General features: G+C 43.8%; 6 protein-coding genes, 1 long non-coding RNA gene and 1 other non-coding gene across 14 annotated transcripts; 3 read left to right on the forward strand and 5 right to left on the reverse strand.

Annotated features, from left to right (window-relative positions):
* Positions 1-630: 630 nt before the first annotated feature.
* TRNAQ-CUG (transfer RNA glutamine (anticodon CUG)) lies at positions 631-702 on the reverse strand. Its single transcript has one exon. It is a non-coding gene; the product is annotated as a tRNA-Gln (tRNA).
* Positions 703-4,370: 3,668 nt separating this feature from the next.
* On the forward strand, positions 4,371-11,670 carry IPP (intracisternal A particle-promoted polypeptide). The gene is made up of 8 exons (XM_064455179.1): positions 4,371-4,717; positions 4,813-5,244; positions 5,565-5,720; positions 6,478-6,645; positions 7,461-7,598; positions 7,896-8,018; positions 8,675-8,895; positions 9,826-11,670. Exons 1-8 carry the CDS (start codon positions 4,432-4,434, stop codon positions 10,048-10,050), a joined length of 1,749 nt encoding a protein of 582 aa, XP_064311249.1. The 5' UTR covers positions 4,371-4,431; the 3' UTR covers positions 10,051-11,670.
* A 1,767-nt stretch (positions 11,671-13,437) lies between these two features.
* Positions 13,438-16,078, reverse strand: TMEM69 (transmembrane protein 69). Of its 2 annotated transcripts, XM_064455181.1 has the most exons (4): positions 15,620-16,078; positions 15,338-15,415; positions 15,117-15,205; positions 13,438-14,492 (listed from the first exon to the last, which is right to left on the reverse strand). In XM_064455181.1, exons 3-4 carry the CDS (start codon positions 15,159-15,161, stop codon positions 13,752-13,754), a joined length of 786 nt encoding a protein of 261 aa, XP_064311251.1. In that variant the 5' UTR covers positions 15,162-15,205; positions 15,338-15,415; positions 15,620-16,078; the 3' UTR covers positions 13,438-13,751. The 2 variants fall into 2 exon arrangements, with proteins under 2 accessions (XP_064311251.1, XP_064311250.1); XM_064455180.1 differs by having other exon boundaries at positions 15,338-16,078.
* A 187-nt stretch (positions 16,079-16,265) lies between these two features.
* Positions 16,266-48,872, forward strand: GPBP1L1 (GC-rich promoter binding protein 1 like 1). Its single transcript, XM_064455183.1, has 12 exons — positions 16,266-16,387; positions 31,705-32,598; positions 33,470-33,584; positions 34,813-34,942; positions 35,305-35,588; positions 38,417-38,489; positions 39,664-39,857; positions 42,524-42,664; positions 45,678-45,836; positions 46,582-46,706; positions 47,598-47,700; positions 47,939-48,872. The coding sequence occupies exons 3-12, from the start codon at positions 33,525-33,527 to the stop codon at positions 48,083-48,085; spliced, it is 1,416 nt and encodes a 471-aa protein (XP_064311253.1). The 5' UTR covers positions 16,266-16,387; positions 31,705-32,598; positions 33,470-33,524; the 3' UTR covers positions 48,086-48,872.
* Positions 48,873-54,789: 5,917 nt separating this feature from the next.
* On the reverse strand, positions 54,790-66,346 carry NASP (nuclear autoantigenic sperm protein). Of its 3 annotated transcripts, XM_064455184.1 has the most exons (15): positions 66,192-66,346; positions 65,033-65,083; positions 64,129-64,239; positions 63,490-63,570; positions 63,204-63,301; positions 61,580-62,473; positions 59,782-59,864; positions 58,802-58,887; positions 58,597-58,670; positions 57,506-57,694; positions 57,077-57,243; positions 56,691-56,744; positions 56,528-56,599; positions 55,469-55,600; positions 54,790-54,956 (listed from the first exon to the last, which is right to left on the reverse strand). In XM_064455184.1, the coding sequence occupies exons 1-15, from the start codon at positions 66,254-66,256 to the stop codon at positions 54,903-54,905; spliced, it is 2,211 nt and encodes a 736-aa protein (XP_064311254.1). In that variant the 5' UTR covers positions 66,257-66,346; the 3' UTR covers positions 54,790-54,902. The 3 variants fall into 3 exon arrangements, with proteins under 3 accessions (XP_064311254.1, XP_064311256.1, XP_064311255.1); XM_064455186.1 differs by lacking the exon at positions 61,580-62,473; XM_064455185.1 differs by lacking the exon at positions 55,469-55,600.
* Positions 66,347-67,206: 860 nt separating this feature from the next.
* Positions 67,207-92,609, reverse strand: AKR1A1 (aldo-keto reductase family 1 member A1). 4 transcript variants are annotated; one of them, XM_064455197.1, is made up of 10 exons: positions 92,497-92,568; positions 90,276-90,388; positions 87,167-87,262; positions 81,155-81,274; positions 79,338-79,489; positions 76,361-76,556; positions 75,564-75,763; positions 74,448-74,520; positions 72,937-73,023; positions 67,207-69,294 (listed from the first exon to the last, which is right to left on the reverse strand). In XM_064455197.1, the coding sequence occupies exons 2-10, from the start codon at positions 90,366-90,368 to the stop codon at positions 69,229-69,231; spliced, it is 1,083 nt and encodes a 360-aa protein (XP_064311267.1). In that variant the 5' UTR covers positions 90,369-90,388; positions 92,497-92,568; the 3' UTR covers positions 67,207-69,228. The 4 variants fall into 4 exon arrangements, with proteins under 4 accessions (XP_064311267.1, XP_064311269.1, XP_064311268.1 ...); XM_064455199.1 differs by lacking the exon at positions 90,276-90,388 and having other exon boundaries at positions 92,497-92,609; XM_064455198.1 differs by lacking the exon at positions 90,276-90,388 and having other exon boundaries at positions 92,518-92,583.
* Positions 92,610-99,779: 7,170 nt separating this feature from the next.
* On the reverse strand, positions 99,780-106,407 carry LOC135313945 (uncharacterized). The gene is made up of 3 exons (XR_010373449.1): positions 106,187-106,407; positions 103,866-103,973; positions 99,780-103,492 (listed from the first exon to the last, which is right to left on the reverse strand). It is a non-coding gene; the product is annotated as an uncharacterized LOC135313945 (long non-coding RNA).
* PRDX1 (peroxiredoxin 1) lies at positions 99,786-104,512 on the forward strand. Its single transcript, XM_009502003.2, has 5 exons — positions 99,786-99,896; positions 100,998-101,151; positions 101,425-101,547; positions 102,403-102,533; positions 104,123-104,512. Exons 1-5 carry the CDS (start codon positions 99,791-99,793, stop codon positions 104,206-104,208), a joined length of 600 nt encoding a protein of 199 aa, XP_009500298.2. The 5' UTR covers positions 99,786-99,790; the 3' UTR covers positions 104,209-104,512.
* Positions 106,408-109,837: the final 3,430 nt, after the last annotated feature.

The following is a 109,837-nucleotide window of genomic DNA, read 5'->3' on the forward strand; positions in this document are numbered from 1 at the left end:
GCAACCAATTGTGATACTTCCTCCAGCTGCTTGTAGAACACTTCATCTACCTCTTCATCCTGCTTGGGTGGTCTATAACAGACCCTGAGCAGGATGTCTGCCTTGTTGGCCTTCCCCCTCATCCTTACCCATAAACACTTGACCTTATCATCAAAGTCACTAAGCTCTATGCAATCAAAGCACTCCCTAACATACAGAGCCACGCCACCACCTCTCCTTCCTTGCCTATCCCTTCGGAAGAGCTTATAGCCATCCATTGCAGCACTCCAGTCATGTGAGTCATCCCACCACATCTCTGTGATGGCAACTAAGTCACAGCTATCCTGCTGCACAATGGCTTCCAGCTCCTCCTATGCTGCATGCATTGGCATAGATGTACTTGAGCTGGACTATCATTTCACCCCCAACCCTAGCACACCACCCCTAGACTCCTCTCTGGTGGGCCTGGCTACATTCCCCTCCCCCTTTGAACCCCACTCGATAAGCCCTGCCAACTCATTTGGAAGACTCTTTTTCCCCATGGTCAAAATATCCAAAATTCCACTGATGGCACCAGCCTCTGAGGATAACAATCATAATCCTTCAACCAGTCACCCAGTGCCATGAGGCCCCTTTTGATTACTAAGTACCAGGTTCCACCGAGATTTGAACTCGGATCGCTGGATTCAGAGTCCAGAGTGCTAACCATTACACCATGGAACCACTTGTAAAGGCACTTTCCATCATTTACCAGCAGTCCTCGTTAACAGGGGACGTCCCACATGACTGGAGGCTTGCCGATGTGACGGCCATCTACAAGAAGGTCTGGAAGGAGGATCCAGGGAACTACAGGCCTGTCAGCCTGACCTCTGTACTGGGGAAGGTTATGGTGCAGTTCATCTTTAGTGAGATCACCAAGCACATGCAGGACCACCAGGGGATCAGGCCCAGCTGGCACAGCTTCATGAAAGGCAGGTCCTGCCTGACCAACCTGATCTCCTTCTATGACAGGGTGACCCGCCTAGTGGACGAGGTAAAGGCTGTGGATGTTTCTACCTGGACTTTAGTAAAGCCTTTGACACTGTCTCCCACAGCGTCCTGCTAGAGAAGCTGGCGGCTCATGGCTTGGACAGGTGTACTCTTCATCAAGCAGCACATAACACTACCCCTCCACTAAACTGTGCATCAGCAGAGACTGCTGATCTGCATCATTGCCTTGGGCATGCAGTGGCACCCAGGGTAAAGAGGACACCTGGGCAAACACAGGCCTTAACAGAGAGAAGGTTTCTTGGAAGTATAAGAGATGTAGCTCAGTGCACTAGAGATATATCTATTCCTCATAAACTCTTGGTGCCACTGTACTTCTGCAATTTTGGCTTCCCTGGGAGAATTTTCAGTTCAAGTCCTTAAGAAACCTAGGGAATTGGAGCAAAAATGGTTGTATCCTACGAGGGTTTTGTGACCTGGACACTAAAACAGAAAGTAAACTCCCTCCCATTTTGGTGAGGCTGTCCAACACCTCCCATCTGATAAGCTAAGCCCATTAAAATACAAGTAGTAAATAAAGTGGGCAATTAGTAATTAAAACTGCAACTGACTATACCACTGAAAGATTGGAGCAGATGCCTGAGCAGAGAAGACAAAGTGCAGAGATGCACTCCGGTTTGGAACAGGAAGTGAAGATTTCATACCCATTGAAACTGGGAGAGGAATTCGACCTGGCACACTGTGGTTGACTTTCATGGAAAGTGGCTCCCTATCACAAAACATCTCACAGGGTTTGTCACACCTACAAATGGTCAAGGCCTGAGTTTCATGTCTTCTCTGCAAGAGAGAATTTTAGCAGCCAAGTCTGGTATGGATACTGCTTGAGTGCTAAGTCAACATGATCCCCAAAGCTATAGGTATAGGACAGGCTTCTGACTAAGGCGGACAGGCAAAACTGCACTTTCAAATAAATTATTTTTCTTTTAGGTTTTTTTTTTTTTGAGACTAAAAGCCCTCCATCTTTATGACGTTCAAGGAAAAAAAAAACCTTCTGTCTGAAAAAGATCTGCCTGTAACAGAGGAAAACTACAACACCCACACATGCAATACCTTTTAGCCATTCACATTTGTTGCATGTTCATACGTATCCTCCTGTAGAAACAGCACCATCTGCAGGATTTGAGAGAGGGAGCACAGACACCTTAGCTCAGCAGAACAGGCATCTGGAAAGGTTTACTTGAGAAGCCTTCACTCTGGGAAATCTGAGCAGCCGTGGGCCTCTGTGGGATGACCCAGGGAGGACTGCAATGCTTCATGGCGCTCTGACACAGCACAGGGTTTTTTCAAGAGGAACCCTAAATAGCTTCTTTGTGAGATTCTTCTCACTGGGGGGGTTTGGTACTGTGACAGCAGCACTTCTGTACAGTGGGACATGTTGAGGAGCTCAAGGCATGCCTTTTTTGTTGCCTGTCCTATATGTCAGTCAGCATTCCGCTGGCTTGTTGGCAAATATCACATTAGGAGCCTACTAAATGAAAATTTAAGACATTCTTAATTCTGTCACTGCAGTGTCTGTCATGCTTGGTGTTAGTTAATCAAAAGGCTCCTAATTACACAGTGCAATTTCACACTGTCAAATGCACTTTGAGACTTATTCCGGAAAATCTACAGCTTGTTTTGGGAGATGCACAATAGCATATGGGAGCATTAGCTCCATCTTGCACCGATTTTGTGTGGTCGCAGAAGAAACATGCTGAAGCAGTGCCCTCTTCTGGAAGCAGAACCACTGAACCGCATTAATACAGTACAGGACAGGGCTTCGGGGCAAAATTAGCAGTCTCAGCAACGCTATTTTTTGTCTGTAAATTTGGCGCTATGGTGTGAAATCCTACTACTGGCCAAGTGTCTAACAGCTGACATCAGCCAGCGACTGAGCGACTGGCATTTAGGAGAATTCTAAGCCTTTTACTCACAGGCCACTTCCGATGAATAAAATGTCAGCACGAGAGGGGTCTGGTTTCTTTTGCTGATTCATCAATGAAAGAAAAATCTCAACACATTTATTGGCCTAGCTTAAAATTCACACTGTGTTATATCCACATGCATCGAACTGCGTGCGCTTGCAGAAACCTTATTTTTCTATCTAGATCTGTATTTTCTATGGGTATTTTTTTTTAAGACCAGCTTGAAAGGTAATTTTACCACTCTGCTGTCAAGAATGTAATGCTGATGAACAGACGAACCAACAGTCCCCAGAGAGTATCACTATTCAGATTCCTTCCAGAAGCACATTTAGAAGTTATTACAATGAAACACAGAATCATGAGAAAAGCCTGAGGGGCCATGACCATTGTAACTGCAAGAGACATGTTTTTATTTCCCAGTCTCACAGTAAATAGATATGGAAGCGTTCCAAGAGGCTCTCTGATTGCTTTTTGCTTTGGCTGCATGTCACGTTGCTGGAACAGCTGTGGAAAACTCAGGAGGGATGCTTTTCTCTCAGAATCAGTGCCAGCTCTGCCGGACCCAGTGACCATGTGCGTGTAACTCGGTACGTGATGCTCATCCCTCAGTCAGTGCTCAGGCATCCAGTGACTCAGTGAATTATACAGACTAAGGCGGAAGCGTGCTCTGCCTCACGATCCGTGCTGACCCCAGTGGCCCACATGGTACTGCTACAGGACACTGTGACAAAACATAGTGCTGGAATGAAGAGGAAGGCCCACACGTGGCACGACACTATAGGGAAAGGAGGTGCGTGGGCTGGCTCTGCCTCCAGTCAGTGCTGGCCCTGATACCACAGCCCTGAGGTGATGACAGGCCTCTCTGGGGTTCCCCCAGACAGATGGTAGCTGTGGTCTCTCCCCAACGCTGCCATGTTTGTCTCTCATGAGTGCAGATTAAGGTAGCTAGGAATCCAGTCTCCGAAGCAGGCCTGAGGGGAATGTGGCTGAAGGACAGAGATTGTGAAGGCAGTGAATATGGTGGCAGCACATCTGCCGTTCACCGGTTACCTCAGCACCAGGCAGAGTCAGCGAACCTAGCAGGGGACCAGCTTTAACCACAAGCTCCTCACAGAGTAGGCAGCGAGCTCATGGTGCGGTGGCGGGAGGCACCCATGGGGTCGAAGAGGCTCCACAGGGCCAAGTGACCATGCAAGCACATAAGCAAAGCATCGGACAGGCGTACCCCAACCAGGGTCGATCCCCCTCCTACGCCGGCTGAGGGCGAAGAGTGCTCCGCACACAGGACACCTCAGCACGGACCTCCCTAACGAACGCCAACCCAGCCGCCTACCGTTCCCGCCTCAGCAGGACAATCGCGCCCTCCCGCTATGGCCCCATCGCGCATGCGCCACGGGGGGCGGAGCTGGACGCTGCCTCGCGGGGCGGAGCTGGACGCCGCTGCGCATGCGCCGGCGCTGCCCCGCGGGGCGGGGAAGACGCCGCCGCCTCCGGAACCGCTATGGCGTCTGCTGCGGCGAAGGGCGGCGGGAGCTGCTTCTCCGACCGGCACGCCCGCCTCCTCCTGGCCCAGATCAACCGGTTGCGGGCCGGGCAGAGCTTCTGCGACGTGCGGCTGGAGGTGGGCCCGGAGGCGTTCGCCGTGCACCGGCTGGTGCTGGCGGCCAGCAGCCCCTACTTCGCGGCGCTCTTCGCGGGGGGCATGAAGGAGTCCGGCCGAGAGGTGGTGCGGATCGCGGGCGTCGAGGCGGGCACCTTCCACACCCTCCTCGACTTCATCTACACAGGTAAAGGCTCGGGGGGCCGGTGGGGGGCCGGCGAGGGCCGGCTGCCCGCGGCCGCAGGCTGGAGCGGAGCCCCGCTGAGGTGTGCCCACCCGCAGGGGCGGTCAGTATCGGGGAGCACAACGTCCAGGAGCTGATCGTCGCCGCCGACATGCTGCAGCTCACCGAGGTGGTGGAGCTCTGCTGCGAGTTCCTGAAGGGGCAGATCGACCCGCTCAACTGCATCGGCCTCTTCCAGTTCTCCGAGCAGCTCGCCTGTCACGACTTGATGGAGTTCACCGAGAGCTACATCCAGGCGCACTTCTTGGAGGTGCAGAGCGGGGAGGAGTTCCTGGCGCTGACCAAAGAGCAGCTGATCAAGATCTTGCGAAGCGAGGACCTCAGCATCGAGGACGAGTACCAGGTTTTCATCGCGGCGATGCAATGGATTTTGAAGGATGTGGGAAAAAGAAAAAAATACGTCGTAGAGGTACTGGAGCCTGTTCGATTCCCTCTGCTACCAGCACAAAGGCTACTAAAATACATAGAAAGTAAGTGAAAGAAGGGAGGAAATAATATCAGGTGTTTGGATTTGAGCAAACCGTGTGTCAATCAGAGTTACTGGATTTTGATGGACTTTTTAAAATTAATTGCATCGTGATTGAAAAGAGTTACTGTATCCAAACAAATTCTCCTTTTTAACAAAAGAGCACAGCTTACTCTAAAAACATGCTTTTGAAAAAGCCCTATTAAAGTAGGCAATCTTGACTTTTGTGCTGCTTTAGGAGAAGCTGGTAACTTTTCCACAACTGAGTTGTTTATGGTCTGTAATTTTTCACTATGTCTTTTGCCATCTGTTTTTTTCCTCAAGGTATTCCAGATTTCAGCCTTCGGGTGGCCCTGCAAACTCTGTTGAAAGAATATTGTGAAGTCTGTAAACCTCCCAAAGAGAACAAGGTCAGCAGTTTTCTGCAAGCCTCTAAAGGTCGTCCCCGGAGGAAAGCCAGGAAGTACCTTTATGCAGTAGGTTAGAATGTGGCTGTTTGAACCTTGTAAAACAAATGATGAAGTAGTATCTCATATTGCAGTATCAAAAGAGATACTGGATTTATTTTTTTTTTAACCAAAAGATTTTAAAATAGCAAAATATTTCATCTGGCTGAGTTACCACGTTAGCTGCTTTCTGCTTAGAATTGCACAGAAGGGTAGCATTCACATTTCCTGTCATTATGACATGGCATTCGTAGCCTAGATTTCCCTTCTAGAAATTATTTGGCTTGGATGGAAAGCTATAAATCAGCAGAGGATTTGCCCATGGTTTGCTGCTGGAATGGTGCATGCAAATGCACCGCGCTCCTTGTTCTTCTCAAGGTTGAAGTTTTCTCTATCCAGAATACTTTGGTTCATGTGATGGAATACTTGAAATTGCAATTTTTCAGCAAAGCTGGAGCTTTGTATTGGAGGGGAATGCTATTGTTTCACCCTGTGGGAAGTAACACCAGCTTAAGATAGCAAAGGCTGTTTGCTGGTCTCTGCATTTTACTGAGAACGCGAACAGTAATGGTTGTACTGTTGTAGTGAAGTAGTCAGCTCAGGCGTAAGTTATGTGACCTTCAAGGTAACCGTTCTTCTTTGTGTGCTAGAGAAACAATGCTACTTAGAGAAGTCCAGTTACTTCTGAAAGTGGCTAATGGCTGTTACTGTAACTTTTTCTGTGGTTTAGATATGGGAGCATTGGGGTGAGCAGGAAGCTGTTAGTCATGATCTTTCTGCTTACTTTCTAGGTGGGTACACCCGACTGCAGGGAGGACGCTGGAGTGACAGTAGAGCCCTCAGCTGTGTGGAGCGATTTGACACCTTCAGCCACTACTGGACCACAGTGTCTTCTCTCCACCAGGCCCGGAGTGGGCTGGGGGTGGCTGTAGCAGGAGGAATGGTCTATGCCATTGGAGGTAACAACTGAAAGATGCTTTCTTTGTTACATGGGTACTAGAGAACTCATGGATGGAGATTTTTTAAATTATTCTTCCTTAAGGGGTTCTGACGAACTCAGCAGTAGATAATACAACTCTTGAATATAATAACAATTTAATTGTGGTTCCTTGGTTCTCTACCGTCACTGCTCTGTGAATACCTGTTTGGGCTTCTCTGTTGGCCATTTTTTACTAAGCTGCTCTCCCCTCATGGTATAGTACCTCACAGGTAAGCATATCGACACGTGCAGGTGTGCTAAGAGACGTTGGATATTCTGCTGACCTTGTGTACCACCACTGATAGCATTTATTTTCTCACCTCTAGTCCAGCAGAAGCCCATAGTGTAGAAGACCGTAGTACAGGACAGACCACTTGTGGTCTGCCTACCTGGAAAGGCTTGTTATGTATGTTTGCACAAAGATGTGGTGAGTAGCTCTACCAGCCCATCACTAAAGAATGCATATGTATACTGGTTTTGTCACCACAGAACACATTTTTTGGTCTTGAAAACCCTGTCAGTTGTGCTGCAGAGTAAGAAGTATGTAGCACTATGGTGGTTCACCCCTCTGATGTTTTCAGCGAAGTTTTGGGGAACTGTTGATGAAAGCTGTTCCCGGTGATGATTAAGTTTGAGGTATAAACAAAGCTTTTGCTGCTTTGGCCGTTTGGCTAGCTGAAAGAAAGATCTTGAATTCAGCTGTTGCCTGTCCTGGAAGAAGTTGAAGAATGCTTCTACATCTGCAGTGCAAAACATTGTGTTTCCCCTGTCTCTGTTCTTGCTGTTGTTACACAGGTGAGAAGGACTCAATGATTTTTGACTGTACTGAATGTTATGATCCTGTTACTAAGCAGTGGACCACTGTAGCTTCCATGAACCATCCCCGTTGCGGACTGGGAGTGTGCACGTGCTATGGTGCTATCTATGCTTTGGGTAAGTAAATTTTAAAGGTGTTAGTTCATGGAACTTGCAAATTGATTTAATCTTAAATATTACATCTTGCTGTTGCAAATTTGCAGACTTAAGTTTTGAAAAACAGCTGTTTACATGAGCATTAGCATACCAGATCTTTGTGGATTAGTCATTGTCCAGTTATAACTTATTTCCATTATAGATTGCATGCTGTTTCAGAATTAGTCTGTCCTGGAACAGTGCACAATATATCTATAATGCAGCTAACACACAGCTTCATGCCATTGAATTCTTTCATGAGTTCGCTGTTATTTGCAGGAGGTTGGGTTGGAGCAGAGATTGGCAACACAATTGAAAGATTTGATCCTGAAGAAAATACTTGGGATGTAGTGGGAAGCATGACTGTGCCCCGTTACTGCTTTGGCTGTTGTGAAATGCAAGGTATTGTTAAGTTTGTATCCATAAACAGCTCCAAGAGCCACTGGATTTTGAAGCTTTATGTTTCAGTCATGAATTTTTACCTTTGTCTTGTACTGTGCTGTCAGTCATGCAAGCTTGTACCTCACTTATTTGTCCTTCTAGTACCATATTTTTAATTCAACAGGACTTAAAGACTATAAAGTTCTCTGTCTCTTGCCTTTTATCTTATGAAAATGGTTTTTACGTGGCTGCCAGTATGGTTATCCAGCTAGTCTTTCACAGTTGATTGTTCTTCCTAATACTGCTTTTATTTACCTCCCATATTTGGGTTTGTGTGTGTCTTTGTGACAACCTGAAGAGTTGTCACAGGTTATCTAAAGACTTGGATCTATAAATGTGCTTATTAAGCGTTTGATCCAGGCCTGGTCAGCAGTTGCAACCTTCTGAATTCTCTCCCCTGCACTTGATTAATTATTGCTTTGATCAGAGCTTCTTGTGCTTGAGCCTCAAGTTACTCACTTGAAAGCTTTACGTATGCTACTACTGGACAAATGGAGGACTTTTATCTGGCATTCTTAAACCATCTTAATGTTGGGCTGAAATTTGTGACAAACATTTTCTGTCTTTTGAATCTCTGTATTATGAAACCTAATAGAGGAAAAGCGCTGTTTCTACAGGTTTGATTTATGTTGTTGGTGGTATCAGCAGTGAAGGAGTAGAGCTACGATCTGTTGATGTCTACGACCCAATATCTAAACGCTGGTCTGAGCTTGCTCCAATGGGCACCCGAAGAGCGTACCTTGGTGTGGCTGCTCTCAACAATTGCATCTATGCTGTGGGAGGCTGGAATGAATCTCAGGATGCACTCGCTACCGTAGAAAGATACTCCTTTGAAGAGGTATGGTAGAGTCCTGTTCTTTCACAAATGTAGATTGCATCAACGTTGTGTAAGATTCCTCAGAGGTAGCCTGCTTCCTTCTTAAAAAAACAAAAAAGTTGGAAATTCCATTTCCTTTTCGGAAATTCCATTTCCTTTTCGGACCTCAGGGTCTGCCTGTCCTAACCAGTCTGTAGAATCTTGTTATCTGACTTAGTGGAGTGTTTACGGAGATTGTACACATGCTTTTGGGAAACCAAAATACTGATGATGCATGGATGTACTGTAGTTTGGTAAATACTTGTTCAGGTTAAGATGGGGGAATAGACTTCCCCTCTGCAACAGAGTGGTCAATAATCTGATGAGAAGGGGAAAAAAAAATCCCTCAACTTTTACAACAAAGGGTAACTCTTACTTTTTCAGGGTCTTTCTTCTGCATCAAAATGTAGTGGTGTTTCCGCATGACTAGAAAAATCACTTTGAACACTTAAGATTTTGAATAAGATAAGAAATTATTCCTGACTATTATTGCTCGTTTCCATGATGCTCTTTGGAACAGTAGCTAGTGTTAAAAGCAGAATGTAATCAGTGCACTGTTCCGTTTTGCTTTTGGACTTGAACGATACCTTTCTTTATTTCCCACCTCAGACTGTGTACCATTGTCTGTTTTGGCGACAGACTGCATCTTGCAGTACTGAAGAAAGGGAGGGGTGTTGTGTACAGGCAGTATGTGATCTGTTCTTTAGTGACTAGCATGATTTCAACCCCTTGTGAAAGTTTGCCATTCCAGTCTTGACAACACTCTTGATACTGTACATATACCATATTTGAGCCTGTGAAGTGTATGCATAGTTTTCTTTGTATATGTTTCACTTTTTAAGCTTTAAGTTACTTTGTCAGAGTCGGTGCTTACCCTAAAACTACTTGTTGACTCTTTCACCTTCTCATTAGGAAAAGTGGGTTGAAGTTGCATCAATGAAGATACCGAGAGCTGGTGTCTGTGTTGTGGCTGTGAATGGATTTCTTTATGCCTCAGGAGGCCGAGCTCCGAGTCATGATTTTGCTGCTCCAGTAACCTCTGACTCTGTTGAAGTTTATAACCCTCATATGGACAGTTGGACTGAAATTGCCAACATGATCACCAGCCGCTGTGAAGGAGGCGTAGCTGTGCTGTAAAACACGAAGAAGAAAACTCATTCAAGGAATGAGTAAATCTGTCTTCTCAGACTTCTGGTTTCATTGGCCAGAAACCTCTTAGCACAGGAGCTTCAGTAGAGACAGTGGAGAATTAGATCAGAGGGCTTTTCCTGAGTAAAAGGAAATACTAGAACTCTTGCCCTTCAAAGTAAATTGGCTTATCCAATGCCTGTCTTGCGAAGTATTCTGTTCAGAGTAGGAATGCCTCTTACGACTGGATTAAGGTCACTGACATAAATGGCGAATTTGCCTGTAGAAATCTGAAGAAATCATTCCAGCACATTAGAGACATTAATCAGGCGTTGACTCTCTAAGGTGCACCAAAGCTAGCATCTGTAGCTGGCCTTACAATCTGGAGGGAGGCTACTATAGACAGCTAGGAGTTGTCTGTAGATAAGAGCAGATGGGCTACTTGGTTAGCGTCAGTTGTCCTCTTCTGGTGGAAAACAAGGAAGGGAAGATAACAGGTGAGGAAGACTTGGTACCTGTACTTATGACCTTGATGCATTTGAGCCTCTTTTCTGCTGCTGGACATGACGGGCATTAAATATGAATTGGATGTTTACTTTCTGGCCACGCCACTAACTTGGATGGGAAGAGGCTGAGAATTTCCTGTTCTGGAAGGTTATTCTCACAGTTCTAATAATGTCATTCCACCTCAGCACAGGCTTTTCTTCTCAGCAGTATCAGTGATGACAGTAGAGCACCTTTTTTAATGTAAGTTCTGGTAAATTTTAAATTTTAAATGAAAATGCTATTCATTAGATTAGCTGTTCTGTTTAGGACAGCTCTTAATATAAAAATATAGGGAACACCTTCACACACACCCTCTTTTCCTTAGTTAAATGTGTTTTTACCCTGTGTGACACATGCTGAGACTTAGCATTGGAAAACGTGCTATTCTACAAGGTACACACGTTAATCCTTGCTACATCTTGTATCCTGCCTCTTCCGAACTTGAGTGGATGGAGCGTTCTGTGATAGAATTAGCTGCATTCAGCATAGAAGTGATGCTATTAGTGTGTTTTGTCCTAAGGAGTTTGTATTTAGCTTGGATACACTTTGTAGAACAATACTACTAGGAGTTTGGAGTTATTTCTAGCTTCATTTAATTAATGTACTTGAAGTTGACTTTTGCACAATGTGATTGCATTTTCTGCACAGCTGTGGATGATTTGGATGGAGTCTGAAATAAGGCTGCTTGAACTTTGATAGACAGTGTTATTCTAGAACACAAAACCACAACTGGAATGTCGCAAAACCGGAAGCCTGCACTGTGTAGACAAAGGAGCGTTCATGCTGTCTAGGTCAATATCCCCTGTGTATAAGTATCAAATACATACATGAATAAAAGCCTCCAAGATGAGTGTTGCAGGTACCTTAAGAATCTAGGGCTTACGCTCTAACATAGGGCTGGGAGATTGCCAGGCTAAAACATGCTAGAAGATGAAGTGTTTGTTTCTCTGATTGTTCTATAATCTTGTGTGACCTTTTACTTCAGAAGAATTTCTTATGTGCGTGAATTAATGTCTGTCTCTTTTTTTCCCAAGTTTAAGCTTGTTTTAAATAGTTTTTCATAATAAAATGCATTTTTCAGAACTGATTGTGGAATACTCTTGAATAAGGTATTTTCCTGTCATAATGAGTTGTATCACTGACAATTTTTTTTTAACTGGAAATCCTATTTCCCAGTAGGACACTAGGAAAGATTGGTTATAAATGTTGACTATTTGAAAGATGCAAATAACACTCTTCTGTAGTAAAATATGTATTTCTCAGTGTAAAATCACTCAGACTTCTTGGAAGTCTGGCTGCCTTACCAGCTCAATGCAGCCCTTTCTGGGATCAAACGATGGGTAATACCTCTTAGGCTGTCTTTACATTTCAGGATCCCTTGTGAACCATTTGAGAAACATTACCATAGCTGTATTTTGTTAGTTCCCAAACTAAGAGTTCACTTCTGATCCCTACCCATAAACTTTCTGTTTAGTGGCACCCAAGGGAGTCTGCTGTTGTATGAAGTTACCTTCTCCAGTTGTTGTGGTTGATTCTATCATGTTTGAATGAGACTTTGAAGTCAGCTGATCATGGTCTCTGATATGATCTCTTTCCCCCTTCTCTGGTCACATCTTAAAAAAAATGCCACATCTAAGTAAGAAAGAATAAAAGAATTCTTTTCATTTGCACACTCAATTTTACTTCCTTTATATTCAGAGAGCTCAAATATATTGTTTCAGAGGTATGATGCTGTTAACCTTTACATGTTAACAGATGAGAAAAGTTGGAAGCTCGTGTACAAAATTGTTGTTTCAGCAATATCATACAAGATTGCTCTACCTTAAAGATGGGCTGGTTTCTTAAAGGTCTGTTTGCAGAATGAACAGATACTGTCACTTAGAGTTTACGTGCTTTATTCTGTATAGAACAACAGTGAAGAACAGTGCTTTAAGAGAACTGAGGATTATCTAAATTGGTCCTAAGAATGTGTGTGGATGTCACTTTTCATCTTGCATCTTACACTGTACTTGAAGAATACTTAAGATAAGAAGCCTATAGTGAATATGCCCACATTCAGTTTCATAGGTTTCTTGAGGTAGCTGAGGCTAGAAAAGAAAATCATGTGACTTAGGCTGTATCTATGATGTGTAGGAAGACTTGAGTACAAGGAGCATGTGCTCCTGCAGTGTTTCCAATAACTAGCCTATCATGGAGGGTTTGCAGGCTACAAGTCCATTTGTACCTGCCCCAGGTATGCAAATAAAATGAGTTTTGAGGAGGGAGAAGACACATACTACTCTCAATCCCATTATCTGATCCCCTAGTGCCAGTGATTGAGTCCATGTGTTGTAACAATTGATAGTACTTTAATCTAGGAGTATGGCAGACCTTTATGGCTGTGTTGCATGCAGCTTCCTTGGGTAGGTGGCCCTACGTCCAAAAAAAAACCTAGGAACAGATGGCCCAGGTAGTACTTTTGCTTTTTTTAAATTAAGCCTGAGCAGAAAGCTAACCTGTCTCTTACAGCACCTTGTCAAGGATACAAAGCTTCCCCTTCTAAGTTTCCTCACTCCATCACAGCAGCTGGATAACATATTTTAGGTGAGTGCTGACCTCGGTTTGCCACTGCAAAGCAACCTTGCCTTATCTGTTCTTACCTGACTAGCACTGAATCACAGCATTCTCAGCATCTTCTCGGCTGAAATAAGGCAGAAGAGTCTTCTCTTTTGCATTTCCACAGTATGGGAATTGGACATATATGTACTTTTTACATAATTCTCTGCTGCTTCTTTAAACTAGAACTGCTCTCACCTTTTTACTGTTTATGACTACACTGTTATTCTCCCCACCACAGAACATTATCACACATTATAGTTAAACCAGATACTTTAATAATTCAGCATACAGCAATTCATACCAATGCCATTTGAATATTCATTTTAAATTCATATGACAGGAACATCTCATTCAAGAGTGATGCTTTCTTCTGTGGATAAGGACAGCCTCATGCCTGCCTTGGAAGTCACTGGTATTTAGAATCCTATTAAACTTGCTAAGTTGTTTACTTTGAGAATAAGCATCTCGATCACTTATGACTCACAAGCACAAAGAAGCCTCTCTTTCCCCTGGAACTCAATGCAAATACCTAATTGGCAGATAAATAGCTTTTTGCTATTGATTTATTATTTTGTGTTCTGCCATTTATAAGAGCCCTCCCCTGTTTTTGAGAAGAGCTGCTCATCTGAAATAACCTTCAATGCTGCAGTAGCTAATAGTGATAATACCATCACCACTGTTCCTGCTACCCTCAGTACTTTAAACCACCTGGCATAAGGAGGAAGGAGGGCAATGTCATAATGTAGAGCTATCCCTAAGGCCATTACTAGCATCACTGCACTGTGAGTGACATCTTTAAAAAGTAAGGCTTGCCAGGCAAGTAGAAGAGGAACCGTACTGTTAGCCAGGTTCAGCCAGTCTGGCTTGGCTGGGCTGTTTTCTGGGAGGGCAAACCCCCACCTCATTCCTCCTAGGAAAGAGACAGTTACAGCACCGTACATCATCTGACCAAATGCCAGCTCTGGGTAGTAGGTCCCCTGGACGGCCATTGACAGTGGCACAGAAACGAATGGAATTAGCCCTGCAAGGCTTAAATAAAGGGCTGGCTTTGGAGAATCCTTTAGTGCTTTCATGCTTCTTTGCAATACGCCCGAGTCTTTGGTCTCAGATTCTTTGGGTGTTTTCTTCTTGAAGAAAGAGAGAGATGTGTGAAAAGCCTGGGCCTTGGTTGCACATACTGATGCTGGGTTGAGGCCTGGAGATCTTGAAAGAAGACACACATCTCTCTGCAGGCAGAGGCCGAGAGAAGAGCAAGTTGTTGTATTCCTTCCATACAGTAGTAGTCTGGGACCATTTAACCTCTGGAGCTGCAATTATAAAACCCATTCTGAACACCTTACAATGTATGCTTACCTAAACTACCTATGAAATATTGTACCAAGCAGTCTTCCAAGTCAGGTCACATCACAGCTGTCCTTCCTCTTGGTTTTCAGGTGTTTTTAAGTAATTAAGCTAACTGATACAGCTTTCACAAGCTAGCTGATGAGGATCATCTAGGCTCTTCAGAGTCAGTAAGCAAACCTTACTCTCTGCAAAAGGTTTGTGTATCCACCTGTCCTTCCACCCACACATCCTTTAGGCATTAAGATATAGCAGTCCTTTTCAGAGCAGAACATAAAATGATCACAGGAGTCGGACAAGGTCACCCCAGAAACTAGCTACTATCCCCTCACTCAAAATCAAAATTCAATCAAAAGAGACAGAGGAAAAAAAGACCTTTAGACAATAAAATCTGATTTTATAAAAGAAATACCTTAGCTTTGGCTAAAAGCTGCTGTAGAAACTAGGAATTCTCTCAGAAAAGCTGAGCAATAAATATGTGGCTACTCCAACTTGTAAATCACTTTTTTTTTTACCAACGCTACAATCATACCTTTTGCTATTTTACTTTTAAAGAAATATCAACAGCACAGAAGGCTTCAGAAACTTACTTTGAAAGGTGTGTGGAAGCAGCATTGTCGTATGAGAGGAAACATCTTTGCTTTATCAAAACCCTAAATCAGAAAATTCAGGAGAAAGTCTGAAAATGATGAACAGCTAAGTTTGTCTTATGTCCAGAGTTAAGTCACAGTCAAGACTTGCGTAACAGATGCAAGACTCTGACAGATATATATTTAAAGACAAATGTTTCACATACTCAATCCTTATTTACCTGCTACAGGATGTTTTGTTTCACGCAGCTCTACGAACTGAATTTCTAAAGTTGTAATAGCTGTTACAACGACGATTTCTAGGTAAAAGAACTGAGTAGCAGAAGCAGGTAATGGCTTCCCGCCTATAGATCGCCTCCGTTTCACGGGCTCAACGGCTGCACGCAGCTGATAAACGACCTGTTCCTCACAGGTGGAAGAGCCGAATCCTGAAGCCCTGGGGAGCGGAAACTCCACCTCACCCCAAGCCGCAGGTGAGCTCCTGTCGGGAGGCCGAAACTAACCGGGAAGGGCAGGCGGTGCCGCCGGGCTCGGCTCCCCCGCCACGGTCCTGTTGGTCCAGGGGAGGGCGCGGCTCCGGGCGCCGAGAGCCCCGGCCCGGAGGGAAGGGGGAGGAAAAGCGGCACGCCCGGGAGAGGTGCAGTCCCGCCGGACGTTACCCCACCGAGCTGCCGCGGCCTCCGCGCCGTGGCGGCTTCCGCTACCCCGGGGAAGCGCTCCGGCGGGGCTGGCGCTCTGCGGTGTGGGTCCGGGCGGAAACAGGTGCCGGCCCGTCTAGTTCCGCCGGTCCGAGGAAGCGCCCAGGCGTGCGTGACACTCCCCGGAGCGTTGGGACGGCAGAGCCGGGAAAGCACGCTCCTTCCCCTGCTGCTGTGGCGGCTCCAGAGCGGCGGCAAGGCCTGGGGTTGCTGTGCGGGGCCGGGGCGGCCTCGGGGCCTCCGCTCCGGCGGGAAGGAGCGGCGGGCTGCCGGCCGACTACAAATCCTAGCGTGCCCCGCAGCGCGGCGCCCGGCTGATCGGGCCGGAGGGAGGGCGCACGGCCTTCTGGGACGCGTAGTCCCCGGTGGCGCCCGGCCGGCGAGGAGCGTGCCGATTGGTGGGGCGGGGGTTGGGAGCCGGGTGGGCGTGTCCCTTCCGCCCCTCGGCCCCGCCCCGCGCGCTGGCAGGCCCCGCCCCCTCCGGCCCCCGGCCGGGCAGGGCCGGGCAGCCATTTTGGGCAGAGCTTTGTTATGGTTCTGGGGCCGCAGGAGGCAGCGAGAGGGGCCTGGCCGGTGAGTGCGGCTCCCGCACCCCTGCTCCCGCCGTCCCGCCGCACCTCCCCGCGCCACCCCACTGCCCGCCGCTCCGGGGCACGGCCCGCCGGCGCTCCGCCGGCCTTCGCGGCCTCGCAGCGGCCCGGGATCGGCCTCCCGCCAGGCCGGGACCCCGCTGGCGGCGGCGGCGGGGGGGAGGGGGGGATGGTGCGAGCGGCGGGGGGGCTCTCTCCGCCCACTCCCGTCCCTCAGCCGCGGTGGGCCGGCGAGGAGCCCGCTCCCGAAGGCGACGGCGAGGAGCTCCCCGCGAGGCCGGGTCGAGGGGTGGGGGGGGGTGGGGGGGGCGGTCGGGGCCCGAGGCTCCTCGTTTATTGTTTCCTGCTTGGCCGGAAAGTTCCCGGCGCTTGACACTGCCCGGGCGCCGCCGCCGCCCCGGAGTTCAGCCTCGTCCTGTCACCGCGCGGGGCCGGTCGGCTGCGAAGCGGGGGGGGGGGGGGGGGGAGGGAAGGAGGGGCCGGAACGCCGCGTCCCGCCGGGGCGGAGGGGGGGGGGGTGCCGGGGCGGGGAGGGCCCGGTTTCCCTGTGTTATGACTGCGAACTGGAAACGAAACTCGGGTGGCCCGGGCAGTTTGCATTGGCCTCCCCGGGATCTCCGGGCGGCTCGTTCCGGCAGCCCCCGGGGGCGGCCGGCGCCGAGCGGTGACACGTGTGCTGCGGGCGGGTCCCCCGGTCCCGCCGTGCGGGGGCGAGGGCGGGGGGGGCCGGGAGGCTCGCCAGGTGCCCGTCGTTATCTGTGCACGCCAAACCAGCGCCTGGCTCCGGCGTGAGGTGGCTTTCTGTCGTGAAAGTTATTTCTCTCTGTCCGGTGCGCTTTGTGCCCTCTCGGCCTAAGGTCTTGCACGGTTTAACTTAAAACGGCTGTAGCTGGGCTTGGTCGGGACAGCTGGGCTCACACCTAGCGTTTCAAAGACGCGTTTAAGGCTTTGAATTGAATCTAGTTTAGTAATGAGCCGGTTTGGAAGGATTTTAGAGCGGTTAGTGGGTGTCTGCACAAGTTAGGAGTTTTTCAACAGCTTTAGAGGAGCAGTCGCTATTTAAATCTTTGTAAGTAATGGTAGAATCGTTCAAGAGCATTGCTTAAAAACCTTTTTATGTTAACGCGACCAGGTAAGTCAGCCTTCCTTTCCCCGCCCCCGAGGTCTGAGTGACACAAGTGTTTGTAATGTTGATAATGCCCTGAAACGTTGTGAGTGACTGTGCAAAGTATGGAAACAGCAATGGGGGGGGTTATGGAGGTGAAAAAACAGCTGAGATAATTGAAGAGCTATCAAAGCTGCGTTTACTGAAGAGTTGACATTGCTTCTATAAAAATGTTAGGTGGTTATGAAAAAAGCTTATGCAAATGTTACTTCATGAATTAATATGGCTGGTATTTCAGTGAAAGGTTCCCCGTGCTCATCCATTTGGAGGCTGGTATTTCAAACTTCCAGTCTCTGGCTCAGGAAGGAAACAGGTGTAGAACCATAATAGGAAGAAATAAAATCACCAGGTTTGAGAAAAGCAGGTTTTCATCTCACATTCTTTCTGATTGTTTCTAGAAAAAAAGTACCTTAAAGAAGAGCTTCTTGAAGTTTTGTATTGAGAATAGAAAGGCTTCAGGTGATACTTCCATCTATTTTGTTTTTTCCCCTGTTTTTTTTTTTGTTTTTTTTAACAGCTTTTTGTAGGGAAGTGTAGCCTCTGTATTTTATATTCACCTGGTTTGTAGTCCTAATCCTATATGACACAGAAGCTTCCATTGCAGATATCATACTAGGACTTCAAGTGAAAATATGTAGGGAACAGATGGCATTTAAAAAAAAAAAGTCCTGTTTTTTCTGAGGACGTCTCAGAAGTAAGAGGAGCAGAATGCAGATGTGATATGTAACAAATCAAGTGGAAGTGCATGCTTTCTGAATTGTTAGGAAAAATATTTCGCAAACATTTACAGGGTATGGTCACCTTGTCTCACAGATGTGACTGCTTTGTACGTAGTGTTAGTGCCTCTTGAAATTACTGTTTTAAATTAGGAAATTAAGTCACTAAGAAAAATAATCGTCACTAGCGTTTTCATGAAATTTGAAAAATAGTTCAAGAGCTGTGGGATACTTCTAATTCAGAAAAATACTGTGGTTGGATCTGTGAATTTCTTCAGAAGTGGGGTGTCAATAGCTGTTGTCTTTACTAAGTGAACAAAAACTATTGGCTCAAGAATTAAAGTTGCTTTTCAAATTAAATTTCAGTGTTACAAGATGTTTGGGGTTAGTTGTGTCACTGCTGAATTGACTTTGTTGTGAAGTGTACTTCAGGGTGTGCTTTATTCATTTGCCTGTATGAACAGATTGGAAAAGGGCTGGCTGTGTTCAGTAGAGCTAAAACATAAAGCACCTCTCTTCAGTAAAGTGCTGGCTGCTCTTGCATGGATACAGCTTTTTCTTACGGCTTTGTAATAACACGACCGTGGGGTGACTGTTGCTATAACTTACACAGGGAGAGGTCATAGTTACTGGATTTTGTGGTTGACAAGGTAGTGTGTGTATACCAGGAAGTTTGTTTGGGATTTTAAAGTTTTATGTTAATTTATTTGTAGGGAGGCTGGAGTGGTTTAGATTTTGTTCTGCTAACACAGAAGTGTAAGCAGACATTTTATTGTCACTTGTATAGTGACCAGGGTACCAACTCAATCCTATGTTGCTTTCATTTCAGTAAGAGTAATTGAAGTGCATGTTCTCTTTACTTGTCAGATTTGATGAAAAGCAGCGAAGTTGGCAGAAACATGGTCCTGCTTAGAATACTTCATGAATGCCGGGATGTTGTTTGTGTTCTCTAAGTTAATATGTTCCTGTGAAAATGTGCCAAACTTTAATGAGTTACTGTATGGCCAGAAGATAAATTTACATTTTGGGGAGTGGATTTAGGTAGAGATTGATAGCGGCTAAGTATCCACTGCCCTGTATGTGCATGTGCAAATACTGTGCAGACCTAAAAATTCTAGGCTAGCCAAGGCCATTAGCATGACAGTAAGCGGGAACAGAAGCATGTTGGTTAAATTAATCATAGATATTAGCGATCAGGCTATATCGCACCAAACTGGAATTTCTTTAATAAAGTGTGCTTAACTATTTTAGTTCCTGCCTTCTCAAGCTGGCCTTCAAGTGTCAGAAGAATTTTAGCACTTTGTGTTTATTAGACCTTTCTGTAATTAAACAGCAAAAAGACTTTGCAGAGTGTAGATGTATGCAGTTCCATAAAATGACTTATCTGAAATAGTTGCACTACCAAGGTCTGGCTTAAAAAAATCCTTTGAAACAGTATACCCAAACATAGCTGAGGTTTTCTGCAACAAATGATGCTCAGAAAAAAAACTTTTGCAGTGTATGACCTTGTTCCCCAGGGACTGTTGTACACTAGAGAGTTCACCAGGAGCTACTGAAGTTCTAGGATTTACAATCATTCTAGCAAAAATGCCAATGTCTCTCTCCTTTCTTTTTTCTTTTTTTTTTTTTTTTTCTTCTCCTTGAATCTTGTTATCAATTCCCGTTCAGTATTTTCATAGTCTTATCCTCTACCCTGGAAGGAGCACCACAGCTTCATGGTGTGATGTTGGTGGCTCTTAATAAGCAAAGGTGGGGGTGTATATATAATGTCCAAATGCATGTCCTTGGTTTTAGGAATCCCCTTTTTCCAATACAGGAGGAAATGAGTATTTGTAAATTAATTTCCCTTGGAGCAGTTTTATTTTCAGCGTCTGTTCTAGGTTCAAGTAGATAGTAAGTGTCAAGGATGGATAATGGTATGGCCAAGAATGACTGGCTATGGAGATAGAGGTTTAGCGTGGCAGGGACTGCTTTCCTGGATATCTGTGTGACCCTCATAGCATAGTTGCAACATACGGAGCACATGGCAACGATCATCGCTCCTTTTGAATTTTGTCACCTTCGGTTTGCGTTGAACAATTAACTTGTAAATAAAGGACTGGCTCTGCCATGGAGGTATATGGTATTCTGGGCACAGAAATTATTGGTATTTACAAAGTTGCTGGTGGATTTTTGTAGTAAAGATGACAACAGGTCTGCAGCTTTTCAGCAGAAAGGAGTGTTTTGCCATTGTTTTTCAATGTGTCATCCATCATCAAGGGATTAATCAGGATTCACATGAGGTGGTCTGAAAAGGCTTTTGATGCTAATCTTAAAAAAAACTCAGCAAGGGAATTCTCTCACCCTGAAAATGTTGGATGGGTTATGATCTTGACTGTTAGTTTGGGAAAACTGTGTTGCCTGTACTTTGAACTCTAGTTAAAGTAGAGAAACAGGTTAATGACAACTTTAATAATCTTCAGGTTGGCTGGGCCTTACAGAATGTATCCCACAGTACTTGGGGAACTGACAGTCTGTGGGGATGGGAAAAGTTCTAGAATACTGAAAAGTGTTGAGGAGCACTTCTCACAACATCTAGAAAAAGACAGGATTTGGGTATGTTCAAGGGAAGAGTGTTCACATCAGGGAGTCTGTCCTGGGTCACATGCTCTTTGGTGTTTTTGCCTTTTTTGTGTTGAAATAATATTCTCACTGAACACGTAGATGGCACGATCTTGACAAATTCAATAAATGGTCTGAAATCAATAGCATTGATTTCAGCCATTTTGGTGTAATGGGTTCAGATTACTGTGTTTAGAAGTATTACCTTATGCGGACAAGTAACAGCTGGCTAGGCAGCAGTTCTGTGGGAGAGCACCTAGGGGTTGTAGTGGTTCATAAATTATTGTGAGTCAGCAGCATCACTGTCATGAAAATTCACTTGTCATACTGGAACATATACAAGAGCATTGTAAATAAGGTAATGAAGCAGTTTTTCCATTGCGCTGCGGAGTGGTAGGCCTTCAGCTAAAAGTATCTTGTTCAGTTTGTGGTACCATCATACTTGGGAAAGTTACGGCTGGGTAACAAGATCTGTAGAGAAGATAAAGTCTGTATAAGAGAGAACCCCTGAGTGAGGATTGGGGGGAAAAAAATGGATTGTTTAGCTCTAGAATGGTTTTGTACAGCTTGTGTTTCATCAGACATCAGTGGGTGATCTATAAAGCAGCTTGCAAAAGTTACCTGCAGGTATAACCAGGAGCCAGCTCTGACATCCTGTCACTGCTTGCAAGCTGTCGTGCTTGGTAGGTGGGTCACATCAATTTTTTCATCACCAGTACTTTGAACTTAAAGGCTTGTGGCTTCAACAGTAAAGTTGGAGTGGTTGTGGGGGGGTTGTTTGTTTAAAAACATTACTGTATTTGATCCCAGAATATGTTATTACATTTTCTGCTGCCAGTGCTGGCATATAGGGTGGTCTGTGGGACTTCCCTCCTGATCCCCCCCCAAAAAAACCCTGCTACCTGCTAAGGCTGCCTTTCAGTCAGGGAGTACTGAAGTACTGGTCTGGAGAAAAGATGTGTGAAAAGGTATCTGCAAAGAGAGGTTAGTCAGCTTGCCATATCCATCATGAATAAAACAAGTAGTTATGGGTTGAAATTGCAGCAGAATATATTTAGGTTAGGCATTAGGTGTGGGGACAGGCTTTCAAGCCATAAGAATAACGAAAACAGATTGTAGAGATACTCTGGAGAATGCTGGTATGCTAATCTCTTTTGATTTACAGCTCCAAAAAAAATATTCCAGTGGAGGTATGAATAGCTGCATAACGAATTCCAGTCTGCTGATAACAAACTTGTTTTTCTGATACTTTTTGAGACATTTTAGGATTAATTTTTGGACCCCTGCAGCCGGAAGATCACTGTACAAATTGGTGGAGGGGGGCATTGCTTAGTTTATTTTCAAAGACATCTGATGAGAGAGGGTAGAGCTGAAGTCTTTTAAATCTCAGAAGGGATGAACTATGGCACCTCTGAAGATTTCTCTGCATGCGCGCGCACACACCACCCCGCCATGTTTTCCTGCTATTCCCCAGTTTATTGTATGATACTAGGGTAGAAGAATGATGTTGTTTAACTGTTGGCCTGCACGGTGTACCAGCAGAATAACAGCACAATAATTCTCTGCAAGATCTAAAGACAAAGCTGAAACCAGCTGGGCAAGGTGTTGTGCATAACTCCTTGCTTTATTTTGTCTCCAAAAGTTTCACAGACTAGATTGTAGAGAGAGCTCTAGCAAAATGCTGTGAACATCCAAAGAGGGTATATCTGCCAGCTGCAGCAAATTGTCAGATCACAGGATTAGGGATCACTTGTTCTTCTATTGTTTTTTTGAAGCCAAGACCAAACAAATGGAATATTTATTTGTGCAATTTATATGTACGGGACTTGTTTTAAACTGAATTTTCTTCAGGGACTTTTCTGCATTGATGTTTGATTATACTTTCTTAAATAGAGAAAGTTCTGAAATTTTTAAGCTAGTGGAATGAAAAACATAGCAGACAATGTAAACTTTACAAACTGTAATGCAAGCATTGTACACATGCTGAAAAGTGCTGAGCGAACATGTCTTTGTCGTGTCCTAGTCATGGGGAAACAAATGGAGTTTCTTCATGTTGTCCTGATCTTGAGGTAAAACGGTTTGGAAATAAACCAAGCAGAGGGAGGGGCAGAGAGGGTATGATTAGTCCCTCAGTCTTGGCCTGTTGTCTTGGGCAGGAAGTACCTAAAACGGGAGTCTACTGCCCTTCCCAGTTTGTAGTACTGGTCTTGTAGGGCTGGAGTAATGATACCGAGGAGAAGAATTACTATCGTATTGTTTAGGAGGATGGTCTCTTATTTCTGAATGTCCTTCTCTGTTTATTTTGTTGACTCCATTGTCTTTCCTCTTTGCAAGTGGCATGCCTTCTTCTGCTCTCGTATCCTTCATCTGGAATGCAGATCTGTACTTCCCTGTACTTGATTTATAGTCTCTCTTGCCTTGACACAAATATTTGATAAATAGTCTGGTTGCATTTGATGCTCTTTTCCAAAGGAAATATGTTTTTCTCAGCTCCAAATGGAATATATTTAAATGTAAATGTGCTATAATAGCAATAGTAACCCTGGTAAAATACTGGGTTATAAAATTTCCTTAGTGGGAAACACCCATCCCTTTTTTTTTTAAGGTATTGGAGAACTACTTATTTCACTTCTGCTTAGTCTCTATGTTTCTGGAAGACAGGTAGGCAGGAGGTATGTAGTATGTAGCAGGGATAAGCCAGTAATTACATATTTGCAATTCTTTCCTTATGATGGGGAACATTGTCCTGGTGTATGCTACTGAGCAGTAGGAGAGACTTTGTTCATTAAGGCTTTGGGCAGACCATACGGACAGGCTCTCCATTGTTATTTCACTTGTTCCGTCATGAGGTTTTGGGGAGGACAGTGGTACCTTTAAAGGCAGCTGTGACAAGGTGTTGTGCTTTGTAAGGTTCAGGGCAGAATAGAGCCTTATCTTGACCCCGGATACTTTCAAAAGGTCTGTGGATCAAAGTGCACTGCAAAATAGATATTTGATTCTGTTCCCTTCAAGAGCTAAAAAGACCTTTGGATTTGATTAAAATTAGCAGAATACCTTCTCCAGATTCCAAGTACCTTATTTCATAAAATGCTAAAGCTGGTTGAAAGTTCAGAACATCGTCCACATTTAAAGCCTAATACTATTTAAAATACATTTTTGTTTTGTATCAGTAGTGTCAATGGTACACTTGTTTAATAGAGGTGTGTACAGTCCCTGGAACCTTGCTCCCTGCAATAGGGCAGAGCAGTGAGCAGGTTTTAATATTCCAGGTAAATACTGTAGTTCTCTAACATAAACAGTACTAAAGACTGTAAAAGGGACATTGGAGGGAAGTGGAATCTTAAGTGGCACAGGAGAGAAGCATAAGGGATGACAGTATTGCCAGTGACTGTAGAGTATAAAACTCTGGAATAATTGTTGGTAGACATAATATCTAGAAAGTATCTATGCTGTGCCCATTCTGTGCTTATAAGGAGTTGAGCGTTTTAGATTTTACATGTTTAAAATAGTACTATCTTGGTACTCGGAGTAAACTCATCAAAACCCACTGTAATGGTTCAGTTGCCATGTGTCACACTTGCTGGCTGAGGATTAGAGCCTTATCTTACACGGGCTTCTGTGCAGGTTCCCCACATGCCAGCTTTTGCGAAATGTGCTTTGAGCTTTTGTGTTAAATACAGCTGCTTCCAAAGACAAGCTTGCTGGCGTTGGGGTCTGTGGTCTCCTCAGTGCACCCAATACTGTGGACCCAGTAATGACATGGTGGTAACCTTGCTGTCAGGAACCTGGATCAGCTGGGGCTGGAAGGGCAGGCATCAATCAATCAACAGCATTGCTAAAGGTGAGGTTTTTGTCAATGGTGTTTTCTTATTCAGTCAAGAATCTTTCCTACATCACAGTCCTAGAAGTCACTTCCCTGTGTGATTTGGTTATGTTACTCTTGTATGCTGTTCAGAAAGAAAAAAAAAAATCTCCTTACCCACTTCATGCTAGATGTTGGTATGTATTCACGAGAGCAGGCTGTTAAGGCTTTGCAAGGTATGTGGTTGGGTGGGTGCATATACTTATTCCAGAAATTTTGAAGGAGGTAAGATTTGGTCAGTGTGACCTTAGAGAAATGGAAAGCAAGCAGGTAAATGGACATGTGGTTTATGAAGCAGTACTGCATGAGGTGCCAGTGGGAGGACTGTCAATAGAGAAAATGGTTTTAGTGTGTAGATATGTCCATATGGACCTTTTTAAACCTATTTTCAGTTCGCTGAAGTTAGTCATCCAGTTTGCAAAAGTGGTCAGATACAGTTAATATGATTTTCTCCCACCCCCAGCCTGTTATTCTGGAAAAACTTTTGTATGGACAAGCTTCTGGCGTGTTTTCATCTTGGAATATATAGATTTGCAGTGTTGTTTCTAGAACACAAAATGGTTTTGATGATTCTGCAAGATAGATTCATTTGCTTTAAACTTGAAAAACAAGGTATTAGTCTTTTAGTAACAGCTGGTTTTCACAAGAACTTTTAATATCTGTCTGTATCTGGGAAGACTTTGGTTTGGTACATGATTAACTTTTTAATCTGTCATTTACTGTTTTAATGTGCTCACGTTTCCATAATTCTATAAAATCCGACGAGTGATGCATTGCATTTTTAGATGCTAGATTTTTCAGCAGCCAGATACAATTTAAACAATGTTTTCCACAGATTTGTTTTTTAATTAATGGAGCTGTCCTTTATATTTGAATAACCGTTTGGGGGGTCTAGCTGTGTGATATAATGGAAAGAAGCAAGTAATGATGATGGTAGTGTGTGATAGTTACTCTGGTGCGTAATACCTCAGGTGTGTGAGTACTACCAGTTGTACATGCCATTCTGGAACATCTACTTTTGTCCACTCAAAAGGTAGCTGTATTTCAGTCATGTAGACAGACTGAAGGTGTGTCTAGACGATTGTATTAATGGAAGCTGAAAGTAAGTTTGTTTTGTAGATACTTTATGCAGGTGAACATGCCATTAACTGCAAATAGACAATCTCAACCTGAGAAGATAGAGCTCACTGGTGGTTACAACTCTTGAAGTAGTAATGCTGCACTTGTCTTTCGTATTAAGGCCTAATAATGCTTGTGAGTTTGAAGCAAGATTTATAATTACATTATTTTAAAAGGGTTGTGTGCCCAAATATTATTATCTTATTCAGTAAAATGCTTCTAATAATAGTAAGACCAAGCCATGTTCTGCTAATTTTGGAAAACAGGATAATGAAATTTCACATGTGGCTTTTTGATATCCTTAAGGAAATCAGTAGCATGCTTTTGACTCCTCCTAGGTTCGGCTTCAGGCTGTGACTCGCTATTTCTGTGAATGTATTGGGTTAATCAAAAGCTGTTAAAGAGATCATATTTTTATGAATGCATATGGTATTAATTCTCTGTCATAAACTAACATACACCTGTTAAATGACACTCTAATATGAAGAGTAGCTAAGTGGAAAGGTGTATGTTTAGGCGTATGTGCTTGATTAAATAACTTTAAAAGAGTTGCACACAAAGAAAACTGATGAGGGAAGTAAATTCTGTTCTGCCTTATGCATCCATTAAATTGTTATTTTTTCTGAATGCTTTTGCAACCCAGCTGACATCTGATCTTTAGGAATATTACTGAAATCCTAGTTGAGTTGACCAGTTAGAACAGCAGTCTTTACTTTTTTTAAGTAAACATGTTCTATTTAGAGCAATACATAGAAATGCAGTGAAGTGAGCTGAAATTGCAGCAGGGATAGACAGATGTTGTTCCTGTGACCTTTTACAGCTGCTATTAGCTGGATTGATAAATGTGTAATGAAGGGTAAAAGTTTACTTTTATGATGGTTTTCTGCTAGAGGCTCCAAGTCTTTGTAATTTGCTGTTGCAGGAGATGAGATGAGAAATGGAATTAATGTAATTAATAGGGTTCTAGGTAGACAGAAGAGGTGAAGGGACCTGGAGAGGTTTGCAAGGAACATCGAGGCAGAAAGTATCCAGGAAAACTTGTCTGTTTCAGAAATGTGCACGGCAGTACCTAACATGAGCAAAGTTTAGAAACCCTGCTTCCAGGTATTCCCAGTGGGGTTGTGTGCTGGAATGGCACAGCATGGCAGGTGATCTTTTATCTTGGGACAGATTTTGCTTCCCGTTGGGCTTTTACAATTTTGCAGGCCAAGGTAGGAGATGGAAGAGGGAAGTAATAGGAAAAATGCACTGCTGCTAAGGCTGGTCTATGCATTTTCTTAAGACTTTTGAAACATTCATTCCCAATGAAGAATTTAATATCGCAGCTCAAGGGCCTTATATTTATCTTTAGCTTGTCCCTTTAGTCTTACATTCTGGTCAGTATAGGTCTTGGCATATGGAATACCTCCTTCATTCCTACTGTCAGGTATATATGGAAAGCTCAGCTTGAGAGTCAAAGCTTTAGAAACTCTCTGGTTTAGAGATTAACTGTGGTCAAGTCTGTGCTAGGAGTAGAAATGAAAGTTAACAGAAGAATTAGAACAACTCTAACTGTATTTAACTGTAACACAGCAGGAACACTTTATTAATGGTGTATTAGAGGATGGGTTTTTTGTCCTGGACTATGTATCTTCCTTAGTGTAGTCTGTGCCTCTTTAAGTGGAATAGGCTTGTATGTTTCTTCCATTTTCATGTCAAACTTTTAATATTTTTTAGACAAATACACAATGAAGCCTGATAATATGAAAGAGTATCTGACAACTTTCACTTATTTGACTCAGTGACAAATATAACTTCTTCCACATGCATGTTAATGACATGGTGAAGGATATTTAGATATAAAACTTAAGCACTTACCAAGGGAAAAAAGTAATTTTGCAACAATAAAAACTTACAAAATGAGGTTGCTGTGAAATAAGTTAAAACATTTTTAATGCAGCATGTAAAAATTGATAATTGGAATTATTTTTTAAAAGGTTAATTAGAACCATTAACAAGTGGAACCCAAGTGCTAAACAGAGTTTAATGTTTTATTTACTTATATTACTTGCCAAAGAATTCTTCGTTTTCATCAGTGAAAGAATATTTTGGGGTAGTTGACAGACAACCTTTTTTCTTCACCAAAACTCACTAATACAGATTTCATTATTGTGAAAGGAGGTGTGCCTTTAAAGTACATCTCGTTTAGTGATGATATTTTCTTTTTCTGTTTTGTATTTCCAGAAATAATGGAAACTTGAACTCATTTAAAAGGCGAGAGAGAATTAACTAAATTTGCATTGACAAGCCCTTACATTTGCTTTTTTCCTGGAATTGGGAGTGGCGACTGGGGATGATCTTTGTCCTTGCCATTTTCCATAGCGAAGCAGAGGCCGATTCGACTGAACTGTAAATGTAATATGGGAAAAATTGGGGACTTTGCCTTCAGGGAACGCACGAGTGTTCCACACTCGTGCTCATGTGCATGACCAAATAAAAGCAGACCCCACCTGTACCTCAAGGAATGTCTTCACTCTATTCATTATTGAGTAGCTGGCAAAGGTTGTTTCAGTTCTATATAGTAATAATTTAAAAATGTTAGATTTCAGGAAGAAAGGTTAAAAAAGGCACAACTTTGCCACTGTATAAATTGGTCGTGCTCCCAGATGTTGAGTGTTTTATGCAGTTTTGGTATCTAAAAGATACAGTAAAGGCTAGGAAAGGCGTTTCACCAAGAGTCTGACTTAGCTTTGAAGAGAGATGAATTGATGGGTATGTATATTGTGTATAAAATCATTGCTGTGCTGAAATCTGAATAGAATGTGGTCAGGCATTTTGGTAGCACAAGAAAACATCCTATTGAATTGAGGCTGATGTTTTTATAGCCACAAATTTATACAAAGCACAATTAAACTCTGCCCTCTCTCATTTGGGAGGCAAAAATGTATTAATGTATTTAAAAAGAAAGCAATTCAACAGATTGATGTAGAAGCACTGACTGGTAATAAACTATAATGCAGGCTCTGGCTTAAAAGTCTGAGAAGGTATCCTGGGAACCACGATGCTCTGCTCTTGCACCTTTTATTTCATAAGAATTTATTGTAGGTTGCTGTCAGGGAAGGTAATTGAGAGAGTTTGGGTCTTGCCCATTTGATTTTGTGATATCACTGACTGTTGTCAGTAGCATGGAAGGTTATGGAAGTGGTCTTGGGTGTGTTGAAGGTGTAATGTTGGACAGGATTTGGTGTGTGTGTGAGAGGAGGCTATAAAACCTAGCATGTGAGATAATCCTGGAGACTGCAGGGTTTCAGTAATAGTACAATTTACAACACTTCATCTAACAGCAAGTTTTTTGCTTTAGCAAAAAGTATTGCGTTTTAATATCACATTCTTTGTTCTCTTTGTGATACTACATGCATGGGAAAGCGATGACCAAAGAGCAGCATATATGCTTAACAAAATCAGGAGCCAGCTGCAGGCTGTGTCAGTGTGTAATGTATTGGCATACAGCTTTTGGTACCTTGCTCATGCCAGGAAACACAACTTTGGAAGCGCTCAAGACATTACTTTGAATTTATTATCTGAAGTGTGCTTTCTTCATGGTTGGACTTGATCCTAGAGGTCTTTTCCAACCTTAATGATTCTATGATTCTGTACACTACCTGGAGAGAAGTGGGTGGAGATTAATTTAAGCTTGTTACTCTAACAGCCTCAGTGCAGAGCCTCCCAGTAACTCTGGTCCCTACAAGGGAGGTTGTCTCAGAATAAGGGTTACAGAAGTATCAAAATACTTGACAGAAGGTTTGAGATGATGTGGAGGTCATTCCTTTAACAAGTATAAAGTTTCCTGATCAGCAGTGCCTAATTTATGCTAACTGTGCAAGCATGATGTTTGCAAGACTTGAACATCAGTCCAAAATGATGTCGAGGAGTTGCACTAGGCTGTCTACATGCATGTTAGATACTCCCCCTTAATGAACTGCCCTGGTCACCGATACTAACGGTGATATCAAGATAGCAGGTTAGGAGATCTGAATCTTCTGCAAAAACTTTTCTAAATTGGTAGTTGGAGTTCTGCAAAGAGTTTCACCTTGGTTTTGATTGGTCTGAAATACGACATGTTTTGCAAACTGTTGTGCTTTCTTTTTCCATTTCCTTTTCCAAAGGTACTGGGAGCCATTTTTGTGAAGTAGAACCTGGAACTTATGAGGTGTTTTTATTTTTGTTGTGTACTCAGACCCACTTCCTACTTCAAAACTGTAATTCTGTGGTGTTAATTTATTTAGATACCATTAAATCCAGAGGACAGTTCTGTGTGGACTTTGCTCTGTTTAGGTCCATTTTTTTCACATCGCTGTGAATCATTCTCAGGGTTCATTAAATCAACTTTATAAATTATTACTTCTGTCAATAGTTTGACATGGCTTAATTGCTATACAGTTTGTTCTGAAAAGCATGTTTATTCAGAAGGTAATGAATCTTGTTTAAGTATTGTCAACTGCATTGACTTTGTCCCTGTTTTATCTTCTACTTACTACTCAAACCTTTGGTAGCAGCCTCAGAAGGTCACATCTAAAGGATTTTTGTATCTGTGCTGAGTTCAGCATGACGGAAAGACTGTTCTGTCTGCAGCAGAATTTCCAGTGTGTCCCTCTATGCACTGAAAAATTACTCTTTAATATAAAAACAGGTCTTGATAGGTTAGCACTTTTGTGTGTGGTGTGTGACACTTACTAGCTTGTGGTGCAGGATGGGATGCTCAGAAAGTTCTCAGGTCTGTATTGGGTATGGCCATGTCCAGTCCAGTTTTGCCTCGTCTTGGCTGGTAGTTTGTAGGGGTTGTGAGGCTGCTTGTTGTTACTCTTCCGGAAATGTGAGCATGGCTCACAGCTTACGTGCAAAAATGTTTCCCTCTTTCCAAACTCCCCTACACAGCAATGACATCTAGTTCCAGAAAGAAAAAATGATGTGAAAATGAGGGGGTTGATTTAAGGGAATGACCCAGAGGATTAAAAAGGTGGTGGTTCTTTTACAATTCTCTGTGTGTGTTTATTTCGAGCCTCTATCAAAACTGTCTTTAAAAATTAACAAAACAAAAACCCGACCACGTGCTTGTAGTAAAGAATGGCACAACAAGTGCAATGAAAACCAAAATTGATCAAAGAATGGAACCATATCCAAACAAGAAAAACAAAGTCTGATAAGTCAAATATAAAGGCATAATAAGGCATGTTTAAAGGGATCATGAAAAACAGCTGATGGCATCAAAACACTAATAAAACTTTTCAGATGTTTCAGGAGCAGTAAACCTATCTGTTTGCTTCTGGTTAGGTAAGATGGTTCAAGGAAAGAGGCCGTAGCAGGTATTTTCTGTGGAGGATTTAATGGAGTACTGGATGTATTACTATCATGAGCCCCTTGAGAGGGGAGTCTGGCTGTACTGGAGCAGGTGAGGAATGGTGTGGGCGGATAGAGATGAGGCGTGTGGAATGGCCAAGCCCACCTGCGGCCTAGAGTCTTGTTATTATTTTAGCAGCAGGCTGTAAAATGGCTATGAAGTGTGGAATCCCTTTTTGTCAGCTGCATGCCGTTTCTCCACTCTTCCCTTTATTCTGATTCAGCTTGTTTGTATTGCCCTTTTGTAAACTAAATCTGGGAAGTGATCATTTAAAAGCAAAAATGCCCTTTTCAGGGACTTTTTTTTAAATTAGATTGTTTCAGGTTTTGTTTAGACCAGAGATCAAATAGCTTTTGGCTCTTGCACTATGGTTGCTCAATTACTACTTCTGGTCTTCTCTCTGGTCATACTTTCTATGCCACTTGTATTGATGGGGTTTTGTTTGGTTTTTTTTTTATAGTGACTGCAGTTCCTGTCTCACCTCTTTGATGGAAGAGGACTATGACCCAGAAGTGAATTCTCCAATGTAGAACAAGAATCTCTTGTGGAATAAATTGTGTCCCTTCAAAAGCAGCACCCAGTCTACAAAAAATAGAGTAGAAGAGATTATTTTTGAGCTGGCTTTTTTTGGTTCATGTGACCTATGTTTCAGCATGTAAATGGTGAAAAACGGGGAGATAAACATTTGTGCCTGCTTTTGAGCTTTATATCAAGTAGCGCTTAGCTCTGTGGAACATTAACCAAGTTACGTGAAGACCAGAGTATATCCTGACATTCTTTTTTTTTTTAAATACTATACCTTTTTTAGCAGATGTATGTGATAAAAATGAAGTTTATATTTTAAGAGAACTTGGGCAGATGCTTCTTGTTTAGGTCTCAGCATTTGGGGCAAACATTTTTATGTAACGTCGTCCTTTTTCCAGAGTGTTCAGGTTGATGTGCTGCAGATCATGAATTATCCAGCAGACTTGAGTGTATCTGTTCAGTATTAACCATGGTGTTGCTCTGAATGTTGTCATGCAGACTTGACAAACCTTTTTGTAATGTAAAGGCTGACTTCTGTACTACCACGACCAGAGGAAATTTAATGAGGTGAACGTGGTCGTGGCTTTTTTTTTTTAATATAAATTACCTTCTTAGGTATTTTTTTTGTAGTGAGAGTGCAAAGAGAGATTAAAATGAGCAGCTGAGGGGGTGAAGGGCACAGTTGGCACGAAGTGCGGCCTCTCGTGCTCTGCTTCGAGACGCACTATTGCCTCAAGGCTGGCCTTACAGCATACTGGAGAAGGAAGGAACCCAAAGATCAGTGAAGCACAGAAACTGAGGACGTTGGACTACAGAGGCCAAACTCAGGGTAAGTCATTGTATGTTCCTCTTTCTTTGCTTATATAGTGTTGTCTTGTTCATAGATAAATTAAAGTTGAAAAAGAAAGCAAAATGGTAAAGTGAAGAACCTTCCACAAAAAGGCAGAATTCAGTTATGCAGAGCAATAATGGCATCTTCATCGTTTTGAGCAGTGCAAATTGCTTTGATGTGTTGGAAAGAAAAATTCAGTTTCAGATTTGTTAATGAGACACCTCAGCTGATCTTCAGTTGAACTTCCATTAAGATTCTTCAACCAGCTTGTGTTCTGTGCCTAACCACTTGGTTTCTTAGCTATGAAAGCAGTTGCAGCGTAGGACATTCCCTGGTGTATGGAAGTTGGTGAATCTGGATACAATTTTAAGTTGGGAGTGCAAGAGCCTGGCATATGGTTGTCTTTCAGGTCTCTGATCTGCTCTCAATGTCTCTAACATCATCACTGGTTTGGTCATTTTTGATTTACTGCCTCTGGAATAAAACATACAGTAATAACCCCTTTGTAGACTTAAGGCAATGAGCAATGAAGGAATGTACCCCAAATTCTGTCATGTCTTGATTTTACATGTCTATATATTGTGTGGCTTTTGTATGCTGTTTCTTCTGTTTTCTTTCCACCTCCATGCCTATCCTATCATGAATTTCATGGGTGTGTTATCAGTAAACAGGAAGTAACTGGGAATATTTAAGTTCTTACCTGTTCTAGTCAGAGGAACAAAGTCAGCAGGAAAAAAAAATGCTTAAGTTGTAATATAAAAAACTACAGCACTTTTCTTCTATTCTTATAGGCCAAGCTTTGGGAAATAAACGGTGTTGTTTCAGTTTGGAAAAGGTGATAGTCGGGGAATGTTGTTCTCATTTACAGATCCTGGCCATGAGGTTTGATGCCTCATTTTATTGAAGGGAGACACTGGACCTAAATGGCGCAGCATGACTTTGTTCCTGCCTGGCTTAACTTCTCAACGCCACAGTCAACCAAGGTAACATGAATACAGACCACCTCCTTTTACAGATATGACAATAATAAAAAGTCAAAAATTACCCCAGTTTTTTGTTGAACTTCAAATGTTTAATTTTAACATTTGTGTTTTTAAAGAAGGCTTTTGGAAACTTAGGTGGCAATAATTTTTGCTGTCTTTGTTTCTACAAATGTATCCCTTTTACTTCAGAGGAGGAACAATCTTTGCGTTCAGACGTGGAAGTAGTTCACTGTCATTGCTTTGAGACCTGAGCGGGATCCCAAGTAGAAAATCATTAAAGAAATGGCCCTAAATCTGTGGGAGTCAAGAATTGAGCTGCCACTTATTTGCAATTCAGAATATAATTCATGTTTGATTTATGAATATAATCGGACCCTTGTTGAGTAGCAGATTTATAAGCCCTTGGGCTCCAACTCCAGGCTCAGAAATACTCATTAGTTTTTTGCAGCCTTAAAACGAGGGCAGTTTGCCTGTCACCTTCTTTCTAAAACTGTTTCCAGAAGCGGCTTATGTTGACCAAGGAAGTCTGTTTTAGGACTCTTACAGTTTGTGTTACTTGTGCATGGCGGTGGAGAAAAACATTTTAATAGCAAACCAGATCATGGTAGACAACACTGATGAAGAAGAAAGAATATGGCTTTCACCTTCATGCTTAAATACGAGGACACAAAAGTAATTTCAGGATATTTGATTCATTTAAAACAAATGTGTGAATTTTTTATAAATGAGGGAAAGTAAAGAGTAAGAGATTCTTTGGAATTGTAATGTTAGAAGTACTGATGTTTTCTACAGCATTATAGTTGTTTCAGTGCAAAAGTGCTTTAACTTGAGTATCTCTGAATTTTAGTCAGACCGATTGGATCCTCCATTACTGTCTGCTCTTCTGTCTTTAGAGTGAGTGAATGAGCACCTGTGTATTATATAATTTCTTAAATGGATTTTGCAGATAGTATGTGTTTGCAAAGCCTGCTGGTAAGATTAGTGTGTAAGGTTCTCTCTGATTCTATGTAAGGTACCTGGATTTGCGTGCCATTCTGATCAGGTTCATGTGGTTGTTGATGTTGGTTAAGTGATGCAGATATGGATGCTGTACTGAAAACTAGTACAGGAATGTGGGGTTTGGGTGGTTTTTTGTTTTATTTCAATTAATGAAATGTCATTGTTGGACTGACAGGCTCCTGGAGTGCTCTCATAAATGCTTCATTACATCACTTTTTACTTTCTGCAGTCCCCTGCAGCCACCTTTGAGAAACATGGAGAGCATCTTCCACGGGGAGAAGGCCGCTTTGGGGTGAGCCGTAGGAGACACAACTCTTCTGATGGATTTTTCAATAATGGGCCCCTCCGAACTGCCGGAGGTGAGTAGGAAGGATCAGTATGCAGCCTGAGAGCAAACATTTTTACATATTCTACAGAATGAAGAATTCTGCAGAATACAAACATTTCCCAAAACTGTACCGTTTCAAAACATCCTGTAAGAAACGTGCTATTCTCTTCTCCCATGCAATGTGCTCAGGCCTTAAGGGGTTTTTGTGGTAGCTGTACGTGCATTGTGTAGCTTGGTTTGCTGTCTGATATAATCACGCCGTAGCTTAATAAGTTTAGCCTAGTAGTTACTTAGCGAACACTGACTTAACAACAAGAAAAACAGCCTGATATTTCCAGTATTCTGCACGCTGTGTTGACTTTTTTATTTGCATACTTATCTCCTTTTGTTTAGACTGCTGGCATCAGCCGTCCCTTCTCCGCCATGATTCTGTAGATTCTGGTGTTTCTAAAGGAGCTCATGTTGGGCTTTCTGGCAGTCAGCCTGGCTGGCATGGTCCCTCACGGGGCCATGATGGTGTGAATCAGCGTGGTGGAGGAGGAACTGGAGTTCATCGCCACTGGAATGGCAACTTCCATTCTCGGAAAAGTTCCGCCTTTCAAGAAAAGCTGCCTGTTGAATCCAGGGAAGAGAAGAAGGAAGATAGAGAGCAGTTGCAGTTTGAGGAAGAAGACTTTGTAAGTGTGTAGCTTCTCACTAGAAGTGGCAGCTGTGAGAAGTGGCTTTTCAGATCTCATTTTTATTAGCTTTGATAGGTGGCGAGGATCTAGAGTTGCATTCCATTCCGTGTTTGAGATCACAACAGATTTAACAAAATTATTCCAGGGCTGACAGGATGCTAATTGGTACCCAGAGTCCTCAGGATTTGATGACCTGTTGGATTGTGGGTTTTGGCACATTACTGTATTTTGCCAAATGGTTATTGTGAACTGAAGACAGCGTTGTAACACACAAGCCAGATCTTCAGCAAAACCCATAAAGCAACACTTTGGTCTGCCAAAGGAAGAGTAGCCATATTGACTTTGTGGCTCTGCTTGCAAAGCCTTTTTTTGCTCCCAAGTACATCTGTTTGGCTATCTTCAGTCTGCCTGCTCTTCCTATTTCCTGCATTCTGGTACATGTTGGTGTTTGTGATAACCTTCCCAAGCTTGTTCATGACCTGCTCAGACCTTTGCAACCATGTGTCTTGAATCTTCTGGAATAGTATTTCGGTATCAGATATTTCCCTATCTCTCTGTTAATCTGTGGATTGGGGTTTCTTGAGCCATTTCTTCCATCAGTGTCTCCAATTCATCAACTTCTCATGCAGCATCCTGCTTCACATGGTATTATCAGTATGATAGTCTCTTATATCCTGGCTCTATTTTTACTGGACTATCTTTAGTTTTCCAAACTCTACCAAGTGGTGATTGGATTTATGGCTTTTATCCTTATCATGTGCATTCCGTAATGATAATGCTTTGAGATATATACACCTTTTCTGCTTTCTCTTTCCAATTTAATTTTTTTTTCCTCCTGTCCCCTGTTGAGGATTTTATTGTTATCAGACCACGTATCTTGCTTTCTGCATCTTGTTCTCTCTAGTCTATTCTTGACCAGTGTAATGAGGTTAATATCATCTCTAAGATTCTGGTAACTGGGTCCCTTTGCCTAATTCAGTTCCTCTGACCTCATCTTCATTGCTCAAGCCATTGTTGCCTCCACTAATGAGAGTTTCTGGTGATAGTGTGCATACTTGTGGGTATCATCATCTTGAGCATTTTGCTCTCTTATTCAGCTTTTCTCAGGCAGAAGTCAAAATTATTATTCTACCTCAATAAAACATATTGCTGCTTCTCTCTTGAGTAAGGTGCATGCCACTCTTCCATTACACAGCTGGTATTGTCATGGCAGTTTGATGGCGCTGCTTCTATTCAGAAAGGTAGGAGTTGGAGTGAAATATGTGAATGCCACACAGCTGCTTCAGGCCAAAATCTAGCTCCACTTAAATTGCCACAGGAGCCAGTTTGATTTAAGCTGCTGGGTTTTTTTCAGCGAAGCGCCTGGGGAGTGATTGCACGCTCTTGTTCAACTGCTTCTGCTGGGAAGTGATACCCTGCATCACAGGGTGGTTAACACCTTGAGAGCAGTGGTAAAGCTTGTGTGTAGATTTCTGTTAATCTGATTTCTCAAGAATACTGTAATTCAGGATTTCTATAAGCCTGTTCTTTAGACTGTCAAAAGCCTGTTGAAATGTAGAAAGTTATTGCAACGATTGCGACTGTACCCTGTTGTAGTCCATCTTGGTCTAAATCTTTCTTCCATGTACTACTTTGTTCTCTTCTTCACTGCCCTGGTGAGTGCTTTTGCCAAATACACAGCTGTTTCTTCTGTAATTACTTCCCCTGTTTTTTTAAAGGTGATAATAGCACACACGGTCTAGCAGCAAGCTTTGCTAAATAACTCCTGTATTGTCTTTGCCATAGTGGTGAAACTACTGTATACTGTGGTTAAGTATGTAGCTGTTAGGCCTGTGTGGCTGACGATGGCAACACCTTTCCTGTAAGGTCTGCAAAACAATCTGTTAGTCTAAGTTCTCCTGTGGTGTGAGCACCCCTGCTATAAAACTGACCTGTAACTAAAAAATGAAGCCCTGAAACAGAGGAATTTCTAGGGTCTGAGGCAGGAATTTATGCTATGGTGTGACATTTTTTCCTAACTCTTACAGGACAGGAATGCCTACTATGTCAGAAGCTCATTAGAGACTTAGGCTGTCACCATAGTAACTAACATATGAAGAATTCATTAAAAAGGGGAAAAAGATGGCTTTATTTTGAACTGAAGTTATTTGAGATGGGATAAGAGTAGCAGCTAATCAGGAACACTTGTCATTGAATGCTTAGATTTTCTGTACCCTGCTTTGAGTTTGGACACATCTTTAGTTGTTCCACTAAGTTGAATTTGATACTGAATCAAAGGTAAGTTTGCAGAGATCAATGAGTCTACATGCAGTTTTGTCTTGAAAAGTGGACTCTGAAGCTTAACATAAATTTACATGTAGGTTTTTTGTCAATAAATGTGTGTGTATATATATATTCATTATTCCGTTACATTAGGAGCCTAGTATTGCTTTGGGGTTTTTTTATTATTTATAATTACTGTATAAAAAGATTTGGAAAATGAGACTAGATCCTTCATATACTGATGATGTGGATTGTGTTTTATATTTTGAGCTGCTGTTAAAAAGCGTAAACCTTTTGAGTGTATTGGATGGTGGAATCTACTTAATTGTACAGTAGAAGACAAAAGGGCCTTTCCTGAACCCTCTGATAGCTCTGTCGGAAATACAGCAGAAACCAAGGAGATTCTTAGATGTCTTGTGACAAAGCACTCTCTTCTAATTCAGGTGCTGTTCAGAGAAATCTACCTGTACTCCGGGATCCTAGAAGCATAATGTTATGTTAATACTGAAATTTGTTTGTTATATGTGATAGAATGTGTACTCATTTGCCATGCCTTTTTCCAGCCATCTTTGAATCCAGAAGCTGGAAGACACAACAACCAGAACAAACCTTTAGGAACACCTTCTGGAGTATGGGGTAGGTAAAGGTATTTACATCACTGTACAGAATGCTGATGCTGAAGCAGAAAGTTGTAACCAATGTTTAAATGCTAGTTTTGTCACTCAAAGATTCTAAAGACTTAAGTGAAGCAGATAGTTTGCAGCTTTTTCTTCTGCGTTGTTTTCCTTCCCCAGTCTTCACTAACCTCCTGGCCTTTTTGCCTACTTGAAACTGTGCTTGTCTTGTCATAAAAAACTGCTGGTGGCAGTCATGTCAGTGTTCTGCGTTTGCTTCCCGTCTTACTGCAGTTACAGTTTCATGCAGACATCACTTGAAGGGCAGAGCAGATTTCGGTGAACTAGACATTAGTTCCTGACTTCTGATCTTCATATTAGAAATACAACAAAACTGTTGTAATTCTGTGGTTTGGATTTCTTTGGTTTTTCTTAAACTCAGAACAGGCTTGTTTTTGATTCTGATGTGGTATGCAAATCTATGCCTTTAAAAAAATTGAGTGAAATAAGGTACCAGTTCTAGCAACTAAATACAGGTTTGTTAATCTGTAGTTAGAATGTAGCTAAATCAGTTGGGTTAGATACTGTAAATATGACAAATACACACACACAAAAAACTAAAAATATTTTTTGCTATAGTACCGGCTTGTATTCTTTTTGCATGTTTGTCGGGTAGCTATTGTTCTGCTCAAAAAATAATGATAATCAGCATCTATGGGGCTTTTAGCTGTTTCTACTATTACTGTTTTTAAATTGTTCTGTTCCTGCCAGTGTGTTGATTTGGCCTAAGAAATACTAATTGTGCTTGCTTGTAAAAGCATTGTCTTCTGAGTTATAAGTTATGCAATGTATTCTTGCTGTATTGGTGAATTAACAAAGCTGATCCATCATTGCGCAAAAATACGCTAATATCTGTTCTGATTTCTGCAGTGTAGTGGAAGGCTGTTAGCTGATGTCACTGTAGGTTTTTCCCTTCAGAGTCAAGGGAGCTGTTGTGGTTAAATGAAAAAAGATTGGACTTGACATTCTTATCCAGTATCTTTGCTCAAAGCTAAAATGAAAGAACAGCTGATAGCAGTCCCAGAATCAGATGCGTAGCACCTAAGATTGAGAGGGGAGAAACTGGAGCAGAATACTCAGGCTGTTATGAAACTGAACAATTGTATTTCAGAATCTTTCTCTGTTTACTTTTACAGAAAACCCCCCTAGTGCCAAGCAACCTACCAAGATGCTGGTCATCAAAAAGGTTTCAAAAGAGGATCCTGCCGCCGCCTTCTCAGCTGCATTTACATCACCTGTTTCTCACCTGGCAAACGGCAACAAAGCCACCTCCATTGTCCCAAGTGTCTACAAAAACCTAGTTCCTAAACCTGCAGCTCCTCCTTCCAAGGTACAGGGGTTTCCAACTAAGTTAGTGAACTGCAGATCAAGGGGGAATTCTCCTCCTTGACAAGAGAATCAGACCCCTAACAAATAGCAGGAGCTGGAACCCAGTAGTTTCTGGGGTAGTGGCCTTTACGGTAGAGGTCTGTTCGCTGCTAAAATTGTTGTTCCCTGTTAAAATGCCATTGGTCTTGCCCATACAGAGAACTAGCCTCTGTTCTGACTATACTAACGTCTGTTTGAATGGGTGTGTTCTCATGCAGTAGACAAATCCTTACCTTAATTAGACAAAACAAGCAATGCTAGAGAAGTGGAATGTGTGCTAGGATGTGCTTGAATTGTTCATGTGACTACCTTGAAAAAATCTTTATTGTGTTACAATACTTTGTGTTTAAAACACGATTGAGGCTAAGATCAGCTTAGATTGTAACATCCTGCAATTTAGCTGTAATTTAGTTGAGCCTTAAAGACAACCTGGAAAAGTAATGGGGTTTGTGCTATAATTCTTTTGCTGGAAAATATAGGAGCATTGAAAAGACAAGTAGGTTTTTTGTTTCTTAGTTATTTAAGAAGCAAAAGAAATTTAAATATTTAAAGCTAATAATTTATTAGTTCTTTAAAAAGGTGCCCAAATACTTTGAGTTCTAAAGTTTATTAATTACTAATGCTGGCTGCAACATTCCAACAAAATCTTCCTTATGATTAGATTAGTCTTACACACTTCAAAGATAAAAGCAAAATAGGAAAGTTTAACAACTTTTTTATAAGAAAGCAGGTTTAGAGCTTTTCTCTTTTGTAAGTTTTTCTTAATTCAGGCCAAATTCTGCCAACTAGAGGAAAATCCTAATGGTTCAAATGATTATCAGATTGTCTGCTGGTGTCATCAACAGTGCTTTTGTTAATGAATGGTGACCATTAGCAAAACTAAAAGGTGGGAGATCAGCGTATCCTTAGGCAGAAAAACTGTGCGTGATGCCCTTTTTTTAAAGGTACAGAAGTAAAGCAGCTACGCATTATTCGGGAGGCTCTAGAAAGTTGTACAGAAATTGCAGTGCATAAAGTAGTAGAGGGGTCAGAACATTCCTTTTGACAAAGTCAGCAGTATTGGAAAGCTGTTGCAGACAAACTGAATGAAAAATGTTTTTAAGTTGTACCAAGTAGTATTGAAGGGAAGGGAACTGGTGGGAGCAAAGCAAGTGCATTCTTCGGTGGCTAATTGAGATGGCTAGTTGTTCACAGTCAAGCAATCCATGAAGGTCATAATCTGCAAACGATTCCTTTTGATATTCACCTCTGGTTGTTGTGCCTGAATCGCTGTCCCGAAGAAAGCAATAGAGGCCTGTCTTTGAATTTGTCTAAGCTGCCCCTTTGTGGAAGCTGGGAGAACAACACGCAGCAGCCAAGAGCTGGGTATCTGAACGGTGCAACTGGTGGATCTGCGGAGAGGAACTTCTTGTTAGAGTAATTCTACACCCTAACTTTAGTACCAGGCACTATTGCACAGATTGAGTTATTTTGTGGGTTTCAAGGGAATGTTTGGAATGTGTGCTGTGAATGCTGAATAATCCATCTCATGATGTGGACTGCTCTTCTTTTTAAGTTGGAGTGGAAGAGTAATGCTGACGGCCTCCCCAAATGATGTATTTATTTAAAAATGAATAAAACAACCCAACAGAGAGTGAGAATGTACTGAAGTACTGGCTTCTGCTCTCATTGCTTGCAGAATGCAAGATCTGTTGCATCTCAGATTTAACTGAATCCCGCTTGCGCATGAGTTACTTTGCTAATGACTTGAAGTTGGCTTCAGAAGTCTAATGGGTCAAAGGAACCAGTATGTTTTAATGTTTTGACAGGTGTATTTCTCATGCTTCTTGATAAAAGTTTCTTGTTAGGATCCTTCTTCAAAAGACACTGATGTCAGTGTTTGACCTTCATTGATACAAGAGGGTCAAGAATAACCTTCCAAGTAACAAAACTTACCTTGAAGTCTTTGCTTTTCAGCCGAATTGCCACTATATTTGAGGGGACACTGCAGAGAGTATCCAGGGCAAAACAGCAAGTGCTCATGCGCTTTAATGAACAGGCTGCTTTTTCCTCTTTTTTCTTTTTTTTTTTTTTTTTCTTTGGGGGGTGGGGAGGCGGGTGTTGTTGCTGAATCAGTGCAATGATGGACACTTTCAGAGCTCTAGAAAATAAGTAATTTGCATTCTCAGCCTGGACAGAAATATTCCTTGACATGCTTCTTCCTTGCACAGGAGAAGTTCCTGTCAAGTGATGCAGACCCTTTCTTTGTGGCATACAGTGTTCCCATATGAAATGTGAATTTAATTGGGATTTTTTACTTCCCATCTGTGGGTAGCTGTAAGATGCATTGCATTACTTGCTGGTGATTCCAATCAATGAAGAGTAATGCTGGATTTTCTCTTTGAGCTTTGACGGTGTTCTGCTGGAGGGTGGTGCCCAGAAGCAGAATTGTATGTGGTTTGGGAAAAACACAAGAAGACAGGGAAAAATAGTGGTGGTTGAGGTAAACTTGAGCCCAGTCTTGGAAACAGAGGAAAAATATCTATACGATGTCCGACATATAATATTTGTTTGTTTTACTACTTGCAAGCAACCCCTTCTTGTGCCTTACCTTTTACTGTCCAGTATTTTGTGTTCTCTTCAATATAGCCAAGTCCATGGAAAGCCAACAGGAGTGAACATAAACCAGGCTCGCTTTCCTCCAGCCGTGACTCTGCCTTTACCAGTCCGGTGTCTGTAACCAAACCAGCAGTACTGGCGAGTGGCTCAGTCCTCACCTCTCCCAAAGAGGTAAGGGGTTGGGTTTGGGGATAACATGGGGACTTCTATCACAGTCACCTACTGTAGCTGAAATATGATAAGGTCCTCTTTCTCTGTGCATACCTGCCTTTGCACCCTTGAAGAATAACTCATTTATACATTCTTAGCACGTTCTGATACACCAAAAGAAGTAAAAATGTGGTTTAACTGGATGTAAAGCCATTGGTGTTTGTCTGAATGTATTAGAATTTCCCTCCAATATAAAAAAGACAGCACTCATTCTTTAAATAGTGTGGCATAACTAGACATGCATAGACTTGGTGTTATCAGAGTGCAGATACCAAGAACTGATGTGAACAGATAAGAAACTGATTCCCATGCTGCTCTTTAACATGGGAGGGAGGGTGATTTGCCTCATTTACTTTCTGTAGGAGAGCAACAGCACAAGCAAAGAGCTCTGAGAGGGCTGAGGGGGTTTAATGTGTGTACATGTGTCTTCAGCTACAGTGTCTGTTTTGGTGGAAACTGACTTACCTCTGCTTTTGGTCTGAAGTATGGAGAGAACATTGCATCCAAATCTGTTAATGTTTCAGCAGTAACTGTACAAAACACATTTTGGCCAACGTTTCTGTGCATCGCTTTATAGCTTATATACAAAATGCTGTTTGGAGCTTGAAATTCCACAGCACAAATATGTAAACTTATATAGGCTTTCACCTCCAGGTAGATAACAAGAAGGGCATTTACTTTATATCATATGTTAGTAACACAAGTAGTCTCCATTATTTTTCTCCCACACACACCCCAGCCAAGAAGGTCTTGCCTGAAACGTCAGTCAGCAAAGATGTCAGGTACTAATCTGACAGCAGGTGCAGGCAGCTGGGTTTTCCCCAGAAAAGCAGCGTTTCCTGTAATACTTCTGAAATGGGGTAATGCCCCTCCTACAGAAGTGTTGGAAATAACACCTTTATGAATAAGAGACCACAGTGAGCTGAAAACTAAAATGGTGCCAACCAGCACTGGCACCATGTCCCCAGTCTAAGATAATCAAATCAAGATACAGTCTGAATTCTGAAAATTATACAAGGTGACTTTTCTGTTAGAATAGCTACCCCTGTTAAACAGGCTGAATCTGAACAAATCTGAGATGATGCATAGTGCTCTCATGTAAAGAAAAAAAAAACCTGAGATATGCCTTGATGTCAAAGGGCTAAACCTTCCTTTAGTAATCTTTTGACATCTTTTCAACTTGTACCCCTTTACATAACATTCTCTTTTAGTATTACAAAGCTTTCTACAGGAATTTATGAATAAAATCAGAATTGAGGTGAAATTCAACCCCCTTTCAGGACTATGCTGTTTCTAAACTTCAGCTTTAACTGTCTTCCCTATATGTGTAGAAATTACGTTTAGTACCTCAGTAGTTCTAGGCAGTGCCATTAAAAGGGCTACTCCTAGCAAAGAGCTCCAGTGCTTTAGCAGAGTATTCCTAATTTCCAAAAGACATCTGATTTTTAGTCCCCTGCGTTCGTTGTTACCTTCTGTAACTGCAGTCAAATTAATTACTATGTTGAGAGCTTTAATTTCATTACTATGCTAGCTTTTTATCCTCATATTCATAGTCACTTATGTCTGTTACAACTGTTGATTTGTTCCTTACTGTGTTCAGTCAGGCAAAATCTGAAAAGGCCACCTGAGAGATGTTTACCATAAGACATTACTTTCAGCGTACACTTCCCCAAAGGGCATTATTGCACACCAGCGTTTCATGTGCAACAGGCATTAGAACTATAAGCAGCAGTTGCTGCCTTGTTTTTGTCTTGCTAAATATTTTACTTCCCTTGATCTTTGCTCAAAGCACTCTGAGTATAAAAACACTTTTTTAAGGAGATTCATTTTGAAGAGCCTGAATTTGCAACCTTCCCACCCTAGTTTAAACAAAAAAAAAAAAGTGGGGGAAGGGGGAGAAAAAACACTAGAGCCTCTAGGAAACTTTACTGTTCTAATATTGAGACAAAAATCAAAGCGAGTAAGTGAAGGAAAAGTTTGGATGCAAGATTCTAGTGTCAGGTATCCATATTAATGACGAAATTCTTTGTTGTCTTAGAGTAACCAGGCATGAACTCCACATGCGGGCAGAAGGTTAAGATACTGGAAACTTCCACATAACACATTTCTAGGTTTCTCTTGTGTGTCCAGTCAAAATGATGGAACAGATTAAATTGAAAGCTCACCTTGGTTAGCAGTGTTTTTATTGCAGTGTCATGGCTGGGACACTGCTAATGTGCCAACTGTTGTGCCTATGCCTGGTTCACAGATTCAAGATAGTTAAAAAAAGCTTAAACACTGAGGAAGAGCATGGGAGGTTACCTGGGGTTCATGAATTGAGCTGAGCAGATTTCCCACAGGCTCCAAGGTTGTCTCTGTCTGGCTACACACTCAACCATCTGGGCTGCGAGTGTACATAGCAAGGAATCGGCAGCGTGCTCTCCAGGGGAGGATACCGAGGCTGTGGCTGCTTGTTTCACATCCAGTTGTGGTCAGTTAAGGATGTGACCACTCCCTGAAAGGATATTACCACCCCATAGCTTAATTTCAGGGTACAGTCTGTCAGGATGGCTTAAGACATAAATTTTAACTGAGCCTAATCTCCTTAATTTTAAAAATTTTTGTAGGGTAAGAGTCCTGTGTGTTCTCTGCCTTAATATTCTGTTGTGGGCTCCAGCATTGCCCGAGAGAGTTACATTGCCAAGGAACAAAATAAACGTATTCATGACCATGTGAATTGCCTCCTAGCGGAAATTAAAAAATTGAGTCCATAATGATAGGTGGGAGAACAATGTGCTGGTCAGGGAAGACGAGAATGTGCAACACCAGTCGGTGTTTTGATGGGAATCTGACGTTACCTTTTCTTTTTGAGGGGTTAAGAACCAGCTAAAGACCTAATGGGTGTTTGAAAGGTGTAAGCACAGACCCTGAAGAGGGCCCCATCTTTGCAGCAATACAGTTTGATAAGTCTCTGTATTGTACCTTCCTTGTCCAGAGTCCTTCCAGCACCACCCCTCCCATCGAGATCTGCTCTTCACGCCTGACGAAGCTGATGCGCCGTACCACTGATAAAAAGAGCGAATTCCTGAAGACACTGAAAGATGATAGGAACGGGGAGATAACAGAGAACAGAGAATGTGACAAGCTGGATGATGTAAGATCGCTGTCCTAACTGTTTATATGATCATATTGTATTTAAGGAGTTGGGTACTGAAAAAAAGCAGCGCAGTGTATGTAATTCAGGCTCTGGAAGAGGAAAGGAGTAACTTCGTTGGTCTGGCCCTCATGCCAGCAGAAGAGTGCACAGCACTGTGATGAAGGGAGGTCTGTGACATTATGAAATGCAAATGGATAAGTAATGACCGAGGCGGAAGGAAAGGTCACAGATAGTGAAGGTAATCTAGGTTTTTGGAAGGATTCTCCGAGTGGAACAATACCATATTTTAACTTCTTAATTTGTGTTCAAGCTTCCTTGTCAAACTACATCGATAGGAAAGCAGAACTCGGTGCTTGTGAAAGGTGCAGGATAGTGGCTCAAGCCTCAGAGGCTTGGACCAGACCCCTAAATGTGTAAGTCTGGCTTAATGTGTAAGTAAAGGGTGTCCTTAGGAGTATTCCATTCTCATAGTTTTCTTACTCTCGCTCAGAAGCTACTAATGATGGCTTTGTAATGCCAGCTCTTACTCCCTCAACACACAAGTGCAGTCCACCGTGTGTCGTTCATATTGTGTTGTCTTGTCACGCCAGGTGGAAGTTGCTTTCAGCCATGATTAGTCCAGGCTCTGTAAAAAACACTGACTCAAGGTGAAAGGCTTTACTTGAAAAGCAGAAGCTTGAACTTGGAACGTGTTATTGGCAGGTCTGTGCAAGCACACTTTAATGCTTTTATTCTTCTTTAGATGGAGAGCAACAGCACACCAGAACCAAAGGAAAACTGGGAAGAGAACTGCCATCAGAATGGCCTTTCTCTCCCTTTGCCGGAGGAGGGGGAAAACCTCTCTCATTCATTGGAAGCAGAACACAGGTGAGTAAGCAGCAGAATAAAGGGTCTGGAGCAAAGGAGAGTGAGTCCTTGGACTGTGTGAGGAGAGGGAGACTCTCTCAGTTGCCTCCCGTTCTGGGAAGCAGCAGTAACTTTGTGCGTACTGAGCCAGAGGTGTGTGGGCTTCGTGACTAGTGCTGGACTGGGTGGTGTCTTACTGAAAGTAAAACAAGACACTGATGACAGGTGAGCCAAGACTTTACCAAGGTCTGTAATTAAATTCCAGTGCTTCTCTAATGCCACATCCCTGTCTGTTAATGCTGCCTAGATATTTACCTGCCCACACTGGGAGTGAGTGCAAACGTAGCGTGATTCCAGCGAATTTACAGGCAGGTGTTCCAAATGGAATGGTCTGCAGACTGAAGATACGCCCTTGCACACACACCACTTTCACTCTGCACCTAGAATACTCCTGTGCTGCTTTAAATGCTGTAAAAGTGGAAGAGTTATGAAAATATTTACTTAGTATCTTGGCTTGTGTCTTCCTTCAGTGAGTAAGCAGTGTGTGAGCATCTGGTGTAAACGGATAGTAAGTTTCTAGGAGACTCTGAGCTGTGATACTGGTTTGATTGTCTCACGTCCTCCTTCAGCGTGCTTTGGTAGAATTTCGAATCTCTGCCGTGCTTTCCTTCTGCCAGACTAGTTATCTACCCATTGTACAGGACTGCTGATGATTAAATATTTGTAAAAGATGTTGAAAAATGTCGGATAAACATAAAGCGTTGCTGACCTGGTCTCTAATGTAGAAGATTCCCTGGTGAATTGGGAGTGAATTAATACAAAACCTTGTGCTTCATGGGCAAAACGTTCTCTCCTTGACCATTGTTCCTTTGCTTTAATTCCCATGCCTGTTCTATTTTCTCCATAAATCAGGTTATTGAAAGAAATGGGATGGCAGGAATATCCTGAAAATGATGAGAACTACCTTCCCCTCACGGAGGATGAGCTCAAAGAGTTCCAAATTAAATCAGAGCAGGTATGTTTACAGCTCTTGCCACTCATGACTGCTCTTCTTCCTCTCCCTTCTGTGGTGTAATTCTTAAGGATGTTCGAGAAGAGAGGCTTGAAGTGAGACTGTAGGGCGGTTGATGATTCTGCATTATCCGTGCAGAGCGTGCGTGCACAGTTCAATAGATAATTTGTGTCCCCAGATGGTTCGCGACAGTTACTCTCGGCACTTTTGCTTGTTTTAAAACTTGCTTTCATTCCTACAGCGAAGAAGAAACGGATTTGGGAAGAATGGATTTCTTCAGGGCCGCGGCTCCAGCCTGTTGTTCCACTGGAGAAGCACTTTTAAGACAAAGATTGAGGACTCAGACACGGAAACCAGTAGCAGCGAAACGTCAGATGACGATGCCTGAAAGTGGGCACAAGAAAATTAAAATAAATAAAACCAACCCAATAAACTCAGTTCATAGTTTCAAACACGTGTTTTGGGGTTGTATAAACTAAACAGAGTTTATTCTGTCTCCAGTCTGTTCAGTTTTTTCTTTTGTTGTTGATACTTCATGCACAAGGGAAATAATTGTATCCCAAAGAAGAGAGAAATTGGCTTCTTTAGCTTTTTTTCTTTTGGTTTTGCCCTAATGCTTAATAGAAGTTTGTGCAGCTAGCAAATTTTGACAGAAATCCCTTGTGGGGCAGTGCACAAGTTCAGTCTTGTAAGCAGGATACAAGTGGCTGACTGATCTTTGCAACAACAAGCTTCTAACAGTGCCGCCCGCATTACCTAATGCCGTGCGGTAACAGTGTGCTAAAACAATCATTGTCAATGACAAAATGGCTATTGAAGTTCTAATTATGTTAAATTAATGCTTAATAACATGAATTTTTTATTTTATTTTATTTTTTTTTTGGCGGCTCGGGGAGCTTCATCACTTAACCAGGCGTTTGTGGTTTTCTTTTTTTGGGTACAGCTGTAAAATATTTGGATATAGGATTGTTTGTGTTCTTCTTCTTGCAGCCTTGATATTCAGGGTGGATTGTAAAATATAAATTTTTTGTGAGATTTCAAAGATTAAGATTATTTTGATAACATTATTTACAGATTTAAAAAAAGTGACTATCACATTGAGTCTGTATGAGGGGGAAAAACTACTGCATCAAAAATAACTAACTTGGAATAAATATTTTGCATCAGTTTGCCAATTCTAATTGTCTTTCTTATGTAAGAAAAGCTTTCCTCTAAAGGGGCCTGCAACTTTGGGGGTTTAATGGCACTGGGGATAAATAGTTTCTTCTCCCGCTGTATTTTTCCACTTGGCAAACATTGCTGTAGCGCCCAGACTGCAGGAGCTAAACTCTTCTTCAAGAAGGGAGAGGGAGAACAATGGTGTGAGATGATAGCCCGTGTTTGGTTTTGTTGTTTTGTGTTTTTGGTTTTTTTTTTTTAAAGAAACGAAGGAAAAAAATTCTAATTATCTTCCACTAAAGCAGTTTGCTTTTTTTTCCGCTTCATACAAAACCGTGAAGCTCGACTGGTCGGTGTCACTTGTTCCTAGTGCAATGCTGCTGTTTATGTTCACAACGTGGCAAGGGAATGTCTGAATCCAAAGCTGTTTTCATTGAAATCTTTTTTAAAAATTCATGAAAACATTTCTATTAGATTAAAAAGGATTTTACAAACAACTCGGTTGTGGCCTAAGCTATTTCAGTGTCTGTTTTAAGTTCAGCTTGTACGCAAACGTTTTGGATTGGAGAGCATTTGCTCGGTTGTGTGCTGTTTGCAAGTGGGTTGGATGGGATTGCACATTGAGTACGAAACCCTGGTCTCGCTGACCTGGGGGGATTTCACCTGAGCTCTTGCTTGGCTTCTTTAAATCCACTCCTGACCAGGCAGCGAGGACATAATTATAAAATTTCAACGTTTAGCTGTGAATCTTTGCATCTGGCCTCAAGGGAACGCTCGGCGAGGGCAGGTGTAACTCTGCTACTTGTGCCTGCAGTGCCTGCTGTCGCTGGGACCCCGGCGCTGCCGTTCGCCCCCTGGGTAAGGGGGCGAGGGGGGTATTTCTTCATTGCTGCCAGCTGGAAGCCAGGCTCATGCCACTGGGTCTTCCTGGGAATGCTCTGAGAAGGACTCGGTCTCCTGTGAAACACTTCACAGATCTTGTAGTCCCTTCTGAAGGTCCTACCACTTTGCTCCCATCAAACATGGCTTTTGCCTGGAGACCTTCATCCATTTCTTTAAAAAATGTTACTTTCTACATCCATTCCAGTGAAAAGTTATGCAAAGGTGTCTGCGCTGGGGTCAAGAAATGGGGTAAGTTTAACAAAGTCCTCCACGTGCCATCGACGCTGGCAGTGACCTGCAGCGGGCGGGCTGCCGTGCTGAAGAGCTCCTGGCCGGAGGCGGAACCTGCCTGCGGCGGGGCCCGGCGCGTGTGGGCGAGAGCTCCTTGTGTTTCGCCTCTTCCTTTGGCTTCTGAGCCCTGACCCACCAAGGGGAGGTTTGAACATCGACGAAACTTCTAAAGTGTTACTGCTGCCTCTGGGAGAGGGGAACTGGGCAAATCCCCGTAGGTCGAACAGCAGCCGATTATCCGTGATGGGTACTGCTAGCGGGGCAGCGGGAGGGTGACCGACGGCACCCTGCGCAGAGCCTGCAGGAGCTCAGGGAGCAGATGGGGACAAGGACTGAAGGAGAGGAGCTTACCTTGGGAGCAAGGGTAGGGCCCTGGACACCTGTGGCAATGAAAAGAGGGCAGGGGTTAGAAGGAGCCGTTCCACCTCAGTGCAGAGGCTGCTCATTAGCTTAAAGACTGCGGTGCACAGCAGTGAGCTGCTGCAAGGAGGAAAAGGGGCAGCCCTGGGGCAGCCCTGGGGCCCAGCATGGCTAGCAGCGAGCGCTGGGGCCGGGGCAGCCTCTCACTGAGCGTCGCTGCTGGTGGGGCCTCCCCAGCCTTGTTTTCTGTGGACGGCTCAGGTGGCCAAGCCAGGCTTTTCCCCATTTCCAGTGCCCGTGATGAAGAGTGGGAAACGCCAGGGTCAGGGGTGCGGCCGCCCTCCCTCGCCCGTCCCAGCGTAGCAACGGTAGCTTCAAACACAGCAGCCACAGCTTCGAACACGGCAGCCACGGCGATCAGGTCTGTGCACGCGTCCCAGCCCTCTCCCCGGGCAGGGTGGCACCGCAGGGTGGCACCCCAGGCGACACGCAACACCCCCCCCGCTGTGCTTTCCAGGGTGCTGCATGCTGGGCATGGGGGGCTTTGCCTGCCCCCGCTGCCGCATGGCCTTCAGCTGCCGGCCGCTGCTGCGGGCACATGAGGAGAAGCTGTGCCTCGGGACCCCCGCGGCCGGCAGCTCCGGCCTCCCTGGGGGGCTCCCACAGCCTGCGGAGGGGGCTGCGGGCACGGCGGGGAGCCTGCAGGACACCTCGGTACCGCGGAGCCGGGTCTGGCACCGGGCGCGTGGGATGGGGCAGTCAGCAGGGACGGGGACAGGGATGGGTGCTGGGCTGGGACATGCCGTGGGTGACAAAACGGGGCGTCACAGTCATTGATGCTGGATCAGGCCCAGCCTGAACCAGGGAGACCCTCCACCCTCCCCCAAGGCACCGCACGGGCAGCCCGTGATGCTTATTTTGCCAAAGCCATAAAAGTTTATGTTATTAAGCCTTTTTTTCCCCACCTTTTCTTCCCGTTTGCCTCTGCAAGGTCAGGGTGTCCCAGCACGGGGACGGTGCTGAGCCACCCCATCTCCTTGTGCTTCCTGGGCTCCTGCCAGCCGTGCGGGAACAGCGGGGGCTGGGGCGAGTGCGGGGGGCTCCCCTGGGGGACGTGCTCACCCCCCGCGAGCGGGCCCTGCTCCGCATGGCCGACCCCACTTCCAGGAGGCTGACAGCAGCGGTATGTCAAACCCCACACCCCGGGGTGGCCATCAGCACTCCAACACCCCCCTGTGCCCCAAGCATGTTGGGGTCCAGCCCCTCCTGCCTGTTGCAACCTGCCCCTGTGCAGCAGGGACAGCCCAGCCAGCGGCCGGCCCCACCGCGGGGGCACGGGCAGCAGCCACAGGAGCTGCTGGAGGCCCACAAGCGCCATGTGGCTGAAATCCAGGCCAGGACCCAGCAGCTCGAGCAGCAGAGAGCAGGTAGGTGCTGGCATGGGTTTTAGGGGTGATGAGGAGACACTCTGGGCGGGGGAGGGGGTCACAGGGGGGTGGGGAGTTGGGGCAGGGACAAAGTAACACCCAGGGTGTGGGGCTGCAGAGGCCATGCTGAGCCCCCCATAGCCCCTCACCATCCCACAGGGCTGTGCCAGCGGCTGGCGGCGCTGGGTACTGGGGCGGCTGCAACCATCCACCCTGAAAAAGAGGACCTGGAGCTGAGCCGGGCCCTGGAGGTGCTGCAGGATCATGCCAGATGGCTGTCACACGCAGGGTAAGGCCTGGCCAGGGCAGGGACCAGGGTGCTGCACCCTTCTGGGGGAGCACCCAGGAAGCGGCAGTGTTCTCGCCATCAAGGGGCTCTTGGCCCCTCAACCTCGCCACCCCCATTTGCCTGTTTGCTCCCCAGGGCCACTCTCCATCTCGACACCCTCCTGCCAGCCGCCGGGCCGCTCGCTGCCGAGGCCAGGTGAGGGTCTGTGAATGATGGTGGTGCCGAGCTGAGCGTCCGGCCGAGCCCCAGCAATGGCTGATTCCATGGCTGTGGCAGGACGCTGCAACTGGCCTACCTGCGTGCCGGAGGGCACAACCCGGCCATCCTGGACCAGCTCCTCCAGCTCCAGGTGGAGGCCACGGTGCTGGAGAAAGGAGCCATGGGGCTGCGTGGGGGCAGGAGGATGGGTAAGCCCCAGCCCTGGGCCCATCCCCCAGCAGGGACCCTGTCTCTGCAGCCGGCAACTGCGGCACCTCCGGCTGTGCTGGCAGAGCCCCCCGGCACTGGTGCACAGGGCCTGGATGCGGCACTGCTGGCTGTGGAGCTGGAGAACCGGCAGCTGGAGGACGAGCTCCTGGCGCTGAAGGTCAGGAGGGAGAGGAGAGCTGATGCCGGTAGGTGACAGGTCCCAGGGAGTGGGGCAGCCCCCTCCTGCACCCCACAGCCCCCGATTGCCTCTGGGGTTGGAGCTGTCAGAGCTCCTGGGCTGTCAATGGCTCATGCAAGTACATGCGGGGGGGGTGGGGGGTGGGGGGAGATGGGGTGGCCCCACCTATGGTGGGGTTGCTGCACTTGGGGGGCCTTGCACAGTGGCAGCACTGGGGCTGGGGACAATGTTCCCTTGGACACTGGGGAGAAACAGGGAGGGGAGAGTCCTTGCAGCAGCAGGAATGGGACCCCGGTGACCTGCACACCCGCCCGGTGGGATGCCAGGGGAAAGGGCTGCTGGGGGAAGTGTAAACCCCGAGATTAAGAAGTCCCATCCCCCAGGCTCGCTGGTGGCCCAACGGCACGCGGAGGAGCTGGCCCAGCTGCAGGCAGACGTGCGAATGCTGCGATGCCGTGCGGAGCAGCCGGGGATTCAACTGCCCCCCGCCATCCTCCCGCTCCATGTCGCACCCCTGCTCCCGTCAGCCCTGGCAGCACCAGAGCTTTTCACGGTGAGTGTCTCATCCCAGAGCTATTTCCAGGCCTCCAGAGGCGAGGGGAGATGGGCGTCAGGCTGCTGACCCAGACAGGAGACAATGAGCGTGGAGGTAGGGGCCTGGGGAGATGATTCAGGCACTGCTGCTGGCTGCAGCTGGGGACACGGGTGCCCCACAGAGCCAGGGCCACCAGGGCAGGAGGTTTTCCCTGCCCCTGGGTGCCAAACCGCAGGTGTGATTTGCTCGGCACACTCAATACCACGTGTGGCACGGGGTGGCTGGGCACCTGCTCCAGTGTCTGCGGCTGGACAGAGCCAGAACCCATTACACCAATTTTCTCCCTTCCCAGGGGTCACCTGGGCCAGTGCTGGGGCCAGGCGGCCCTGCAGCCCCCAGCCGCCCCCGTGTCACCCCTGGCCTACCCCTGGCCCCCTTCATGGCCCTGGAGGACCCCCCTCCCACTCAGGAGCCCCCGGCGCAGCACAAACCTCCCAAAAGGTGAGCTGGGAACGGGCCGTGTCCCCACAGCACTGCCCTGCCACCCCTCCACTGAGCTGGGGTGGGAAATCAGGGCTTTATTACCTGTATGTGTGACAAAGGGATGGCAAAATTTGCATGTTATAGCTGCAGGTGTGGGGGCTTTGGACCAGCTGTATAATTATCACTGGGACCCCACAGTGCCGGGGCAGGGGAAAGCATTTGGGGTCCCTCTGGGAGCAGAGAGGCTCTGGGCACTTCAGCAGCAGCGAGAGCAGGTGGCAGGGACAGGCTGTGCCAGGCAGAGCCCAAAGCCAGCAGCCACCCAGCCCCAGGGCTCAGCCTCCACCTAATGCTGCTCCTCACCCAGGGCAGAGGAGTCTCACCCAGCTCACCGCGAGGGCTTGGGGACCAGCACGGGGACACTATCATTTTTGTCCTCTTCCCTCCCTTCCCAGCACGAGCACTTTCTAGGGGAAGCCTCACAAGAAGGACTCCTGGCTCAGGCCCAGGAACCAGCAAAAGCCCCAACAATATCGCTGCTGTGTTGCAGGCTGCATTGGGTGTTTAATAAATGGCTTCAGCCTCTTGCTCTTTGCTTCTTGGCCTTGTTTTTAGATTATATCTAAGCACACACATTGGCCCTGGAGCAGCCTCCCAGCCACCCCTGGGCCCATCCAGACCCTGGCCCTGTAAGGATCCCCCATCCCCTCAGGCTCCTCCTGCAGGAGCACAGATACATAAAAGCGTGAAGCAGAGGTTGAGCAGAATCAACACTGCACCCTAACAGCAGCCTGGATGCTATAAAGGGTGCAATGGCTAGAGGAACTCAAGGCACCACAGGAACCATGTTCTAGGCTAAGCCTGGCATAACCAAGCCCTGCTGGAGCCGTAATCACAGGGCTTGTACCCTACACCCTAGACAAGTGACTTTCTGTCATCGCTCCTCTTGAGCCATCCCTGCCTTCCCCAGCAAGGGAGAGCCAGGGCCAAGTCCTGCCCCCAGGGCCATGAGGAGCAGAGGCTGAAGCCTGTAACAGCAAGAGGGTCAATACATGGAATGTTTGCTTACAATCTTTATTGAAGTCATACAAAAGTTGCCAAAAAGTGAAAAAATACACTATATACAAAACCATTTTCCTTGTAAGGAGAGGAGTGTCCAAGGTTAAAGAATTATCATACTGTGCTTTCAACTGCAGCCCCTGATTCTGCTTGTGGCCTTTTCTCTGTCTAGAAGAAAAGAAAAAGTTTTGTTTTAAAACACACACACACCCCCGAAACAAACAAAGCCAAGGCACAGCCTTACAGCACCAATTCATGCAGCAGTTCATTCCTGTAATTTGAAGACTTAACTGACTACTCATGCTTTGCTGGTCTTCAGAGCCCAACACTACTCTAGAATATTGACATTAGCAACTGTAGCCCAGATAAGTATTAAAAGTCAGGAGCATTAAAAAAATATATCCTTTGGGGAAGGGCCCTGTAGTTCAGCCCAGCTCCAACACCCAGAACACGTTTCTGTCCCACCCCACAGGCTCAAGTCTCCACAGCTGGTGCCTTCCCAGCCCACAGTGCAACACATCCCGCCCACTGGGGAATACTCCCCACCTCACTGGGGAAGCTTTATGAAGACCAGCAGGCAATAAAGCCAGTACATCTACCAGGCACAAACCCACACCTGAACAGAGAGGGGCAGATGGAAATAAATAAGCCCAGCACAGGCTCCTGACTCAGCTGCCCACCTCCTCTTCCATTTTTTCTGCAACCTCGTTTCCACTGGGGGCCGGATCACCACCACCACCATTGACAGCCGGTTCTGGTTTAGATTTCTTAGCTTCATTGTCTCCCTGTTGAGTCTCCTCCTCTGGTTTCCTCTGAAGACAAAATTGTTTAGTCTTCACTACGTACAAGTTATTTTTTAATAGAAAGTTAGCATCTAGGTGTCATTGCACATTGTCTATTCAACCTCTGCTTGCCAGGTTCAAGACAGATACTCAAGCATTAAGACTCCCATTGTTTATGTGCCAGTATTTATAGTGCCAGATTATCCTCAGTTTTAGTTTGGCAAGGAAACATGCGGCAGCTGAGCCAGGTAACAGTTCAGGGGGTAGATTCAGGGCATCTGGCACTCACAGTCACCTGTGTTAAGCAAATCAACATTGCTCCAGGCAAACCTGAACTCAAAGAGGTTAACAGAGCACAGGGCAGGCTGCACCACAGCAGCACACACAAAATAAAAGCCAAGATTCCATTATGGGATAATTTTAGTTATATTTACAAACAGTTCAAGAAAAAAACATGTTTAAAGGAACCTAGTGTGTAATACATCATCGCTTTAAGAGGCAGTTTGTCACTACCATTAGACTGGCTTTGCTATTTATGAAGTCCAATTCTCCATTTCCACTTGAAAAGAAGGGAACCCAACTCAGCCTGGATGCTTGCCCTTTTCTTAAGGTCTGTAGGCCACCCTGCTGCTCTTGCAGGTCCTCAGAGGAGGGCACTTGTTCAGAGAACACCTGCAGAAGCCACACAACTCGGCTCAGAAGTTAAACCGGTGTGGATCAGGTGCGGTGCTGAACCATCAGGAACCAGACTCCCGGAGGCTGGAGGGTTCCCAGACTGACTGGCTCCCAGTGGAAAGGAGTTTCAGGCACTGCTGCTGGTTTTACTTTCAGGTTTTTCTTTTTTCCTTTATAAAACCAAGTTAAGAAAAAAGCTTTAAGCCAAGAAATCCAGTTCTACAGAGCAAGCCAGCAGTGCTTTAATGTACTGTTTGATGAACTAGTAATTTCTGGACTCACCTTTTTCCTGACCAGGTGAGATATGTCTGTAACACACTGAGATGCACCATCAGCTGCTTTTCTAACTGGAATCTATTGCAAGACATAACATCGCCACATAAGTAACATCAAGCAGTAATCCTTGAAAGCAACACAGGAATTCTCCACACCCATCTTAACTTACTGTGGAAACAGAACCACTGTCTTCACTTTGTGCAAAGCCAGATGTAGTTCCAACCTGAAGAAAAAGCAGAAGAACAGTGGCACAAGTTCTGGCGCTCTAGTCACACATAACCGTATATGCTTGTGTAGAAAGGGACGGGAGACCCAACTCCATGCCTCAGCACTGCTTTCTGCTCCTATGCTCATACATGGGACAGACATGAAAAAGCTACCTTCTCTTTAGATGTCAGCTGCCTCAGTTTCCTCCTCACAACCACAAACTGTATAATTTGTGAGCAACTGCCAGCCCCCGACCTACACATCAAGCCTGACTTCTTCCCATTCCTGGTTTACTTCAAGGCTCACTGGAAAAAGTGTTTAGCTAAAAGGAAACAGCAGGACACTAACCAGAGTCGCTTTCAGTGCCAGCTCAGCTACTCTTGCACTCTTTTGAGACTCCTTTGCATCTTCTATCTTTTCTTTAATTTCAGGAAGCAGTCCCTTCAGCTCTTCAATCTCCTTCTCATCTTCAGGGGACCCACTTTCTGCCTTCTTTATTCGTTCAGTAAGCATTGCTAGGAGGAAACAGTTATGGCAGAAATCCTCAAGACTAAGCAGCTGCCCAGTTATCAACATCCACAGAGGCAAGTGTCTGCTAACACTCACACAGCCTATACACTTTGATTCTCAGTATAGCCTGTTACCGGTTTCAGACCAGCAAACATTTGCACAGCAAGGTAATAAACATATTTAACTACTTTTAGGGCAGTTTAACAAAGTCTGCTTTGACCTGTGAAAGCTCTCACAATCACTGGGCAGGTTTAGAAATCCACTCACCCATTCTCTTGTCAATGACTTCTACGGATTTACCAAACTGCAAAACCGCCTCATCAAACTGGCTGTTGTAGTGGTAGGCCAGCGCCAGCTGGTAGTGACTCTCAGCTAGCAGGCGGTCATGGGCCTCCAGGTACTTCTGCTGCAGGGCCAGGCAGGCCTGAAACTCTTCTATAGCCTGCGTGTAGTTTTCTATAGGAGAAAGTCATAAGGTCTTTACAAGCCACACTTTTTGTAAACTTATTCAGTTACTCTGTACTTTATTGCACTTTATCATCTGAAAACAGAACCACCGTTGATTACAGCCGTTGAGTTCAGCGACAGGCTGCTTTCAGACTATCAAGTGACACCACTCACAGTCCAACACTGCCCCCGCCCCACACATCAGGAAAAGATTGGTTGGAGTCCAGTTCCTCTAGTTGTCTCAAGAATGCTTTGTCCATTTACAGCAACACAGTAAACTAAGCAGCCAAGCCAAAACCTGGCACACAAATCCCGCTCTTTTACCCACCGCCAGGAATTGGGTGCAACTTGTATCTAGAGCTGTCTTGAATTTAGACACTCCCGATACCCTCCAGTCAAGCTCTCCACTCAGTGCATTCTAGTGACATAAAAGCTTCACACTCTTCTTTCTCTCATGCATAACACACACATCAGGGTCTTTCCTGATCATACCCTAGTATTTTGGAAAGCCTAAGGGAGTCAACCATTTTTTATTTGCAGTCTTTATGTATTCCAGAACATAAAGACACCCCCCATTGAGTGCAATGACTCACTACTTCAATAAGGAAAGAGACCCCTTCTCAGTTTCTGAAGCTAACCAAAGCCTTGCCTACAAAGCAGAACACAAAGCTGGTTTTGATCTCATAACATATTACTCCTTACTCGAAGCTTTCTTTCGCTGTTCTGGAAAAGCATGGACTGCTCCATTTTAGGGCACTGACTTGTTCACCCATTGATTCTAAAGTGCAGCCATGTGAGAAGCTATCTAAACAAAGTGTATTTTATTTTCATCTTAACTCACCTCCACTCTTTTTAAAGTAATAAATAAAGAAGTACAGCAAGCGGAACTGTACACAGTTAGGATTACTTACCAGATTCAATGCTAACTTCTCCTAACTTTAGATGAGCTTGAGCTGCATGGAGCTGAGCTTCTTTTGTTTCTTGTCTAAATAAAGACAAAAGTAGCTTTCAAATCCTGATCAGAAAACACCACGTTCACTAATCACTTACACCGCCACCCCCCAGTTTCCAGTAAGTTTCTCTAGCAAATATCCAAATTAGGGCTTCAGCGTTTACCTCTTGTAGATGACTTTTGCCAACTCCAGCATGTCCCAGGCTAGCTCAAGATTTCCAATTTCATCTTCTTCACTTTCCTGTAAAGACTAGAAATGCATTAAAGATTAAGTGACTTGGTTACACATCAAACAACACTAAGTTTCTAAGCAATGTTGTCAAGGAATAAATTCCTTTAGGAGGTAAACAGCTTATCCCTAGAAGGGGGGACGGAGGGGAAGAACACGCAGAAGAGGTTCTTGCATCAACTGACACTCTGCCTGTAGTGAAGATGTTTTAAGTGGAACAAAAGCTTACATTTTTAGTTGATATGGCCTGAATTTTTTTCCAGAAGTAACAGGGCACCAAGCACCAATGTTATCCTAAGAACAAGATTTTGTTTAAGGTGCTATTTAGCTGAATCAAAAACTAAATAAAGGAGTTATGTTCTACTTTTTAAAATGACCTTTTGAACTTCATGAGAAGAGTCTGAGGCAGAGATAGATATTCGCTTAAAGATGGCTGTATAGCACACTTAGTACCACGCTCTAATAGGCTTCCATTTTTTCCCCAAGAGTTTTGATTGCTACAAAGAAACACCTCACATTGAGGCTGCACTACACTTCCTGCTAGATTTCCATCCTAATCATGGCTTATTGGACTGGGTGCATTCAACACACATAGTGAGACAACAAAAAACCACACAGAGAATAAATGGTTGCAAGTAATTAACTTCAGTGATAAGCTAAAGCCGCTCTCCCTGCCTGCCCCTGCATTGCTCACCAGCAGGCTGCCCAAGTTCAAGGGCAGAGCTGAGCAAGACACCACAATACGTACTACAAAATGCTGCCCCTTCCATAGGCAATACAGGTGGCTTTCCAAAAGTCATTTCCTACAGAGGACTAAACAAAATACAAGTGAGTTTTTATCAAGACACTAACGTGACATTTAGACAAATACTGCACTCTTCCATGAGCACCAATATCAGAGGTCAGCAGTCTCACCTTGCCTTCCACTGTCAATTCATTCTCTTTATCATCTTCAGCTTTATCATTTTCTTTATCTTCCTCTTCAGATTCTTCTGTTTCTACAGGGAAAGATGGGTGAAAACACTTGTCGTTACTACACTTCCTTCACATAGAGTCAGGTAGAATATATTATATCCAGCCCTTATCCATCCAGTGACAGGTTAGACATGTGATGCAAGAAGAGCACAGATACATTAAAAATTCTCAGCAGCAGCAGCCATCTTGCTGAAAGTGTTAGGCACTGTAGACTAAAGTAGTTCCAGGCTACCTTAGTCCTTGTTTTAAGTTTAACTTCATACTAGCTAGAATGGAAACTTACCTAGAATTCTGTTCTCACAAATGCATTGTGAACTCCCACTGAAGCCATGGGATCCTGAGCAGCCCTGGAGGTACTGGTCAGTTGCTGGACTTCATGCTACAGATAACAAGCGTTTTCAGCAAGATAGCTGCCAAGCTGTGTACAAATAAGACTGTTTCTGAATTCGTGTTCCTCATGTCAGACATTTAAGTGGTAATGTTATTAATGAACCTATTGTGTAGCACTGATTTGACTTCTGATACTGTGTAGGAGCATTGCATGATCTATTCTACCAGTGGAACTTGTTAGAGAAACTCCCAAAAAGCACACACCTGCCACTGAGAGGGCCAAGCCTCCAAGTATGAGGACAGCTCAATCAAAGGTAAAATAAGGAGAGATGTCAGGAAGTTGAAGTCAATTCTAAGTAGCTGGAGTCATCTGGAATGACCAGGCACCAGGATGTTCAAGCATGTCCTCACAATGGAGTTGGAGGAAAAGTAAGCAGTATGTGTACATAAGCAGCCTTTCACAGGATGAGGAGTGGATAACTACTCTTAGTTGATGTTCAGTCATACTCTGTCCAGACAGACACCTTGTTAGGCAGCTACTTCACCACTGAGTGTCTTTGTGCTCAGCAGTACAAATCCTTTCAGTGTCCAGAGCTACTTAATCTGAGTATTTGCCACTCCTAAAATAAGGCTTTTCCTGTGCAGCTGAGCTACTGACAAGCAACATTTCAATTATCAGCTCATCAGTTAACTTGAGCAATAGAAAGCACTGGCCTACTAAGACCACGCAGGTACTTCTTCAGCAGAGTGTGCAAGTTTAACTAGGTTACTATAACATAATCCTGAAAACAGCTATAATGAAGCAGGGAAGCAGAATGGCAGAAAAAGCTAGGTAGCTGAAAGACTGTACTAGATAGCAGCAATAAGCCTTCAGGTTCCACAGCAAATCAAGCTTAGATTTGCCAGCCAAATTCTCACTTGTAACTACCACCAGAAAGACTCAAATGGAGAATTCCTTCCCCCCACTGAGAGCAAATTTACTATTTTGTTATGTATTTAGCTGTTCTTTTTCTGCTCCACTGTTTTACAGTAAAATATGGTTATAACCAGAGGCAACTTGTGCTTCAAGTTATTTTAAGGTTAGTGCAATAAACCCAGAGACATGCAAGTGAACATCCATTCAGTATTCTCCACCAGCCTAGCCATTACTTACACATTTCACAGGGCTGTAAGTTCGCTTTCAGGTAAGATTTGCTTTGCAGTTAGTTAAGCGTTAGTCTAGAGAAACTGAGACTATTCACTATTCCTTGAAACTTTACTTGGATGTAAAATCCTTCAAGAGCCCCTTTACTGTGCCTTTTCTTATTCCAAGGCAAACAGAAAATTCTGAATGGAACACTTTTTACCCATTGTTAGCCAAATCCATCAAGTCATTCACCCACAAGTACTTTTCTCCTCTCACTGTTACCTTCTCCCTCTTCCATCAGGTCATCTTTCTCTTCTTTTTCTACCTTAGCACCTTCACCCTCTTCCATCAGGTCATCTTTCTTTTCCTCTTTTTCTACCTTAGCAGCTACTTCAGCCTTTTTTTCCATGTCATTAGAAGGCTCTTCACCCTCTGTGGGCACAGGTTCCTTTGAGGACTCTGTCTCTTTTGATTCATCTGGTTTCTCTTCTGTAGCTGTCTCTACTGGCTCTTGCTTCTCCTCCATCTTCTTTTCAGCTGCTGCTGCTTCCCCTTCTGCAGCTTCTTTCTGCTCCACAGTGACTGCTGCCTGCACTTCTGCTGTCACTTGTGCTACCTTCTCTTCCACAGCTGCCTCTGCCTGCCCTTCTACAGCCTCTCCCTTTGCCACAGCTGGCTCTTTTGCTGTTGCTTCTGCTGTCTGCTCTCCTGCCTCTCCCATCTCTTCCACAGCCACTTCTCTAGCTTCAGCTTCTTCCACAGCTGCCTTTGCCTCCTTGTCCGACACATCTGTCATTCCCTCCATCTCCTCAGTTGCCTCTGCTACTTTGTCTTCAGTCAGTGTCTTCTGCTCTTTTTCTACCACCTTCTCTTCCACAGCTGCTTCCTCTTTCATAGCCTCCTTTTCCACAGCTGCCTGCTGCTTCTGCTCTTCTGAAGTCGCTTCTTCCACAGAAGCCTCCATCTTCTCTTCAACCTCTGCAAGCTTTACATCCTTATCCTTGTCAGCAATTGCTTCTTCTGTTGGTTTTTCTTCTCCAATCTCTTTCATTTCAACATCCTCCTCTTTGATTTCCTTCTCAGACAGTACTGGAGACTCTTCTGTAGACTTTTTGGCCTCTTCTTTTTCCCCCATGGCGTTATATACCTGTTCTCTCAACTCCTCCCTTGCTTCTTCTACATGATTGAGGAAGCATAAACATTTCTTCGAGTTTAGTGATAAAGACATTAATGGCCACTGACAATACCACCCTCAGACCCTCCAGTGTGTTACTGGTTTGTCATCAAGTTAGATGACATTCCTAAAAGCTCCATTTTCAACATACAAGGGATTAGGACACAACCAACATGGTAACTTGAAACTACCAAGCAAATCCCGTCCCCTTCCCCAGATTGCATTATTGCAAGCGGCCGCTCAAGCAGTGTGCAGTTTTGCGCGCTAGCGTTTTTAGTCACAGCTAAGCAAGAGGTGCCAGTGTTCTAATAGTCTGGATTGACAGGAATTCCTGTATTACTCCAGCTGCAGGTAGTATAAAATAGTTACTGTTCTTGGGCTTTTTACAGAGGCTCTGACCTGTCCTACTACACACATTGTACTGCTACAAGGTTACAAAGCAGTTCAAGTTGACTGTGAAGCTTAAGAAAGCAAGTTTGAATGGAGTGTTCCAGGGGACAGATACCTGGTGACCCTTTACACATGCTTTCAGTGACTAGTTCCTTGCAGAATTTTTAGAGGTTTTGTTCAATCTTTAAGATTAGAAGGAAAAAAAATAGTCCATTCAGGCTGCTAAGAGTTTCAACAGAATGATTCGGGCTACCTAAGGTACCAATGGACTGAACTTGGATTGTTTATAGACAAGAAAAGGCAGCTTGGTGCCTCCACAACAGGGCAGACAGCTTTACATACCATCAACAGTTGGTAATGCAGAATCATCTTCAGCTTTTTCTCCTTCCTCTTCGACCTGCACCCCTTCTAAGGCATTTCCCAGCACACCATTTTCCATTCTAAAGGGAACAAAAGTCTGTTATCCCTTAGCTCTTGACACCATTTTAATGGCACAAGCTGCAATGCCACAGCCATTCCCAGCCAGCGCAACCCTGCGTTTATGAAGATCTAGTGTAACCCTACCTATATGAGGGTGAAATCCCGTTATGCCAGGCACTCTTAATCAAATGAGAAACTGTCAGCATACCTTGCCAACTCCAGGAGAGATTTTCCATAGTAAAAAAAAGCTTCTGCACACTCATCTGCTGTCTCACCGTATTTTTTACCCCTACAAAAGTAATGAAGAATTATTTGTCTGTGCCTACTTTAGATTTTTTGATACATGAACTCAAAAGCTAAAAATTCCTGGACAGGAAGAATTGGTTTCTTAGGTCATCTCCCATTGTTTCAAACAAATAATGAATGCGCCTCTCACTTAGCTAGACATGGCTCTCCAACATCCAGCAAAGCAAATTAATGTAAAACCCAAAGAGGTATCACCCTCAGAGACTGACCACAACCAGTAACGAAGTTACTGGCAAGTAACACTATCCCCTTATTTTCATATTAGCAGACATCAGAACCATACACTGCAAAAGAAATTTCAAATCTCTTTTCCTCCATAGGGAACCGCACTGGGAATTGCTACCACAAAAGCTGCCTAAATTGCACACCAACTACAGTATTGTCCAACACTTGGCTTAAACAGTTCATCCTTTCTTTGGTTGTATAACTACAGCAGCACGTGTAAGGTATAAATCTCAATCTTTTTTGAATAAGCCACATCAGTAGAGTCAGGCTGAAAAACCACACCCTACAAACACACACAAAACATTCTACTACTCACAGCAAGCTTGCAGCTTCCTGGAATGCATTAACAGCGGCCGGAATATTTCCCATTACCAAGTGTTTCTGTCCTAAACCCAATAGTTTCTTTGATTCTCCATCCACATCCATACTGAAGAGGGGGAAAAAAAAATAAATCAAATACAGGATTCTGTTAGTTTCCATAGTAATTTTGTATCCAGCTTCCAAAACCCAGTCAGCTTTATATAAGAGTGAGTTGCCTATATTACACTGGCTTGGTTGGGTTTGTTTGTTTAAATCTGGACCACCATTTAGTTCTGGTGACAGAGGGAAGACACTTTAATTTTAACCAATTGCTGCAAGAAGCGGGTATTAGAATCTGATATGACAAAGGATGCCAAAGAACATAGTTTAAGAGTTGCACACCAATACAACACTGGGTACTGTACAGTATTTCACCAGACCCCAATGCTAGCTAAGCCACGAAAAAGAATAATAAATCCAAGTTATGACTTCTCATAGCTCAGCATGATGCATTTGAGAAGAATGATAGATGCAAGTCTCTGTTTCAGTTCAGTGCATCTCACACAGCTCCATTTCCAGAAGGTCTATCCCAGTCCAGGGTACTGACCAGGTACAAGAGCAACTGGCAAAGAGGGGTACTACTTGCCACATATTTGTGCCTCCCCAATGCTTCCCCAGCACTAACTCACAGATCAAGAACTTCTTAAACAACAGTTGGTATTTGTTAGTCCTTGGAAGAGTTTTATTGCACTGGATCTGTGCAGACTACGGGTGAGCTCAAGCTTTCAGCACCTATAGCATCTGCATCTGTTAAACTTCAAGCCTAACAACCGATTTCAAGGGTGACCTTTTTGCTTCACTCAATGACCCCTGCACGTTTCACATTCTTCAGTAACTGACAACTCTACCTCCCATCTCACCTGTCTGTCTTGTCTGTGGATGTAGAAGGAGCTGCCAATTCCTCTTCCATCCTGCAAACAAAATATTGAATAAGTGTTTATAACAGGCTACCTACTTCGTGATGGGAACAGAGCTTGGAGGTGTGGAAGCAGAGCCAGGAGCAGTGCTTGCTCTCAGCCGTTCACACCTAGGTTCACTCTGCTGGCTGCCTTGTGGAGAAACCTGTGAGTTTCAGTTTTGTTTATTGTTTGAATGAAACATTTTTAGGCGAGCAGACGCTTTCCCCTTCGGGCTGTATCAGACGAAGCCTGGCCAACAGAGCTGCTGTCTGAACACCAGGGCCACGCACCCCTTGCAGCCGCTGAGCCACCGGCAACCCGTCGCCCGGGGCTGCCCCCACGCAACTCGCGGGACGGAACAAGCCGCAAAGCACAAAACCGGGTGTTTTGCGCCGCGTTTCCAGTCAGAAAACCGAGGACGTTCCCCAGGCGCCCGCTCGGGGAGTCGCCGCGGCCGCCCCCCGGAGCAGCCCCCGCTGACAGCCGCGGCGGGGGCGGAGGGAGTCCGGGGACGGCGTTGCCGGACTCCCCGGGCGGAACAAAGGCCGGGCGCGGCGGGCAGCGGCCACAGCCCCCACCCCCCCACCGCCCCTCACAGACAATGGGCGCCTTTCCCGCCTTCCTCCAGCCCCGCCCCCCACCGTTGGCGCCAAACGCCGCCGGCGGCTCCTGACGGGCTGGCGGCCCGGCGCCACGTGACGGCTCGAGCCCACCCCCCGCACCCCCCGTCGCCGCTCCCCTCCCCCACTCCGCCCCACGGGCGGGCTCCCGAGCGGCGTCGCCTGCCCCCAACAAAGATGGCAGCAGCCGCTCAGGGGTCACGTGGTGGCTCCGCGCGAGGCGAGCGGGCCCAGCTGGCGCCGGAGGAGCGGGGCGGCACGTACCACCGCCGGTGGGGGGGGTATAGCGAGGGGAGAGAAAGGGGGCAGGCGCCCGAGACAGACCAGCACCCCCATCCCTTCCCCCCACGCCCCCCGCAAGGAAATCCTGCGCCTCCCCCCTCCCCCCCCCCCCTTCCTCCGGTCATCCCGCCGCGCGAAAGCGCCCTCCCCCACCCCTGCCGCCCCCCCACCCCCCCCGACACGCACACACCGTGACCGGGGCCAGCACGGGGCCCTACCTAGTCGGTGAGGCCGGCACGGGCTCAACGCAGGGGGGAGCGGCGGCGACGGCCGAAGATTGCATAGAAGCTGCTGGAGAGAGGGGCGGTGGCGGCAGAGTGCAGACCCCTGCCCCTCCGGCCGCCTATATACCCCCTAGGACACGCCCCGGCCCGCCTGGCGGCGCGCGCACGCCGCGGGGGGACTACCGCTCCCGGCGTGCCGCGCGCCCGCCCTCCGCGGGACGCGGGGGCGCCGCCGCGCGGGGGCTGCTGGGAAGTGTAGTCCCGGAGAGGGGAGAGGCGGCGGCGGGGCCCGCCGGGAAGTGTAGTGCCGGGCCGGGCGGGGCGGGGAGGCGGGGTGCATGCTGGGAAGTGTAGTCCGCGCCCCGGGCCCGCCCCGCGCCTGCCCCCCGCCGGGCCCGCCCCCGCCGCGGCTCCCAGCGGCGGCTCCCAACAGCGGCTGGGCGGTGCCGGGGCCGCGCCGCCCGCCTCCCGCCCCGCGGCCCACGGGGCAAGGCCCTGCCCCGAGGGCGGCGGTTTGCGCCTCGGTATCGTGGTGCGCGTCGCACAGCCCTCCCCGCAGCCCCGTCCTGTGAGGAGCTCGCCTTTCCCCGCCGCCCGCTTCGGGAGGCACCAGCCCCCTCGAGGTGAGCAGTCACTCGGCTCCGGCCCAGCTCACGCAGATGCGCTGCTTCTCCCCCGGGGCGCGCAGCCCACCCCAGGCAGACATGGCTGCTGCAGCTGTGACAGCACAGGCCTCCGCAAAACCCGCACGGCACCAGCAAAAGCCATTGGCGGAGACCTGGAGGCTCATTTCTCCCTCTGATATTGCAAGATAAAAGTTCTCCAGCTTCAGCTGCACCGTGTTACTCTGCGCGGTAACAGAGCTGGGAATTGCAGGCGTAATGGAGATACAGAATTAATCTGCTTTTCTTGGGAATTCTCTCTACCCGCTTACTCTCGATCAGAGAAGTAACTAGAAAAAGTTAACTGGGCCTGTGACATTAGAGTGGGGAAAAAGGTCTCAAAGTCGTACACCGCGTGCAGTATTTATTTAAGACATGCAAACATACAAGTGTAAATACATGCAAGAAAAGCCACTTCTCTTGGCAGGATGACTGCTGTTAACGTTCTACATAGTGCCTTCAAAGTAAAGTTGCTTCCCTACTGATCTGCAGTAAGAACTGTATTCAAAGTCACCCGTGTTTGATTAGAATAATAAAAAACCAACAGGGATTTCCTTTCCCTCAGAAGAAAACGTCCAGTGTAGTAAAGAATCCTAACTGAGCTGCAATGGCTTTCTCCACTGAGGTAAATTCAGCAGGAATTAGGAAACACTTTACCGAGGAACAGAAATTCTTTAAATTGTACATAAGGACTACAAAAAGTGATAAACAGGTTTGTTCCAGTTTAGCTGCGTGCTGTGAGGCCCAGGGCAGGAAATACCTGAGGAGGCATTATGCTTGAGTTGAATATATAGTTTTACTTTAGGCCTACCATAAATGAGGTTATTAAAACTGAAATAATTCTTTAAAACTATTTGAATACAGATGATTCTTTTTCTAATTCTATGTTTGTATTGCTATGAGAAAAATAAAAAATAAGTAATCTTTATTTCACTAACAACCAGTTAAGCTTTCTTTATCCAGCAGCAAACGAGGAGTCATGCCTACGACTGTCTCTGAATGGCATCAACAGATCTGAAAGAGTTCCTTTGTTTTAAATCCAAGAGGCCTTTAGAAACTCTGCCTTGCTACCCCTGCCTGTACAAAGGCAAATGAGCATTAATCCTGTTTTACAGGTAGAGAAAATCAAAATAAAGTGTTAAGGTTTCTAAGGCCACAGAAGGTATAGGCATCGGAGCTCTGGTAGGTACTAACACCTCATGCCCTTTGTACTCGGATGGCTAGACAATTCATTAAGAGACTGAAACAAGACTGAAACAGAATAAAACCCTTGTTAGCGCTAGGGCCCCAGTCCTGCTCAACAGTGTATCAGCACTCAGGAAATTAGCCCCTGCCAGGGAGTAACACAGAGACAGACACGGCAAGGAGGAAAACAGAGGCACAGAAAAGGCAAATGACTTGCCCGGTGTTACCAGCGGGTCAGCGGTAGAACAGGAGACAGGACCAGCTCTCCCAGGCATCAGCCAAAAATGCAACATTAAAATGGAAGGGGCCCTTTGACAGGTCTTTGCTCTTACTGTATAGCCAGGAACAAATTTGGTGGCCTTCCAGAACTCAAACTGGACATCTTTGGTAAACAGACGTTGGGCAACTTTACAGTAAAAGCAGGATGTTCTTCCACAAGACTTGCTAGAAGGTTTTTGAGGCTTTTGTGACAGGACAATCAGAACTATTGTTAGAGCTGAAACTTATCCATGTGACAAGCAACAGAGAGGATAGCCCTGAAGGCCTGCTCCAGGGTATGCATTTATTCTCCTCAAATCTACAGGCAAATTAAAAGAAAAAGAAAATAGAGAATTCTGAGTCCCACAAGTACTCTAAAGGGGATAAAAAGCACTGGGTGTTGCTGGTTACTTGGGTTTTAATGAATGGTTTATGGACATAGTGTAACTGTAGCACATTTTACTTTACTATTATGTTGATAGAAGGAATAAAGATATCCAAAGTCAATGGCTGAGCAGTTTAGTTTTAAACTACTTTCATGCCTTCCCCCCCACCCCCTTTCCCTACCCTGCCATGTTAATAACTAAAGCTTTCAAAACCATTTTGCAGGCAGGAAACCCAAATTATTGCCCTAACCTGATAATGACGTGTTTGGAACTTGATTCAGGCTCACCCACTCTTTACCTAATCCCCAAAAGATTTTGTGCTTCCAGGAGAAAGCCTGCAGTCATTGTAATCCACAAATTTTGACATGGAAGCTACAGTATGTCCAGGAAGGAGGTCAGTTAGTAGCGGTACATTGTAAGTCAACCTACTCAGGAAGGAAGGTCTTATTTGGACAGGTTTTTTGACAAATTGTGGCAACAATCACTTTGTGGAAGAGTGTGCAGAGGAGCACGTTATGCTAACACCTCATTTTCTAGTAGTTAATAGGGGTCATTGAAGGGGTAATGCGGGTGTCCAGCATCTCTTGCTACTAGCTTTCCATTCACCTGTGAAGAAAACAGACTCAAGTCAGAAAGACAAAAATCCATTCTTACTCTCAGTTTCAAACTCTGCATGGTTTAGATTTCTAAATCTTCATATGCCAAACATCTGAGAGCATCTTCTTCAGCTTAAGCAAGAGCTGTTCTCTCTAACCCCAAGTCCTCTCAGCACTTAGTGAAAGAAAAAAAAAAAGTAATAAAAAAAAAAAGATAGATTTCTGTAGCCTCGAGCAACAGTCTTTCAAGCTGCTGAGGCTTGAAGAATTAGATTAATAATAGTTAAAAGCCTTTTGCCTTGTAGCCGTTATTGAGTAAGTGTTGTAACATGCACGCTTCAGAACACTTTATTATGGAGTCAGAGGTTTGCCCATGTTTCCATGATAGAGAATTGCCAGGCTGCCAATTAACAGTGTCACTGAACTCCTTCACAGCAGTTTTTTGTTTAAGAACATTTCCAAGGAAGACCAGTTTCTCCAGCTGTAAAATGGGAATATTGAAATTGATGTTCACAGACCATGAAACACAGGCTCAGGCTGGCCCAAAAGCAGATGTGGCCATGCAGAAGTCTCAGTTCCTACATCCCACCTTTTTGCGTTCAGATGCACGGGTTGCATTTCTAGTTGCATTAAGACCATTGCAACACCCCCAACTTCCAAGGAGCTGCAGTAAAAAACCTTGCTCCTCACCCATAATGTTTGGGGAAATTTAGGTGCAGCATTGGCAGATACACACACCTGCCTGGGTGACAGACTAGCATCATTCAGCTAAAACTTACATTCAGCAACTAATGACTGAATAAAAGTTATGTTAGAGAAATAATTGATATCTATACATATGTGATTTTTATATTAATGTGATGTTAGAAATCACTCAAAACGTTATGGAGACAGAGGGAATCACAGGGACTTTCAAACCAAGTGTCCACTAGCAAGTCCCTGTATTAGCTTTCCATATAAAACCTGTGCTTCAAAGCAACAGCTGGAATCCCTAGTAATGCACTGTTTACCGTGAAGACTACTGAAGTGTGAAATTAGTCACTTGGGGGCAGTACAGAGCAGAAAACTAAGATGTTATGGTTTAACATTTGATCGATGCTCAGATTAAAATAAAATAAAGCTGAAATGAAGCTGTCAGCTGAAGGCAATCATTAAACCTGTGGAAAAAAGTATCACCATATCTTCAGGTTTCCTCATATTCCCTTGAGAGCTAACACCTTCCACATGTTCCTAGAATTCCTATTCCTCATTTCCCCCCGCCCAGTTTCTTCCCCCTGCGTATTTCGCTTCATAGAACAGCTCTTCAGGTAAACATTCTTGTTCACAGCATGCCAAGACAGCAGCTGCCAGAAGCACTGTTTCACATAGCTGATTCCAGTCTACCCCAGGAATTTGAGAGGAGGTGGCGGAGGGTAAAATCAGCAGTGAACACATTGCAAGTCAACGGTAGCCAACTATCAAAAAGAGACAGATCATCGTGTGTACACCACCACCGCTCCTCTCCTGGAGTCATTCACGTTTTGCTGAAGTGTGTTCCTTGACCAATTATGTGTTCCCGAAAGTTTCAATTTCAGGCTGGTGCAAGGTAGGGCTGAACAATTTCAAACCTCTATCCAACTAATGAGCTGTTAAAGTATAAAGCAACTTAAATTGTCTGCATGCAGTGTAATAGCCTGTCCTCAGACTTTAAACAAAAACACTGTGGAGAAGAGCGGCACAACTGTAAGAACTTATGGTTATGTATCAATGAAGTAAAGGAAGGAAAAACTGTCTTGTCAATTTTGATAGGAGCACTGATACCACTGGCTTATCACGCTTTGAAATCCAGACACTATAAGTTAGATTCATAGAGGAGACAGGCATGCAGGGTTAGACAGGAATTTTAATTCACCGTTGATGAAAATTCTTTCTGATAAGCCCAGAAGGGATGGGCAGGAGACAAAAGGTTCCACTAGAGATCTTACAGCTACCGAGTCGTGTTTTAATTCTCACCTTGCTTCTTCCTGTCTTGTTATCTGATAATATGGCAATATCTTTGAAGCCCAGCTGCATCATATTCACCCTTTTTCTAGTTGGATGGGCTAGCACTTTGAACTGCATTTCATCTCTCCTTTGTGAATCACTGTGATCTGATCAGGTCTCCCAGGTAACAAAAGCACATGAATTATCCCCGGCTCATCCAAGCCGGGCTACATTCTAATGTATTTTGCAGTTTCATTAACAAAACAACTTTGTTTGCAGCACAAGTAGCAAAACACTTGAAAGAAACACCCTGTAAACAGCAGGTGTGCCTGTCACTACCACATTCACACAGATGAGCAGCTAAGCCTGCAGTGTGGTGCATAGACTCCCGATCTGTAAGCACAAAGATAATTTTGGTTGCAGGGATGTGGGGGTTTATATTTACGCACACAAACTGAAGCAACCCTAGAGTTAAAACCATGGCCTTGAAGGTCTCATAAGCCCCAGCATGACAAACGGTGAAAGGTGTAACAAACATCTACCCTTGATATGAGACAGTAATTCACACATTCATAACTTCTAACTCAGACTAGTCACTGATACGCTCTCAAGTACTCAAAAAACCTCAACAGTAATTCCTGGAGAAAACCTTTCCCCAAAGAATTCCTTTAGCCAGTAGTCACTGACTACTGAAGAATAATTTACAGGCAAACTGCTGGAGAGGCAAGGGTATGCTTGACAGCTTCCAAATTTGCAGAGACACCTACTGTATCTCTGCAGTGTACTGTATGACAGAGAAGAGATAAATCACTTCAGAGTCATTATAGCACAGTTGCCATATGTTGGTTGGTGACACACCAGGGAATGGCAACAGCTCTCTGCTGTATAGTCAGAAGCAGGGCAATAAGAAATGAGGAATGCTATAAAGACGGAAGACAAGGCATTGACTTTTTTTTCCCCCTGTGAGGGGGAAGGACCAAGGTTAGGTCCTTTAATACAAGAAAAGAAAGACCAAGAGGATTTCAACACTCATGAAGCATCAGTTTCCTAAAAACAGACCAGCATCTGATAGCACACGAGGTAAGGTTTGATGTGGCAGAGTAAACTACTGATGCTAAACGATGCTGCGGCTAACAGATTTGGGAAGAAGAATTCAACAGCCTAAGCCAAACTCCTTACATTGGGGGAAGGTCATTACAACAGATGCTGAAAGGGGGGGACATCCAGTAGAGGGGAGCGGACAAATTCCCTCACATGACTTCCACGATGGGTGTGGAGAACTAACAGCACCCCAAGAGTCTCCACTGATCTTAGAGGTTTACAGTACAAAGTAGATGGGGACAGCTGGGACAAAGAGTACTTGTGGAGGAATGGCATGGACCTTGGCCTGCTTGTACATGAGAAGAACAAATCAGCAGGAGTTTGGTGAGGTTTGAAGCAAGATGGGACCCTGGCTTAAAGAACTAGAGAGAGCCATCAGTAGCCAAAACAGAGGAGAAAAGTTTTCAAAAAGTTACCTATTTTGTACCCAGCTTTTGAAAAATTCTTTCATCTTAGATACCCTAAAAAGATGTAGTGTTCTCATGAGTAAGTAGTTCTGATGAGGACACTAAAAGAAAGAAAACCGCAAAAATCCCAAGTTGTGGCCACATGCACATAATGAGAACTAACGGAAACATGAGAAATTTACCGTAATCATTGGGACAATGTAACGCCAGTTTTTATTCAGGCTTCCAATATGGTTCATCTCCTCTTCTGTGAGGCTGAAATCAAACACCTGAGAAGAAAAGCAAGAGGCTTTATTCAATAACCATACGTTTTTCCTATTTAATTGATGTTGAGTTTTGCTTCTTGGTTTTGTTTCCTTTGTAAGGCACAACCACCCCCTTGTGCCGTGAATTTCTCCAGAGATCCATGAGCAATAGAGCTGACAAAGGCAAAAAAGTCCACTTCTCAACAATCCAGGACAGAATGGAACGGCAACAGTGACCTGAGACATTGCTGACTATTTCAGTGTTTAATTTTAGATGACAGTGCAACAGCACAGTTGTAACTGAGGCAAACACACAAGACTGAATAATTTATTAAGCTGTAGTTACATAATATTTCTTTTGTACTCTCAAAAAGAAAACCTACATGCTATATTAGAGTTGCAAGATCCTAGTGTTTAAACCCAAGTAAATGAAACATAATGCAACTTGCGATGTTTCAAACACCTTCTGAAGCTGCAACTTTGGTAAGTCTGAGCCTAAAATAGAGGGAATTTCCATGCAACTCCGATCAACAGAATTTATGTATCTGTAAAATCTGCTTCAGACAGTATTATTTTGTGTTCTGTTCATAAATATGAAGTTGCAATTAAACCCATTTTATAACAAACACCAAAACAAAGGCTTAAAGCCTGAGGTGTTCATATACTTCCCAACTCTAAGCTTACGCTGATACTGCATAGCACTCTTCTACAAAAATAAGTAAAAAGCAGGGGGACTGTTCTTCCCAGCGCTGCCTATTCAGTCAATACTCTGTTCCCATGCAGATCTAAACCTCAAGTAACCACAGAGTTTTCTGGTATTTCTTGACATTTCTAGCAGCAAACTACATGGCAGAAATTGGTTTAACTGGAGTTACAGAAACAAGTCTTAACTTAAAAACAAGTATGTAACCTGGAGGTGATTCAGAGACTTCCCTCCAAATTACTGAAAGTCAGAGTTTTCAAACAATTTCTAAAGCGAAACTGTCTACTTCAGAGCAGAAGTGAATCACACTAAATTTATTCCTTCATCATCATTAGAATAGCAGTTTGCTGCAGAAATGGTCACCAGCCCTCATTTGCCAGGTAGAACAACAGCTACTCATAAATAAGAACCATTAAACACCATTAGAAGACTCCCTTGTTCAATAAATTTGTATCTCAGATAAATTTCAGTAAAGATTTTTCATTTAGACTTCTACCAAGGACATTCTTTGCCTTTAGATAACCAGACTGTGGGTGTGCACATATATGCACGCACACACACTTAGTTGCTTAAAACATACCAAGTTTGGTTTCCAAAAATCTTTACCCTCCCTTCTAAGCATGTGCATACATTGATGAACAAGTATGAAGCAAGTGGCTCAGCTTGTTGTGCTGCAAGTAGTAGGACAGTATATTACTCTCATGAAAGGTCATTGCTTAAACTCCCTTTCTCCATCCAGACTTACCTGGAGATTCTGCTGAATGCGAGCGGGAGTGACACTCTTGGGAATGGCAATCACTTTACGCTGCACTTGCCATCTGTTAAGAGAAAGAGGAGAGAGATTTTCTATGCATGCAGCCCAAGAACCCCAATATTTATTCTGGTTGAATAATAACCTGTGGCAGCAGAGATGCCACTTATGTTTCTATGTGAAATAAAAACACCCAGAAGAGGGCTGACACAGCACTGTATTGGATTAGGACCTAGTATGCCCAAGCTCAAGCAAGACAGTAGCCACTAGACTAATCAATGAGAGGAAGATGCTTGTGCCTTTGAACAAGCAAGCAAGTTTCAGGTGCATTAAGCTAGAAACCCAAGAAAGAGTCAGAAACATGTACTTAAGCATTTTACGCAAGTTCTAACACAACCACTGAGAAACTAAAAGAAAACCCAGATCCTTCAAGTGCCTGTCTAGTGGCTTATGCACCAAGTCTTGAATATGTTCAGCTGCCAGGTTAACTTGCTGCTGCCCAAGACTGTACTAGTCACATTGATAGATACAGAGCCAGACAAAAAAAATGAGGATAGAAATCCAATTTTACTTTTCAAGGTGCTGATCACATTCTGGATATCACTCAATCATCTTGTTTCCCAGTATCCAGTAGCTGGCTTTTGCTATATGAAAACAAAACAGCAAATGGTTCTTCAGTGCGAAGAAGGAAGGTCCCTTCCTCAGTCCCTCCTTCTGGGAGCCCATCTGAACGCCGCAACAAGTGCTCAAGGGTTCAAGCAACTGGCCACGGGCAAATTCAGTAGGCAGCACCCAACTGTGGCATGCCACTGCCTTAATTGCCCTACTGCTATTCCACAGCAAAAAAGGTAGCGAGCTGTCCCAGGCGTGCATCCAGGCCCTGGCTGGACCCCTCAGGTCTACTCCATCCACCTGCCCTAAGGCAGGACCAACTCTACAAACTCTGTAAAACAAGCACCAAAGGGGGTTTGCTTTTGGCACTCCCTGTGATTTTAACCCCTCACGGATGCAGAAGAACACACCCTTTAAGGAGATTCCTTCTAGCTTGCGTGTTTTGCTTTATTTAAAGCCAGGTCCCAAATGCTACCCTCTCTCACAATTGTTCTGTACCTGAGGATGATCTGTGCCGGTGACTTGCTGTATTTTTCTGCCAGTTTTTTGATCCCGGGTTCTTCTAGAAGCACAGGCTCATCTGGGTGTTTCCACATGCGATCTGGAGAACCAAGGGGACTATAGGCAGTGACAACCAGTCCTCGTTTCTGGCAGTGAGCTATCAGCTCGTTCTGAGCTAGGTAAGGATGGCATTCTACCTATTAAAATGACCCACAATAAGTGGCTGGAGAACAGATATTAACACAAAACTAAACAAACAGGCAGTCAAAAGCACAGCAGAACAAAACACATCACAGGAGGTCATTCCAGATTCTGCAAACCTTATCAGGATAAGCTTTAATGAAAGAAAGAAAAAGTGTCTGGTAGGCTAAGTTTACAGGAAAAGGAGAATAGATTGCCTAAGTTTAGAGTGCTGGGTTTTCCCCACGTGCCAACAAGGAAGGAAACTCTCTACAGATGGATTCGAGCTACTCCCCCAGAGTCTTCCTTTCTTACAGACTAAATTGTTCCTCACAGGGAAGATGAGCTCCTCCACAGACCTGTTCAACTAAGCAGGCATAAATAGCCACAGAATATATGTATGTACATATACATAATATATAGGCCTCCTCCCCATAAAATTAATCTGCCTGGAAAGACCACCTCTGTGTCTCTACTCCTGCAGAGCTGGCTATATTCTTCCCTGTACATAAGAAGCTACACCCCTTGTGCTAAACACATGGCATTGGTCTGCAAATTCTTCACTCTTATGGACACATAGGAGAGGCATTCATCCTCTCCTTTATTTGCCTTACCTGGAGCACAGCTGGTTTGACAGTAGCCACGCTTAGTACATCATCAATCTGACGACTGTTGAAGTTTGACAGCCCAATGGCTTTCACAAGACCTTTTTCTACCAGCTTCTCCATAGCCTTCCAGGTATCCTTGTAATCAGTGTAATCATAACGCATCGTGTTATCGGGATTCTTTGGGAAGAGATTGTCCCCTCGTCTATAGCATCAAAGGTAAAGGGTAAGTATATATACCACATTATTTATGTTATGTTAGTTCTTCACTAAAACAAACTTTCCTCTAAGCATTCTCAAAAGCTTATACATAGCTCGGAGGGCAGAGTACAAATTGAGCAAACTTGTTTGTTGAATTTCATTATGCTGACTTAACCTATAAAATGCTGTTTCAGATACAGCTTTCCCATGTAGACTTGTTATACAGTACTTTGAACTACTTAACCTATACAGTAGTGACTACATAAAACTGATAAGCCACTATATACACAGCAGCAGCTCTTTGCACACTTTGACCCTAGCAAAACAGCTGATTAAGAGAGCAGCAACTCAGAGGGTGGCTTTGGTTTTTTTAATTTGTTTTTTGAGGGAGGACTGATATTCTTCATAGCCTGTTCAGAGCTACTACCAAAGCAATCTTGGTTTAAGAGACTAGGAGAGACCAGTACGCTGGTTTCCCACTCCCTCTGGATTCTGTAGCAGTGTCAGCACTCGATACAAGTGCAGATTCTCACAGAGGTCTTAACATGTACATGTTGACTGTAGGTTGGGTGTGTTTCCAGTTAGTCATACCAACCCATTTAAAAGTAAAATAAAATTTTAAAAAAACAACACAACACACACACCCCAAAACCAACCAACCAAACAAAACCCCAACGACAACAACAACAAAAAACCCAACAAAACAAACAAAAAAAGACACAAAGAGCCTGGTTGTGCCAGGTGACACCACCACATTGCCAAAGGGCTATGACGGGTCCCTGAGCAGTCCACACAAGGAGGGGTGCCAGCAATCCCACTGGAAAAGCACTGCTTCATAACCACTGCAGGACTCTGCTAGCTCAGATCTCAGAGACTGTCTTACACAGCTCTAGCTAAGCAGTGGACAGCATGAGACATGGCAGCAGCTGGGGACAAGGGGAGATGGTTCTTGCTCATGTCATTGATAAATCTAGAACTAAAAATAACTCTGAAAATATTATGAGCTCCCAACTTGGAAAAGCAGCCTTTTATGTCAAGAATAGTGTATTAAGTGAGAGATTAATTTTCAAGACCTAGAAAGCACTGTGATTTGCATCTGGAAGCCTATTTTAATTTCTGTGTAAATAACATTAATTTGCTCAGCTTCCCAATACAATAGGCATCATAGACAACCACACGTTACAGCTGAAGTAGCGCTAGTGGAAAACTGGAGAGTGAACAGTTTCCAATGAGAAAACACAAAACTGCTTTAATAGATTGTCAGTTTTGTCAACAGTTTCCACAACATCAAGCGCATTTAAATATTAGTAATTTCTAATATACATCATATGTGTTTGTGTTATTAGCAAAGCAATGTTTGATACATTTGATCAAAGCAATGTTTGATACAGTAAACGGGAAAACAAACCTGTTTCACAACGGGGAATTTTTAACAGTTCTTCCTCCAAACTAGCTCTAATTGAAAACACTTCCTCATTCTGCCGTGCTGAGGAATATATTTATACTTTGTGTGTCTTTTCTCTTATCGTTAGTGTTGTATGCTTTGTAAAATCCAGTTCATATGACTAGAAGGGGAAAAACCGTTTTCGAATTTGCAGAATAGACAGAAGCCCCTTAATCTAAGAGGGTTTCTGCTATTGAGTGAAGTCTTCATGCAAGCATCTGGTCAGGAGATTTATTACCCCCCAGCTCCCCCCTTTTTACTGCTGGGGGGTGTAGAGGGGTAACACATCTACAAGAAAATAAAGCAAGGAACCCTGCTTCTGATGGGGTTGTAGGATAAGTGCATTTAGCACTTAACTGGAAAATTTTCTTGTCTCTTATTTCCTCAAACTGTAGAATTCCTCCAATTAAAGTGTCGTAAGAAGTAATTTAAATTTCCTCCTCATACAGATACCACCATGAAACTGCATGTGCTTGGCCACTCCACTACAGTTAATAACTATTAGTGAAAAGTGTTTTCTTCTTTACAAAACTCTTAATTCTCATTTTACAGATAAGTAAAACTCAGGCACAAAGCAGCTTTGCTATTTCCTGAAGGTTACCGTGTAGGTCAATGGCAGAACCAAGAATAGCTGCCATGCTTCCCCAATGCTTAGAGGAAGACACTAGACTATTTTAAACTTCTAATATATTTTAAACTCAAAGATTTTACCTCACAGCAAGCCAAATTTTCAGATAGTATAAGATGGCAAGCTTCAGTATAGAAACCTGTCCCATAAAGCTTTTTTACTTTTTCCCAGTTAAGACTACTTTCAGTTACCTAACTTTGGCACCCATGCCAAATTGTCAGAAGTTTAGTGATCCTAATTTCATTACCTAGCTGTTCTCACTATTAAAAAATTTAAGTAATTGCTTGAAGATTTTAAATGAAGACTTAATACCCATTTTCCCAGCCTCATCATTGCTAAACAATTTTTCCTTTTCTATTTACGATACTTCTACACAAAACCAGCAATTTTGCCTCCTCTACTGTATGCTTATAGACGTGCTATAAAACTAACAGTCAACAAATTCCCACCCAACTGGAATTCAAAGAATGAAATTTGAACACTTGTTTCTGTGAATGGACCAAATACCAGTAAGTGTGCAGGTTATGGGTAGAAACGAGTGTCTGCGTGACAGTCTGTAGGACTACACTATTAGCCACACTGAAAAACATCCTGTACGCAATACACACAGAAAGAAATTCATAGCCCAGAAAGAAGCTCCTCAGGACGTAACACCAGCCACTTATGTAAAACTGGGGTTTCTGCTTTCTGTGCCCTTTCCACATAGAACTTACTCAAAGGCATGAGGCCAGTGCATGAGGTACAGGTCCAGGTAATCCAGTTTCAAATCTCCAAGTGTTTTTCTTAGTGCTGGCTCTACATCTTCTGGGTGGTGCTTGGTATTCCAGAGCTTTGATGTTACAAACAGGTCCTCCCTTTTAATAATCTTTAAAAAAGGGAGGAGAGCATAATTTACTGGAAGAAGTTCAGAGAGGCAATTGTAGCAATTCCCCAACTAGCTTTAAAACAAATAGAACAATTTCATTTAATAAAAAAAAAGTAACACACGGAACCTACAAATAAAACCTTTCAAAAATATAATGGATGAAGAAATACACACTTACGCTGTCAAATGCAAAAGTATACCAAATACTTAGCAATGTATTAGAAGTTTTGAAAAATAAAACAATTCCCTCCACAGACACACACTTCTCTAAACTTTCCAAGGGTTAAAGCCACTACTAAGTGTGATGTGGCCAAAAGAAAGATTACTCAGTTAATTCATATGTAAATTTTGTAATTTCTATTTAACAATTCACATATTCTAGGCACAACTATACTCATCACATGTTATAAACCAAGAATGCTTCTCATGGAAAGAGTGTGGGAAAATAAACAGAGGTTTCCCCAAACCTCTGCAGTTGAGTTTCTAGGTTCTGGGAGGAACACACTAAGAATTCAGTGCTTGGTACCCTGTATTGGAAGGGTAAGACGCAGAAATGAAACAAATGGAAAGTTGGTTAACTAGGAAGTATAAAACACAAAAGGGATATCGTATTTGGCAAGCTGAAGCACAGAACACCACCAGGGGACACTTCCCACTCACTTACACAGGACCAAGTTTCACTCGGGTCTATACTTCGTAGAAGCTGGAATGATTAATTGCTTAGTTTCTCTCCCCTAACCATTGAGTTATTTGCGTGTTTCGCATATGACTGTTGTATTCAAAGGGGAAGATGTTTTAAAAATTCTAGTTTTAAGTTAGCTAGCTAATAGGAACTGAACAAAAGTGTCCTATGCTTCCCTACGTTAGTTACCATATCCAGTAAGAAGGAATCCTTGGGGCAGGCTGAAAACAGCCTCTCTCAAGCTAATCACATAACAAAGAGATTGCCCTAAAGCCAAGGCAAGAGCAGCAGGAGGGCAGGAACATAAGAACTTTCTTTCCAGGAGCTCTGGGGCTGTGTAGGTAATCCTTCTGGCCCCTCAGGCCAACAAGAGCAAGGGGATGGATTTAAGATTCCACCTCAGGTCATCCATAGGAATGCCTATCAATTACTTCATATTTAGGCCATGGACTCTCACTGCAGGCCCCCGAGTCACAGTTACCAAACTTTCAAATGCAATCACTGTTTTTTAAAAAGAAAAAGTATGTATTTACTCACTCATATTTGATCTATAATCAGAAAACAAACAGTCACCTAATTTGCTGTGGCTACCCACCGTTGCATGCTATTCTAGACTGGCAAATTAGAGTATCTTTACATATAAATCACAGCAAGTATTCTCCATTTTAACTAGTGATTCTGGGAACCTCCAATTTTTTGAACACCCAAATTGGGAGACTTAGCAGGGACAGGGTGTAGGAAAATTAAAAAAGGCTTTTTCTGTAGTTTCCATACAAATATTCCTGATAATCTTTTCTCCTCCTGACAGCCAGGATGGTTATAGAGGACAGAAGACCCTGTTTCAAGCCTGCTCCTGATTAATAACAAATAGCTGGAATAAGCCAGGAGGAAAAGCCACAAATGTTAACTTTACAGTCTACTTTCAGGTCACAGTTGTAAATTTTTATAACATACAGTCAGCATGGTAGTTCTTGTGTTTTTACCTTGTTTGGCCCAAGGCATTCCTGGAAAGCCTCACCAATCTCTGCTTCATTACTATAAGCAGCTGCGCAATCGATGTGGTAATAACCCACACTTAGGGCATATTTCACTGCTTCTTTCACCTGTAATCAGAAACAGATTATTCAATGCAATCAGTGAGAAGGGACACATGACTGGAAGGAAGAAAAAAAAAAAAAAGAAGTTAGGGCCTTAGTGAGGAGCACCCCCCAAAGCACAGATCTACATAAAGTCACAAGATGCAAACAGAGTAGGGTAGAGTCCTCTGTGGCACAGCTGTTAGGAGTAAAGAGTTAAATGCTAGCAGACGCTCTAGAAAACAGACCATGCGCATAGGCCAAGCATGCAAGAACTCACCAGACAGAACACAGATTCATTCTTAACTATAGCTGTCACGCTTTTCTTAAATGTAAAATGAGCTTTAAGAAGCAGTTTTCAAATAAATCATGGCTTAGGAAGACAAACTTTCTGGAACTAACAGACCAATCGATCTATGTCAGTAAAGCCTGGAAGAAATCTTCTCTCTCCCAGTAAAGGAAGAGCCTGGTTTCTAATTCCAGAATAGCCAGAGTATGGGTTTGGTTCAATTGCTAACCCTTAATTTCTAAGATAATGCTATTTTATGGCACATTTTTCCTTCATGTCTCATTTTCACTGATTGCACAACAACGAAAGTCAAAGTCACTATACTGCTGAATAATAACCCATGGCCTGCAGGGGATCTCCTGATGATGCTCCCAACTTTGCATTTTGCTTCCCACATTGCTGCAATGAAGGTGTTGCCAACAGCAAGAACCAAGGATTACTACAGACTTCAGTGCCATCATTATCTCCTGTTATGTTGATGAGCATTAAGTAAAATCTATTTAATTTAACTTCCAGTGGACAGTAAGCACATGTTCTCTTCTACACCTATCCATCTGAAGTGCTACAGCAAGAGTACATCTTATGCATACAGTGATATCTATACATTGCTCTTCACGGACTTGTCTCTTGAGGCTGTGGGAGATGCCTTAATGTATTTATAGAGATTACATCTGTCTTGTCAAGAGATTAAAAGATGTGTCCACAAAAGCTATAGAGAGATTGATTTCTGTCAACTTCAAAGTATCAGCACGTTCAATTTTAAAGCTGACAATTATTAACACCAATTAAAGATGAGCACAGTCCTGCTTTCAGATGCTACAGAAAGAAGGGGGAATCAAATGTGGAAAAGACGTCTCCTCTACTGCTGGATTTCATTTGTTTTTCTTGTCAAGAACAGCAGTAAAGGCAGACATTGAATATTCTGACTGCATTCTTTGGCGTTTTGAGAGGAAAACTGGAATGTAGACCAGTTTCCCTTAGCTAGAATGACAAAGCACTTCTATTACTGCAGTGAAGTAACCTTTTGCTTTCTCTACCAGGGTAGTATTTACAGCCCTTGTTTCACTTTGATTAAGACATTCCTCAGAAGGTCACTACAAAGTCAAGGCCGTGGTAATTCTGAAATCACTTGAGACATATTAAAAGCTTTTAAGACTCAATACCCACCCTCCAAAAAGGTAAGAGTTGTGGAGCTGAAGCAGAAAGGAAAGGAAAAAGAGCACTGTTCTTTGTCTGTACTATTCCCCCATTTCCTCTATCAGGGTAATATTTTTTTTAATAACAAACAGGCACAAAACTTTCCATAAAATGAAAGTAGGCACCACTCGCAGAAAACTGGGATAAGGCACTCCAAACATGCCTCTGCAAAGTGATAAACAGAAGTATTTATTTATCAGCATGTTTTGATAAATTTCTAGCACTGAAAAACTGGGACTGGTAATTTAAATAAGGCCTGGATTTATATTTGTGTAAAATAGTCTCAGCCTACTAAGACATTCCAATGTGAACTGAGAGTTCCCATCCCATGCAAAAGGCAAACAATCAAGAGAAAATGTGCAAAAAAATCATTTATGGAGAGGAGGGAAAACCCTAATAGATGCAAGTTTAAGAAGAGTATTTTGTTTTAACAGAAAGTTTTGTATTTTTGAGATTATGTTCAGACAGGTACATGCACTTCCTGGGAGACAGAGAAAATAAAAAAAAGACAACAGAAGCAGCTGGAGATTCACATGCCTCTGGATATTTGGTGTTGTGAGGTAACAATAGCCAAAGGATCCTTCAAACTTTCCATATATTCTTTAGTTTAGCTTGTCAGTACTGCTATGGAAGGAGCAATTACTGAGTTCATTTTGCATTAGGGAAGTTGAGTCACACGGCTTAAGCATAACTCACCAACCTTGCACCATATAACTACAGAAAGTAAGTCTGAAAGGATCTGGAGACATGATCTAGCCTATCTTCATGCCCCTCAGCAGGGCCAACTAAGTCTAAACCACTCCTATACACATTTGTCAAAACCCTTCTTTTAAGTGACAGGCCATCTATTCCAACGCTTAGGTATCTTTATGTCCAAAGGCTTTTAGATGTGTAAGCAAGATGGCCCTGATGCCACACCCTATTCCTTACAGACATGAAATCCATAGCTTCCCCTTTGTGAGGGGCTTTTTGCACATTTGGAAAGTGCCAGCATGCCTCCTCTCAAAGCTCTCTCAACCACATAACCGCAGGTGCTTCCATCACAACTCCCCTTTCTCAAACCTTGCATCGCTGTTCCTACTGTCCTGTCAGTTGGTTCATGCTCTTCTTGAAGTGGTTTGCTCCAAAGCAGACACAGTATTGCTGCTGAAGCCTTACTCTCCTTCACTGCATAGCAAAGTCCTAGGAGCTACACTCCCATTTATACATCCTATCAAGGGACTTGGCCTTGCCACCCACCCTCTTCTGGTTTTGAAGATGGAGGAACATGGTATTGCTAACAATCAGCAGATTCAGAATCAGTAAGTCCTAATTCATTACAATATCCATTACTAGATTTCCAGTTTTTCAATTTGAGCATCACAAGGTGAAAAACTAACAAGCCATCTTCATACTTCCAAGTAACACCGAGTTCAAGTGACTAGGGAGACTCTTCTGCACAGCCCAAGCCATTATGGAGAGTTCCAGTCAATAATACTTGGAAAGAAAAGGCTCTGACAGCCTCCCCTGCTTCCTTGCAAAGTTGTCACATTTTAGCAGTCCAAGTAATTTTGCTGACGGGAAACAGGGAAAAACAGACCATTAGTCCATGTGATATTCAAATGCAATATGACCAGAACATAAGTGTTGCTGTATCATGGTTTGTATATACTGTACTAAAATTTGCTGAAAAGGAACCCAGAGCACCACGTAAGTAATGCCAACTTAAGTGCTGATGTTCCCTAAAATAAAGAGTTTTGCCTTCTGTCCTTCAGATGTTGAATTCAAGTCCCTCCCTTAATACATACCAGCAGTAGCGAATTTTTGTGTACCTAACCAGGATTCTCTCTATTGTCTAACAAACTCTTCCAAGCACTAAACAGTCTCCACCACAGCCGCAATCCTGCCACAAGACATCCAGTCCAACTGGTTTTCTAAGGTACGCATTTCCTCTTCAGCTTTCCTGAAGTTTCACACAGAAATACAACTCTCTCCTCCCCGCAGAGCCAGCCTCTGCTACAGCAGGTTAGATTGTTCATCAGGTGGGGATCAATCATCCAGGTTGAAAGCATGACCCACTTGAGGGAAGAGAACAAAGCATTGAAGGATTACAGATAATCAAGCTGCAATATTTAAAAAAACATGCTATTGATATTCTTGATGCTCCTGTCTGATTTGGACTTCTCTTTGAACTCATTCATGCTGCCAGTTCATAAGCTTCTGTACTGTGTTCAATACCCCTCCATCATGTTCCTATGGTAACATGTAAAACAAATTGGTCTTCTAGCATTTGATCATATAAGACAGAAAGCATCCTATTATCTAATAAGAACTAAATCCTATAAAATCCTGTAGTCTTCCAACATAGATTTAGATTCTATAATTCCCCCCCCCATTCTTACCATCTAGGAAACTAGGGCTGCAATGATGCCTGATGCCTTATGCCTTTGTACTGGACTGCTAAGATCTGGCTACAAGGTCAAGGCTTGTTTAGGATCAGGAATAGTAACAGTAATAATAGATCTCTCAAGAGAGTAAGGTCAAGACTGAAAAGCAACTTGCCAAGGAGAATAATTACAATCTCCAAAATATTTACCTGAAATAATTTAAAAGCCATCTACTTCCAGTCTTGCTTCTAACGCAGCCCTTGCACAAAACAGCTTTCAATAAATAGCCTGTACTTGGGAAACAGCTAGATTAAATGTAATCAGTGATAATTCTGCTTCTCTAGGGTTTTGGCCCTTAGTCTTTAATTTGTAATTACAGTTATTCTCCCTGAACTACATCATGTCCTTTTTAGGCTAAATCATTTGGACACTCTGCCAAACTGCTGCTATGCTTCTGAATTTTCAAAAGTGATAAACAGGAATTTATTTATGCTATAGAAATAGCAGCAACTTCTGTAACTCTAGCCATTTTCATTGCACTTTCTAGATTTTGCCTTCAGTACATTCTAGGAGTAAGTCTTTGAATATAGTAGATATTCCAAAGAAGTTACTCCCAATGGCTCCCATGGGACTCCAGAGAAGACATGGGGATCCCATGTGGAGTCCAGCTGCCAGAAGTGCTGCTTACTATGGCAAAATCTATGTGAATTAGGTTTAAATTACACACAAGCAGTATCTTTCCTAGTTCTTTTACAAGACCGCACCTTCCTTATAACAGTTAGTACACAAAAGAAGCAATGCATTCATATATTGTTTAGTTTCAGGCATTTGTTTTAGACAATGCACATTTAATTGCTTTGGGTGCACAGAAATCCATCCATTAAGTTCCTGCATGTCAATAAACTTAATTCAGCTGTCAGCAGACATTTTAAGCGACAGAGCTGAACATTCACCCTGGTCCTCATTTAAGAGGCTGACTGAGCTCTCACACCAACTCAGCTTCCACATTAGCACAGCTTCTATTCCCAACAGATCCACTGTCTTGACAGTTGTTTGAACAGGAAGACCAACAATAAAATGGCTCTGAATAGATTTAATTTTTATACTTTGCTTCCAACCTTTTTTCTCTAGCTGGCACAACATCTTGAGAAGGGTTTTAACTTTCCCTCTCAGTCACAAGCACAGCATCATCCAACATACTCCAAAAACTATCATGAAGCTAACACAAGAGTAGTAGCAAGATATACAACATTTACTGCACAGACATGCATTATAAACAGGCATTATAAACAACAGTACCAGCTAAGAATTCCACCAAGCAAGGGACACTGCTTTTCACAGCAAGTATGTGCAATCTCTTCCCCCAAGAATTTATCTTTTAACTAAATGAAACAGAAAGGAAAAGACAGACAAGGGGGAGAAGTATTACAATAGGAGGCACAGTCTATAGCATGCAAACATTCCAACTGACAGTTTGTAGTAACGCACAGAATTGTTTCCAAGTGTGGCGTTTGCCAGTTCATTGCATTTAGAAGCAGAGTGAATCTCCAATGACACATTAGTCATCTTAGTCTAAAAGCAGCATAACCCAAGCAAGTTCCTTGTTCTTCCGCTAAGCCGAGGCTGACTGCTGGAACAGGACTTACTACAAGAACAACCACAGTTCTTGCCTCTCAAAAGGCTTTCAGTGGAGTCGTCAGCCCAAGCCACAGGGATGTCTGGTCAAACTCGCAGCCTGAGGATCTTCCAGTGGAAGAGTCAGGCACCATATTATAGCTACAGCATTTTCCCTGCCTCACCCCACTCATGGGTCTCTTTCTGGATTCATCTCCAGAGCACCACAGCCTGAGGCCTGGCTTAACAAGTCTTAAGGGATCTTCTGTTGCTGCTTTTGTGCAGTAAGGCCTTAGTCATGCAAATACATACATACATTCTCCTGACTTTAGTGGACCTAAGACTAAAACCATTCAAGCAAAGGATCCAGGCCTCAGATCTAGGAGCTTCAAAAATGGTGCACAAAACACAAATACTAGTTGAGAGCACAATATGGTATTGTTCTCTGCTTACTTGGCCACGCTCACTTTTCCAAGTTCCCAGTCCTATGAGAGGCATCTTCTGCCCAGTGTGGAGCATAACGAAGTCGCATGCTGCAGACATTTTTGCCTAAAAAAGAACAAGAACAAACTGAGTTTTGCAGCAATTCAGTAAGTTGCAGCAATTTATCTTTTCTATGCAAAAATAAATATAAAATCATAGAGGTCCTCATAATGGTAGAATAAAGATGAAGTAGGCTCTTTACAATTTTTACTGGTATAAAGGAGATTAATAGCTACCCTGGAGAGACTAGAAATGGAACCCCTTTTTTTTTCCCTTTACAATGCACAGGTTTAAGATTTCTCAGAGTTGAGAAGTACAAAAAGAAGCATTCTGCAATAACATACAATTAACAGAGAAGTTCAGGTGAAAACATCTTTTTTTAAAAAAAACAACCAACAATCAGGAGTAAGCAGTGATGAGGCAGAAGGGAGCAAGAGATGTCTGTCTGCCCTTAGTGTACAGTAATTCCACAGGACTTCTGCACTAAGTTTTTCTCCTTTACCAACTCCCTACGGCCTGGCTCAGTAACCAGGCTCTAATTACCAGTGCAGCTGGGGATAAACACATTTTGTGCAGGTTAAGGTTTGAAGACCTGATATAGGCAAGGTTTAGATTAGGAGTGCATAGTAAAGGCCTTTATGAAGGCATAGCCCAGAAGAACAAAAAATAAAAAAAATAATGCTCCGAAGAACATCACTGCTAGAGGTTCAGTCCCTTTTTTTAATTCCAAATACATTCTTTGTCACTTGAATCCCAGTTTTCACCAACTCAGAGCTGAACTACAGCTCATTATCAAGACCGCCTGACATTGTGAAGAAAACCAAAAACATTTTGGCTTCCTTTGCAATAAGCATAATTGTTTATGAATTGTTATATACCTGCAACAGGCAAATGCTACCAAGTGAGAACAATACTTTTTTTTTTTTTTTTTAAACACTAAAAAAAACCCTCTCTGATGAGAAGTCAAGACTAGCAGAGATGACAAAATGGAGGCACTTTCCAAAGTGGACACTAGGAAATAACACCTCAGTATGCAGAGGTACCTATATTAGTACAGGAATTACTACAGGAGCTTGACCCCTACAAATCAATGGGTCCTGACACCATCCATCTGAGGGTGTTGAGAGAGCTGGCTGACATCATTGCAAGGCCACTCTCCATTATCTTTGAGAAGTCATGGAGAACGGGGGATGTCCCAGAGGGCTGGAGGAAGGCAAATGTTACCCCTATCTAGAAGAAGGGCTCAAGGGAGGATCTGGGTAACTATAGGCCCATCAGCCTTCAATCCCTGGGAAAGTTATGGAACGAATCCTCCTGGGGGCCATCACAAGTCAAATGAAGCACGTGATTAGGAAAAGCCAGCATGGCTTCACTAAAGGCAGATCGTGCTTGACAAACCTGGTGGCCTTCTATGACAAAGTGACTTGCCTGGTGGACATGGGGTGGGCGGTGGACATTGTCTACCTGGACTTCTCCAAGGCCTTTGATACGGTCCCCCACAGCCTCCTCCTGGAGAAATTAATGCGTTATGGCCTAGACAAGTGGTCTGTGCAGTGGGTGGGGAACCGGCTGATGGGCCGCACCCAAAGGGTGGTGGTAAATAGCTCCTTTTCCCAGTGGCAACCTGTCACAAGCGGGGTCCCCCAGGGATCAATACTGGGCTCAGTGTTATTCAATATCTTTATAAGTGATCTGGGTAACAGGAGCAAGTGTAGCCTGATGAAGTTTGTGGACGACACCAGATTGAGTGGGGAAGTAGACACTCCAGAAGGGAGAGCTGCCCTGCAGGAAGATCTGGACAGGCTGGAAGAGTGGGCCAGCAAGAACCTTATGAAGTTCAACAACGAGAAGTGTAAGGTCACGCCCCTGGGAAAACATAATCGAGGAGTGCAGCACAGGCTGGGATCCACCTGGCTGGAGAGCAGCTCTGTGGAAAGGGACCTGGGGGTCCTGGTGGACAGGAAGGTCAACATAAGCGAACAGTGTGCTGCTGCAGCCAAGAAGCCCAACAGGGGTTGCATCAAAAAGGGCATCGCCAGCAGAGAGAAAGAAGTCATTATCCTGCTCTACTCAGCACTTGCCAGGCCTCACCTGGAGTACTGGGTACAGTTCTGGTCCCCGCTATACAAAAGGGATGTGGACAGACTGGAAGGGGCCCAGAGAAGGGCCACCAAGATGATCAAAGGACTGGGAAGCCTCCCACACGAGGATAGGCTGGGAGAGCTGGGTTTGTTCAGCCTTGAGAAAAGGAGGCTTCAAGGGGATCTCATCACCGTGTACCAGTACTTAAGGGGTAGCTACAAAGAAGATGGAGACTCCCTTTTTACAAGGAGTCACATGCAGAGGACGAGGGGGAATGGACACAAGTTGCTCTTGGGGAGATTCCGATAGGACATGAGGAAAATTTTTCACAGTGAGGACAGTCAACCATTGGAATAATCTCCCCAGGGAAGTGGTTGACTCAGCCACGTTGGACACCTTCAAGAGTTGTCTGGACAGGGTGCTGGGCCATCTTGTCTAGACTCTGCTCTTCCTAGAAAGGTTGGACAAGATGATCCCTGAGGTCCCTTCCAACCTGTGGTTTTGCGATATATTTTTTTTTTTAATTATTCTGACAGAAAACTAGAAATAGCTGTGTGCAAAGTGAGCTAAAATGAAGTAGGTCCTTACACATTTATGAGTTTTGAATCCCAAAATAGCTTTGCCTTCCTGCTCATTCAGAAAGGGACACTATTTTTAAAAGAGCTGAAAGAGTATGTTCCCGTACTGCCAAAATCTACATGTGGACTCTGATGGAAATTTCGAGACTAAGAGCTCAACTCTTGCATAAGATGCATTTCAAGTAGAAACAGAATGCAATAACTAGCATTGCTGTTACAGAAAGTGTCACACACCTAATCTAGCACAAATTCACAGAGGAGTAGCATTCTTCTGTTAGTAAAGGGAGAATGAAAAAAGATTATGCAAAGTCAGTTGTCACTTTGAGCCTGGGCTTCTCTCTCATGCTTAGCACTGTGATACCCAAGCATCTTCCCTGTGAAATTCAACAGAACAAACACTCAGCAGGACCTTCCATTACCTGTTGCATAGCTGCTGCTAACAGCAATCTGCTCACAGTGGCAAAGCTTTTTATCAAAAAGGAAGGTTTTGCAGTGTGTCCTAACGTCCTCATAATCTATGGTTCTGGTCAAACTGTTAAAAAGAAACCACATTCAGGATGAGTTCCAAAGCTGGCTACTTGACTTCAGCAGAAGCTGAGGAAGTTGCTTCCCAAGTTCAGTTGTGTCCAAACTCATTAATGTTATTTGTTTAAAAAAAAAAATCAATCAAACAAACAAAAAAAACCACAAGAGTGGAAGCATGCGATGTTGGCTGAATGGCTGACTAAGTAGGAGGAATGGATGTTTTCAAAGCAGAGCATTAACACAGCATACTAGCCCAAAATAACTCTGCCTTCCACACATTGTTATCATTTTCCTCAGGTAATTAAGTCCCCGCTGATGGATGTGTTCACACAGAAAGTTTATGTTCTCAATTTCTTGCTTAGCTTCTCAAGCCATACTTTTGTACATTTACTGCAGACATCAAACAGCACACGTTTTACAGAGAGACATAGTGGAATACTTGGAGTGACCCTGACCAGGCAGCCATTGTACACCAAGGAGCTGCTGATGCACATAACCGTTAGAACCTGAGTAGGTCAAGGCTTGTCTTGTGCTGTGCTTCATGTACAGTGTAGCCTTCAGGCCTGTGCTGTGGGACACACAACCCATGGCTGCAGGATAAGCTCAGCAGCTAGTTGCAACAGGAGAGCCTGCAGGCAGCTCCCACTTGGCACCTGCGATTACACCACCTACGTGTCCTTGCTGTTATCTAAAAAAAGTAGGAAATTCTCATGTGAGCATCCTTTCTGTTTGACAGTAGAAATTATGAATGGATTTGTTTTCTTGTAAGAGAATCCCTAACAGCTCAAGTGACTGAACCCCTTCTATGGGCAGGGTCTGCACAACGTGCAGCACGTGAATCGGAGGAGGTCTGTTTGATGCCGCACAGCTCAGGGTTCCCAGCACCTGAAGGGATACAAGATTATCAACCCTATCCTCTTTCTTTACAGGGTTAGCTCTAACAACTAGCATTTGAGATTACACTTTAGAGTCTGAGTGCCTTCGCTGTCAGGATTGTAATGGACCAGCACCTCCTGGTGCAAAACAGCAGTTAAACGCTAACAGTTCTGAGTTTGCACTGAGATGTGTTAAGTCCAGACACTAGCGCTGAAGGCAATCAGTGAACCAAACTGTGAGTGTACATCTATTTTTTTGGGGTAGGGGGTCAGGGGAGGAAGAATGACGATGACAACAGTATTCTCTTCTATTCTGAATGTGTGTAGCAATTCTGTAGTCCACTAATGCAACTAGGTGCTTTTTACCTGAATTGAGTTGCCTAAATAAAGGTATCTTCTTAGACCATGCAGTACAACTAAAGACTTAAGGCTTTTTGATTCACATTGGCCTATAACACAAACATGACACAACCATATGCTTTGCACAAACACGTTACACAATCATCTTAAATGCAACACTTCAGCCCAGAAGACAAGGTACACATTTAATCAATAACTAGCATCAGCACATTTTCTAAAAACCGTCTTGCTTCATGTAACACTGTTTAATATTAACATTGCAGGGACAGCAGAACTACAGCCTCTGGAAGAATGGCGACACACCAGAATTAGGAACACTAGAAGAAAACACTCTAATTCATACTTTCCACTCAGATTCTTCCCCTAACAAGGAGATGTAAGAGAGCTACAGTGTCTGCTAGCCATCATTATTTGGTTCATTAAAAAGCCGTAAGGGTCTTTTTAGAAGACAAAAATAAACAGAAACAAACTAATGCTAGGCAAGTGAGATGTGGTTTTGCCTTAACAACATTCACCTTTCCTATTGCCACATTTGCACGGAAAGAGGAATGCAAAGGCAATACCAGCGACCTGGCTACGAGGACAGGTTAACAACCAGAAAAGTGTAAACTACCCCTGTGCACCGACCCACAGCGACAACTCATTTTTCATCCAAAGCAAGGAGTCTTCCCCCAGGAAAACACGCATAAATATGCATTAGCATACACAGATATACAAATAGGAATAGACTGAAAATACAGAAGCCGCTGCTACGGGACCGCTGTGGCCCCACCGGTGGGAAGAACCCCCCGATTTTTGGCTCTCCCGGAGGCGGCAGCGCGACCACCTCCCCCTTATCGTGGCGGCCCACGCCGGGCCCGCCCCGCGCAGCCCCGCTCACCGCCCGCCGCCGAGCACGGACCGCCGGATTAGGCTCGGGTTTAGGCTCGTGCTTGTGCCACCGCCAGGCCGGACGCTTCCGCTTCCGGCCGGAGTCTCCCGCGGGCGCGGCGCGGCGCGGCGCGGCGGGGCGGGGCGGCCCACGCGGGAGCGGGACGTGGCCTTCTGAGGCGCGCAGCAGAGTAAGGAAAACATGCGATATGAGGCAGTGGGGAGAGCGTGCGTGGGGTCGGGGCCGGTCTGTCCGTCCGTCTGTCTGTCTCAGGCGGCGGGCTCGGGGCGGCCCGCGGCACCGGCCCGCGCCCGGATTGCCCCCTTCGTCTTCATCTTCCTCTTCCTCTCGGTGCGGTTCCCAGCAGGAAATCCCAACCGCCCGGCCTCGGCCGCTCGCAGCCGAGCGCTCACGGGATAAATCCGCGGCCTGCGCCGCACGGAGGGAGGCAGTAAAGGCAATCGGAACAGATGTACATGAAGCGTAACCGCGTACACCAAAATCTCTAGGTCTGCTATTTGTCTTAGCTTCTTGAAGCTGTTCTTACTGGTAGAAAGATGGAATTTCCCCAGTTTTATTGGCAGTTTGTTTCGGCTTTTGTGCTAAAAGGTGTGTAAAGAGAAGAGGCGCTAACTGCGAGGACTACGGCTCCTTTTGTTGCAGGTGCACCACCAGAATGCACAGAATGCAAGGTGCAAAGAATGTTTCCTTGTTTGTTCAAGAAGATTGAAAGTTACGTTCAGCACGTTCAGCAGGGTTACCGCTGGGGAGGTCTTGCTGCTGTAGTTGAAGGCACAGCTTCCCAGAGGAGCAGACTTTGGCAGGTGACTGAAAGACTAGCCCTAGGTTTACCGGACCATACATGGAAACAAACACAACTAAAGAAAATTGTAACCAGTCTTGACTTTTACTCCAGGCTTTCATTTTTGTAAGTAATTTAAAAACATTCGGTATTTGAAAACAGTAAGATTAGATCAGGAATAAGGCAACATATATGTCCAACAGGGCTTTGAAGAGGCTGTTAATTATTTCCTGAAGGGTAATTCTGATGAGGTTCTTTGCTCTTCTGACTTGAACTGCTCAGGAGGCTTAAAGGCACAAAGGTTAATTAATCTGGGCACGCACATGACCAGATACTTCTGTTGCACAGCCTGTTTTGACAAAATACAGGAAAGTAGAAAGAGAGCATGAGGCCAAGACAAGGCAATTAAAATTAACAGGAAATAGAAAATTGAGAAGAGGAAAGAATTAAAAGGGAGGTATCACTGCTGGGTTTATTTTTATGGAGGCCCTGTCAATCACAATTGCATTTGAAAATGAAGTCTTGATGCAACAGAAGATGCTTGAATTAAATGAGTATCACATATGAGAACTTTAACAAATCTCAGCCTCCCATAATGTCATAGGGGGTAAAAGAGGAAAGGTAAAGAAGACTAAAACGTCACCAAAAGGCAGCGATTATCCAAACCTACAGTAATAAAGTTTGTTAAAAAAAAAAAAAACATAGAGAAGGAAGAGGTGATGCAAGACATTTTGATCTAGAAATAGAGTCTTCACTTGAGCAAAACAAGGAAAGCATATTTAATGATGTATAATTGTTATCATTAAAACAATCATGCACCAGTTGCTTGTGCATAAATGCCCCACAGCTTGGGAACGTGGCAGTTGTTGACTTTTTGCACATATTATATTAAAATTTTCCCACATGGCCAGGATTTTACTCTTACTGTGCCCCTGATGGTTATACACATACACAGTAAGTTCAAGACTCAGCGGGCTTTCTGCATGTGCAGTGATCTGCTCTGCAGAACACCCGTGATCACGTCCTGGTGTGCTGGCTTTTGGGGGCAAGCATGGATCACGTCTGCCGTAGAACTGATGCGTGTATGCTCAAGGGGCATGCCCAGCATTGCTCGAGCCCAGTTTACGCTACTGTTCTGACTAGGTTCACCTTACTCTAGAAGTCCTGGATACCCTTACATAAAATCCTCAAATCCTCTTCTGACAAAGCACACGGAAACCCAAACGTGTGGAAGTGTTCTAAAATAGGACCCATTTCTTTGCCTTTGTTTTTACAGGGAAGTTTTTCACATCAAGGACCCATTTCCAGCCAAGATATATGGGAGACACTGTGATCAAAATGGTGCATGTAAAATCTGGCATGGTTATCCATTTGGAAATCTTTGGGTAGTTTCAGTACTCTGACACCGCAGAGCCAGCCAGCTCCTCCGTGTTAATACACAAACTACTTATTGCAGCCGTATCTGTGTGGATGGGTGCAAAGAGGCCTGCACTTGGGCTGCCCATGCTCCATGCTAATCAGGTACAAGCTGGTCCTGTCTGGCAGCTATTTTAGCAGAACACTACACCACTGTTAATCCACTGTGTGAATAACAGTGTGGAGATGCAAGGTGTGGAGAGAACTCTCTCCTTCCCGTACCCGCTTGGGTAGACATGCCCTTTCTTGGAGAACATTTTTTTTATCTAAGTGCCATCTTACATCTAAAGATTGAAAAAGGCTACAGAAACCCATCTGCTCAATGAATAAGGAGTGGCCCTGACAATTTATCTCTCCAAAACCTCCAGAAACTGATGCTTGGAAAGACTAGCTCAGAAAGTAATCAAAAATAATGAGGCCATGGACATATAAATGGAAATACAATGCTCAAGGCACAAACCTGGAACAAACTGCATTGCAGCAGCTATGCAAAATGGGTATATTATGCACCTGAAAGTGTGAGAAATGAGCATAACAAGCATTAGAGGAGTCTGAAACCATGAGAAAGTCATTACTGCTTTGTCCATTGGTGAACGTGCCAGAGTTGCAGTAGGACTACATTGTTCTAGAGGTTTTAATTAGGACCACCTGACCTTTCAGGGGTTAATCTGTTCACAGGCTCATGGCCTGAGTTGGTAAGTAGGTATATACATGTCGCAATTTGTGGACCTCAACTATTGTCACAACACTGATCTCAAGAAAGTTACAAACTTCTTTCAGTAAAAGAGTAAGCATGCTGTAACAACAGAAACAACAGGAGGTAAATTATTTGCATTAAGGTGAGTGCAGGTTTTTTTCTGAGTATGCATATACATGTTATTATGCTTATTATTTAAAGAATAATTTCATCTGGTCGAAATTCATCTGTCGAAACCAGCCATCTCCTGGGTGAATCACCACATGGGTACAGTCACCCAGCAACGCTACACAGTGATATAGATTATAAACATTTAAAGTTCGTTGATCCTTTGTGGTTTTCTCCTCATTACAACTTATAATAAAGTTTTAACAGGTATAGGAAACACAACTGTAAACTGCAAAACAGACGAGTAAAAATCAGTTCCTAAACACATTTATCACTTTTGACTAAAGCAAGCAGTTTTGTCATTGATATGTCCTTAATGGCCTTTAGTATTCATTATTTAATAAAACTTTTATATTTAAATTCAGGGTTTGGTCCTTAAAAGTACTATGCTTCAATTTCGTCTTGGATCCAGACTCGATGCTTGTAAGGATTCACTCGGGCTCAATACGCCTCGGAGTAGCTTCACTCTGGGAATGAGTCAAAACTCCCTGAAGTGAATATTGTCTCTTCCAAGAGTTTCCATCCTACCCCCAAAGCTCAGAGGTTACACTTAATTTAGTTTTCAGCTTTTTTGCTGACCTGCAAGACTTGGATCAGTCTGCCCACTGATGGAGAAGAATGAATGAAAGCCTTGGGAATTAGTATCCGGCTGAGGAGCCAGTTGATAATATGGAATGGGAGGATAAAGACTTGACCCCACACCTACCTACCCGCCGGAATGCACGTTGCTTTGCTAACAGGTTTGATTTCATTAATAATGAAGTCAATGGCAAACTCCCCTTCACCTAAATGATGTGCCAGTCATCTCTTATTTTCCCTCAAAATCGTGTTTATCCTCTGAAAATGATAACTTTTGATGATTTCTAATAATTATAGCCTTCTTATATTAAGGCATTAAAAAGGTAATTTCTTCTTGCAATAAGCCACCTGAGTCATCTTCCCATTAACTGTTTACAACCATCACACCGGCTGTTTCCACGGCACCTCCCAGGACGCCCTCCAAAGAATTATCTCCATTAATTCAAATTCTTTCGCCGCTTTCAGCGGTCCGGGGCCGTGTCTCGGCCGAGATAAGGCGGTGGCAGCCGGCTATCGAGTAGCCCGCCCGCGATGGCTGCAAATCTGCCAAGTCATGCTGCCCTTGCAGCGGCCGCCCGGTGGCGGCGGGGTCCCCCCTCCCCTCCCCTCCGCTCCCCTCCCCTCGGCGGCGGCGCCCGTCTCCTCGCGAGACCGGGGCGGCTATAAAGGCGGCGGGGCGGCGGGGGAGCCGCAGTTCGGGGCTGCGGCGGAGGCGTGCGGGCTGCTCGGGCTTTGTGTAAGTGCGGGAGGCGGCGGTGGTCTCTGCGCTTCGAGGCGGGGAGGGAGGAAAAGTCCTGCCTATTTTGGGGGGGTTGCACGTTGCTTTCTCATGCGTTTCTTTCCCCCCCCCCACCTATTTTTTTTTTCCCCGTTTTTTGGTTGTCTTCCCCCCCCCCCCCCCGCCTTCGGCGCGATGAGGTCCTGAGCAGCGGGGCGAGCTCTCGCTCTCCGCATCCCGCCCCGCAGGAGCGCTCTGCTGGGGCTGCCGCTTTCTACCCTCCTTTGCTTCCACTCCCCCGTATTTTTTTGGGGGGGGGGGAGGGGGGGCTGATAGCCCTTCCCCCGCGCCTGCCGTTACCGTCTCCCCGCCGTGCCTCCCGGGGAGGAGCCTCCCCGCCTCCCGCTTCGCAGCCTCTTACCCCGCAGGGCGCCGGGCTGCGCGGGGCGGGCGAGGGGCCGGGGTCCTCTGCCGCAGAGGAGCGCGGGCGGGTCCTGCGTGTCGCTTGACGGCTCTGCCGGGAAGCGGCGCTCGGCGCGGTCTGCGTGCGCCTGGCTGCGGTGCGCTGCAGCCCGGGCCACCTGCGGCCGCGCCGCGCTCCCGACCGCAGCTCCGTAGCGTAACCGCCGGCCTCTGACAGGCTGAAGGTAGCAGAGTGGTAGGCTGGTGCTGTGTTGTGAAACGGCCTTTCGCTCTTGTTCTAGCTATCCTAAAGGTATGACTTCCTCGTTAAGAGTGTAGGCCTGGCTTATTATAGCTGCAGTTTGAAGGTAATTGAGGCCGTGCACGGCTATGAGCAACCGAAAGATATTCTGACCTGACTGGAGCGTACTTGATTTGCAATGTCCATTCTCCTTTCCTCTCGAATGAAAGGAAGTAACATACTGAGCCTGTGGTCTGTGCCTCTGTGGGTCAGGAAATGCTGTGGCTAAAAATCCAAGCAGAGCATGTGAGAACACATGCTAACCCTGCACGGAAAAGCAGAAACGTTGGCAGGTTGCAGGAGGTGCTCTGAGGAAAGCAGATGGCTCTCTTGCAGTACGAGGCAACTGAAATCTGCTGCCAGTATTAAAGATTTTCATGTTACCTCAAAAGGGATGAATAACTTGTAGTTTAGAAAGAGGAAGTACCAAAGAGCAGTATGACAGCTTTTATTTGACATTGAATACCTAGTAAAATACTCCAGGGGATTACCAGTGGAACAAATATAGGAGGACTGGCATAGTACTGAGCGAAAGGATGACCTTGAGCTTGAGTAACGGAAGATAATATAATTCAGTGACAAAATATGGGGTCATGCACTCCAGGCAGAACAGCTCCTGCTTATGAGATAAAACTCATTAGTTGGAGGCATCTCGAGTGAATATTGTGCAACAACTGTCCTCGTCTCTCTTTGAGTACTGCAGTTTCAGAATTGCATTGGCACTCGTGGCTACATGTGATGTTGGGCAGAGGGATTATTGATGCCTTCCTGCTCGACTGCTTCAGTGCAACCCTGTGAATTCTCTGCAGTTCTGGCCACCTTCATTTGTAAGACTTGGTCCTGGTCTGCTGTAGTTGAAGACCAAACCGTTGGGTGAAGATGGGGATAAAGAACTCTGTTGCAGAAGGCAGTTAGAAACACTAAACAGGTTGGCGCTTATCTAACTCTCCATTTGCATTTTGAGGAGTACTCCCTATATACAGTCAGGGTGTGTAAGAGAAACTTTAAAAGGTAAAATTTCTTACTGAAAAGACTCTAAACCAATTAGTTTAAACTTGGATTTAATGCTAAATGTTTATGACTTACAGGCTAGTTCTCCAGGAAGAAAGTATCTGGCATGGGGGAAAGAGCCAAGAAATGAGATACTGTCAGTTTTTTTAGAATGGACTTAGTGCCTTGCAGGGAGGACTTGGAAGATGCCTTGAATCTCGGCTTTCCTTAGCAACCTGAGACTCATGCTAACCTTTCAGAGGCTTTTTGTCTCCCAGGCAGCTAGTGCTCATAGCAGTGTACAGAATGACTAAAGTGAAACAACTTCTGAGAAGACTGAGTTGAAGGTTCATCGTTACCTATTTGAAAGATTATGCTCTGGAAGTAACTGGAATTCTAAAGTGATATACTGCATTCCCAGACTGAGCAAAAATACTGTACAGGGTGTATTACAAATGACTAGTTTTTAGGGCAGGCAGCCAGCAGCAGAGTTCTCTTGTCCTTGTGTATCCTCTCATTATTTTTCAGTAGACTTGTAGGGGGAACAATCTGGCTGTACTAATTTAAGACTTGGTGAAATTTTGTTAACATAGAATGTGATTCCCATGTATACCATGAGTCTTTCTAGTTGCAAGTAAAACAAGGTTTAATTGTTCAAAAGGCTAAAGTGTAGTTATGTAGAGCACTGGGGATTAACAAAGGTTCTTTATCTTCCTGTTGATACCAGAAGAAAAGTTTGAGGTCTTAAATTCCCTTATAAAATTGAACAAGGGTCTCCTTATCAAAAGGTCAAAAAAAAGACTTTCTAGCTACCAAGTGCAACAGAGGACTTGGTGAGGACTGCTAAAACTCTAAGCTAGCCCTCTCCCAGAATCTGAGCTGTAATGGTCAAAGAGCCATTACTGTGTCATTAGGAGGCTAATGAGCCATAGATCTCAAAGGGCTAGTAATCCATGTAGTGGCTTGGTGTAGGTATCTGGGCTGTGATTATTGAACTGCATCTCACTGTGCTGCCGCTTTACAAAGAAATGTTAGTGTTCTGACTGCACTACCCAGGTGACAAAGCTAAAGCTAATTTCACTCAAGCCTTGTGTTGCAAGACCAGGTGCTGATAAGCTGTCTTTACTGTTCAATCTAAATTGATAAGATGCTTTGAATAAGTGCTTCCTGGTGCAAATGTACTATTATCTAAACTGTGTTGTTATTAACTCCCATCTAGATTAAATCAAGATGTCTTCAGGAAAGGCTTTCATTGGGAAACCAGCCCCCGACTTTACTGCCACGGCTGTAATGCCAGATGGACAATTCAAAGATATCAAACTCTCTGACTATAAAGGTGAGATTATGTGCTCTCTAGTAACACAGGTGTAATCTGGCCGTATGCAAGAGTGGAGGGAACCTCTTTGGTTTCAAAGTAATAGTGACCATTTGGCAGTAGACTGAAATATGCAACTTGTGTGATGGTTATCATTGATGGCTGGGGTATGCTTGGGAAGCTGTCAGCAGCATGGCTGAATGTCCCAGCTGTGATAGTAGTTGCTAATTAGTATAAAATGCCTCTAAACCCTAATCTCAGATCAGGCTTATTTGTCCTGTCTGTCGTATTAGGAGACTGATGTAACATCTCCAAACAACGTGGAACAGTAAGATCTTCCCTTGTAGGCTTTCTGTCAATGGAAATTAGGTTTTTTCCCCTAACCAATAAAGTTCCTTTCTCTAGAGTACTGGCAAAATGTTTGCCTTGCCAAAAAAGCATACTAAAATCAAAGGGAAAGCCTGAAGTATTCAAATACTAATGTGGATGAATTTAGAAAGATGTTTCTAAAGAAGCTGTGGCCCTTCAGCTGCATGTGAGCTACCTGGTCTAGTAGAAGGTGCCCCTCCTTGTGGCAGGGGATTGGAACTAGATGATCTTCAAGGTCCCTTTCAACCCAGACCATTCTATGATTCAACGAGGGTGTTGAGTAGGTAATAACCTAGTCACCTACTCAATTAAAACGTCTCCTTGGCTTGTAGCTTTTCAGAACCATGGCATTTCTGCACTCCGTTAGTAGTCAACCACAGGGTCTTCTAGTGTAGCTACTAGGTGCGCTCTGGGCAGGCCTATAGGAGTACACGAGAAGACAGGCATTCCCTGTCAGATTTGATAATCTGGCTTTGGAGTCTTCAGATGGGTGGGGTTCTCTGTTAGGGGCTGTGGAGTGGCCTTGAAGAGTGCTGTAAATGGTATTTGGCTGAAGTGTAACTCCCCATGGTGCTTCATGGGCTTGCCACTTACAAAGCAAGTCCTAAAAACAGGTATCTGTAGTTTGCCATTTAATCTTTAAAGGTAGCATTGTATCAAGCCCTTTCTCCTATATCAGTATTTGAATGGTTGATGTTTAATATGACAGCTCTTACAAAGGTAAGAGATTAACTGGTTATACTGCCCTTCTAGGAAAATACGTTGTGTTCTTCTTCTACCCCCTGGACTTCACTTTTGTCTGTCCAACTGAAATTATTGCATACAGTGACAGAGCTGATGAATTCAAGAAAATTAACTGTGAAGTAATTGGAGCTTCTGTTGACTCTCACTTCTGTCACCTTGCCTGGTAAGAATCAGCCTTTCAACCTAATAGAATGTTCTGCCTGGTCTCAGTTCTTGCAGGAACTGAATCCTGGCTCTGTTCAAGCTTGCTTACTTCAGTGCACTCAAAGTAGTGGTGGTGCAACATGCTTCTGAACAGACCTGAGCATGCTGTTCAGTTCTCTTGTTGCCTCCTGGTAGACCAAGTATGATATTGTAGGAATGATCCGCTTCTGTTGTACCTTGTACTTTATTCTGAACTGTCCATATTTTTAACGTTTTAACTTCCTTCTTTTAGGATCAACACTCCTAAGAAACAAGGTGGTTTGGGTACTATGAAAATCCCATTGATTTCTGACACAAAACGTGCCATTGCCAAAGAATATGGAGTACTTAAAGAGGATGAAGGGATTGCATACAGGTAATGTGCAAGAAGGTAAACTTGCTGTTAGTCTTATGTTGCAACCATGGAGCATGTCAGATGAACACAGAGCTTGCATATACTTGATTGAACACCTGGAGCAAGCTGAAGCTATTAGCTCTTCTAGGTGCAAACTGCTTCAAGCTATCAAACACTCCTGCAAGGGGAGGTACTACTTGGTTCTCCTTAGTGTTTAGACTTTTCATGGTTTTGTTAAGCTGGATAAATGCTTGATGCTTCTCTTTGATTACCTGTGTGCACTGTGCAGGAGTCTCATGCAGGTGGGCTTCTGCAAACATTGGTAATACAAGACCTATGTAGTCATGAAAGTGATTACAGGTATTTAGTGATTAAAGTACAGATTAATTAAAACACAAGCCTTACGTTTTAGTTGACCGTTCAGTAGCAGTTGCTGAGGGAGCTGAACTTCTGCAAACTCTTAATATGACTCTGGAGGACTAACTGATGAGCCATTGCTGGGTTGGGTCTTTTGAGAATGGTGTGTGTAGTCTTTATTTGAATGTAAAAATGCCTCTGCTTCAATTCACTTTTGTCTTGGGTTTCTCTTCCATTTTGTTTTTCCACTAGTATCTTCCTCAAATAGTGTTGCTTTCCTGCATTAGTGTTTTGACTTGCCTCCTGTCCTTCCTAGTTCCTGCTGGATGTTAGGCTTTTAACTGCTAATGTTTTAGTGCTATGCATACATGGAAGGTATTAGGTTTTTAGGAAGAGGTCAGTAATGACACAACACAACTTACTGCCATAATAGAATACTGAACTTGAGGTTTTGAAACTCACTTCAGTCTAATCAGTCTTTCAAAAGTGGTGTTTAACTTCAGGGTTGTGGTTTTTTAGGGGTCTGTTCATAATTGATGAGAAAGGCATCTTGAGGCAGATAACAATCAATGATCTTCCTGTTGGCCGTTCTGTTGATGAAACCCTCAGACTTGTCCAGGCCTTCCAGTTCACAGACAAACATGGAGAGGGTAAGAGTTCTTCCTCTTTCAAATCTTAAATGTTTTTTCTAGAAAACAGTATTAACTAGGCAGGTTAAATGAAGGTTTATTGAAAGGTGCTAAGTACATGTTACTTGCTGTGCACAGATCAATACAGTGCCTCTTGAAATGCAGCTGGTTCTGTAATGCTACTTGTTGAAGACACCATAGTGCCATATTTATCCTATTGCAGTTAATTGTCCATTGAGTACTTACTCAGTTTTGCAATATCACTTTAATGAACTTGGTGCTGGATGTCTTGTTGAGCATATAGCAGTTGTCTCTTCATTAGACACAGAAAATAGCTGAGATGGAAATGAAGAACATGTAATAACTTAGCGTGCAAGGATAAGCATAATTTAGACTCAGCTCTCAGATTTGGTAGGTTGAGACTATCAGTACTAATGCAATGTCTTATATAGTCTGTTAGACAAAGCATTTAAATTCCCAGAAAGCCTGCTGATCTTTGGCCTCACTGCACATGGACACAAATGTAGTGAGGAGAAAACGGATGACAGGTTTTTTCTGCCCATAGTTCAAGAGATAGAAGGTGCTTGAGGCTGATAGCTTTTCTGCAGGAATTAAAAAAAAGGCATTGTAGATGAAAGGTTTGGACCAGGTTATGGAAACTCAGAATTGCTATGTAGGTATTAGTAGTCTTCATCTGTCATTAATGATGTGTTGGTGCTGGTCATACTGAACTTGTTTCAGAACTGGTAAATCAATGGCAGATTTTATTAAAACAAGCTGCTATTGTGACTATGCTATAGCCTGAAGAGAGTCAGTGTTTCTGAACTTGTATGCCTTCCTGTGTCAGCTGAGGAGACATCCTTAACACTTGATGGAGCAGTCACATGTCATGCAAATGAAGCCTGTTGGGGTTTACTCTGCCCTGGAGCAGTCAAAAGCTGGCAAAAACTTTTCTTCCAGAAGTAGAACTGCAGTCCCACCTAAACCAGGATAGACCAGAATGAGGTGTTCAGCAACACTCAGAAGCTGAGAATACTGTAGCTAAAATTGTCAGTCTTGTGTGGAGCATGCATTAAGCCTTGCATGGTTGTATACAAGTAAGACTGTCTTAAAAATACTGCTCAGGAGTCATTGCAATTTTGAGGCTTTGCAACCTCTATGTCATGGTGGCCTTCTGATAGCCATATAGGGGAACTAGAGGCAGTTTAATTCTTCTGCCTCCCCATTGAACCAGACTGGATTAATAGGGTTGATTAAAGATAAGGAGAATATAGACTTGACTGGATCCAAAAAGAGAGGTGTACTGTAATAGTTGTAAAGCCTTCTGACCCAGATTGCTGGAGTTGGTGTTACCTTGTTATTAACTCCTCTGAAGCTTTTAAGGAGGATGGGGAGGGGTAGTACATGTGTAAAGGTCCTGCTGTTCCATGGGCAAACACCTGGTTCCTTGGGTGCTATTACCTAGTGAACAAATGAAAATCAGTAAAATAAACTGAACATAATGCCCCACTGAATAATGCACCTTCTGTTTTGAATTGCTAGTTTTAGTGTTGTATAAAACATGCTTTGCAGGAGCAGCTGGTAAGACTTAAACATTCTTTTCATTTCAGTGTGCCCAGCTGGATGGAAGCCTGGCAGTGACACAATCAAGCCTGATGTTCAGAAAAGTAAAGAGTATTTCTCCAAGCAGAAGTAAACTTTCAGTCTGAGTGGAAACTAGTATGCCTTACGAAAAGAGCAAGCATCTATTACTGAACTTCGACTAAGTCCTTGCATATGAGTCAAGGGATCATGATATAGGTATAAACAGTAACTTTTTTTACTTGAAGGAAAGTTTGTCCTGTTGACACTACCTTCATAGAAAATATTAATGATCAATATCTGTACATCAAGCCCTGTTGACTTTAGTGACAATGCAGTGTATGTTGGTTAGCCATGTGTTGCATATAGAGCAGTAGTATCCTTTTGTAACTCTATTAAATAAACTCGTGGAAAGAGCATACTGTCTACTGTTGTTATGTAGTAATCAGGAGCCCTGAAAGCAATGCAGGCTGCACTTTTGAAAGATCTGTCTACAGACATGTCAGTAGACATCTCAATTCCTAAAGGCTTTTTACAGCTGCATTCTAATGGAGATGCTAACACTTAAGTCTTCATGTTACAGTAGTAAAGTACTCTTTACACTCTTCACAATTTTGCTACTAAGTAGAGGAACGTGGTTTGATATTAGTCTGTTGGACTTAAGCAATACTACAGTGCCCAGAGCATGAAGCATAAATGTGACTGATAAAGGCCAGGCATATTTTCACACAGTGTATTCACTTTGGTGAAATTTATGACTGTTCATGCTAAATTTCATGGAATCTAACATTCAGTTTGAACACTACTGGTACAGGAGTGGAAGATGGCTTTATGGAAAGCAAATTTCCTTGGATATGCAACACTCATCCCTAGTCTCTTCCACTACACAGAATGGGAGTGAGAATATGCCAGTTATCCATTAGCTTATATCATATGATTTAAGATCAAAAGAAGGGTGACACTATGAAACCTGGTACGCAGATGTGCTCAGCCTTGTCTTTAATCTGATTATGTGCATACTCTAAAATGCAAACCACATGCCTCTGGCCTTAAGTTACACTAAAGCTGTGGCTGCTATGTAGCTTCATGGTAGAGGCAGCTTGTAATAAAGTCTTGAACTTCAGAGCTGAGGATGTGGGGAAGGAGCTATTGCCTAGCAATATAAGTAAGTTGGAACCTTGTGATCTTGTGTACCTGTAAAGATTAAACTCTAAAGGCCAAGACCTTGTATCTAACTGCAGCTCCTCAAGTAGTAAACAGGTTCTGTCCTGCTTAAAGTGAGCAATTACAAAGTTGAGGCCCAGGGCTATAGATGTCAGTCAGAAGTGAAAGCTGCATGCCTTGAGTTGTAAACTTGTCTTGTGCAGTTGGAAAAAATAGACTTATTAGAAATGCCTTTCTACCAAATACTGCAATAAGACCCAGGGGATTAGCTATTTTAGTATTTAAGTGCCACAAATATTCCTGAAGATATGTGAAAGTGATGGTTGGTTGGCTCATTTTTGTTATTTAAAATCCCAATTATTATTCTCAAGACAACTAATGATGCTAACATTCCAGGGTGGCATTGAGAAGTGACAGGTACATGTGTATATTAAAAAACATATGGTTCAAGGTAAATGAATGAATACTAATCAGTATGGCTGAGCGCAGTCATCTTTGTTTACCAGACTTCTTTCCTAGAAATGAATAGGAGTGAAGTCAGGGCTAGTCTAATGTAAAACTTACCTTAGTTGTATCTAGCTATATTAGCCTTGACATTACAAAATTGGTCACAGCAGTTCTTTGGAGGGTACAGTATTGGTGTGGTCTAGTCCTGTGGAATGGGGATATCCACCCTGATTTAACTAAAGTGACTTCTGTACCTATTCAGAAGTAGAATTGCAATGTGTTTCAACTGGGCCCTTGCATCATATAATGCTACATAAAGCCCTGCTAATGCCTGATAGCATGGCAAATAAGCCCCAGACTAAGGGTCTTTATGTTAATGACCAAGTTCAGCTCCTCACCACGACGTAAACAGCCTTTCTCAAATCGTTCAAGTGTATTCACTGTTCAGATGTAAAAAACGAATTTAAAAGGACCAGACTTACTAGCTGCTCTCCAGCCTGCCCCTTGTTGTAGGGGATAAAGGGGTTCTTTCACACCCTGGTCTTGGGGCTGCATCCCAGAAGGCAGAGGGAGTCTTGACGCGGGCTCAGAGGCCTCCGGGCCCTCGGAGGGAGCGGAGTGGCTGGCGGCAGCGCCCCGTTCCCTCGGGGCGGCGCCCCGCAGCCCAGCCTCGCCCTGCCTTTTCCAACGGCAGGCGCGCGCGGCCGCCGGGGATTGGCTGCGGTGGGGAGCGCGCGGGCGGTGCCCCGCCCCCCGAGGGGCGGTGGGGAGCGGCGGCGTCCACCCGCCCTGTGGTGGCTGAGGCGGGTCTGAAGTGCCCGGGTCGGGGGGTGTCTCCTAAAAACGCCGCTCCTCGTAATTCACTTAACCAACACCTCCGATGTAACGTGTTTCTTTTGATACCCTGTTTCCTTTGTGTACCGGTCATGGGGAGACTCGAGTTCTGACAGGAAGATGTTATTAGCTGCTGGCATTTACCGTCACTGCTAATGCAGTTATGTGCACTTCTGCTTTTAGTTAAACCTAATATTGTCCAATAACATATTTTCAACACCTTCTACCTTTTCAATGTCCCAGTAGCAACAGCTGTATTTGTGTGTTTATTTTCCTCTTTTTGGAAAGTGATTAATCTCAGTAGCTACTTAAGTAACTATTAATTTAAGAAAAAAAAATCTGTGACCGAGAAAAACATTTCAGTTATAATCAGTCTGCTGTAATTTCTATCAGTCTGCTGAGTCTTCTACAACTCAATATATGGTAATGCAGTGAAATGTCCTAGATAAATGTGTTCACAAAGCCGGTGTTGCCCACACCACTTTTTTGCCGTCCACTTGGAACACTGAGACACTACTAGTAGTATGTATTCAAACATGGTCACTGGAAACGATGACAATGTAGAAATACAAAACAGCCAAGAAACGAAATACCTGTGAGTTAGGAACCGTATTATAAGTTTGCACCAAATGATTGACTGCAGGAATTAATGCAATTAAAAAAATTTTTTTTGTTATTCTTCAGCCATGTGAGGCATTCATAGGAACGTTTGCCACATTGTCTTTTTAATGTTTCCAAGAGTATAACACACAAAATACGTAACACACAAAGCTTCAAATCAAGAAGACCCTGGGTTTATTTCTTTGCTTAAACTCAGTATTGATTCAGATGCAGCTTGGAATTTCCATTAAGTGTTCTTGGGTTTACTCCCCACTCCTAGTATTGTGATATCTTAGACTGGTGGAATTTTTATGACATTCAAATAACTATAATCATTTATTGAGAAACATCTTTTCATGTACCTACCAAGATGCATATTTTATTTTCATTACAGTTATGAACTGGTTTTACTTTCATTATCAATGAGTGCCATATTTCCCAGCGTGGTAAAAATACATCAGCAATTCTTAGTTTTGGTGACGAGACTGATAGCTGTTGCAGTATTGTGTACAGCTTAGTGGGATTTTCCCTGAAGGGGCATATGGCAGACGCTATTTAGAAAGGGCAGAATATTGAATGTGCTGTTTGTCTTTTTTTTTTGATGTGTGAGTGATTGCACATCTTTTTTTTTTCTGGTTTGGGTGCTTGTTGTAAAAATAACCTTGTATTCATTAATTTCTTCAGAATATCTTACTCAGAATAGTCAGATGAAGGGAAACTGAAATCCATCTCACTGTGTCTCTTTTCCATTTCTTTTTAGTTGTAGCTGATTGCTATGATTACTGGGATTTATATAACCAGCTTGCTGCTTGGCAAAAGAACATTTTACAAACATATGAAGTTTCAGTCTTAACATAATCCCTGAAAAATTATTTGGATCAGTTTGAAAATCTGTATGTATCTTTTACAGATTTTTACAGAAATTTATGGTACTGCATTCCTCTCAAAAGCAGAGTGCCAATGGAAACAAATGTACTAGCAGTCATCTTCTGACAACACGATAACGAAATTGGCTATATTTTAATATATTTATATTCTTGTTCTTGAGGGCTGAACTACACTGCAGCAGGTGTTTACATTGGTAAGCTGCTATAGAGGATGTAATTATATAAATATATATGGGATATTATCTATTCAGAGAGATCTGCAAAACAGTTAAAACTGTATGTAATCAAATGTTTCAAAATTGTACGCAACAGTAGTTAACAGAGTGAACTCAGTCTTTGAATTTCAGTCTTTGAAACTGAACTTTAACAGCTGTGGTGAAGTAACCCTGACATCTCCTCTGGGTGGGGTGGTGTGATCTTGCCCTCAAAATAAATGGCAAACATCCTGGTCGCTGCCGTTTTGCAGACAATGGCTTTACATACTGATTTGTCTGATCTTGTTGAAGACTGAGGTAAAGTGAATGGAAATTAATCTTCTACACGTTGTGTTCTTATAACGTCTAAAACTAAGAGTACTGACTCCCTTGTATTTGTGATAGATGCCTTTAAGTTCTCAAAGAGAACAGCATATGTGCAAGAGCATCAACAGGATTTTTTGTGTGTGTGTAATACAAAACAGTGCATCAGACTTAAGTCTGACGTTATTCTATGTTATGTGTTTATCATAGCATATATAGAAGGTGATTTTGATATTCAACATACAGAGCCTTACCTTTACTAGCTATTGTACATCTTTTACGAGTATGTTATTTCAACATTAACAATTGGGTATTTATTTTTAGATGTTTATAAGAAAAAAAATGCCTAGTAATGTTTAAAGAATTAGCACTTTGTTACAAAATTAGTATCTCACTGGTTTTGAAAAATAGGCTAAAAAGTTACTAAATTTAAAAAGTGCTATTTTCTTAACAAATGCTCCAGCCTTTTTTCAGGCCTTTGATGAAAGTTTATCAGATTGTCCAACAAATCAATACAGTTCAAAGAACACAAGCAAGTAGTTTACATCTCACAGGTATTGCAAAATTATGCACTTTTGTTAGGAAAGTATGTTTACAAAAGGCCCATGACAGTACTTTTTAGTAATATTATATATCCAACTAACGCTTATGAAATATGTTAAAATAATGGGATTTATCATATTAATAGATTAAAAATATGATAGATATCCCCTGTGAAATTTTCAGTGGGTCTGATGTTCAGTATTAAATGACAGTCTGTGTAAATACATATTCTGAAGTATCTTGCTAGACAGAGAACTTGAACCATGACGTTTCTGGTTTTAACTCTGCAAAGGGATAAAAGAGGTTAGTGCAGAGGAGTGGCATGAAGCCATGGGGTAGTTAGCTCTGTCCAGCCTGTAGTAGTAGGAATGCAGCACATTTGGACATCGATTTAGAAAGTGTGTTAGAGCTGACACTGGGTTTTTTTGATACAAATTAACGGCACATACAAAAAGAACACTAAATGAGGAAATCAAATAACAGGTATCTTTTTTATCATTAATGTATTACCTTCTATTTTTAATATTAGAAGCAAAAAGCCAGATTAATTTTCCTTCAATGTACAGTCAGAACGGATTTTACTTTGTCTGTCCACACATCTGTGTTTATATTGGGTCACTTGTCAGCGTCTTCACCTGTAACGTTGGTATAATTTAAGCACCTCACAGAACGTAGGAGAATGATATTACAGAATGGCTTTGGCCTGCAAAGCCTGTGCAAATCGAACGGCTCTGTGTGACCAGTTAACCTG

This window comes from Phalacrocorax carbo, chromosome 6 (genome assembly GCF_963921805.1).
Source record: "Phalacrocorax carbo chromosome 6, bPhaCar2.1, whole genome shotgun sequence".
NCBI lineage: Eukaryota > Metazoa > Chordata > Aves > Suliformes > Phalacrocoracidae > Phalacrocorax > Phalacrocorax carbo.

Excerpts from the sequence above, each read along its gene's own strand:
- IPP (XM_064455179.1), top strand. The coding sequence starts at position 4,432 with ATGGCGTCTGCTGCGGCGAAGGGCGGCGGGAGCTGCTTCTCCGACCGG. Across the intron at positions 5,245-5,564 it reads GCTACTAAAATACATAGAAA|GTATTCCAGATTTCAGCCTT; the intron begins GTAAGTGAAAGA and ends TTTTTCCTCAAG. Across the intron at positions 8,896-9,825 it reads AAAGATACTCCTTTGAAGAG|GAAAAGTGGGTTGAAGTTGC; the intron begins GTATGGTAGAGT and ends CCTTCTCATTAG.
- TMEM69 (XM_064455181.1), bottom strand. The coding sequence starts at position 15,161 with ATGTTTCCTCTCATACGACAATGCTGCTTCCACACACCTTTCAAA. Across the intron at positions 14,493-15,116 it reads GCTTCCACACACCTTTCAAA|CTCCAGAGGTTAAATGGTCC; the intron begins GTAAGTTTCTGA and ends TTATAATTGCAG.
- GPBP1L1 (XM_064455183.1), top strand. The coding sequence starts at position 33,525 with ATGGCGCAGCATGACTTTGTTCCTGCCTGGCTTAACTTCTCAACGCCA. Across the intron at positions 39,858-42,523 it reads CTGCAGCTCCTCCTTCCAAG|CCAAGTCCATGGAAAGCCAA; the intron begins GTACAGGGGTTT and ends TCTTCAATATAG. Across the intron at positions 47,701-47,938 it reads TCCAAATTAAATCAGAGCAG|CGAAGAAGAAACGGATTTGG; the intron begins GTATGTTTACAG and ends TCATTCCTACAG.
- NASP (XM_064455184.1), bottom strand. The coding sequence starts at position 66,256 with ATGCAATCTTCGGCCGTCGCCGCCGCTCCCCCCTGCGTTGAGCCCGTG. Across the intron at positions 57,695-58,596 it reads AGAAGTTAGCATTGAATCTG|AAAACTACACGCAGGCTATA; the intron begins GTAAGTAATCCT and ends TTTCTCCTATAG. Across the intron at positions 57,244-57,505 it reads AGTCATTGACAAGAGAATGG|CAATGCTTACTGAACGAATA; the intron begins GTGAGTGGATTT and ends GTTTCCTCCTAG.
- AKR1A1 (XM_064455197.1), bottom strand. The coding sequence starts at position 90,368 with ATGAGGACGTTAGGACACACTGCAAAACCTTCCTTTTTGATAAAAAGC. Across the intron at positions 79,490-81,154 it reads AATGCCTTGGGCCAAACAAG|ATTATTAAAAGGGAGGACCT; the intron begins GTAAAAACACAA and ends CCTTTTTTAAAG. Across the intron at positions 69,295-72,936 it reads ACATTGTCCCAATGATTACG|GTGAATGGAAAGCTAGTAGC; the intron begins GTAAATTTCTCA and ends TTTTCTTCACAG.
- PRDX1 (XM_009502003.2), top strand. The coding sequence starts at position 99,791 with ATGTCTTCAGGAAAGGCTTTCATTGGGAAACCAGCCCCCGACTTTACT. Across the intron at positions 101,548-102,402 it reads GATGAAGGGATTGCATACAG|GGGTCTGTTCATAATTGATG; the intron begins GTAATGTGCAAG and ends GTGGTTTTTTAG. Across the intron at positions 102,534-104,122 it reads CACAGACAAACATGGAGAGG|TGTGCCCAGCTGGATGGAAG; the intron begins GTAAGAGTTCTT and ends TTTTCATTTCAG.